At 45.4% G+C, this 130,989-nt stretch overlaps 2 protein-coding genes across 4 annotated transcripts; one reads left to right on the top strand and one right to left on the bottom strand.

The window, feature by feature from the left end:
- Window positions 1–27,997: 27,997 nt before the first annotated feature.
- Window positions 27,998–113,841, top strand: RELB (RELB proto-oncogene, NF-kB subunit). The gene is given in 12 exon segments (XM_088454326.1): window positions 27,998–28,265; window positions 30,474–30,512; window positions 59,227–59,522; window positions 63,578–63,738; window positions 78,637–78,728; window positions 80,372–80,503; window positions 80,593–80,666; window positions 80,668–80,698; window positions 109,841–110,056; window positions 110,316–110,381; window positions 110,458–110,529; window positions 113,109–113,841. Coding segments are annotated over 12 exon segments (1,506 nt in total). The 5' UTR covers window positions 27,998–28,243; the 3' UTR covers window positions 113,414–113,841.
- On the bottom strand, window positions 113,658–120,698 carry LOC148480482 (uncharacterized). Of its 3 annotated transcripts, none has more exons than XM_088454328.1 (3): window positions 120,522–120,698; window positions 115,838–116,221; window positions 113,658–114,641 (listed from the first exon to the last, which is right to left on the bottom strand). In XM_088454328.1, the coding sequence occupies exons 1-3, from the start codon at window positions 120,577–120,579 to the stop codon at window positions 114,070–114,072; spliced, it is 1,014 nt and encodes a 337-aa protein (XP_088310454.1). In that variant the 5' UTR covers window positions 120,580–120,698; the 3' UTR covers window positions 113,658–114,069. The 3 variants fall into 3 exon arrangements, with proteins under 3 accessions (XP_088310454.1, XP_088310455.1, XP_088310453.1); XM_088454329.1 differs by lacking the exon at window positions 120,522–120,698 and adding an exon at window positions 120,256–120,514; XM_088454327.1 differs by lacking the exon at window positions 120,522–120,698 and having other exon boundaries at window positions 115,838–118,016.
- Window positions 120,699–130,989: the final 10,291 nt, after the last annotated feature.

Raw genomic sequence — 130,989 nt, 5'->3', positions numbered from 1 at the left:
GGTTGTAAAGAAAAAGAAAAAAAAAAAACCCCTGGGGGGCACATTATTAGTTACAGCAGCACAGTAACAAGGCAGGGCTAGAGCAGCAGCATAGCCGGATTACAGCGTATGGCATAGAGGTCAACATGTATAGGTCCTTCCACCATCGCAGAACAAACAGTCCAATACCCAGGCTTTAAAGAGGCCTTGATATAAGCAAGTGTGAGGGAGGGGTGGAATCACCACCTGAATCACAGGAGGTTTAACCTCTTTCTCACATGGGACTGTGTTACTCGGCCATAATGAGTTTACCATATATTTAGCTGTGTACACACAGTATAGTCATTCAGTCTCTAAAGTCAGGGATGGGGGCCGTATAAGGCCCATGGAATCGTTTGGTCTGGCCTTTATTCTGCTAGCCACATCTGGCTAGCAGGTTTCCTAGAATGGCACTCTGCAGCCAGAATCTATGCAGCAGTGTCTCCTAGAACAGTGTTGGCTAACCTTGACACTCCAGCTGTTATGGAACTACATAACCCAGCATGCACTGCTACAGTTTTGCTATTAGGGCATGCTAAAACTGTGGCAGGGCATGCTGGGATATATAGTTCCACAACAGCTGGAGTGTCAAGGTTAGCCAACACTGTCCTAGAACATCCTTAGAATGCTTCAGATGGTCACACCGCTGCCCTTACAGCTCCCCGGAGCATTGTCCGGATGCCCCGGGCGTTGCTGTAATGACCGGCGATTGATACCCCGCCCCTGTGTGATGTTACACGGAGGGGGCATGGCCTGTACTGGGCCTGCAAATAATGTTTTATATATCAAAATGGCCCTCAGCAGAAAAAAGGTTCCTTACCCCTGCTGTAAGTGGTCCATCCTCTGTGGGGAAAATGCATACAGGGCACTGAAACATTTTTCATGCCTCTTCACTGCATTTCACCACAGATAACTGTGTATTTGGCATTCGTCTGCCGGATGCTGATTGGAGCTGGGTGCTTTCCACCAAAGATTACCCTACTGTACGGACTTTGTAAGTGAAAGGTCACAAACTGATAAATGTTGCAATAACTTTGTTTCTCACTGATAACTAAACCAGTTCTCTTATCTACTGGCAAACACTGATCTTCCCACAACAGTTTTCCCATTGAGCACTGGTCCAGTAATTCCAGTAATCACTGATTTAAGGTGGCCACACACATTCAGATGATGATTGCCGATTTTGCACTCACATGGCTCTTTTGGTATCAACATCTGGTCTAAGTTGACTAGAATGCATTTAAATAAGGAAAATTTTAAATAAAATAATGTAATTTTTACTAGTTTGCGGTTATTAAAATATGATGAACCTTGCTACTGTATTATTGTACTTTGCTTACATAAAGCAGTCCACACATCTTTATATGTTTGATTCCTGTAGCTTCTCGGTAGTCATGTTTGTCGTGTGAATCTATAGGCTGGTGTGTGTTTGTGTGTAGGTGACTGGGCATTTTTGTACAGCTGCTTGTGAATGCGTGTTGTAGCTAAATTCACATTATGTTTGACCTGGCTGTAGAGCGTTACAAGAGCTTTTGCTTTCGTTGTCACCTGAATTTAGGGTTTCTAGAATCCTTGCTTTTCTTCAAGCTGGATGGGATCTCGGACTCCGCCTAGCCTCTCTGAAGGTGCACGTCTCTGGTCTGTCCATCTGGTACCTGGAATTGCTCCTCTACCTGATGTTCACACCTTCCTGCAAGATGTTCTACGTATACAACCTCCCTTTGTCCCTCCTGTGGCTCCGTGGGATTTGTCAGTGGTTCTCCACGCACTTTGAGAACACCTATTCGAACCCCCGGATTCCATAGATGGCAAATGGCTCGTTGCAAAGAATCTGTTTCTTCTGGCTATCGCATCTGCCCGTAGGGTATCGGATTTAGGGGCGCTTTCCTGTCGCTCCCCATTTCTAATCTTTCATCCGGACAGGGCTGTTCATCTAACGTGCCCTGGCTTCCTTCCCAAGGTGGTCTCTTGTTTCTACCTCAATGAAGACTGTGGTTCTGGCCTTTCAATGACCGGACCTCTTGGCAGGTGAGGCCTCTTTGGATGTGGTCTATGCTTTGAAGATCGATGTGAACTGTACTAGTTCCATCGGGAAATATGATTCCATAAGAAGGGATGGCCAGCTAACAAACAGTCATGCCAAGCCATCTGGCCAGAGTATCCCCCAGGTTTATGCGCAGACAGGCCTTCCTGCACCGGCTACACTCTCTTCATTCTACTAGCTCTGTGGGTCCCTTGTGGGCAGCCTGCCGTTGTGCGTCTGCCAAACTATGCAAGGTGGCCACATGGTCTTCTGTCATAGGTTCTATGCCTTTGATACGTTTGCTTCTCAGGATGCTTCCTTTGGATGCCGGGTTCTCCTGTCAGCTCAGAAGCGTCCCCGCCCTTGGAACAACTTTTTTGGGACATCCCCATTTTCTCCTATGGTCTCTGAAAAAGAAAAGTTATGGGTAAGTTTTACCATAACTCTCCTCTCTTCGAAGTCCATAAGGGTCCACAGGGCACCCGCCCTGATGCACCTGGCTTCTATGGGTTTATTCTCTTGGTCACTTGTGATTCTTCAGTGTACCAGTCTATCCTGCTCCTGCCTTGGGCTTGTTAACATAACTCAGTTGTCCTCAGGCTGTGGGTGTGGTATAGGGGTAAGGACTGGATCATCCTGGGACAGGAAAAAAGCTTTGCTGTTGGTGTCGGTTCCTCCAAGTACCACCTACACCCCATTATTGCCCTGTAGACCCTGTTGACTTCGAAGAAAGAGAGTTAACAAGAGTATATTTTACCATAACTCTCCTTTTAATCCAATAAATTTAAGTCTTAAATTTTAGAGAAGAGCCGTTTGGTTTTTGGCTCAGATCTTCGCTCCAAGTTCAGATCTCTGAATGAAAGATGTTTTGCCTCGTTCCCAAATCCGAACTTGGCGGGAAGATCCTAGCCAAAACCAAACCGCTCATCTCTATATTTACAGCAGGAAGATACACTTATTATATAAATCCATGAGTTGCTTTATAAAATATAATTTATATATGTGTGCAACAGCCCTAATGTTAAAACCACCTGCCTAATATTGTGTAGGTCCCCTTTGTGCTACTAATACCCCTTTTATACCAACATGAAAATCCTGGGTTGTTGCACGTGAACACACATCAACTCGGGATTTTTGTCAGTGTAAACTGATCCACCCGGGTCCAGTGACCCGGGGATCCAACTCTGGTAGCTTGCAGGGTTGGTCACAGGTTCCCGTATCACCCTAAAGTGTAAATGGCGCAATCTGAGTCATGACCCGGTGTTACATGCTACCCGATTGGCTGGTTTCAATGACTCTTCGAGATTACATAAGTGTCCACTGCAACGCCGGGTCATTGCAGTCCCGGCTCCGGTGTGAAAGGTGCCGACTCGGGCATACCCCGGCTTGGTGCCACAGTGTAAAAATGGTCTTTGGTGTAAAAGGAGTATAAAATAGCTCTGACTTGTTGAGGCGTGGACTCCTCAAAGACTCTGAAGGTATCTGGCACTAAAGCATATCTTGCTGTGTGTGGGCATTTTTGATAATCTGCCCATATTTCCTACGCTTTTTTTTTTCTGATGTCTTCCTCGTGGTCGGACATATGCAAATTAATAATCCATGAGCCTGAAAATCTGCACCAGTTTCATTTAAATTGTATAGTGTTTAGCTATCTTAAGACGTTCGCAGCAGATCCTCTAAATCCTGTAAATAGGTGGGGCTTCATGCCTCGGACTTGTTTTTCCAGCACATCCCACAGATGTTCGATCAGATTGAAATATAGGGAATTTGGAGGCCTGAGTCAGATGTACGCAAGCAGCTGCTGTAGCCGACTGGGAATGTATTGAGACGCCCATTGGTGGCCTAATAGATCCAAGGAAGTGCGTACAAATACACAGCCTCAGCTGCAGATCATTTGATAATCTCCCATCTGAGTAGGCCATTCTGGGTCACGCAGAATGGCCACCTGAACTGAGCTGTTGCAATCACTTTATCTGCATATGGGATCGCAGATGCAGGCTACAACACGCCCAGGAAACGGCCCATGTTTTGCGTCGCACATCCCCATTACCTCCCCCAAGTGGTCCCTGACTGTCAATCACTCTGTTAATCCTCTCGGCGAGTGGCATTGTCGTATGCACAGCATGACCGATAATCGCTCAACTGCGTAAATATCGGAATAGCGTACATCTCTGAATCAGCCTCAAGTCAACACCTTGAACGCTTGGTCATGTTGTTTGTTTGTTTTTTTTATATTATAATTTTGTATACAGTTCAGTTGTGTTGAATTTGCTCACAGTAAGCAACTTTTTTTAACTCTTGTGTTGGTTCTCGCCAGTAGAGGTCTCTACTCTCTATACATCAGCTGGCTATAGTTTATATATAAAATCTTGTTGCTGTATCAGTGCCGACAAATGCTGCTTCCTGTTATTGGTTCTCGCCAGTAGAGGTCTCTGTACATCAGCTGGCTGTAGTTTAATATAAAAAGTAAACTCTTGTTGCTGTATCAGTGCTGACAAACGCTGCTTCCTGTTAGAAGGCTGCATGAAGGAAGTTCAGCATTGTTGGGGCTGTGAATGGTCTAATGGTCACATTGAACATTTCTTTACATTTATTATGTTGGAAATGCAACTCGGATCATTTCTTTCAAATGCTGAAGAATGATTTTTAATTTTTTTTAAAGAAGTTTTAAGGCCACAGTTGCTTTCAGAAAAGGTGCTGACGGTGGGTTTTCTAAGTAACTTCATACTTACAGCTGGATTTACCAGTCAGGTAGCCCCGGGGCCAACCTGTGTCACAATGACAAGATATTGCCATTAACCCTTTTCCAGTAGAGACTCTGTAGACTGTATGTGTGCCATGAGTACCACCCTGTGCTGGAGACAGAGGGAGCTAAGCTGCTAGCACCCCTTCTGTTCTCACACATGCTGTAAGCTCCGGCTTCTTATTACATAAGGCCTGAGTCAGAGATGGACATGAATGCTGCTGCGTCGGTGGATGCGCGAGAATATGCGAATGTCGCAGACGCCTAGATTAGCATTGAGACTCCAATCGTCAGCTTTGCAAATCCAAGCGTCTGCGTACAAAGACGGATCATCGGTCACAGATCCTTTCATAATCAGTAGTCTGAGTGAACCTTATGGTCATGCAAAATGGCCGCAGGAACTGAGACACCGGGGCCATGTTTTCTGCATACAGGATCACAGTATGCAACACCCCCCCAACAACAGTCACAACGCGCTTTCTACTTCAGGGTCCATAGGGGATCCACAGGGTTGACCTCAGGTATAGGTTGGGAACCAAATCCGGGCACCACGCAGTTAAAGCTTTTAGCTCCAAGGATGCACTTGGGTCCACTCTCCCTATAACCCCACCCCCAAGCCAGAGGCACCTTCGTTTAAGTTGGTGCCCGGCCGGAGTCGGGTCACCTTTTAGTGCAGTGAGGGCTGATTAGCAGCCTCTAAGCTTTATTTTTTTCTAAGGACAAAGTTTTTATTTTTTACTTTGGACTCTTCAGAACGGCAGCGTCGGACTGTCCATAGGACGTCTAAGCTGCCGCTCCCGTCACCCCGCTGGCGCTGAGACGCCAGTACAGATCTGGGGACTTCAGCGGGACCCCAGAGTCTGTACTAGCCGGACTCTGCGGGCGCCCAGGACTGCTGCCGGATCCACGGGGAGCAGGTAAGGCGCGGGTCACCGCTTGCGGTGATCCGCGCATTAGAAATGCAGTCCTGTGCCTCCGGTCTCTGGGGACAGACCGGAGGCGCCGGCAGTGGCAGCGGGCCCCCCATACCCCGTGTGTCCACTAGACCACCAGGGACTTAGCGATCGGCGCAGGGAGCCAGCGTCCCAGGGGTTAATAGCCGGCCAGGGGAGGAAGCCTTCCCTGTTACAGCGGCTCCTCCCCTCAGCTCAGCGCGCCTTTCAGTACCCATAGTCTGGTGCCGCTGAGCTGCTTCCTCCGCGGGCCACTCTTCTTCTGAGGTCTCCAGCGGCCATTTCTCTGTGGTGCAGCAGAAATCTCCGGAGATGGCAGTTGGTCCAGTCCCCCTGCGTACCTCACCAGGTCCGTGTACACAGCGCTGTAGCCTTCCCAGACACTGAATCTGGGCAGTTGAATGTAGTGACATAGTGCAGTATATTGTATGACATGTTTATGTGTATATATATATATTTCTGCATGGTATGTGACTTATGCTAGTGCTGACTGTCTGTTCTTTATTCTCACCTGTCAGTGTATATCTATCCCTTTTCTTTACAATCTGCCCTAATACAGCTGTACTTAGGGTGGTTCTGAGATCTCACATTTATATACTCGTTAATATTTGTGAGGTTTGTCACATACTGTTGCGTGCTGCACGTTGCCATATTTTGGGTGGAACTGTGTTGCATACGCAGAAAATGGGTCCCTGCAGCTAATTTTAGCATCAGTCAGGACCAGTATAGCGCTGCTTGATATTTACGCCAAGCTTGGTCAGATATGCACCCATTTTTACTATCCTGCAAGCCATGTGCTGCAGGTGTCAGTGCGGAAGATTTAACTCATACAGGGTTCTGTATGTGCCGTCATCTGGTGCCGGCCTCTTTCACGACCCCCTTGGGCGGTTTGTTTTCTCGGGATCCTCTCAATTGCGGATCGCCGGGCGGGCCCCGTTGTTGTACCTCACTTGGGGTTACTTCACCATACTGCCCTTTTCATCTCAGGGTATCAGTTTCTTGCACTCTTCCCCTGTGACACAGATTACCGCTCCCTGCAGGGGTTTTTCGCAGTATATGAATTCCCCCTGGTGCCACAATAGTCTGTCATTCCCCTTGCAGGGATTACCACAGCCACCCTTGGTGGATGTCGTTTTCTAGGAAACACAAATTGGCGTGGTTGACGCCCTGTGGTTATTTCCCAGTTGGCTCTGCCGTGTACTGGATACTGTTTTGGGCTCTTTCCCTCTTACACGGGGGGAAGCCTATTTCAGGTTTTATTATCCCTGCTTTAGGGCTGGTAGCAGGTCCGTTCTGTTTAGAGTGAATGTTGACCTGCACCTGTATCATACACCCTCAGTCTTACATGCCTTCGGGTTCCCTGTTGCTGACTAGCGGGTGGATTGCATGACGGGACTCTGGCTGTTGCCAGATACGAGGTATTACAACAGTGTTTGGCCTCCTGTCCCAAATTCCCTGAGGGTCATCACGAGCCCCTCCTGGGGTGGATGGGCGTGTTACAGACGTTACTACGCCTCCCATTCCTGCGTGGTCGGATTCTTCGGATCCGTAGGTGGTAACTCTGCCTGAAATCAGTATACTCGCTTTCAGTGGTTGTTACCCATCCTACCATGGCTATAGCATGGTTGGTTAATACTATTGCATACTGAGCTAATGCATTTGTAATGTTTTTTCCTCTCCAACACGTCTGGGGTTCAAATGTATTTGGTTGCTCACGTAATATATGCAGTTGTCATAGGTGGAAATGCCTATATTGGATACCAGTCTCCTAACTTTCAGAGTTACGTCTGCGACTGTATCCTCAGTTATACCCTATGGCTGCGCTCTGGGAATGCAGAGGTGCAGATACCATGTATAGGGTAGATTTTGTTTGGTCCTGACCTTGACAAGATTGTAGTAACATTGGCAGTATTACTAACGACAAGTTTACCGCCTTCAGCTATGCCCACTACAAGGCCTCAGACTAAGTCTGTTAAGTCTTTTTGTCCTCTGGGTCAGCCTAAAGGTCTGTTTCTTCATAGACTGTCTTCCTCTACAAGGGCCGACATATCCAGTACCGAGCAGGCCTGGACGGCCAGCCGATCCTGCTTCTGAACCTACGGATATATCTTCAGCCTGATGAGACAGGCCTCCCACTGGGAGATAGCGATTTTCTCAGTTAGCCCGGTACTAGTGTCAAGTTGCTGCGGCTACGTGGGTAGGAGGGTACGCCCTCTCTTTGCTCAGGCGGCCTCTTTACATGTGATGGTACGCGGGCCCTTATTCAGACCTGAACAGGGCCTTACAAAACCAGAAAAGCTATACAGTTGTTGCGGTAAGCGGAGCTAATTAGGCCATCCCCACTTTCTCAGCGAGGGACTGGTTGTTCTGCTTTCTTTCTGGTGCGGTGGCTGAATGGTCCTCTTTGGCCTATTCTCTGTCTCAATTCCCTGAACCAGTTCCTAAAGCTACCTGGGCTCAGGAGGCAATCCCTATGCTCCATCATACTATGTTTGGAACCTGGGGACTTTATGGTATCACTGGATATACAGGACGCGTGCCTATGGGTACTTACAGAGACCTTTCCTCAGCATGGACTGAGGTTTGCTGTATCACAGCAACACTTACAATTTTTCGGGCTCTGCCTGTTGGGACTGTCCTCAGCCCCACAGGGGTTTACCAGCGTTTTGGATTTTCTGACAGTTCTCCTGTTCAGTATATCCCAATGCTCCTGTACCTGGACGACCTCCTGCTCTTAGCAGGATCACCGGGGTACTTTACAGCCAGGTCAGGATGACTGTGGCTTCTTCAGGGTGCAGACGTTTAATCAACGGGGAATAAGTCCTCCCTGCATCCCTCTTTGGGTATTCTTCATCTAGGAGCCCTGCTGGATTCTTAGAATCTGAGAATTCTTCTGGCGTAAGACGGAGTCTCCACTCTTCCATTAGGAGTACATGGATGTCTACGCAGTCGACATGTCTTTACACTCTGGGATGCATGGCCAAATATTCAGTGTCTGCCTTTGGAGGGATGGAATGGGCTCAGTTCCATTCCAGGCCTTTCCATAATTGGCTTATCTCCAGATGGAACGAGTTTTTTCTGTCGGATCACTGTTCAAACGATGTGCTCTCTCCGGAGGCAAGTCGGTCCCTTTCCGGGTGGCCATCTCGTCCAGGGTATTCTTTGCTATGGACAGTGTCTGGTTCGCATCCATTTCAGTGCAGTTGGACGTCTGTCGATTCCCCCCTGTCAATTAACTTGTTGGAACTTTAGCCTGTCTTGGGCCTTCACTCTGGCATAGCCCTTGTTTCCCGGTGAACCTGAAAAGGTTCAGTCCGACAGGGTCAGGACAGTGGCTTCTTTTTAGCAACACTGTTCGTTGGGTGGCAATGACAGGTATGTCACACAATCGGACTTAGTCCGAGGGTCTCCTCCCGACCATCTCGGCAGCGTTCATTTCAGGAGCTCTCCATTGGGAAGCGGGAGTCCTCAGCCGTCACGACGTGCATCCCGGGGACTAGTCTCTTTCCCAAGAGAGGTTTCATCTCTTGGTGAGCAGGGGGGGCCCCTGAGGTGACCCTCATGGCTTTCTGACTTTATCACATTATGGTGTTACAGTCCAGCTCTCGGGATTCTGAAGTAACTTTCAGTGACTCTTTGTCGGTGAAGTGGTCCTTCCACTTTGCGTACCTGTGTTCTCCGGTCTCCCTTCTTCCTCTAGGGAAGTGTTTCAATCGAGACGGAGATGCTTTCCTGCTGGTGGCTCCTGATTGCCCCAGATGTCAGGGGTACTTGGATTTTCGGAGTCTCTCCATCGATACTCCATTCCTGATGCTTCACTGCCCGGACCTGTTGTCTCAGGGTCCTTGGTTTTGCCTTGGACCTGGGTCGTTTGTCTTTGACTGCGTCCCTACAGTGGTCTTACGGCTTCCCTGGCTTTATCGTTGGAATGATTAGAGCATATAGATCAGCCTTTGCTGGGACCTACCACAAACTGTGGCAGCCATAATTCTTATGGTATTGTACCTGTCGATACGATCCTCCGGTGTCCAGGATCTCCAGATATTCTGGCATTCCTTACGGCTGGCTTGGGTTTCTCCCTCGGCCTGGCCTTCCTGACAGTGCGGATCTCTACACTGTCGGTATGGTTAAGATATGGAATTGCTCCACTCTGGTATCCAGTTCATCCTTTGGAGTGTTTTATGGATTATGCCTCCATTTGTCCTCCCTAGGGACTCCTTGGGAGTTAGTAGTGGTTCTTCGTTCCCTCCGGGGACAGTCAATGGAACCGCTGGTTGTGATAGCCATTACATGGTCTATTGTTTAGGCTCTCTCTTTCTCTCAGGGTGGTTCTATCAACCAGGAGAGTGTCTGACTTGGGAGCGTTCTCATGTGGCTCCCTCTTCTGGAGGGCATCATGTCAGGGTGTCAGTTGCTCTCATCCTGTGTTTCTTCTTAAAGTGGTTTTTAGGTTCCATATTCTTCTGGAACTTATGGTACGGCCATTCAGTCCCCAGTCCTCTCGGTTGGTGTGGCCTCATTGACTGTGGTCCGGCCTCTTTGGATTTATGTGATCCATTCAAGTTCCTTACGGAAATCGGACTCCTTATTGGTGGTCTGCGGTTTCTGGTTTTCACAGAAAGGGATGGCCGGCCTATAATCAAATGTCGGCTGGATGGCCTCGTATGTCTTCCTCAGGGGCCTACCCATGGGTAGGCCTTTCTGTCGTTGAGGCTTGTTTTTTCTCGGGCCATGTAACCCTCGTGGGCGGATCGCTGTGGCGCTTCGGCTGTTTTGCCTTACTAGGTGACCACGTGGTCTTCGTCCACACCTTTTTAAGATTCTACGCATTGGTTTCCTTTGCCTCTCAGGATGCTTCCTTTTTGGCGACGGATTCTCCTCTCGGCACAGGAGCATCCCCACCCTTGGTTAAACTGCTTTGGGACATCCCCAAGGTCAACCCTGTGGACCCCCTATGGACCCTGAAGTAGAAAACAAGAGATATGGTAAGAACTTACCTTTGTTATCTCTGTTTCTATGAAGTCCATAGGGCGCCCACCCTGACGCACCTGGCTTCATATGGGCTGTGTGGCTGTTCACCGGTTTTCCGTCTCCCATTTCTGTGAGTATGGTTATTGAGTGCTCCAGTTTTCTCTCTTTTTCTCTCCTCCTTTGGCTACTTACAATCTAAGGTGCCTCTGGCTTGGGGGTGGGGTTATAGGGAGAGTGGACCCAAGTGCATCCTGGGAGCTAAAAGCTTTAACTGCGTGGTGCCTGGATTTGGTTCCCAACCTATACCCGAGGTGTCAACCCTGTGGACCCTATGGACTTTGTAGAAACAGAGATAACAAAGGTAAGTTCTTACCATATCTCTTGTTATTGCTGCCACACTCCCAAATGCTCCCTGACTGTCAATCACACTGAGGGAAAATAGCCGCTACGACCACAGACTGTAATGTACCTAGACGCATGCACAGTTAACCGATAATCTCTCAATTATGTTAAAATCGCCATTTCGGCCATCTCTGAATCAGTCCCATAGTTACCAAAGTGTCCTTAATTTCCAGGGCCAGACTTTTAAGAAATTTCCCAGTATTGGACAATTGCCCTATAAATTATTGTGGAGATATACTTGGGCGTCCTCGTTATTTGTACCCAGAGCCTCGAGCTTTTAAGTTGTAAGTTGATTGGAAACAGGTCCCGTTTTCATGGGCATCATATATGGACTTTGACATTGCTGTAGAGTTCTCTGGTTTGTTGTAATTTTGTGTTTTCATGGCTTTTTTTCTCTTCAAAAATATGTTCTACTGTAAAAGCAGAAATGTTTCTGATGGATAGAAATATCCTGGCTGTACATTTGCATTTCTCTACTTTGTGAAAATGTAAGTTAAAAAGCAATGTAAGAGGATTGTGCTGTTGAACAGTGTTTTTGTAATATAATGTGAGAGAGCAACACTTTTTTTTTTTCCTTTTAGCTATGTGTGTTGTACAATGAGCCAGAGGCTGAATGCTTATGTGGTAATTGTGGTCAGGTGCGCTCTTCATATGCGAGTTGGGTGGGGGAAATGTGTTGTGGGTGATTAATCTAATTGTGTGTGGAATGAAGACAAACAAGATGGGGACCAAACCGTTTATTGAGTAGTCACAATGCTGCTCTGTATTGGGCAGGGATGGGTAGGGGGAAGGTAACATCCTTGAAGAAGGCTTATACGCCAAAATGCATTGGAGACACACACCACCTTCCAAAAACCCCACGCTCGGCGAGCTAATACCGGTACCCGGAACCGACGCTCCCCCACCCCATCCCCTCCCATCAACACCACACACGAAATTGACACAAAAGCGCCTTCCAGGCTGTGCATCAGACCAGCATATCGTGCACAGCATCAACCAACGGCACCTCTCTCCGTACTGGCCCGCAAACACACTGCAGGCAGCGGACAGCACAACTGCACTGAATGCAGAGGGGAAGGTCTTAATCATCCACAGGCCAGCCAGCAGCACCACCAGCTATAGGCAACCTTTGTGGCCCAGGAAAGTGCAGACTTCCACCACGTTGCGGATCTTCACATCACAGCAAGCAATTGGTCGACCGCAGCTCCACTCTACAAAAGAACCTAGCGGTAAGTAAGAACTTTGCAGAACCATCGTGCGGGACGCCTCCTCACCCAAGACTTAATTTGAGATTTTGTTGACTGATCTCGCTTACCACCCCGTCTATCACACACCGACACTCACTGCACTAAAGTCTGTAGACTAAAGGTCCAGCAGGGAATATGTGCTGGTCCAGAACCGCACGGCAAGGAGCCCCCTGCAAGGGTCCACCAACAGTCCCGCCCACAGCCAGTTGAGTTACTACACATCCTCAACTCCCACCCACAGCCCCTCATCCCAGACACCTCATCTCCCCCACCCAACCACCACCATTCCGCAGCAGCGTTGTGACTACTCAATAAATGGTTTCTCCCCCATCTTGTTTGTCTTCATTGCGCACACAATTAGATTCATCAACCACAACACAACAATCCCCCCCCCCCAACTCACATACGAGGAGAGCACCTGACCACCATTACCACATTGACCTCAAGCAGGACCAGGTACTCCTGCTAACAGGTGCAGCCCTAAACCCCTCTCTATCTCCCCATACCCATTCCACACATCCATCCTCATCACGCTTTAACTCTCCACCTGCCCCTATTATTGCTCCCATCTCATCTCCCTCCATGACCTTAACACCCAGCCCCCGGTACCACCCCACCTTTGATTAGCGCGGCTTCCACACACTATTCACTTATGTGGTATTTGTTTCTGTTTTGAGTCTTGAGTTAATCTTTATAGCTAATTTCTGGGATCACTACACTGTGTGGTAATCCCAAAATGTATTTTGCCTAATGATAGGTGCTCAGCAGAGCAAGGGTCTGATGCAGAGACGGACAATAATGCTGCTACAACTGCAAATTTGTACACAGCGTCTGTGAGAAAATTGGCAAATGTTGCAGCTGCCGGAATTTGTATTGAGACGCCCATCAAATCCAAGTGACTACATACAAAGACGTCTGAGTAATGCTGCCCATCCACTAGATGATAAAGTTGAGCGATTGAACGATAACGATCGTTCAATCGTTTGCAAAAATGTCTAAAACAACCAGCGATGCGCGTGCCTGCTGGTCGTATAGACATCTATCATCGTGCAAACATGCTGGTCAAAATGACGATAACGTCAGATTCAGCATGTTGCCAGATGACTGATGAGCCTGCACTGAATGACTGCTCGTTCAGTGTAGGGTTTTCACAGACATAGAAATGACTGCATGATTACAATGTCGTAATCGTGCTGTCGTTTCTATGGTCTGCTAGTGGATGGGCAGCATAACTCTATGGTCGTGCAGAATGTCTGGGGGACCTGAGACCGTTTTTCTGCGTACGATGCTGCAGGCGCAGGCAGAGACAAAGCCCCGAAATCTGTAGAGACGCGCCTGCATTTGAGTCACCACCTCCCTGTTGCCACCCTGTTGACGGTCACTCACTTTCTGGATAAATGCATTTGGCATCCTGGCAGCCAGAAGACCGGCGCCCCGCATCCCGAGCACTGGGATATTGAAGGGGGTTAGGCACTAGGGAGATGGGTTAGGTTCAGGCCCTAGGGGGGGAGGTTAAGGTTAGGTACCAAAGAGTTGGGGTTAGGGTAGGCAGAGGGGAAGGGATAAGATACCAACCAACAAGTGTCGGTATGTTAACCCCTTCTCGATGCCGGCGTCGGGATTCTAACAGCCAGGATCCCTAGCGCTGGCATCTCATACCGATTCCAATAAATCCTCGCTGAAAGTGACATTGGTAATGAAATTTGATGCATGTGCAGTGTTACTCAGATCCATGTGCAGATTACCGATAGTCACTCACCTGCATAAACATCGGCCCTATTTCCATCCCTGTGTGTAACACATAGTGTATTCATTACATGTTAAAACTTGGTTATATACAAAAAGTACAATTGACTTGAAATCCTCCAAAACCACTTATTTTTAGTAATATCCACATTGGATCATGATGACACAGTAACATCTATGACCACTATTACTGATTCTATAGAATGTCTATTCACTTGATAAAATAAAATATTTACTTTATGATTATATGTCAAATAATAAAAAAAAAATTGGAGATCACCTCAGCCCCGCTATATTTTCATTGCATGTCTACCTCAGGATGTGCTTTAGAGCAGAGGTTTCCAAAATGCTGTACTCAAGGCACCCTAGCGGTCCAGGTTTTAAGGATATCCATGGTTGAGCACAGATAATTAGTACCTCAGTTTTTTGTTTTAACTAAGTCCCTGTGCCCAAGCATGGTTATCCTTAAAACCTGGACCGTTAGGGTGCCTTGAGGACTGAGTTTGGGAACATCTGCTTTAGAGCATTTTTCTAGTGAAAATTTATAACCATTATTATAATCAGGGGTTAAAGTGGTCCGGAACTGCGTTCCATCACTTCTGTTTGGAGACGGAACCAGTTCCGCCTCCTCCGACCCACCTCAGCTCGGCGCCGCAGGGAGGCTCTATTTGCTGGGCGCATGCTGAGATTTTACTGGCGGGCGCCCGGCTCCCTCCCCACAGCGGCAGCCAGAGGCTGGAACTAACGCCTGAGCTCTGGCTTCCGGCTCCCCCACGGGAACTATGACGTCTCTCCCATAGTTCAGAGGAGCAGCCAGGCGTACTGGAGGCAGCGGATGCAGGAGCCGGGCTTAAAGTAAGTATTGGGTTGGGGTTTTTTTTTAAAGCTGCTTCACTATAGGAGGGGGCATTACTACTGGGGGTCATTACTTCTACAGGGGGCATTTGCATGGGGGGCACCACTCCTGGGGTCACTGCATAAGGGGCACTACCACTACTGTGGGCTCTGCATAAGGGGCACTACCGTGGGCTCTGCATAAGGGGTACCACTACTGGGGTCACTGTATAAGTGGCACTATCACTACTGGGGTCAATGAATAAGGGGCGCTACCACTACTGGGGGCACTGCATAAGGGGCACTACCACTACTAGGGACACTGCTTAATGGGGAAACAACTATTTGGGGAACTGAATAAGGGGAACTATCACTGTGGTCACTCCATAAGAGGGACCACTACTGCTGTGGGCATTATGTGTAAGGGGCACTACTACTGTGGGTATTATGTGTATTAGGGACACTACTTCTGTGTGGCATTGTGTATAAGGGGCACTGCTGTGTGCCATACATGAATAATGGACACTACTATGTGGTGTAATGTGAATCGGGTGAATCAAGATTGTGCTACGGCGTGGTGTAGGGGCTGGGGGGAGTTCCACCACTTCTCCAGGACCACTTTAAGCACTGACTATAATTATGCTGAACCCTAGTGCCACAACAATAACTATTACCCAAATAAGAAAAAAAAAACACATATACAAAATGAAAGTGTAATGCCAAATACATTGAACAGTGGGTCTAATTCAGACCCGTTCGCAAGCGGGTCGATGTTGGCCCAGTGCGCATGACGGAGGCGGCTCCGTCGTGTGCATGCGCGAGACCCGGATAGTGACGGGCAAGCCGTCGCTCCGGGTCTCGCTACAAAGGGGGCGTGCTGTCGATGTTCAGTGACAGCACGCCCCCTTTGGTGAGCATACCGAGGGCGTGGTGCCCAGACGGAGGCGTTCCCATGGGAACGCCTACCGTCTAGGGCCGGCCCCACTGACACCACAAGTGAGCAAGAAGTCCACTGGGACTTGCGGCAATGAGACCCTACCACAAGGGTCTCGTCGCAAGTCCGATGGTCGCGATGGTCTTGACCATCGCGACCATCATCCTGGCCGATCGCACTAGCTATGGGTGAGGCCGCTCTAAAAATACAATAGGCGGGCACCGATTCAGAGCGGGCGCTCTGAAAGAGCGTCCGGCTCTGAATCGGACCCTCTATCCAAAAATATGTACTTTCTCCTTCATCCATTAGGGGACACTGGAGTCTCAGTACAGTGGGGTATAGATGTGGAATAACCGGGAGCTGGCACTTTAATAAATTTGAATAGTAGCTAGCTCCTCCCCCTCTATTCCCCCCTACAGGTCAATCTTAATTTTGTGCCAAGGGAGCTGGTCACATACAAGAGCTCTCTGTTAAAAAAAAAATCAATGGATTCTCGATCAGCATGAGGATCAGACATGCAGCTCACTGCCCCTGCCTGTCTGCTTCGTTGGAGCTGTCAAGAGACCTCACCGCCGCTGCTTGCAGTGCGCGCTGGGGTTTTCAGCTACATAGACCACTGTCTCTGGGGGGTAGTCAGACGCGCTGCGTGCGGCGTTCGTCGTGCTCCCCCATTAGCAAGCCCACCGCCGGCTGCATTTGGCAGCAGAAGGTTAGTGACTCCTGGCACTCTGAGTAGCAGGGTGACCAGGAGGAAATGACAGGCGGGCATTAAACCAAGTGCTGAAAGATGCCAGAACAGATGGGGCGGAGCCTAACACGCAGTTCTGCTCCTGCCTCCCAGCAGCCCCAGCGCCTCCAGAAGGAGGCTAGTGGCCATTTTACAAACACAAGGGACACACCCAGAGAAAGAGACCTGTCTGCCCAGATTGTGCCTGCACAGTCTTGTGAAGACCAGGTCGGACTGTGTTTATACAGTGATTACAGCATTATATTGTGTTAATAGAGCTGGTCTCTGAAGCAGCGCTGATTGGGTGGGGTTGATAGCATAATCTCCCTCTATGCCCTTATCTATGTTTCACTACTTTTCTCTGTGTGTCTGTGTACAGTGAAGTGGTAATATTACATCTAAGGGATCTAAGGCTGCACAAAAAAAATTCTCCTGTAAGAATTGTGCAGAGAAGTTTACACAGGGACTATCATCCAGTTCCCTGTTGTGTGATTAGTGTGTTTAAGAGACACAGACTGCAGCATCATCACAAAATTCATGGACTGATCAAATTACAGGGGCAGTGTCTTTAAAAGAGCCTTCTGACAGGAATTTAGAAACTACCTTGAAGTCAATGTACACTGTAGCAGGGGTGTCTCTTCGACCCACATTAGTCAGCTGTTGGGTCAACAAGGCGGTGGAAGCATGGGCTACACAGCTCGCTGAGGGCCTTAAGACTGGGGCTCCGGTGGAGGATCTGGTTCCTCTAGCGGAACAAATTGCAGAGTCTGCTGCTTTTCTTGGAGAGGCTTCTAAGGATATTTGTAGTCTTTCCTCTAGATCAGGGGTCTTCAAACTTGGCCCTCCAGCTGCTGTGGAACTACACATCCCAGCATGCACTGCCACCTTTTTGATATAACAGCATGCTAAAACTATGTGCAGTGCATGCTGGGATGTGTAGTTCCACAGCATCTGGAGGGCCAAGTTTGAAGACCCCTGCTCTAGATCCTCGGCTTTGGCTGTCTCAGCCCGCAGAGCCCTGTGGCTGCGACAATGGCAGGCGGATGCGGAATCCAAGAGAGCCGTGGAAGCGCTTCCATTCACAGGAGAAGCTCTGTTTGGAACGGAACTGGATAAGTGGATATCTCAAACCACAGGTGGTAAGTCCAATTATCTCCCATCTGCTGCTCCTCCCCCCAGGAAGCCCTTTGCCGGACCGTCCTTTCATATTCCTGGGAGATTCAGGGGCCGTGGCAGAGGTGCTCCTGCTATCTCCCGTGGTTCCAGAGGCAGGGGTAGAGCCACTGCATTCTTCTCCCAGCAGGAAAAGGCTTAATTTAAGCGTCCAGCATGATGCACACCCTTCAATCCTGGGGGACCCCAGGGTGGAAGCTCGCCTTTTGATCAAGTCTTGCCAGGACGCGTGGGTCCAGGACATCATTATTCAGGGGTTGAAGCTAGATTTTCAGATCCAACCACCTCCTCATTTTTTTCACAACCGTTTTGTCGCCATTTGCGGACAAACAGGTTGTTATACAGGAGGCAATAGAAAAGCTACTGTCTTCTCGAGTAATAGTGCATGTCCCTATCCACCAGCAGGGTCAAGGCTTTTATTCCAGCTTGTGTGTGATTCCCAAGCCGGATGGCTCGGTGAGACCCATTCTGAACTTGAAAGTCCGCAAATAAGGATTGAGATGTTTCTAGTTTAAGATGGAGTCCCTGCATTCCGTCATTGCAAGGCTAGAGAGGGGCAAGTTTCTCATATCCTTAGACATAAAGGATGCTTATCTCCACATTTGGCCTCCTCATCAGGCATTCCTTCGGTTCGCAGTGCGGGCCTTTCATTTTCAATTCCAGGCATTACCTTTCAGTCTTTCATCAGCACCAAGAGTGTTCACAAAGATCATGGCAGTAATGATGGCCCTTCTTCAGATACAAGGGGTTACTATCATCCCTTACTTGGACGACCTACTCCTCAAGGCTCCATCAGTCTCTCAATTACTGCAGGACATCCGGGTAACGCAGAGTCTACTTTGCAAAACGGATGGATCCTGAATTACCAAAAATCTCATCTGCCAGCCTACACAGCGTCTGCCTTTCCTATGGATGATTTTGGAAGTACAGCAGAAGGTATTTCTTCCGCAGGAAAAAGTCACCTCCATCCAACACATGGTGCGATTAATAATGCGACATCGCAGGGTGTCAGTGCACCTGTGTATTCGCCTTCTGGGAAAGATGGTTGCGTCCTTCGAGTCCCTCCAATACGGTAGGTTCCATGCCCATCCATTCCAACTGGACCTCCTCTCTCAGTGGTCAGGGTCCCACCTCTTCCTTCACCAGCGAGTTCAACCAGGACTCGGACATCTCTCCTTTGGTGGCTGAATTCCTCTCACCTATTGGCAGGCAAGAGGTTTGCATTGTGGGAATGGATTCTCCTCACCACTGACGCCAGTCTGAGAGGATGGGGGGCAGTGACTCAGGGAAGCCACTTTCAGGGCCGATGGACTCGGATAGAGGCAGTACTGTCCATAAACATTCTGGAGCTAAGGGCCGTGTTCTATGCTCTTCAGGTGGCACATCCTCTGTTGAAGGGCCTGGCCATCAGAGTGCAATCCGACAACGCCACGGCTGTGACATACATCAACAGACAGGGTGGTACCAATAGTCGGTCCGCCATGAGGGAGGTAAGCCGCATTCTTCTCTGGGCAGAGGAATATGCGGTATGATATCAGCAATTTTCATACCAGGGGTAGAAAATTGGGAAGCCGATTACCTCAGTCGACAGGAATTCATCCGGGAGAGTGTATGCTCAATCCACAGGTATTCCAACAACTGATTCAGCATTGGGGTCTCCCTCAGGCAGATCTTATGGCGTTGAGACTGAACCATCAACTGCCACGTTATTGCTCCAGGACAAGAGATCCACAGGCAGTGGCGGTGGATACTCTAACAACTCCTTGGCGGTTTCAGTTTGTCTACCTGTTTCCACCACTCCCACTCCTTCATCTGCTGCAAGAATCAAACAAGAAAGGGTAAAGGTTCTGTTGGTGGCTCCAGACTGGCCCAGATGGGTGTGGTATTCCAACCTATGTCTTCGACTGATAGACGACCCGTGGCCTCTTCCTCCGCAAGATCTACTGCAACAGGGTCCATTTATTTATCAGGACTTAAAGCAACTTCGTTTGACGGCGTGGCTGTTGAAAGGGCTATCTTAAGAAAGAAGGGTATCCCTTCCAGGGTGATTCCTACTATTTTAAGGGCTAGAAAGGAAGTTACCTCTAAGCACTATTATCGTATATGGAAGGCATATGTCACTTGGTGTGAACGCAAGGGTGCGCCTCTGTCAGAATTCAACTTAGCCAGGCTGCTTATTTTTCTACAGGCTGGTTTATCAGCAGTTCTTCGTCTGGGATCTTTAACATTTTCAAGTATCGTCTTTGTCGATTTTTTCTAAAGCGACTAGCATTATTACCGGATGTCCAGACTTTTCTACAGGGGGTTGTCAGATTACAACCTCCGTTTGTACCTCCTACGGCCCCATGGGATTTGGTCCTCTCTTTTCTCCAATCTTCCCTATTTGAACCTTTACAGACAGTGGAATTTGAAATTTTTATCATGGAAAGTGGTTCTCCTGTTGGCATTCGCCTCTGCTAGGTGTGTGTCTGAGCTAGGGCGCTTTCTTGTCGTCCACCTTACCTCATTTTTCATGAAGATAGGGCTGCGCTACGCACACAGTTATCCTTTTTGCCTAAGGTAGTGTCTGCGTTTCACATCAACCAACCGATTGTGGTTCCGGTGTTTAAAGAGGATTCTTCGGCTTCCAGATCCCTAGATGTTGTCCGGGCTCTTCGGATTTATGTTGATAGGACGGCATACGCTGTTTGTTCGATGTGATATAGCACAGCCGGGCTATCCGGCTTCTAAAGCTACTATTTCTAGATGGATTCATCTGACAATCAGACAAGCCTATCTGGCTGCACCAAAGCAACCACCTACTTCAATCACAGCGCGTTTTACACGCTCGGTGGGTCCTTCATGGGTGGCTGTCTGCGGGGTTTCCCTGACCCAACTTTGTCGAGTGGCCACTTGGTTGGGCCAGCATACTTTTACAAAGTTTTACCGTTTTGACAAGTTTGCGGCATCTGCTTCACAGTATGGCCATGCTGTTTTGCAGGGTTCTCATCGCTCTCCCGTCCGGGATGTGAGCTCTGGGACGTCCCCAATGTACTGAGACTCCAGTGTCCCCTAGTAGATGAAGGAGAAAACAGGATTTTGGTACCGTTAAATCCCTTTCTTCGATTCCTCGGGACACTGGACGCCCACCCGGTGCTGTTCCACCTGCATTTGTTATTGTTCTGCCAGGTTTGGACAGTCATTTTTTTCTTCAAGGCCTGCTTGATTTGTTTGCATATTTGCTTGTTGTTTATGTATGTACTAGTTCTCTTCTGTTATTCTATTTTCAGCTCTCCTCGGGCACAGCTTATTAAGACTGACCTGTAGGGGGGTTTAGAATGGGAGGAGCTAGCTACTATTCAAATATATTAAAGTGCCAGCTCCCAGTTATCCCACATCTATACCGCACTGTACTGAGACTCCAGTGTCCCCTGTGGAATCGGAGAAAGGGATTTAACGGTAAGTACCAAAATCTTGTTTTCAATTCATATAATTAATCATTTGTATTTTAAAAAAAATAAACTAATGGAAACAAATAATTGATTTTGATATTGCCCAAAAAGAGTTGAAGGTACAATATAGATAAAAATCCCTGATTTATATTGTGTTGCAGCCAATCTGATTATCAGCACCAGTGCACTGCTTAGTTGTAAATTATGGCAAACATACCAGTCTGATTATCTCGTATAGTAGAGTCACCCATGCGGTGGATTAATCATACTGACCATACTTCCGTACTATATGACGCCCCATCACCCGGATCCACAAACTCTGCTCTGTTTCTCAGCACTATATGAAGAAGTTCCTTATTATTGGTTATTTGTAAGGTGCTGCAGAGGGAGCGGGGCAGAGCAATACATAAATGGAACATATTCAGTAGACAAAATACGGTTGTAATGCTACTTCAAGAATTTTAACCGTGCAGTTATTATAACTAAACATACTGCTTCAGTAGCATGTTTAAATTGGTAGGGTGGGATGTACTAAGCATTGAATATGCAATGTGTTCCATCCCGCTACTAATTGGGTACATACTGGCGTTAATTATGATTAAAATTGCAAAGGACAGCTCTCCTTAGTGATAGGTGGATGCTAGAGTCTTTGAAAGAGCCTGCTCAGGATTGGTAGGGGGGTGAATAAGTGGATACTGGCACATTACAGCTAGGAGCAACAGGTGACAATCACAGGTGAGGTGCAAGTCAGGATCTATAAGAAGTAGAGTGTTTTGAGATGAGATGTGAGACATGAAGGGGTGGGAGGCCGGGGGTCATTTGATTTGGATCCTGAAGTATACGGGGAGTCAGTGCACAGTTTGTAGCGGTGTTGGGGCTATTACAGTGTTTATAAAGGGGAGGGGGTGATGTCTAAATCAGAGGTTCCCCAACAGTTCAGGGTTTAGAGATCTCCATGCTGACCACAAGTGACTTAATTAGTACCTCAGTCAATTTGATTTAACCACCTGTGCTCAACCATGGATCTCTCTAAACCCTGAACTGTTGGGTAGCCTTGAGGAACGCTTTTGGGAACCTCTGGTCTAAATGTTTGTATAGGGAAGCCTATCACAGCAGTTACCACAGTAATACAGTTAGGTCCGTATACAGGATGTGTATAATTAAAGTTCACCTATTCCAAGCAGTCTACAGCAAAAACTACTTATCGGAATGTAGACAACTTTTCAGTATGTCTTAAGCTGCATACACACACGATTTAGTAAATGAACGATTTTAGTAAACGATTTTTGGTAATTTTTTCAAGGGAAAAATGAACAAAAATCGTTTACTAAAATCGTTCATTTACTAAATGTAATGAATGATTTTTTGGAACTACAAATGAATTTTGCATCTGCCCTTACTGAAAATTGTTGAGTTGGTCAGTTTGACTGAACTACAAACGTGAACGCGCATGAACAATAATCGTTCATCGTTTTAACTCAGAAAGTGAACGATTTTTTGAACGATAAACGATATCGTTATCGATAATCGTTCAAAAAATCGTTGTGTGTGTGTATGCATCTTTAGTGAGACCATGGGAAGGAAATTCACACCAATAAAAATAAAATATTAGTTTTGAAAGTCACCACCAGTTTTTGGTCTTGTCAGGTATAACATATGCAAATTTCCTTTAGCACGTCACCCCTCTTATTACAATGCAGTACAGCGGCGATTTCGATGCCCCTCTCGGCTTGCTGTGGGTGAGGCGCCCCTTTAAAAATCATCTGCCCCCAGCAACTCCTCCCCCCCCCAGCTCTGTCCAGCAGTTTAACAGAGACAACACCTTGCTTTTGTAGTGCTGTCACTCCTCTGACCCTGATATTGTGAGGAAAGGATTACGTAGGAGGAAGGTTATAGAGCTGAACTATAGCTGTATCCATTTACTTGAAAAGGACCCAGGGCAATTTCTAGACAAACAGGCTCCCAGGACTAAGCTTGGAAATGCCCTACCCACACATACATACACTACTACTGCAGTAGAATATTTTTTAAAACAGTCGGCAAATAGCAACAAACACAGACATTGGGCCGTATTCAATTTGAGGCGAAAACGTCATTTTCACCTATTTCAATTATCCCCGTATTCAATTTCAAAGACTTTTCGCCTCAAATTTGCAGGACTTTTCGCCTCTTCTAGTTTGGCCGGGTCGTTTTCACGTCCTTAGAAATGGAGTACCAGGATAAGCGGGGACGCGTGCAATAATTTTTCGCCTGCAAAACAGGCGAAGGAGGCGAAAAGTCCGGACTTTTCACCTCAAATTGAATACAGGCCATTGAGGGGTCGAAATACAACAAAGTGCATTCTAAAGCCCTATGGCTGCACAAGGTACCACTTGAGCGAAGTCCATCGCTGAGATGGTGAGAAGAACATCAGAGGGAGAGAGCCTCCTCTCCCTCTCTCTTGTACTCTAGTGCCTTCTCTACTGATTTCAATCACAGTGCTACAGTGTTTGCGGGAAGAAGCACAGGAAGCTTGTGTCACCTCATGCTTGTGCAACTGTTTCATCATCTGGGAGTAGTGGGAAGCTTAACACTGCTACCCTTAAGGTGGTCCTGCCTGAGAAGATGTTGTCACCCCATGCTAGGTGTACGACCAGGCTACCTTGTGCTGAGTTGGTGATGTATACCAGATCTTTCAAAATAATAAAAGAAAAATATAAGTTTAGCATGAAAACATGCTAATATAATAAACTGTATATATAATACACTGTAGGTTCACCAAAGAGCACAGCAGCCCCACATTTGTCCAGCATATTTACACAGCTTCCAGTGTCAAACATGGAACAGCTTGGCATATTACTAAATGTCCGTATCAAGGTCATGAGCTGGTTTCTACTACTGCTGCTGATACGTAATGTATCCTAGCCCTCAGACAGGGCACTGAGGAGAGGGGGCTGCGCCTGGGTAGGAGCTATAAACCTTACTCCTATTGGACAATCATGCTGTGACTGCTTTCCCTGAGGCTCATTAATAAGAAGCAATCATATGGCCATTACCCAGTGATAGCGCTTACATATGTGCTATGGTGGCATTGTGGTGCTCACTTCCCCATATACATGCACATAATAACCTACCTAGTCATTAGTTGTGACTCCCATGATACCTTTATTCGGTGTAGTGGTCTTTTCTCTCTCCCCTTGCTTATTATGTCCATCATGTCTTCTCCTTTGTCTCTATCATGTCTGCACTGCCCTCTGCCCTCTTACCTGACCTCTGCTTTCCCATTTATCAATACTCCTTTTGCTTCATCTGTGCCCTCATATCAGCCTGTGCCAATTATATGCCAGTTTATGTCCAATACATTAAATCATCCTATTCCCAGTGTTACAAATATCCGTGTCCATAATAGTGAACTCGTCTGCATCCAACACCACATCATGTTTTCCCATCATTGATATCGCTGTCCATTAAGTTATACCAGCTATGGCCCCATCACCATAAAGAACCGGTCTTGGCCCATAATCAATTGTAAAGGCCTATGTCCTGCCATCCGTACCAGGTATCTGTTATCACCACATGTACTAACCTGGCCCAGGCCAGAAGTTTAATAGGTGTGGCTGACAGTCAGAGGTAGTCATTGGTCCCGACGGTTGCCGCACTGCGCCTACTATGGGGTGATGCACCCACGCGGCTCCTCCGCTAGAAAGGCATCAAGCCGAGCCCTGCCCTACTTTAACATTTATTAGAACTGCTGTGAATGTAGTATTGGTGGGATGTACAGTACTTTGGACACCAAGCCAGCACTTGTGCCTGTGAGCACATAACATATCACACAACTATTACATCTTAAATGTTTTCATTCACATATACCAAATCAACGTAATACTTGTTTAATTCAATGTGTGACTACTTTTACATTTGTTATTCGTAAGCCCGTATTCAAATTGGAGCGAAAAGTCCAAGGCTGGACTTTTCGCCTTCAGCTGAGGTTTAGCCGGCGAAAACTTATCACGCGCGTCCCCGCTTATCCCTGTACTCAATTCTGAATCGGCGAAAAACGGGACCCAGCAAAACACAAACAGGCGAAAAGTCCTGTCGTTTTTGGGGAAATCAGCCTTACACCCCCAAAAGAAGCTCTGCCATGGGGGTTCACTATGAGTACCCCCGATTATCCCTGCTAAAGCTATTTGGGGTCTTTGAATGGTCTCAATAGGCGCTGTTTAGTGTCTTTGGTGACAGTGGTAAAGAATAGCATTTAGCCACTTTTTGGGGGGAAAATAATACTTACATTAAATTTGGGGTACATGAAAATGGGTGCAAGCATATTTTAAAGTTGCTAAAGCATTAAAAAGCGCCAAAAATGCACCTTCAGCAAGCACCTGTAATCCAAAAAACACCTCCCCCCATACTTGCAGGCCCCCCCAAAGGCTATTTCGCTAGTTTTTTATTTTGTATCCCCACTTTTTTTCCGCCCATTTTGTCAAAGTGCTTTTTTTTTTTTTTTAGCATTTTTTGACGCAATTAGCATCAAGGGGGGGGTCCGCAATTTTGCATCCCAAAACCCTGATTCTGCGAAACTTTTCCGCTGGTTACAAGGCGCAAACTTTTCGCACCGACGAAGTTGGACAAATTGAATACGGGGATAAATGGAATCGGCGAAATGACATCATCGGCGAAAAAGTTTCGCAACAGCTTGTCGCTCCAAATTGAATATGGCCCATAGTGTCAACTTGTGGCGGCTTCAGAAGTGGGGCTGCAGTGCAGTTCAAGATTCTAATAGGGGTGCCATACAGCACTGGCCGGACTCACTGGCAGTTGGTGTGGCTCCCCTATATAAATTTTGGACTGTGCTGCAGCCCCACCTGGAGGTGCCAGCACATTCAGCCGCACTCTACAGAATAGCGGTAAGAACGTGACACTGGTGTATTTTAAAAATTATTTTGATGGAAAAAAGGTTCACAATAAAAAAAAAAAAAAAAAAAAAGCTGTTTCTCATGGAATCTTATTGTGCTGGGTTTGGTACTAAGTTGGATACAACTCGGCCTCAAATTGCAGGCGTATAGTGATTTCACTAACAAAAAACATAAGTAGCAAAATCTTATTATATGTATGTATTGGTTCGCAATTAGCAAATTACACACCGTTCACTATTGCTGACGTCTTTTACAGGTGCATATACGTCGCTGTGCGCCTGTTTGCAACTCCGCAAGCACGCCCTGAATGTACACGGCCTATGCGAGAACTCCTCTGCCCTGCCTGCAGGCAGCTTTGCCAGAAACACACAAAGCTGCACAGACGGTGTTATGTCAGCATTACTGCCTCACAGCCCTGAGGTCATGGGTTCGATCCCCACTATGGCCCTAACTGTGGAGTTTGTATATTCTCCATGTGTTTGCGTGGGTGACCTCCGGGTACTATGGTTTCCTCCCACACTTCAAATATATACAGCTAGGTTAAATTAGCTCCCAACAAAAATTAACCCTAGTGTGTATGAATGTGGTAGTGAATATAGATTGTAAGCTCCAATGGGGCAGGGCCTGCTGTGAATTGCCAAATATTTGCTGTAAATCGCTGTGGAATATGTGTGCGCTATATAACTGACAATAAAAATAGTGGTATACAAGCATCTGTTTACAATGTGGGGAGGTAGCCCAGCATCTCGGAGATGCTGGACACGCCCATTAGTGATGTAAACATGAGCATACTCTTAGGCCACACCCCCTTGATGGATAGGCCACACCCCTTTTATGGGTGCTGGGCTGTGAAAACCAAATGTTGGGAGGTATGGGTATATACAGTATGTGTGCGACTGCGTACGTAATTTACACTGCACAAACTGCCATAGGCCCCACTCTGCATTACTTCCTTTGTGTTATCAAAGGGCCTGATTCAGAGTTGGGAATAGAGTAAGAGAGAGCAAGTAACACAACGCTGCACTGCAGGTGGCACAGATGTAACATGTGCAGAGAGATATTTGGGAGGGGTGTGTCCAAACTGAAATATAAATTGCAGTGCAATAATAAAGCTATTTGTGGGCTACAGGCAAAGGCAGCTAGTATTTACCCCACATGCAAAACGAAGGGGGAGGTAGTTGAAATGCCGACACCAGTCAGAATGCCGGCAGCCGGCGGTAAGATGCGGGGTTAGACAGCGGGGGGGAGGGTTAGGATACCTACCGCATACTTGCCTAGTCTTCTGAAATGGTCGGGAGCCTCCTGAAAATCAGGTGTAGCTCCTGGATCCCCGGAAGAGTGGGCAAGTCTCCTGCCCGGCGCCCGGGGACAACACAATGTCAGCAATCTCTTGTGTAGCGGGGGCAGTGCCACAATCACGCAGCCCGCGCCCCCACCCCAACCCTCAAAATAGTGTCACTCCCCCCCCAGCTGTACTGAGCCGGCTGCCTCTCCCGGAAGAGGCAGCCAGATTTTCGGCAGGCCTGACCTACCGACAGCTGTCGGGATTCTGACCGCCGGGATCCTGAGTGCCGGCATCCTGTACCCAACCTAAAAAAACAGGAATGTATTGCAACATGGTTTGTCCAGGTACAGAGTTGTATAACTCCATATAAACATATTTCTCTCTGCTATTATTGAACCCTCTCTGTATTTTATAGGTGTGCATGGCACCTACAGAGAAGATCACGGCTGGCTACGTGCTACAACAGCACGCTCATTATATATTATATATACATTATTATGCGGCTAAATCTTTCTCCAAGTTCTTTTTTTTTTTTCCTTCTTCTTCTTCTGACCCACGTGGTGTAGAGGACGGGAAGTCACGTGGACGCCAGAACTCGGAGGGGGATTTCCTGACCCCGCCCACCCTGCTGCCAATGATGTCACCGGACTGCTACAGCCAATCTGCGAACTGCCCACCGAGCCGGGGAATTCCAGGGCTGCTGCTGCTGCTCCTGCAGGGACGATCCATCCAGAAAGTTTGATCGGCGAAGTTTAGTGATCGCTGCGCTAAGGTGACAGCCGCCCTCTGGGGCTGTGTATACTAATAGCAGTATATACTGTCTCGTCCTGTGAGCTTACACCTGGGATCTGTGCAGCCGGCAGTATGAGGGAGCCAGGCATGACAGGTAGGTGTGTGTGTATATACTGTAGCATGCATTATGGCTCTATACACAGCACACAGACACACACATATATATATATATATATATATATATATATATATATATATATATATATATATATATATATATATATATTTATATATATATATATATATATTACACTAATGTATAGGTGTTCACTATATCTACACCAGAAGGCCAACATGTTGCTCTCCAGAGGTGGAATGCTTCCAGGACATGCAGGGAGTTGTAGTTCCGCAATAACTGTAGAGCCACAAGTTACAAAGCCCTAACTCCGGATCTATAACTTATATCGGCTTGATCATGCTATTTATATTGAAATATGGCCCAAGTGCATTGTTCTTTTCAGTGCAGCCTGTGATTTATTCACTCTTTCACTTTCTATTACTGCCCATATTGGTATAAGGACGCCCATGTTATTGTTTGCAGTTATTCTCTGCTGTTATATGTGCCGGCAGATGGACCTTATTTATTATACTGAGGTTTATAGGAAGTATGTAGACATCCTACTGTACATTATAATGCAAAACAGATGTCGATTTCTTATGCGTACGGGTAGTCGTGGTGCCGACAGGAACGTTCCGTTACATATAAACTTAGTGATATGTATTGTTCTGATAAATATCAAAAAGATTCATTTTATTCTTGTGATTACAAACAGCCGTCCCTTACAAGATAGTAAGGTGCTGCTTATGGCCTCAGAATGTGGGCCTATGCTCAGTAAGACCCTCGCCTGTGATACAAACATTACCATCCAGATGTTTTCTATACTGCAGCACTGTAATTATTAGATTGAATCCATGCAGGATCAGTAAGTGGGGCTAAACCGGAAACTGAGATATGCTTATATTGTAACCTATAGAAGAAACAACCTACCATTACACCTGACGGTGGTAAATGTTTGTTTTATTCGGAAGTACAGTAAATTAGTCCATGGTCTGCGCTTCAGCTGGCAAACAGTCTTCATAATGATCCCTCTCACAGAAGATGACGTTTAGGTACAACCTGTCCCAGGGCTTTGTATTATGGTTCCTTTTTCAGATTTTCTGTACATTGTAATGATGGGTATCTCATTTGACTGTGGCACTTGTGGGACCATTTAAAAAACACTAAATAAAACAGTACAGGGGCTGATTCTAAGTTAGGTACAAAGGAAAACCAGCAAGTAACTTTGCACCTGAACAAACCATGCTGCAATGCAAAGGGTGCAAATACTCTTATCTTTGGATGCACGGTAAATACTGGCTGCTTTTGCATGTAGCCCACAAATGCTGGGTAGCTTTATTTTTACACTGCAATTTAGATTTGAGCTAGGACACACCCCTCCCAAATCTTAAGCTGGGTACACACTACACAATGTGTACCCAGCACGACATCGCCAGCGACGGAACCGCCGTTGGCCCTGCAACAGGGCCGGCGTGGGATGCCACTAGCGACCCGCGGGAGAGTGCATATAATGGGTACACACTAGGCTCTGATTCGTGGGATCGGACGACATATCTCTAGTGTGTATCCAGTTTAAAGCTCTATGCACATTTAACATCTGCCCCATCTGCACTGTAACGGGGTTTTGCAAAGTGTTTTGTTTGCAGGGGTGTATATATAATCGGTGCGGGGAACACGGGCCCCTGGGTCCAGGGGGGCCCCGCACCACACACCCTGCATCCATAATATTACTTACCTCTCCAGAGTCCCACGTCGGCGCGGGGGTCCGGCACTGTAAAATGACTGGAAAGTCGTTTGCGCATACGCAGTACAGGGAAAATGGCCGCCGCGGCCATTTTCCCTGTGACCTGTGCTTACATTATAGACTCTGGGCACACTCTAGTGCCCAGAGTCTATAACTCCGGCGCTGGCCGTGCACAGCTCAGTGCGCTGCTGGCAGCCGGGCGGAGAGGAGGGAGCCCGTGTCGGAGACTGCACATTGGCCCCCTCTTCTCTAGAAACGCCCCTGTTTGTTTGTTTTATGCTTGCACTGAATCAGCCCTACAGACTTGTATCGGTTAGGAGATAGTATAGTTTGCCTTTGTTTTGCTTACACAGTATGCAGCACACGAGTGTACTTATACTGTATGCAGAAAATATTGCTAAGCCATCATTGTACAGTGTTACATATAGATGTAAAATGTATGTACATGTATGTAAAATAAATGTATATATGTGAAATGTATTTCTTTGTGCTTCTCCCAGGGTCTCATAGTCTTCCTCAACAGCATGCTCCAACACTAGGTGAGTACCTACATTGTATGATATACACCAGTATGTTACAGAATGCTAGTCTCACATATACTAATTGTAACTTATACCCCTTTTACACCAAATTTCTGGGTCTGACCTGGGATTTGGAACACGTTTCCAACCCGGGACAGACCCCTTTTACACTGCGGCACCTGAGTTAGCACCGTTCACACCGGAGCCGGGTCTGCAGTGACCCGGATTTTGCGGCATTGCACTGGAGTGGACGCTTGGAAAAGATGTCATCTCCAAGCGCCGCTGAAGCCGGCCAATTGAGCAGCATGCGTCACGGTCCGGGCACCGTTTACACTGCAGGGTGTCACAGGAACAACCAGTGACCAACCTTGCAAGCTACTAAAGTTGGATACCCGGGGTCCCTGGACCCGGATGGATCCGTTTACATTGAAAAAAATCCAGAGTTGATGCGCGTTCACGTGCATCAACCCGGGATTTTCAGGTCGTTGTAAAAGGGGTATAAGATACAGATGCTTGTGGGTGTACAAAACACCAATGCAAAGACATATTAAACATATCAAACTCCAAGTGTGAGTCCCTATTCTTACAAGTGAAAGCAATAAATGGGTGATATATGCTGACATATAGCTCTACTACCACAACTTTTGCTCACTGTGGTTAACCATGGTGACGTATCTCTAAGTTAGCAGTGCTGTACTAGCTGTGAGTAATACAAGTTATATTAACAGGGACATGAATAGTGCACATAACCGATGATATTGGCAGTGAGCAACTTTTGACATGTTTTCATTTTGGAAAGTTAAGCAAGTGCAGTTCATCCACGAAAACAGTGTTGGGCAAGTCCTCACTTGCGTCCCCAGCTTATTAATATTTTGTTGACAGATTTGTTTGTTATAACTTGCTTGTTTAAAACACCTGCTGATATGGTAATACAGAGAGGTGTCTCTTCCATTGATTAAATATATTAATTTAACTTCTTGCTGATATTAAAAGTAATGTTCAGCCCTTTTGAAGGGTTGAGTTCCGGCCTATGTGGCCCCCATATAGTATTAGGTTGCCTATCGCTGCTCTAGAACATATCAAAATTTCTTTGATGATTCTATTCCATTTTAACAAATTCTGACTAATTGAAAATAATATTTAAATGTTTTTCAAGGAGGTCACATGATGACCTCTGAGGTCACAGCCATGCTGACACTACCTTCCATCTCCCACATTAGTAGATTGCTATCCTGTTAACCCTAACCTTATGTGCAGTGCTGCAAACTTAGCAGGAATACTGGAGGGCAACCCCTCTCGCCCTAACATGTCCCGGAAAGCACAAGAGACTGACTCTGTAACTAAACTTGATGGATAACGCCACCCACACCCACACACACACACACACGTAAGGCCAGCGGCAGCTATATTACACAAAGCCCCTGCTGATATATACACAGGTCCTCTTGAGGAATGACTCCCATGTTAGACGTTATGGTGGCGATAGCCAAATGCCAAACATCACTTTGACCTCTAGAGCAGGTGAAGTGTGGTTTGGGAGTAATCTAAAAAAAAACATGATGGACTGAAGCTGAGAGAAAAAATGGCTCAGATGGAAAGACACGTTTTATACCTGGAAGTCCAACTTCGCCCCACCTAGTGACTTTGGAGCACTTTAAAAGCTGACTGATAGAACAATATTAGGATCTTGGACCTTATGGAGAGAGATGTAGGAGCGTCCCTGAGACATTTTCTGTAAAGACATAATATTAGAGATCGTTCATAGAGTTTTCTCATGCTTGCAGCCCAGGTCACCGGCATGTCACTTAGTAAGCTACTAAATCTTAGAGCACAATCTCCAGAAAGGCCGATGATGTCTTATATGAGAACTCCAGAGTATCTTCCTTCTCAGATTTCGCAGTCACTCTGCAGAAATGATCGGTACCTCTATGCATGAGGTGTATGAGCTATGCACTGATGTTTCCCTCACAAGGCGATGTACTTCCAGGAACCTCATGAGGTGCAGCACTGGTTGGAGGGAGTGGGAATTTCATTTATCTCCAACTTTTATATTTTGTGAAATTTCACCTCATGAGCAATCACGTTAAGTATATGGTGGCCACAAAGCGCTTATTGCTTTCATCAACTAGTCAGCCTGCTATGATCATCCTTCGTACATATGTGAAGACCGTTCCATTGTTTGGCTATGTGGTGACAGGTTGATGGTGCTCTCAGGATCCTGGAACTCTGGCACTGTTGGTAAAAGTCTTGGCCCTTTGTCAGTTTTCCTTACCTTTTGGTCATTGGTGATTGTGTTTCCTTTTGAATTTGCCATAGGTTGTGTGTTTTTTTTTTTTTTAATTCCTTTTGTTTTTTTTGTTTAAAGTATTTATTTTTACATTTTATAATACAACACATAAGATAATAGGTCACCAGCACATTGGTTACGTATAGAAAATATAAAATATTGCACAATAATAAAGGGATATGAACACGGAAACACATGGGAGTTGCAACATCCTGAATAGATATGCACAATACAAACATGTAACGCATACAGAACTAAATAACCGTTTGACTGATCATAAATACGTGTGGGGCAGGGGAAGCCAAAAAATATAAGAGGGTGAATGGCTGGGGGCAGGGAAGCGGTTCACTTGGCCCATGGATGGGGTATAAGGTGATCTGTGTGATAGAGCCCTACCTAGAAGAAGGTGTACGTGGTTTGGACATACTTTGGGGGTTACACCACCCTTTAACAGACTTATGACACAGGCGCACGCTTGGCGCTGCTCCTTTGTTGATGCACGTGCGGCTACAGCGCACACAATTCATAACACATTAAAGAAAAATTTTTTTTTTTTTGGAGTGCACTTTGGGGGTTACACCACCCTTTAACAGACTTATGACACAGGCTGCTCCTATGTTGATGCACGTGCGGCTACTGCACATACATTTCACACACAAACACAGAAAAAAGGAAGAATTTATTATTTTTTGTGGAGCGCACTTTGGGGGTTACACCACCCTTTAACAGACGAGCCAGCCGGCCCTTTACTTATGACACAGGCGCACGCTTGGTTTGCCTAAAACCATTTATGAAGCTGGGAAAGAACAGCGTCTGGCAGACTAACTGCTAAAGTTTGAAATAAGAAGAGATACCGTGGCAGGACGTACATTTTGATTGCTGTTATTCTACCCAATAAATTAATTGATTTGACCACCTGAACAGGTCCAGCTTTGTAGTTGAGAGGACCCAAAAGGTTAATTTTCCTTAAAAAGAAATCCACTTGTATGGGCGAGGAAACTTCTGATATGTAATCTTAACTCCAAGTAAACTTGTAATCGGATTTTAAAGGATCCAGCTTTCAACACATGGAGGGGAAGTGCTTCCATCTTAGTAAAAATGATCTTATACCCCCAGAGAGCTCCATAATTTGGAAGGATTTTGCATAAATTATGGAGAGCTGGATGAGGGGAACCATGGTTAGCAGGATATCATGGGCAAATAAGGAGACTTTAAAGTAGATAAACTGTTTCTAGCTGCCAGGGACTCTCTAATCAGGGGATCTGGTAATGGTGGTTAAGAAAACCTTCATAGGATATAAGCAAATATGCTAAATTATTATTAAGCTATGCCAGTAGGGTGTCCTCCCTAATCAATGTATATAATATAACAAACCCTCAGACTTATTCTTAGATGCTTCATATACTTCTGATTATCTCCAATGTTTATACAGGTTGAGTCTCCCATATCCAAATATTCCGAAATACGGAGTATTCCAAAATACGGAATATTTTTAGCATGACTGAGAAAGTGAAATCTTTGCTTTCTGGTGGTTCAATGTACACAAACTTTGTTTAAAGCACAAATTATTAAAAATATAGTATAAAATAACCTTCAGGCTGTGTGTATAAGGTGTATTTGAAACATAAATGAGTTTCATGTATGTACACAAATTTTTTTTGATGCACAAAATTATTAAAAATATAGTATAAAATTACATTCAGGCTGTGTGCATAATGTGTATATAACACATAAATGCATTCTGTGTTTAGATTTGGGTCCCATTCCCAAGATATTTCATTATTTTATGCAAATATTCCAAAATACGGAATATTCCGATATCCAAAATACCACTGGTATTTTGGATATGGGAGACTCAACCTGTATTGGCCAAGTGATGTGAGTTGTATGCTTCACACATTTTAGACCGTAGTGGTCTCATTCGTTTGCCTATTGTAATCTGATTCATGATCCATTAAGTATTTCCTCGTGATAGCTAAATTAAGAATCCAGTCCTCTACCGATTAGTTTAACTATATTTACACCTTGTGGACATCTGGTGGCTGCAGAACCCAAGGTGCAGACATTCTCCTGATAGCCTCGGACACACAATTTGTGTACTTGAGTTGATCTGACTTTGATTTTCCCAGTTCTAGCACCTAACATAGAGGGTGCGGAATCCTTAATCAGTGGTATCACTCCCCCTTACTGGTTATAATTATTGTGGGTCCTTTTTGCTTCCAAAATGTTTTAAATTGCCCAATTGGGGTTTAACTCTCCCTGAATTAGTAATACTGGGGGTGATTCAGAGAAGGACGCTGCTACTGTGTCTTTATGGTAATGCTGTGGTCGATGGGCGTCCTATTGCGAAGCCCACAGGCTTCGGAGCAATTCCCTCGATGTACAAAGACACACGATCGGCCCACCATATGTCAGACCATCAGATATTGCACCTTCCTATTGCAGGCGCGGAATGTCTGACTGTCCATGGCTGCCACAGCTGGTAGCACCTCGCCAGTTACCACCCAGGATCCCCATGTAATTTTGATCTGCATTTCTGTGTGGTAATCATCACGGCCCGGGACGGATTATAGGCCCTGGCGGGGCAGTTGTCCAGGAGCTCCCACACATTGTGGGCCCCCACACTCGACAAACATTGTACTGAACTGGGCCACTCTGGACCCTCCCTGTTCCGGCTCCTGGCAGCATCACAGTCTGTCACTCACCAGGTGAACTTTTGATTAAAGTCTTTCAAGACCGTTTGGTGGACTCTCTAGACCCATTAGCTCTATTGTTTTCAAATTTCAAAAACTGGGACCTGAGCGATATACAGAAACGTTTAAGGCCCTTTCTCACTGTTCTCGTTACAGTGGCCAAAAAGATTATATTAACTGTATGGATTTCGAAATCTTCCCCTACAATGGCTGCAGTGCGTCAATTACTAATGAAAACGCTATATTTGGACAGAGTGTCTGTTTTCCCTGATGTAGATAAAGGTGTATTAAGATTTTATAGAAAATGAGGATCCTATATCGAAACTCTCTCTGAAGAAACTCAGAGTAACATATTTAGGATATTTGTAAATACGGAATGGTATTTACATAAAAATATATTAGAAGCCTCTTAAGCTGGAATTTTTTCACATTTTACATTATATATCATGTGTTTTTTCTAATACTAGAAAAGGTCATATATGCAGAATACGATTTATGTCAATGCGAGAATTAGTTTGTGATATAAGTCGATACTTTGTTTAGCGAATATAAGTCAGCTTTCCTTCCCCCCCATCCTCCTCCTCTTTCTTTCCTTTCCCCCCCTCTCCCACCCCCTTTTGGTATGTGTTGTCTTTTTCTCTTTCTTTTTTGTTTTGTTTTTCTGGTTGATTGGTCTATTAATGTCAACAGATAACGGTTGATTTGTTGATGTATGCAATTGTAATTTATAATTGATTGTCACATTTTCAATTTGTTAAATATTTTACATATTGACAATTTATTTCTTAATGTTTGAATACAAAATGATACTGAACTCCATTTTCTATTGAATATTGTATGTTTATTGCAAAACTCAGATAAAAAAAAAAATATATATATATATATGTATATATAAAAAAGTATTTCAAGACGGAGACAGCTTTTCTCCGCCTCTGCACTACAGCGGGTGGCAGTGGTGGATTTACCGCTAGGCAACACAAGCGGTCGCCTAGGGCCCGGCGGGTCCCAGGGGGCCCGCTGACGGGGCTGATTACGGAGCATTTCCTATTGTTCTGGGCTTGTTAAATACTTCAAGCCTCGGCAGGCTGTCAGCGCATTTGACAGCTATCGGGTGCTGGCTCTCTCATGCCGCTCTGTGGGAGGGAATCCACATTGTTGCCTTCAGCGGGGGGCGCTGAACTACCTGCGAGCCTTCAGCGGGGGCATGGTGTGGGCTGAGCTACCTGCGAGGCTTCAGCGGGGGGCATGGTGTGGGCGGAGCTACCTGCGAGGCTTCAGCGGGGGGCGTGGTGTGGACGGAGCTACCTGCGATGGTGGGGAGTTGGGGGCGGGTGCAGTCACAGTGATGCCCGCCCCCAGCACGGATGCCTAAACTCATCCTCATTTCTGCCCTTACCCGGGCCCCGACCCCGGCGCTGCGGCTGCTTAATACTGCTGGTCACTGACACAGTGCTCGGCGGCAGGTGCTGTGCTGCTCTGCCATTATTCTGGAATCAGCAGAGTGCAGCTCAAGGTACGTGACCTGCTCCTCTGCTGCCCCCAGCGCTCCCCATCTCCCGCCAGCACCAGTCCTCTCCCCTATTGTTCATGTTGATTATCCTTCCTGACGCAGTGTGTGAAGCTGTTAGGATAGCACTGCTGCCAGATGTGTGCAGGAGTCTCTGCCAGTCCTTATTATCCCATGTGCCCTGCTCACTGTATCCGTACCCTCTCCAACTATCTCTGCTCATTGCTTATTTGTCTCCCTCCACACCACTATCAGCGTATCCCCAAACACACTTGCTGAATCAGGCCCTAAATCCACAAAACTCTCTGCTTAACTCTCTCTTGAAGGTAGGGATGGACATTGAGTGGTTTATCAACAGTGAGCGGCACAAGTGTGGACACTTACCTTGGAAGGCTAATCAGAGAAAGAGAGTGGGGCTAAGAGATGGGGAAAGAAAACTTACCACATTACCATCGGAACTCAGGATTAATGGCGGAGAAACATTGGAACTCTACCATTGATGGCAAAACATTGACAATCAGCATCAAACCATCAGGGTGTACTAATCAAAAATGGTCAATGTCGCTAGCTGCCTCTCTCTGGGGGGGGCTTACTCCCTACCTGCTTTCTCTGGGAAAACTCTCTCTCTAGCTGTTTATCTCTAGGGGTTCCCTTCCTTGCTACCTCTCTCTAGGGAGGCTTCCTTCCTAGCTCTCTCTTTGGAAAAAAAACCTGTTGGCAGTAAAGTTAGACAGTTTTCGCCAGTGAAGCTTCCCCATATAAACAGCACAGGTATTATGATGGTACTTATATTGTCACAGTACTTGTTCTTTCAGCAGGTTAAAAACCCTTAAAAAATACTTTATTCCATGCAGAATATTTTTAGTTTATGTAGAATTTTTTTTCCTTGTAGGGACGGGTGAGGGGGTCCCAGACCAGTTACTTGCCTAGGGCCCCATGAAGTGTAAATCCGGCTCTGGCGGGTGGCCTAATCCGGCCCTGATTACGGCGCTTGTGCAGTGCGACCTGTACACATCTGCAGATGGAAACCATCAGTTTACCTGAGTCCACTTCTGAATCACCCCCTTTTATGTCAAGGAGAGATTTAATCTCAGTGGTGGCTGAAGTGGTCACCATGGGATGCTGCAGGAGCTTTCTGAGGAGACCACATGCAGCCACACTCTCAACATACAAAACAATTGACTGTGCTAAAGGAAATCAGTTAGCCAGAAATCTGTAAGCAGCTGTGGCAAGTTATTTGCAACTGAAAGTATTATGTACATGGGGATAAGGTGGGAAGATTGTTGGCTTTGCTATGTAGGTTGCTATGTAGGTTGCATGGGAGCAATTTCTTCATAGTGTCCATCAGAGATAAGCACTGCATATTTGTACTCCCCATGACTCTCATTACTGTATGCTTCCAAGTATTATGTACATGGGGATAAGGTGGGAAGATTGTTGGCTTTGCTATGTAGGTTGCATGGGAGTAATTTCTTCATGGTGTCCATCAGAGATAAGCACTGCATATTTGTACTCCCCATGACTCTCATTACTGTATGCTTCCAAGGATTTTGATGCTAAGTTATACAACACCACCTTGTCTGATTATGGAGACTACAAATAAGTACTTTGCTTTAATTCCAAGCATATTATAGGAAGGCTTCTGAGAACTCTTATAACCAGTGGCAGATATTATCTAGAGTCTGCAGGGCTGCAATCCCCCCAGTAAAATTCGCCACCCTAAGTGAGTGTTCATTGGCCGTGGCTTCCTAATAGATGCACTAACTGCTAATCACAGCCAGACAGGAAGTCCTAGGGGAGGTGTTTTCTCCCCCTGGGACTGCCAGTCCAGACCACGATTAGCAGCGTGTCCGGAGACCACCCAAGCGTGTGTAAAATGACCACTGCAGCACTGAGCCGGATAACCCTTGTGCTGCGGCGCCATATTTAAAAGGGCCATGTATTGTAAATGTATAGGTAATAATGTATTTTATCATGTTATATTTATTGAGTTGTGGAATTGGGGAGACACGTTTAAACATAGAGACTATGCACCTATAGGACTGTGGTTCGAGAGTATTTTCTTGTGTATGAATTGCCATGTTGACATACGAAGTGATATGTTAATTATCCTGACCGAGTGGCCAAACCCTTTGTTTACAAAGCTTTCTTTGAAATGCACTCCAGAGGTCTTCTGTGTGTCTTTGTGTAAAATGCACAGGGGCGTATTTAAAATGGGTACGTTGCACACAGGCCCCTGGGTCCAGGGGGACCCACACCGCACACCCTGCACCCATATAGGCTTACACTGACCTGTCCGTAGTGCTGCTCTGCAGCGCTGCAGAGCAGCAGAAATCACTGGGAAAATGGCGGCGGCCATGTTCTTGGTGACTCTCGCATGCGCAGTACTGCTATTCCCAGGAAAACGGTGCAGGTGCCATTTTCCCGGAGACCCGTGAATGCGCAGTAGATTCTGGCACTAAGCCAGAATTTACTGGCAGTTCTGGACCACCTGAGAGAGGAGGGGGCCCGCACTGAGTCTGCACATGGGCCCCCTCCTCTCGTAAAACGCGACTGAAAATGCCGCTAAGAACTGGAGGTGTTAAGACTGGGAAAGCCCAAACTGGTTTTATGCATAAATCCTCGTATTTGAAAGGATAAATGCATTTTACCAGCTCCTGTGATTGTGAGTTACATTTACATTTTAAGAGTCAGTTATACGGTCTTCTAAATAAGGTTGTCTTTTAGGAAAGCCAACTAGTTTTTGGTGGGAACAAGGAAATGTCAGATGCCAGATGTGCTTATTTATATTTTGTGAGATAGCATGATTGGTTAATTAAACACACTGCGGATTTACCCCCTGTGGTATTGTGTGTAAGAATGGTATATAATAGAAGGCCTGCGAGCCTGATTTGGGTGTATCTTTTTGAACATCAAGAAGGAATGAATTGCTGAGACATCTGTATGCTGTGATACCCCCAAGGGGAAGAGTCTTTTTGAAGACTATTGGAGCAATAAACATCTTACTTTCACAACGACTGCATCTGAATCCTGCGACAACAGAATTATGCTTAGTTCTACTCTGTTCCCCGGCTGTTCTGGATTGAGCCCAGTGTATCCAAGCTCAAGTCCTCTGCCAGCTACCGTGCAGAGGCTGGTCCATTGCGAGGGATCAGTGGGTATCAGCCAACACCAAACAAGAGGTGTGTCCGAGGCTCGTCTACGCATACGCAGCAGAGGTGGTTCCAGATGCCAACGTAGGAGCCTGGGAGAAGCGGTTCTAGATGCCGGTGGTAGGAGCCTGGGTGTACATAAGAAGCTGTTCCAACCGCCAATGGTAGGAATTTGGTTGTGGCAGCCTGTTACCCATCCACGGCGCAGTGGGCGGAGTCAGTACAAGGCTGTTATTGACATTAAGAGGGAATCCCTAATACCACAAGATACAGTGGGGATCAAAAACTATTCTGTGATCAGGTGGTGAGTCGAAGTCATCCTGTCACAAGCAGAGAGAGTGCTTCCAATGGGAAGTCACTCTCCTGCCTTGCCGTCAGCCCTACCCGGGTACTAGGGGCTGCAGCCGATGCAGTCCTTAGAAGCCGGTGTTTCTGCACATGCAATGGTCATGGGCCGTGCCAGATGTATTTTGCATTTGCCGACCCCTTTCAGATATACGCTAAAAACCCATGTTTTTTCCTGTGCGTACGCATTGACCCGGGTCTTGGATATGTCTGAACAGAAACTACATGGGTCGGAGTCCCGGTCCGTGACCCTTCAATAGATCAGGGTTATTCCCGGGACTTGTAACCCGTGTTAGTGCCCCAGCTTGTGTCTAAAAGGCAAAATGCTTAAAATGACTTGATTGGTGGGCACAGTAGCGCTTGGAGGTGATATAGAATATTTGTATCCTTTTGATATGCTCAGTATTTGGTGGAGTCACTCTTTGTATGGCAGCCAATGGCCAAATTTGGTGTCTGGCCTTATTTTCTAAAATCGCTAGTCTGTAGCTGTGCAAATAGCCAATAACAATGATACTTGCAGGACATACAGGCAACATCTTATCAAGTCCCTGCGGAATAATGTGGTGGCACACCAAGACTACCCCCTATCTTCGGCTCTATTTTTATTTACTCTACAACCTCTTTACCTAATCATTCAAGATCATTCCTGAATCACAAACCATCTGCACGAAAGTGATATGTGCCGGCAACACTGGTTTATGTAACCTCGCTCCCTATTATTGACAGAACTGTCATATATCTGGGTTTGGCATGAACTGTGGTAAGTCCCTGATTTTCCCCATCAATGAGCAGTCCATCCCTTGCTTGTCACATATTTACTCTTTGGTAACTTTCTTAAGTTAAATAATTATATTTTTTTTCACTTTGTTAGCAAGATTACATTAGTCATTATAGCCTGGGCATTGATTGCATGACACACATATTTCTATTCTTTCATTATTCCAGGGTGGATTAATGTATATTAAATTACCTTTGCTACTATTTATTGTGTTGCAACAATCCCCTGTCCGTGAGCCCCAAACCATATTTAAACAGATGTATTCTGTTCAGAGCGGCAAAGTCTGCAGTGGGCGGCTAAGAAGTTACCTTTACTGGGATGATACTGGACCAGCCCAACACCTGAAGTAGAGAGAGCTGGCGGGGTGAAGTCCTCTTTTATCACCATTCCGATTCCCACAGTGATGTCTCTGCAACAGGGCTGATTTTAGATAAAGATTCCTTATTGGTGAGCTGTTACATCACCTCCCCGAGTATGGCACATTAAAGCAAGTCCCCCGTGGTGTTGTCTATGGGCAACTTTAGTGAACCCGCTAAAGATCAAAGGTGGTCTAACTAAAGGGCATAAATATATTAAGAACTAGACATATACTGTAGAAATTCCACATATTGGAAGAACTTTGTATCCCTCATTCTTCTCCCTTTCCGCATTGTACAAATGTAGATGAAGTCTGATTTTGTATATCAACTTAAACCCTGCTACATAAAAATTAATGGCACAAGTTCTCCTCGAATATACCACGATCCAGAGAGCTAAAAGACCCCAGAATGTAGATGCCCTTAATTTTATCCATGAACACTCATGGTCCCAACTGAGTGGCTACCACATATTTGGCACATGCTAAATAACATGTAATTGTAATAGCTATAAACTCTGTGTCCGTTACAGTCTTTTTGGCTGGTGCAATGTTGAAAGTTTCCGTGTTTGTGGAATGGAGTGTGAATTCACACTGCACATGCTTTAAAAATGGATGCAAGCAAAGTACAGCCCACACACATTCTGGCCACATCTATGACCGGAGTGGTGTTCCCATGTAGTCAAAGTTCAGGTAGGTCGTGTTCACGCAAATGTGGCCTATGCAGACCAGCGCGTACGAATGTACACCTTTTTGGTGATGAGTAGTAGTTTCTAGAATCTGACTGTTATGATGGGATATGGAGATATATAGATTATTTTTTGATTATGGTTATATGGAATAAAAATCTTCACAAGAGATAACTGACATTATAGAGGTCATTGTTGCTACATGTTGGTAACGCCTTCAAAATAGTTCTTGTGCATACACAGCTCTGCAAAGTTAGTCACACCATTGCGCCCACTCCATACTTTGCAGGCAATGCCCAGTTCTGATCAACTGTCCCTTCAGCCCAATGCAAGATCGGCCATTTTGTACCTAATAAATGAGGAATGAAGAAAGAGGTGGCATCACCAAGCTGTTTCCAGTACTGAGGCAGAAAAGAGGGGTTTTATGGTTGCGGCCTGGAGTTTGGCATATTAGGTTGTCAGTTGTCATGTCGACATGCTTAGCATGTCGTGAAGGATCATGTCGACATTCATCATGTCTACACTGATGACATGTTGACATTATAGAATGTTGACCCGGAAGATGCCAGATAAATGACCCTGGTGACCCAGCTGTTACTTATATGGCGGCAGTGTCATCTCCAGCGTCGTGTTCTGGATCCCATCGGCCATGTGACCAGCACTTCCAGCGGAGATGGCTGAAGAGCGGTGGTTTGGGTTAGTATTTGACCCCTAACACCCTCCGTTTTCTTCCACAGCCTAAACCTAACCTACTGTTGTGGTGTCGACATTATGAATGTTGTCATGGCAACTGTCGACCCTGTGACCAGGTCCCGTAGCCTGCCGCTATGTACATCATGATAACACGGAGTAGTTATTGTAGACTTTACTTCATACTTTTTAACTTTTGATGGATATAATCAAAATTCAGTGATAAAATCTATATCATGTAAATTCACAACATGAGAATAATTAGGATTTATGACAGATGCAAGAAGAGAGTAATGATACTCTATGCAAGAATCGCAGAGACTAACCTAGTCATCCATCCAGGGATTACCATGGGTAACCACAAGGAACACCAACTGTCTGTCCTGGCTGCAGATACAAAGTTGGCTTGCTGGAATGAAGGAAGGGGGGAAAGCACAGCAACACTGTTCCAGAAATTCTCTTTAATAATGACATAATCTGGAACTGTGTTCCTTATCCTTACTACGGATAGCCCAGGAATCAGAAATCCTCACCCGTGTCGGAGATGATCTAATCCCAAACCCAGATGGTATGTACCTGGCGGCCTCGCCACGGCTGTGGCTGTGCAAACACATGAAACTACAAATTCCAGCAGCTCCTGCTGCCTGGGACGAGTCTGCTATAGCTGAGCAGCTCTCATGAGGAAACCTGCTGCTTTCGCAAGGACTGGAGACCTGCTGTGGAGCATGACGCCAGCAAGTAGAAGATCGTGGTGAGAAGTACGATGATGCTAAAGCTTCTTTGAATTCTTTAAGAGAAAAAAGAAAGTTTATAAAATAAAGCTTTTACAATTGATTTACAAAGAAAATTTTAATCATTTGTTTTTCATATTTATTAAAATTTTCAGTAAAACATACAATACAGTCAAGAGGAAAAAGGTAGAGTCAGTACATACATTGTATATGTGTACAATAGAAAATATAGTCAGCAAAAAACACTGAACATACATAGATAATATTCCAAATTAGAATAACAGAAACACAAATCAGTGATATCTCACTTACAAATAAAAACAAACCAACCCCACCAAAAATAAAAGATCAAGGGAGGAGAGGATGGGGAAAGGAGGGGGGGGGGGTTCAAACTACTCACCTTATACAGTCAAAACCTTCTGTCTATAATAAATATACTTGATATAATAGTTAAAGAAAATTCCTTTCAGGGAGCGTCTAAGAATTTCTTATGTAGGTACCATTCTGTGTTTTCAAATACTTTGAATATATTGTTCTGAATATCTTCAGATAAAGGGTCGATATAAGGACCCAATTTCCTATAAAATCTGAGTACACCCCTATCGACATCAGGAAAAGCAGACATTCTATCTAAATATAACGTTTTCAATAACAACTGGTGTACTGCTGTCAATGTGGAGGAGGACTTTGAAATCCAGACAGAATATTTTCTTGGCCACCGTAATAAATACAGTAAGGAAAGGTCTCAAACATTTCTGATCACCTTTCAAATTCCAATTCTTAAAATTTTAAAATAATAAAGCTGATGGATCCAATGGGACCACACGATGAATCCAATGGGACCACACGATGAATCCAATGGGACCACATGATGAAGCTTTTATTTGATAAAATCTTTAATTTTATACCAAAATTTGCGGACCTTTATACCTGTCCAAAAATTGTGTAATAAAAGCAGCAGATACAGCATTACATTTTGGGCAGAATCCTGTTTCTTCCGACACATAATGAGCTCGCCGGGCTTGAGAAATATACGCTCTATGAACTGTTTTTATTTATTTATAACCTCTTGCAAATATACTGATTGAAGGATTTGTAATGTAGTTTCATAATGATCAAACAAAAGGGAACTATCTTAGATCATAGGTAAATCATGTCAACAGGAAGATAATGTAAGTGACCATATTGTGTCATCCTTGGGTTTAATTAGTTCCACATAAAAATATCTAGTTCTATATGTATGTAGTTCTCTTCAAGTGATAGCAAAGTCATAAAATAATCTGAGTTCTCAAAAGAGGATGTTGCCAGTGGGAATGAATTCACAAAATGCCTTATCTGAAGGTAGGCATAAAAGTGATATTTAGTTAAACTAAATTTATCTTGTAAATTCCCAAAAGATAGTAATTTTCATCCGCCGTTGAACAAAGTCCCTTATTTTCAATTGTATAAATGTGTAGTTCTCTAAGCCAGGCAAGAACAATGGATTATCCCAAAAAGGAATCATACGAGAGTACCCCGGGTTTCTATTTAAGTTCTTATTAATTGCTTGCCAGGCTAAATAAGTATCTCTGAAAAAAATATCGGTAAAACTAAAAATATGTGGAGGAGTTTGTGCCCTTGGAACATGCAGCAGAGCCCCTGGAGAGTATGGAGAGCAGGAAGAGCAAATCAAAGCAAAAAATAGTATATGTGCTACGCTCCAAAAGCCAGTCCGCAATGTAACGGAAAAATGTAGAATAAGAAAAATGTAACAAGTCTGGCAATCCTAAACCACCCTTCACCCTGGGCAAATGTAACTAAGCTCTAGAAATACGAGAACGCCCATTCCTCCAGATACATTTTTGAAACATCACATATAGGATGTCATTCAGAGGCGGTCGAAAGATGCAAGCGGTCGCTTTGAATGAGGGCGGCCGCTTGCATCTTGTAGTGCCGCCTCTTGGTCGATCGCTATGCTGTGGGTTACCACTCACAGCTCTAGCGCCTCAGTTTGAGCAGGCACGCCTCCTGCCCGCCTCCCAAACGGGGTGAGCTGTCATTCACCATCGACAGCTTGCCTCGTCTGCTGCGAGACCCCCAGCGACAGTGCGCCCGTTGCTAGCTGGGTCTCGCGCATGCGCACGATGGAGCCGGGTCCGTCGTGCGCATGCCCAGTGGGGCAACATAGACCCGGTTGCGAGCGCTCAACGCTTGTGACCGGGTCTGAATGACCCCCATAGTTTTTTAATATCTGGCTTGGAAATACTAGCAGGCATCATTTGCATGGTATAAGCAAATTTTGGAAAAATAATCATTTTAATAACTACAATCCTACCTAGAAGAGATGAAGACAATAGCTGCCAGCTGTCTAATAATTTAGAGCTAGCTGAGATCAATGGCGGGAAATTAACAGAATATAACTTGGAAAAACAAAGTGGAATATTGATTCCCAAATATTTAAATTGAGTAGTTAATATCCACATTTCATTAAAGGGAGGTAATAGTTGAAGAGTAGATACATTAGTACCTATAGGCATCAGTTCAGATTTATTTATATTGATTTTATATCCCAAAAATGACCCAAATTATTAAATGATATTTAAAACTATTGTAAGCAAAGCAGCAGGGTCAGTTAAGAAACGCAACATATTGTCTACAAATAATGGAATACGAAGATCTATATTATTGATCAAAATGCCTTGATACTGGGGGGATTGTCGTAATGCAATAACAAGTGGTTCCAGCGCTATTGCAAATAATAGCGGTGATAGGGGACATACCTGTCTTGTCCCTCATTAAATTAAAATGGAATCTAAGAGGAAACCATTACATAGAACATTAGATGAGGGTTGCAAATAAAGTAATTTGACGAATGCAATAATTTTTTCTGGAATATCAAATCTCTGCAGGAAGTTACACAAATGATCCCGTTGCTCCGTATCAAGTGCTTTCTCCGCATCTAAGGATAAAATTGCCTTAGGTGGAGAATTACTAGAAGAATGGACATCTCGCATAGCCGCCAACACTCTTCGAATTTTAACAGTAGAGTTTCTGCCAAGTATGAAACCTGTTTGATCAGGGTGGACTGTGACCAGTAAAACATGTTTCAATCTATCTGACAGTATCTACGTCAACATTTTATAATCAACATTACGCAGCGAGATCGGACGATATGATCCTTGTCCGATAAGTCTCTACCAGGCTTAGGAAGCACATGAAGTGTCGCAGAATTGAAATAGATTGGAAGGGAGTCAGAATTTAAAATAACATTATAGAATTTTGTCAATATAGGGACAATTCTGGGGGTTAAATTTTTTTTATATTGAGTTGTAAACCTGTCAGGGCCCGGAGATTTCCTATTTTTCAATTCTTAATAGCTTAGGAGACTTCAGATTCAGTAATGGGAACTATTAAAGAGTCTATCTTTGTAGCAGGCACTTGGGGAAGTGACAAATTTTCCCAAAATTGCGAAACAATCTGAGTAGAGGAAGAAGGGGGATGAGAATACAAATTAGCATAAAAAGCTTTCAAAATTGATGCTATCTGGGCATTGGAGGTTGTTAATGACCCACTACACAAGTGAAGAGGGCGAACTGCCATTGGGGTCTTTGTCCCCGAAGTATATTAGTGAGAAGTTTGCTATATCTGTTGCCATATTTATAAAATCTGTAGTCTTTCCGAAAAGAATAACTACTCTCCAATTTGGAAAGGAGACCATCAAAATAAGTCTTAGATTGAAGATAACGGGCTATAATTGACGTAGTAGCAGCCTGATAAGCCTGAAAAGCTGAGGTTAAAACCTGTTGTGCTTGTATATATTCTGTTCTCATGGTTCGTTTTGTGGAAGTGGTATAAGAAAAAATTGATCCTCTAAGTCGAAGCACTGCATTTGACACTTGCCAAAACAGTAACGGGTCAGTATCAGCAAGCAACACGTTTTTGAATTTATACTTCTGCCAAGTAACCTCAATTGTTTGTCGAAATTTTAAGGACTGTGACAAAGCAGAAGGAAAGTGCCAAGCTCGAAAGGAGCTTCGCTCAACATCCACTCTCAACTCAAACCAAATCAAAGCATGGCCTGATATATGAATAGGTTCCATTTTGATTTTAGGGATTTTTGGCAACACATCAGCAGAACACAACACACAGTCTATTCTAGACAACGCTCCATATGCCGAAGATAAACATGAAAATTCTTTCTCAGTGGGATGAAAAAGTCTCCACATATCTAATAGATGCAAACGTCGAGCAAATGTTGGAACACCTAACTTAGGTGGTTTTCCCCTACCTCTAGTTGGAACATCTTTATCCAACTGAACAGAGGAGATCAAATTAAAATTGCCACATACAATTAATGAAGTGTCTGCAAATGGGGTCATTATTGCTAATAGTGTCTGAAAAAAGGTCTTAGAGTAACCATTTGGGGCATATATACTGTATTACATAATAAATAATTATTGCCCGCTACAGCTATTGCACATAAAAGAAAACGACCATCAGGGTCAGCCTCAGTAAAAAGCTCCTCCACGGCAACATGCTGCTTTATGAGAATGACAACACCTCTAGCCTTGGAGTTATAGGGAGCTGAAGTCTGTACTTTTCATTTAAGCGTATTAAGTTTAACAATTTTACTAGTTACTAGATGTGTTTCTTGTAAAAACACAACATCCAATCGTAGTTTATTGGCATATATCAAAATCTTTTTACGTTTTTGAGGAGAGTTAATCCCTCCTATATTCCAAGATCCTACCTTCCAAATTGACATGTCGACATCAGCATATTATATAAATGTAATCTAGAGAACATCTCAAAAAACACCATCTTGACAGAACCTTAAATTCAAAGTGAGCAAAGATCACACCCTGTCGCAGCCCAGGAAGGGGGAGTAGAGGGATAGGAAAGGTACATAGAGGGAAAACAGAAAAAAACATAGAAAACAGAACCATATAGGTTTTTCGAGCAATGTGAAATGGTACCACAAAATGGCACCGGTTCCACAATGTACTTCCGTTCATGTATTAATTGTTAAATAAACAATATAAGGCAATAAAAATGGAGACATGCTCCTCAGCCAACAGCCTTAGCAATCTTTTAAAATATATAACTTTATCACCAGGTATATCGTAACAAATCTGTGGTATAACAAATATCCACAAATAAAATACAAGGAAAAAATTAAATTACAACCTTCAATTACCCATAATAGGAAAATATTACTCTGAGTATATCTGTAAAAAAGGTAGCAATGTCTTGCAAAAACATATTGTCCAGAATCTCAAAAATTCCTCAAAACAGGGAAACAGTATTCAACATATAGGATATCTCAATCTTCAGTAGCATGAGAGGCACGAGAATCCTCTTTCTCCTCATCTAAGTACCCCTGAGCGTTGTCAACTGAAATAAAATCCACAAAGAACCATCGTAGATACATAGACGTGCAGGGTAAAGAAGTGAACATTTTCTATTTTGCTTAATTAGTTGCGCACAAAGTGGGGAGAATGCTTTCCTAGCTTTAGATAACTCTGCGGAATAATCCTGAAATAGAAATATTTTATGACCTTCCCAAACAAGATCACGATGGCGACGTGACTATTCCTTGTGTAAATAGTTTACACAGCGAAACAGCACAATTCGTGGTCTCGCTCCAGGGTGTGTATGCGTTGGAGTCCCACCCTATGTGCGCTCTCAATTTATCATATCAGGGCAAGAGTCTCAAATCTGCTATAAATCGGATAACGCGGACTTTAAAAAAATCAATAAGTGCTACCCCTTTAAGGGTTTCAGGGAGTTCAACAACTCGCATATTATTTCTTCTCGATCTATTTTCAAGATCATCTATCTTGATCCATAATTGATTCTTTACAGGTTCCTGTTTAATACTTTTAGCTTTCAAGTCAGCCACATCAGAAAATAGCTCACCAACTCTCTGTTCGGTGATCTGTATCCTTTGAGTAAGCTGTGCAATCTGCCCAGTAATGCTAGCTGTCTGTGCCTGCAACAGCGGTCCCATGGCTTCCCTTATGTCCCCATATGTAACAAGAGTATTGGGAGACTGCGCTTGGGGGGCTAACCTGATCAGCTAACTGCTGTGCCGGTGAAGGAGGTGAGGAGTCCGTGTCCTCAGCCACGTCAGGTGCGTCTGGCACCATATTGGATTCTCTGCCCAGTCTCTGCTGTGCTGGCGCTGCGTTTTCCCGGGCATTAATGGATAGAAATACCTCTCCATATTGCACTGGGAGGTTGTGGTTACGGTATGGGGGTATCCGGAGATGATTTGGAGGCTAACTAGGAGCCGTGAAATGAGGTTTTCGGTCGTGGGTAGCAGAGCTGCTCCAGATTGCAATCTCACATGCTGGAGGCGGAAGCGGGACAAATTTGAATCATTTAAGAGGAAATTATTATCCTGCTAAGACAGGTGTTATGGGTTTCTTGTGCTTGTAAAAGCCATATAAGGATATTTACCCATCTCAGGTTATCTGACAATATAATGGTTGCACAGATCATACATGCAGGATTGGGGCTATATATCATATGGGGAATTCTGCAACTAGATCATGAGATATATAAATATTCATAGATTCATTACATTCCACATCAGTGACTGGCATGCAAAAATGATGGTGACCCTTGGACTAGTATTCTGTGTTTGACATTTTATATCACTTAGCTAAAAAAAAAAAATCAGAGGGAACATCTAGGGCCTAATTTTAGACATGGATGTACAACAATGTTTTATGCTAGAGATACATAGCTCTACACTGGACATGTGCACAAAACATACATGCGCGTAGTCCATATAAGGATTTTTCTGTATACCGTAATTGAATTACGTTACTATATGACTTGAAAGGTGGAATTGGGGAAGGCAAGCGTAGGCAAGGTTAGTAAGGGTGTGCCCATGTAATTGCAGCATAATTAGCCCTGGACGCATCCCCAGATACGCCTTTTAGGATGTGGGTACTAGAGGGCTTGACCTGAAACGGTCTTCCACAACCTCACCTTTTTAGCAGAGTTTGGCTGTTCCTCACCCAGTTTTAAGCCTCCTACACAGCTGTTTCTGTTTCAGTTAATGACTGTGTTTCAACTTACATATTAAAATGATTGTCATTATCACCTGTTTAGTTAATCATACACCTGACTATAATCCCGGGTTGCCTACCCTCCCGATTTGGCCTGGAGCCTTCCGATATTCGGGTGCAGCTCCCAGCCCCCCGGAAAGGTAGGCAAGCTTCCCCCTTACCCCCCCCATTAACTGTTAAATCCCTGCAGCGGGGGGGGGGGGGGGGCGGTGACGCGATTCACATCGAATCGTGTCGTTTTGACCCTGCTCCCTGCTTCACAATGCCTGTACTATCGGCATTGTTTAGCGGGGGCGGAGCCGAAATGACGCAATCGTGCGAACCTGCCACCGAGCAGCTAGAACTATGCTATAATCCTACAATATCCCTCTACCTTGATGCAGTTTTGAAGGCAAAGGGTGGTTACACCAATTATTGATTTGATTTAAGATTTCTCTTCTGTTCATTCACTTTTAACCTTTTGCACAGTACTGTGTGTATATATACTGTGTGTGTATATATATATATATATATATATATATATATAATTTTATTATAGTCACAAAGGGGCAGGTGTCATGAGCTCTGGAAAATGATAAAGTGTAGAGTGATAAACTGCCAACCAGTCAGCTCCTAACTGTAATTTTTCAACACAGCCTGTAACATGACATGAGCTGAATGGCCATGGATTTATACATCAGCCCCCAAAAAATCTTGTCTGCAAAGAGGGGGAGGTGTTCTAAGCCTTGGAGAGAGATAAAGCACCAACCAATCAGCTTTTAACTGGCATTTCTTTAGCACAGCCTGTAAAATGACAGTTACAAGCTGATTAATTAGTACTTTATATCTCTCCACTTGAGCTCTCTCCAAGGTTTGATACATCTACCCCAGAATCTTGATAATAATTGATTAAACATCAGGTTGCGGCTCTATCCTTTTATGGCCCAGAGGCAGTGTGGACCAATGGGGACATCTAAACTTTTTTAGGTGAATTAAAACATTCTTGGGAATTATAAGGTTACGCTAAATCTGGGAAAAAGCTATGGGTCAAATAGAGTTTGAGGATTTTTCTTTAGGAATAAATGTGTTCTTCACTGCTGTCATGTTCTATATTTCTGTGAATGTTATCCAAATGTACACTTCTCTTGTACTTTTTGTTTGGGTGACTTTTTGCTGTGCTGTATCTACTGCTTCAAAATTCAATTGAATTTGGCCAGTTTGCGGATCTCGAGCTTATTCGCCATATAGTCAGACAGTTTGATCTGATCTGCTGACCGAAACACATATAGAGAACCTTAAATTCACGTTTGCAGTTCAAAGTTTGAATGTTTGAAGTTTTATAGGAGTCTTATCAAAGCCTTTCAGAAATAGGAGTTTTGCATGAGTCATAGGCCCTCATTCAGAGGCGGTCGCAAGAAGCGAGCGCTCGCTCTGAATGTGGGCGGCCTCTTATTTTTTTAAGTGCAGCCTCCTGGTCGCTAGCTAAGTTGTGGGTTACCACCCACAGTTTTAGCGACCGACCAGGTTGATGGTCGCGTTGGTCAAGACCATCGTGACCATCGGGGCTTGCGACGAGACCCTAAGGTTGGGTCTCGGCAACCGCAAGCCCCAGGGAGCTTCCTGCACTGATCGAGCAGGAAGCTCCCCACTGACATCACTGCTGATGTCAGTGCAGCCCCCCACAAAACGGCAGGCGTTCCTTAAGGAACGCCTCCGTTTGTGAAACCACCCCCCGCCACGCCTACAAAACAGGGCAAGCTGTCGATCAACATCGACAGCCGCCCCTTTTGTAGTGAGCTCCGGAGTGAGATAAATTATCTCTCGCTCCAGGGGTTGCGCACGCGCAGTGCGGCCGCTGCGCATGCGCAGAGCATAAACATCGACCTGGTTGCGCACGCTCAGTGCTTGCGACCGGGTCTGAATGAGGACCATAGTCTCTGCCTGTTTATTATGTACCAATTTGGTCCTCCGATATCTAGGATATTTTTTTTATTTATTTTTTATATACTATTTCTTTATTTATTTTTTTGTCTTTTAACAAAATAAATTTTTTAATTTATGTCGAACAGTGAACTGGAAGCCCGAGCTGGGCTTCAGTCCCAGTGCACATGCGGGAGCTGGTAAGCGGTCTCGCGCTTGCATTTATTGACGACTTACTGGCCTGGAAAGCTGAAAGATTGTTACAGCTGCCGACCAGTGATGTCTGGGATCTAAGCATCATTCAAGTACTATGGTCACCCTTTTTACCAGAAATAAGAAGAATTTCTGCAATGAGCTCTGATAACCGCTATAGTAGATCTTCTTCTCTTCAGGGGGGTCTTAATAGATAGACCCCATAGTATTTTTAAGTAAAAAATACTATATAGTGTAGTTATTATGCTTGAGCATGTTCAGCTTTTCTGAAAGAAAGAGATATATGTATTTGTGTAAACTGGCTTGTTATAGAAAAGCACCTACACTTGTACATTCCCTTCCCACTATAAAAATGGAGGAAGTTTTTCGCACTATAGTAAATTTGTTGGCCTCTTACCAAAAGGCAGAGGAACAAAAGTTACAGTTAGTGACCCAGTCAATGTGCACAACAGGTGCTGGACATCTGAAGAAAATGTCTGCCTCAGATGACCCAGAGGCATATTTGCTGATATTTGAGAGGGTGGAACAGCGATTAAAATGGCCAGCAGATACTTGGGCTGATAGACTTGCCCCCTATCTCACTGGTGAGGCTTAGAAAGCCTGTGCTGATTGCTCCTCTGCTGATGCAGAGAATTATGACCTAGTCAAAAGTGCTATTCTGGCCAGGTCAGGTCTCACTCCTTCTAGGCAAGCGCAGCACTTCCATGAATGGGCCTTATTACCAGGGGTCCCTATTCAGAAAGCAGGTTGCAAAACTCGCCAGACAGGAGCGGAGTTAGCTCCAGCCAGAAGCACGCACTGCTGCTCAGATTGTAGAGACGGTGGTTATTGACCAGTGTATAAGAACCATATGGTGTAATATGCAGCGCTGGGTCATACACGCTGATCCTCAATATCTAGAGGAATTAAGAACAGCATTGGAGTGGTATGAGACCGCAGGAAATAAGACAAAAATGCCAGAAAATAAACCAGGGAATGAGCGACCCATTAAGATGGCACCCCATTGGCCTTCTCAAGGAAACACAGCTGGAGATGCCAGGGTAGTTTGCTATGAGTGCAGAGAGCCAGGTCATATAAGGCGGGACTGTCCCAGAAAAGCAGACCTATGGAGTGTGGGGTTGCTAGTATGTCCGCTACATTCCCCGCTTTTTGGACGATGGTACCCCTGGATTCCAGACCCCCGTTAATGTGGGAAACTGTTAATGAATGGCCGAGAACTCCCAGCTATTATAGACTCAGGGAGTGAGCTAACCCTGATCTCAGAGGCTGTCCTGCCCAGGGCAGTGGAAAAGGTACCAGGGGTAGTGGAAGTACTCTGCGTTCATGGATCCACAGAAAACTTTTCCATAGTGCCAGTGAGCCTCACCATAAAGGGGTGCGCTTATGAGGTGGTTGCCACGGTTGTTCCAAAGCTCCCCTATCCTATCATATTGGGATGCAATTTCCCAGGATTTGTTGAGCTCTTAAAGGAACCACAGAGACAAAGCCAATGTAAAGTCTCCAAGACCCTATCTCCAAAAAGGGAGAAGAGTGGAAAAGCACGGCCAGTCCTCTTTAGAGAGCGAACCTCTGCACAATTAATGTCTGAGGAAAGAAATCCGCAACACTTTGCCCAGTTACGGCCACAGAAATATTTGCAGAGGTGTCATACCCAATATAGATGTTGCCATGGATGTGCTGGAAACCTCCACCTCTCAGGTTCCTGGGGGCTGCTCTAGTTCGCCTCGCCTGACAGAAGTTCCGCTGGCGGACAACTTGTCAGCAGAACAGCGAAAAGGAGCGGAAGCCTTAGTTCGCAATAATCAGGATGTGTTTTCTTTCTTCCTTGCCAGGGTGCACCGCCTTAATAGAGCACGGGATAAATACATCTGAAGGAGTGGGTGTAAAGCAGCGACCGTATCGCATTCCTGAGGCACGGTGACAAGCTATCCGGCAAGAAGAAGGTCCGGTCCCTGTACTTCTCGTTAGAACACTCAGATGTTGCACTGGCTCTTTGAGGAATACTTTGCGGGGCAGCGGAAAAAAACAGAACCCGGTGTCTGCACGAAAAAAAGGATGGTTGCTTCTCTGCCAGAACACACCATGTTCAGCGTGTATGAAGAAGAGACTCCTGGAGAGGTGGTTCAGAAGGCTGAATGGTCTTGGCTGTCGCGACAGGAAAATTGCGCTTCCCCAAGCTTGGAAAAGCGAAAGGGTGGGGGATGTGTGGTGAGAGGGGTTGTCTCTCAACTGAATTGCCCACATTCTGGTGGGATAAGCTCCCTCCAAAGGAGAATAAAAGGAGACCAGCACACTCTGCAGTTACAATAGACGATTCTGGGTTTTCTGGGCTGCACAGCTCAAAGTTGAGATATGGAACTCCTTGTTTTCCAGGTCGCCCAGAGCCAGCAGGAAGTAAGCAGCACAGGAAGGGTTTAAAACTCTCACACGCCTTTTACTCATTGCTGCTAATGCTGGGTAAGCTAGCCAGGTGATAGGCTGGGGGTGGTGGTTAGCATTAGGGTGCGGGGACCTGGAGGGTCCACAGACATTAGTACAAGGAGTGCTGAGACATTTACTTGTATGTTTGTTTGCTTATTTTCTGTTATGTCCCTGTGTATATCCAGGTCTATGCTCATGTAAGCTAAGGTGCAGTGTCTGCTGCCTTTAAGGAGACTGCTTCATCAAGTACCTGCCTGTCTGGAGTTCTCATTTCAATACCCCGTGTAATATATATACATATATATATATATATTGTAAAAGAAGTCCAATAAGCGCAACAGTTTATTAGAATGTGTCCAGATTTAGTCAGTTGAATCAGATCAAGTGCAGCTGCATCCCAATCTCCAGCCACGGAGCTAAAGATTTCAGGAATATGCAAACAAAGGGAGAGCACACTCGTAAGTAATAAGTAACAAACGTTTTACTGCACAACATATGCTCACATACATTAAAGTTTAAAAAGTTGATCTTAGCTGTAAATCAGTCTGATTCCACTATCTCTCAGGATACAGCCCGATCAGAAGCCCGCTCCGGTACACAGCGGGTAACGTCAAACACGTCCACGTCACAGGCCAGGTCCACAGACATTAGCACAAGGAGTGCTGAGACATTTACTTGTATGTTTGTTTGCTTATCTTCTGTTATGTCCCTGTGTATATCCAGGCCTATGCTAAGGTGCAGTGTCTGCTGCCATTAAGGAGACTTTCACCAAGTACCTGCCTGTCTGGAGTTCTCACTTCAATACCCCGTGTAATATTATATATATATATATATATATATATATATATATATATATAAAATCTATCTCTCTCTTATTTATATATATATATATATATATACATACAAAAAACACAGATGATCTGGCACTCACTATGTGGTGATGAGGCTTCCTTGCTTCGGTGCCCTCCCTACAGGGAACAGCGTCCCCACCATATACGATACACAGAGGTGGCACTCAAGAGTCTTCTAGGAAATTTAGCAAACAATTTTATTGCTGATACATCGACGTTTCGGGACAGTACGTCCCTTCCTCAGGATGCAAAAGACAGAATGACATATACAGACAAACAACAAGATTAAATAGGTTACCGTTCTGGACGCGCGTTGCTCCATTTGCTCGTCGCGCCGGGGCTCATACCGGAACTAGGTCAACCAGACTTACCGGAAACATCCTGCGTGTCACTTACCCACGTGGTCACCAGCGGCGCTACGGCTGACGGAGGTAACAAGCAGCCCAACGGTTGTCATGACAATGAAATAAACAAAATACAAAAAAATAATAATAAAATATATATATATATATATATATTCATTTGCAATGCGATCTGAGCGCAATATTAGCACCCTTAATCACATTGCAGTGCGCGATCATCTCCCCCGAATGACGTAGACCACATCAGCTGTCTCTTCACTCCTGTACCGGGACTCCAGTGGATGTGCGGTCTCCATAATAAATCTGAGGGATGCTAATTATTTGCGGTTATCCCCCTAAAACACCTGTTTTCATGGAATATGCTGCAAAATTTTAATGATAAATGGGCCACAGAATCCTCTCTTTGGACGTTCTAATCTCCAAAATCAGATCCTTGGGAATTTAAAGTGGGCCTGGAATTTTTTTTTAGAAGTGGCCTCATGTGGGAGGGACCAAAAACAATGGGTGGGCTAACACAAAAGTAGGTGGTATTAGCACACGATTAGTAGTCAAGGCTAAAGCAACATGCATTAGTATGTGGAATTACAGCATCACAAGGGGGAGCATATAACAGCATGCAGAACTAACACACAAAACAAGGCTATAAATTATTGTGCTAAACCCCCAAGTATGTCATTAATGTAAAGGTCAGATTGTATGCTGTGCTCCATTTTGTTGTGGCTCCAGGGTATCGACATTTAAAATACTCCCTGGACCTAGGACGGAACATCTTACAGGGGAATTGTTTCCTCTGTGAGTAACAAGTAGATATAAATTATTAGGAGCACGTCCACTGAATTATGGGCTATGCAGGGTTGTGCCTAAGTGTACATATGCATGTATATTCAGGAGGATCTATTGTACCATGGATACGGCTGGTGCAAGTGCGCACTGAAAATAATGACGGCTATGAAGCTAAGTGCACGGATTGTGGCAGTCTGGTCGCAATGATGCATAGAGTACAACTCAGTGTGAGGGCAAATATCTGTATTTAGTTGTAAACACGTAATGCGTGAGCTATTATCGCCAACTTGCATTGCTCTCTGCGTCAGCCCCATTGTGAATAAACAATTCAGTGCAGTGAAAGAACAAAGAGGCTGTGTATCCCATTAAGAATGACACGTCTTCTGACCTATGCGTAAACATCTTGCCTGTACGCTCCGTGACCCCTCACAAACAAATGGCAGGTCTCCGAGTCTCTTCTCCCTTTTGCCCAATTATATATCAGACCCTATTCTGTTCTCCTTTCCTAAGTGCCAAGTGCAGACCATACACCTACCTAATTATGCCTTACCTCACTAATATCCACTAGTTTGGGAAACCACCAGACGCCATTCTCACTATTCTGCCCTACTATTATTTATATACACAACACTGTACAGAGAATATATTCACATGCACAAGCAAAAGGAGCCACACTGTAATCACAAAGATGTGGAAGTGGATTTCCCATGTCATAAATAATCCTAAAGTGTCCTAAAAGGCTGCTTCACAAACATTAGCCCAGAAATGGTTACAGCAAAACGTCACAATGTAAAAGATCCTGCTACAAATCAGGGATGTGCGGGCTTGGATTAGTTCAGATTTGACCGCCAATTTGGGATTTTCCCGCCAAAAATCGGGTCTCGGAAAGAGACAAAATGTCATCTTTCATGGACTTTTGTCCATGAAAGATGACGTTTTACCTCTTTCTGAGACCCGATTTTTTTGCGGGAAAAATCTGAACTTGGCGGGAAAATCCGAACTAATCCGAGCCCGCACAGCCTTACTACAAATATGATAGAAAATGACAACTAAACAAACATGTAGGCAGGAAAGTACTGACACACAGTTGCACACATGACAGGCATGACACGGATGTCTTAATAAAATATTTATTTTCAATACCACTCATGCACAGTTCTGTCTGTCTTTCTGTGTGAGCCCAGCAAGCTTATACTATAATTTGATGCCTGGCACAGGTACAAAAAAAATACAGTTGTCCAAAGTTACTCAGGGCCTTAATGATGCTTCTAATGCTGTAGCTGTTGCCTGCACGGCTACTACCTTTAGACTTTATTTAGGTAATGGCCGAGGACCGCCCTGAGTGAGCTACACCCCCAGCTTCAGCAGGGGTGGTGGAGCTGGTGATACAAAACTCAAGAGATTCTCTGTGGGCCGCTCTGCTTGAAGTTATGGCAGGCGCCACAGGGCTGCCTGTCATAAGTACAGCACTACTGGGAACGGGGCCGCGGCTTGTCTCCGGTAATTACGGCCGGGGCAGGGCAGCGGCCTCTACATATTTAAAAGAAAAAATGTCAGCCGGCCGACAGCGGCCCCACAGGTGTCGGCTCACCGGGAAGCCTCCTGGTGAGGTCATTGGCCAATCCGCCCCTGCTTGGGAGAAGGATGGTCTAATCACTGCAGATTGCACTTGGAGTGGGAGCTCTCAATGGAAATGGTCCTTCTTTGGTGAGAATGTCTTTGAAAGATGAGCAGGAACCTCCATCACGTGAAACAAACTTCCTAGTTTTAATTTACATGCAGTTATCCCTGTGTTGATTTTGGTGTATATACTTACATTTTAGATGTATACATATATGCAATTTTCTTTTATTTTGCCAGATTTGTTTTCCTCTTCTAACTTGCGTACTACTCTCTACTCTTTATTTTATTCTCGCAGAGGAAGTTTTTGATTACATCATCTCCGAGTCTCGCGACCCACAGACCAATGAGCCCCAATGGAAGCCTGAACCTCCCTTAATCAGCACAGTCACTGTTGCTCCATGGACGACCCCAGGGGAACCGCCAAACTCTAACTTTGTGTCCTATCTGGAGACACCACTACCAAAACTGGTGATTATAGAACAACCGAAGCAGCGGGGGATGCGATTTCGGTACAAGTGTGAGGGCAGGTCGGCAGGTAGTATCCTTGGAGAAAATAGTACGGAACATAACAAGACTCTTCCCGCTATTGAAGTGAGACCTTTTATTACTATTACTTTTTATAACATTATCATTGACTGTCACTGTGGGTTGGTGGTATAACGAGCATATCGGGAAATGCTTCTATTGGTTTAAATATAGCTTGTTATTTCCAGCATTAAAAATCATGTGCTATAAATACACAATACATTCTGAGTGTAATTGTGTAAGGGAGCTTTATGTATAAATAAAGTTACATTTGTATGGGGCCCTGCCAGTGGAGTCTGTGGTAATTTTAATGGCAAGTCCAAGACTTAGGGACCGTCCAAAAGTAGCACTGCAAAACTTGCTGAAGTTGGTTTTAAAAATATTATTCCTGCAACTCTTAATTAGGTAATGCAATGTCTGGACTGCGACAAGCATCATCTCCATAGGACTGGGTGGGGGAAGGGATGATTGTGATTGTGCTAAATGCGATGTTTGCTAGGTTGAAAAATTGTATCCACAGGTTTTGCATAGCTGGGCAATCCCCATCAGTATGGCCTCCGATGTTAGCGATTAAAGTGTCTGTGTACACAGTAGCAGCACTGGGGTCGGTGACACCCAGTGTGGCCAGTAAACTCCCTGCGTGCGCCTTTGGAAGCACGTCTGGAAAGTGGGCGTGACCTCTCTGGGAGTGCTTGTCCTCGCTGTACACTCCCCAGTTTCATCACTCTGAGGGCGTCCCCAGTACTCCCAGAGATGCCGGGCTGCCCCCACTGACTCTCCCTGCACTGCCGGCTCCTCCTTTAGTGATCGGGAGCCGGGTGCTGCACTGCGACATTAGTGTGCTGCGCTTGGTTCCGTCACTGAGGAGGAGCTGGCATTTTGTTGTCACTGGTATTTTGGTGTCGCCCCCTTGGAGGGTGACACCCGATGTGTTCCGCAAAGCCCTAGTTGATGCCAGTGTGTGTACGCAACAACACATTCATAAGACGGCGCATCTTCGTGCATCTGAATAGCACATGTCCAATACACTTCTGGTACAGTGCGCCTCAATCGCAACTGTACTGTTGTGCACGCCTGCGCCATATGAGTTTTTGCTCAGTAGCAAGAACGCTCTGAACTCCGTGAACATCGGCATTATCTGCAATTCAGAATCAGGCCCATAGGTAGAGTCGGTTTATTTAATGAAATTGGTATGGTACAAGCATTTGGATATATACGGTGGGTAATTAGTGAAAATCTGTTGCTATTGGTCCTCTGAGATATAGCGTTATGAAGATCGATTTCCCATTTACTGTGATAACGGGGCTGTGGAGCTGATTCAGACCCACTCGCTAGATGCTTTCGCTCGCTCCCAGCGTATGCAAATCTAACGCACGCCCAGCAAGGTAGGCGATTGTATGGCAAGGCATTAGCACACCCACTATATCTTGGCGTGCGATCACTTTGTGTATGCAGATGCCCACTAGCCATTCATAAGACACCCACCTGCGCACGTCATCTCCTGGAAGTGCATGAAAACATTGGTTCATCGAGCACCATCGGATGTGCTCGCAGTGCTTGAGGTTGACTATACCTTGTTGCAAGCACAGCGATCCCTTCAGTGTGTAATACAACCAGGTGACGTGTACAATGACGCTGCCTGTTAATTATGCACGCCTCTGAAACGGCGTTGAAACACTCGGGCACGCCTGCGTTCGTACCTCCACCCCCCGTTTCTAGTGGCCTGCCCCTGTTACCACCCACAAACGGCTTATCCTGTCACTCATTCAACTGGGCTGTCTATGCTGGGCGAGCGAGTGCTTCCCGATCTTTCGCAGAGGTTCGCGCATGTGCATTGTGAGACATACGCACGCGCAGATTGCAAATATTGGCCAGCTACGAGCGATCGTATCCTAGCGAGCAGGTCTGAATCAGCTCCTCTGTCCGATGGTGGCATGTTCTCACACCAGAACCTTATCACTCCTTTGCTGTCTCTTTCTGTGAGTCTTGTAAGGAAGGGCTTTGGGGGAGGCGTAAGGTACCTACTGCAGCGCTGATTTAATAAAATCACTACAGACTGCAGTCATTTCAGCTAACATGACATCGATGGCCCTGTCCCTGTGTTTGAATCCACCTGTCCCCATAGTGGATATTCTCTATGGCAGTGGTTCTCAAACTCGGTCCTCAGGACTCCACACCGGTCACATTTTCCAGGTGCACAGGTGTATTCATTACTCACTGACACATTTTAAAAGATCCACAGGTGGAGCTAATTATTTCACTTGTGATTCTGCGAGGAGACATGGAAAACATGCACTGTTTGGGGTCCTGAGGGCAGAGTTTGAGAAGCTGTGCTCTATGCTTGATATTCACTGACACGGCCGATGTTTTTTCCTCTGTGCATGCATCTGAGTCGCTCCGCGCCTGCGTCCCGATTTTCAGCCGCAGATTAAATGTAGACACACTTTAGCAGAAATGTGAGGGGCGTTTCTGGGGGGTAACAGGGGGGTGGCTAAAATGAGGCACAGAAATGCTGCGTCTTATGGGCGTGTTGGTGAAAACTGTTGCGTACAAAGACGCTAAACCACTCACATAGGAGGCCATACTTGGACGGAGATACTGCATCTTGCCGCATATGCAGCATGGCTGCCCGATCTGCATCGATGCTTACGCTGTTGTACGTCCCCGGACAGGTATGAGAAGGCAGCAGCGGGTGTCCCTATGCTCGGCTGTGCTTTGGAAGGTATTATCATATTTTAGTAACTGCGATCCGTGAGAGAATGCAGCTACGATTGCATTACCATCAGTCTCTGACTGAGGGCCTGATTCAGAGCCGCTCGTAAGCGGCTGCTCATTCGCTCCGAGCGATGTTCGCACAACTGCGCATGCGTATGGGTTGTAATACGCATGCGCGAACCAGTCATTGTGGTCGGAAATTGTGTGCTCGCAAAATAGCGAATTCCTGCTAATTTGAGTGACAGAATGAGGCGTTTTTGGGTGGTAACAGGGGAAGGTGCTTGAAAACGGGGAGTGGAGATCCGAACGCAGGCGTGCCAAACGGTCAAAACGGGCGTTTTAAGGGTGTGCATAATTAACAAAGCAGCGTCATCGACCACGTCACTTGGTTGTCTTTTAGCCTGAACTGCTCGCATGATTGCGGTAGGAAAATCCAACCACAAGCACTGCAAGCAGTTCATACGCCTTTCGATGTACTCGATTAATTAATAAATAGCGGAGATGACGTAGGATGCGAGCAGCCAGGGGGCGTCTTTTAAAAAATAGCGAGCGCATGTTTCGTTCGCTCGTTCAGAAATAGAGGCGTCAACAGACCGCAAAGAGCGAGCGCTCTATTTAAATATCCGGCTCCTTTTTCTGAATGAGCGAGCGCAAATAGCGTCCGGCTCTGAATCAGGCCCTGAGGCCTTGTGTCTGTTCTTTTAGAGAACCAACTCCCTCCTGACCTTATAAAGGTGCTGAACCTTAAGAATAAATTGAGTAAGGATAAGTACCTGGGTAATCGCAGGGGTCCCATATAGCATTAGTAACTGGGCATAGGGATAATTTTATTGAAAAGTATTTCCGGGGTTAAATTTACTACTAAATTTAGTGCGAGTTTACAAAAGTGGAGGTAGTGCCAATAGCAACCAATTAGATTCGGGCTTTCATTTATCTGGCACCATCTTGAAAATGATAGGTAGAATTTGATTGGTTGCTACGGGGAACAACTCCAGTATTGTAATTTGGCACTTTAGTAAATCTACCCCTTGAATTATCCTTTTGCCTGCAAAAATGTTATAAGAGCAGGTTGATAATTGTTTTATTAATGTCCATGATAAGAATTGGCACTTTACAACGAGACATTTCTCTGCATACAGTGCCGTGACCAATTTGTGTTTCAGTTGTAATTGCTCTTTATGGCCCTGCACACCTGTAATATGGCATGGGAGCGTGTGGTGGGTCACAGTGTTCCCAGTCACATTTTCAGCTTGTATATTGATAGCATGCAATGTCCTTAAGGTTAATGAAAGAGAGATAGTTAGGATTGTATTGTTATGGACGTGTGTACAGCCTAACCTCTCACGGAAAGTACCTGAAATTCTCAGTTATCACAGCATTATCACACCTGTCATTATTGCTTGCAGCTAGTAAACGCTGAGGGCCTCCATGACGTCCATGTCAGCGTGTGTCTTGTGTGGAAGGATCCCCCTTACCGCATCCACCCGCACGGCCTTGTGGGTAAGGACTGTCACGATGGCATTTGCGAAATCACACTGCATCCAGATGAAGGGCAGACCCAGCACAGGTAAGAATGAACAGTAATGACACAGATGTACACATTACGTACAGTCCATAAATAAATGTGGTGCGTACAGTATCTGCCCTCACTCCCTCACCAAGTCTGACTTACTGCTCCTAGCGTGCACTGAAAACGCACCTGATCATTAAAGCTGTGTCTCCCAGACTTTTCTGAATTACAGCTTCCTAGAGTATCAGAAATTCAGACAAAAATGTTAATTGTGCTTATACTGTATGTTATCCTTAGGCTCAGTTATGTGGTGGTGCACTGGGCTGCCCTTCTGTTTGTCCACATACTTTATGATTTTCAATCATCAGCACTGGTTTTGCCCATCACATGGACCATAAATTATTTGGTTTGGTCATGGACCTTTAACCGATGGCACCCCTGCAAGTGCCCTGCAGAACCCCAGGGTGCTATGGCACACAGTTTAGGAACCGCGGCATTGAAACCTACCCCTTAGTATTTGACTTCTCAGGGGCAGTACCTGCTTTCCTCTTGTTCTCTCCCTAGCTCTATCCATGCCACCTGTGCCCCTTGTTTTTGGCCTACAAGTCCGTTCAGCGATTCTGATTCTGTACACTCACCCTTACCTTGTGTACAGACCCTGCCTCCCTCCCTAGGACTTAACAGTGCTTCCAAGTAATACCGCTTTTACACTTAAATCCCGGGTCGGCGCCGTTTACACTGAACCCGGGTCAGCTCTGTTAAAACCTATGGGAGTGTAGGCAGTTTTGTGGTAAGATGATAAAGACTGCAGGAAAAACATATTTTTATAAGACAGGGGCCTATTTATTAAGCTGATGTTCAGGTGAGTCAGCCTGCGAGTCTGCGGTTCAAGCTGCAAGATAGGTGGGTCTGTAACCAGTGGCTGCTGCAGAGATGGCTGGTGAGGGCTGTCTGTTCTCTCTGCAGGGCTCTTGTACTACAAGTGGCTGCAGTGATGGCTGGTGAGGGCACTCTGTGCTCAATCTGCTGCTGCGATGGCTGCATGTGCTGTCTCTGCGGGGCACTGACTGATGACATCATCGGCCAGTGCTCCAGGAGCTCCAATCACAGTCTTTCTTCATTACCCGGGTCAAATAGCCCAGGTCACGATCATTTCCACTACCTCAGTACCCGGGACCTGCCCGTGTCCAACCTTGCTCGATTCCCGGGCAGGAATGCCGGGTCAATTGACCCGGGTTATTTTTTTGGAGCCTTTTCCATTATGACCTGGCAATAACCTGGGTTTTTGCTCTGGTGTAAAAGAAGTATTAGTGAGTTGCCCTACCCACACCTTATGTCCTCGTCCTACCTACACTTACTTTACTGTACTTATGATATATCAAGTTATATGTATATTCCTTGTAAGTAATAACTTTGTGGTGCCTTAAAGGAAAACTAGGATTTTGGTACTTAACGATAAATCCCTTTCTCAGATTCCATAGGGGACACTGGAGTAAATACAATCTAGTATAGAAGGGTGATGATTGGAGCCTGGCACTTTAAATTTCTTTAGAAGTCAAGTTGGCTCCTCCCCCTCTATACTCCACCCGATCTCAGTTAAGATTAACCAAGCCCGAGTGGAGACGGAGACCATAGACAACAAAGGAAGGAGAGACAAGGAGAAGGAGGAAACAACCATGAAGGTCCAAGACTGAGAACAGCTAACAAAAAACGACCATGACCACTGTAGACAAACAAGATGCAGTAGAAAAAACTCGGCAAGTACACTGCAGCAAGGAGCAGGGCTGGGAGGGCCTACAGTGTCCCCTATGGAATCAGAGAAAGGGATTTAGCGGTAAGTACCAAAATCCTATTTTCTCCTTCATCCACTAGGGGGCACTGGAGAATATACGAATGGGGACGTCCCAAAGCTGACCTCCCGGGTGGGAAGGTGCTGGGAAAACTTGCAGAACCGTGCGACCCACCATAACTAGGGGTCGCCAGAGAACAAATGGCAGAACAGCACAAAGTATGAACTGTGAAGCAAACAGCTGTATGTCAAAGATAACAGGCAGAAGCGTTTTCGCGTGACCACCCCTAAAGACCCCACCAAATCACAAAGTGTATGAGAGAGCACCAACAAGGACCTGTTGGAACATAAAAGAATATGAGAACAAGACAGAAGACAACCTTACCCACAGCCGGAGATGGAGAAAAATCATATACAGCCAATTAAACAAGAACCACAAGGATGATCAACACGGAAAAAACAATCCTACTATTTGCACAAGACGCCGGCTTTTTGTAAAGCACAGCCCGGTTGCAATGGAAACAAAAGAAAGGCGAAATATTGGACAGAGCCCCAAGCCCTGACCCTGCCAAGTGAAGGCAAGAGCCAACTGCAGAACTGTCATCTATGACCCTACTTGAGGACCACTTAGTCTATGGCACAAACCCATCCGGTCGTAGCAATCAGATAGGTGTGAAAGTAGGAATACGCCACCAGTTCAAGATCTCGTAGGGCATTAGGAGTCATCAAGGTGATTGAACTCAAAGAATCACTGCAGAAGGTTTGTAGATCAGGTAGCAAGGCAACTGATGCTGAAAAAATAGACGGAAAAGGCAGCAACCTGCCTCCACAGCGAGCACAAACGAAGACCAGCATCCACTCCCGTCTGGAGTAACAAGAAAACCAGGACAGCCGGAAGGCGTAGTTGAGGAAAACATAACGTATACACCAAGCGACAGAAAACTTTCAAGATGGCAGAGTGCCATCAGCAACGGCTACCTGGCCCAAAGCACATTAGAAATAACGGATTCCTGGACACCCTAGTGGCTCAGGATCACGGTTACAACAGCCATGCAATAGTGCAAGGAACCAAATTGAAAACTGCTGAAGAAGTTCCAGCCAATGTGGTAATGGCCACGAGTCGCTTGCAAGAAACTAACGAATATCCGAGTATCACAGTCTGCATGGCCAAGTCAGAGTCACCAGGACGACTGTTGTGGAGTTGCCCTAGACAGGTCTGAGAGCCCATGCCCCGGGCCTCCGGGAGAGGAAGCAAGAAGCACATGTGCTTCAAAAAGAAGTAATGACACCTGTACCCAGAGGAAACCAAGAAGTGGACTAAGGAACCTGTCAAGGCCAAAGAACAACAAAGGCAGGTAGCTATAGGGCATGTTCCACCAGAGACATGTATCTGGAGACACCAAACTGGAGGGCAATTGAGGCATAGGAAGAAAACGGAACGACCCATTGTGTGGTAAATACAATGTATAGCAACCCAGGAGAGCATAGCCAGTATAGATATCAAAACCTATTCCAATTTCATCCTAATGATGAAAAAGGAACAGACAAAAAACAACAACTCCACCACCGTGAAGCAGAACTTTGCATTCAGAAGAGAGTACTAATGCTCTTCTACATGGTTGAATTCTTTTCCGAAATAGTCAGCCTCCCAACGCGTTTCGTCAACCTATGACTTCATCAAGGGGAATGAAGTCATAGGTTGACAAAACGCGTTGGTAGGCTGACTATACATCTCCATGAACTCTTCAATCTCTTTTTTACCTAAAAGATAAGTATATTGCAGTTTTTTTTTCCTCCTTTTTATCCTCCTAACTATATTACTCTTTGTTATGGTTTTATGTACATTGTCTATGTTTTTTTATTACTGTAGGTGTCATGTTTATGAATGAAACTATATATATTTTTTATTAATTATGAATCACCTTTATATATATATATGTGTATGTGTATATGTGTGCATATATACATATATATATGAGTGTGTGTGTGTGTATATATATCTATATATATATATATATATACATGTATAAGTGTGTGTATATATCTATATATATATATATGTATGTCTATATATATATATATATATATATATATATGTATGTCTATATATATATATATATATATATATTTATATATATATGTGTGTGAATGTCATATATATATATATATTTATATATATATATATATGTGTATATATATATATATATATATATACATACATACATATACTGACAGGGTGAAAAGCCACAGATTGTGGCAATGCACAGAGCATCACTCCAGGATTTTGCAAACAGAATATGCTTTACTTCAACGTTTCAAGGCTTTCTCAGCCCCGTCGTCAGGTATTCCTTACGACGGGGCTGAGAAAGCAACCTTATGGTGAAGCTAGAGGAGGAGGAGGAAGAGGGTGACGATGGCGAACTGTGGAAAATGGCAGAGAGCTGTGTACCCAGACTGATGGCACAAATAGATGTGAGCGAGGCAGATAGCTCGCCTGAAAGTGTTTTAGCTTCACCAGAGTGGTTGAAGCTAAGGGGGGAGGAGTGTGACAGGGTCAGCATAATTCCACATGAAGTAAATGTGGAATATCCAGATCTCCCAGGTTTGGCAGAGCAAAGGCATTAGGATTGTGTAAATGTCCAGTTCAGGTGTTGCCTCAATCAGTAAAGAAACCAACACAGTGCTGTGCTCCCTCAATCAAGGATCATTAGTGGATTCACAGCTGCTGACATACAGAGGAAACTGTCACAAGTCCTCTCAAAAAGACCAACAAGAAATATATATACAGTATATATGTCTGCGCTTGTGTCCACTTATTGCACATAAAAAACTCCAGAGCTATCAATCTAAAGTTTTATTGATACCAAAAAATATACACATTTTAAATAGAGCTGCAGTTCCTAGGTTTAGAAATATAAATTTGACTGATAAGCAAATAAGATTATTCATCAGCGCACCAATGTATAGCAAGAGATTATATATATTAATAGCCTTAGTTGACAAAGTTGTTCTCAACCTAGTGATCATTTTATTTTAGGATTTTCCTTGTTTTTTGTATACCTTCATTGGGTGTTAAAATATGCCTCTTAATTGTTGTAAGGAAAGGATCAGTAGAAGACAAAATTATTTTAATGATCCGGTTTGTGGCAATAATGCTGATGAAAATGAGGATCTTTTTAGGTAATTTTTTAAATTAGAGGATTTGTTGAAAACTGAAACTCAACGTTGGTTGGATATGTGCATGTTACATAAATCTATTTCCAACAATATTGTCCCTAGAGAATTAAGAGTGTTTAAGCATTCTTCATTTTAAGATGATTAAAATTTTGGTGATAAATGGGATTCTATATTAGAGCAATGCTCAGTGTCTCTAATGAAACTCTTGATTGAATACAGGGATTTGAAAATTAAAGAGACCATTGAGGAGATTGAGAAAGAAAGAATTTTGCTGGAAACATAAAGATCATATAGAGAGAGAGATTCACTAGTTAATCAAAGGGTAGAGAAATGTGAAAGAGAAATTATTGATAGGAAAAATGCAAAATACGTTAGAGACCAAAGGGATTATCAAAATAACAAGGTTAGAACCTATAATAAAAATAACACCAATTACAACACGAGGAGAGATAGGAGTCGTCCATTTAGAGATAGATGAGCCTCCTTTTAGGAAACGAATAGGATCCTCCAATGATTATAAAAAATGTGATAATGTAACAAATTCTAAAAAGGGTAATAGGGGAATTTCATCTAACCCCTCCTCCTTTAACCCCCTGAGGTAGTCAGATCAAGAACTAATCAGACCAATAGAGGGAGACAACCGTTTTTTCAATCCAACAAAGTGAGGGATTACAATTACAGACCAACACCAAAGGTACTGTTACACAACAGATACACCCCGCTACAAATATACACTCCAAAAAGAAGTTCAGATATAGAGGTACACGAGGAGGACGAATGGTTTCAAAAGAAAAAAAATCCAAGAAACCGGTTAAATTAATAGCTAATAGAGGTCTTTTCAACTGCTTATGAGAGGTCTTAATTTCACCCCTCCCTCTAAACCTAACGTTTTTGATTTTTTTTGTCGAATTAAATCGATTCATACGGAGCATGTGTCGTAAAAGATACTTTGCTATGAAAAACTTAGAGATCCAAAATTGAAGCCTTTCCAATCATTTTAGATGAAAATGATGAAGAGGCCTTGTTAACTTTGGAGTCTTTGATAGATGAACAAGTTGGGACGCATAAGGGAGTCAAGTAATTTGATATTAGGAAACCAAGTAATCACTCAAAATTCATGAAGAAGTCACAATTTTTTCCGGTACAATCTAAAACTTGATGTATAGACACTTTTTATAAACAACTCTTGATGAATTCAGAGTCGTGTGTAAAAAAGAACAGGCGGTCTTTAAATATAAAAATAATCTGTTTTCAAATGAAATAGTAGCAATTAAGGAGTTAACCTCTGATTCTAAGATCATAATTAAGATGGCAGAGAAGGGGGGTGCTGTAGTAATACAAGACACTGAGGAATATCTGAGAGAAGCTATGCGGCAACTTTCAGATGAGAAATTGTATATGGTGCTCCAGACGGACCCTACCAAAAACTTTCATGCTGAATTGAGAAACCTTTTGGATGATGCTCATAGTGGTGGGATAATATCCAAAAAAGAATTAGAATTTTTGTTTCCCTCACAATCGGTCACTTCCACGTATTACCACTTGCCCAAAATTCACAAAACCTTGCACAATCCACCGGGTCGCCCTATTATTTCTGGTGTAAGTTCCCTCACTGCCAATTTATCCTTTTACATTGATCACGTTTTGCAACCTCACACTGTTACCCTTAGATCGCATCTGAAAGATACGACTGATTTATTGAATTCCATTTCCACCATCAAATGGTTGCCTCATTATAAATTTCTGACATGTGATGTCAGTGCCCTGTATACCAACATTCCCCCTGAAGGAGGGATCAGATTAGTTGAATCATATCTATTGACTGATGATGCGATGGAAAAGGGACAGTGTGATTTTCTTTTGGCATCTATTCATTTTATTTTGACTCACAACATTTTTATTTTTGACCACATCCACTATTTACAGCGCACGGGAACGGCGATGGGGACCAGGTTTGCCCAGAGTTTTGTGAATTTATACATGAGCTGCCTGGAAGAGCAGTTGATTTGGGGGGGACGTTTTGGCGCGAACGTGGTCCTATATAGATGTTTTATAGATCATTTGTTTTTTGTTTGGGATGGTGATGATGATTCCATACTAGAATTTTTGAGTTGTTTGAATCACAATGATTATAACCTCACTTTCACAAGCACTTTTCACTCTTCCACCATCACATTTTTGGATATTCGGCTCACTATTGTGGATGATGTCATCCAGACCAGCACTCATCATAAGGAAGTTGATACAAATAATTACATCGATTATACAAGCAACCATAATAAAAAGTGGCTGGACAATATTTCTTCAGGCCAATCAGGCGTTTACGCCGAAATTGTTCATCCAAAGATATGTTTTCAAAGCAAGCTGCACATCTTTTTGATGTTTTCAAGGGAAAAACTACCCTCAATCTCTCTTAAAAGGCTCTCTCAAATCAATTGAGGAGTTTACCGGAATGTTCTTTTCGACTCCTCAAATAAACAAAAATCTAAATTTAATTTGGACAAATCTAGTGTTTTCATTTCCAAATACAATAGTTGTTCTCACCAAATTCAATTTTTTTTTTAGTAGGAACTATAAAACTCTACTCTCTGATCCTCTTTTGAAGAATGAATTGAACGTTAAACAGACAATATTTTTTTTAAAAAAAGTATGTGTTAGCTCCAAGTTTCTTTAAAAGACAAAAGAAGATAGAATTGTAATCTAAGAAGTCAGATTGGCCCTCTAGGACTATAGGCTGTTTTAAATGTGCTCAGATACATTGTATAACCTGTAATTACATCCAGAATAGGACTTTGTCGATTTCTTCGAAATACACTGAAATTAATTATCCTATTAAGTCCTTTATTAACTGCAACAGTATCTATGTTATTTATGTGTTAGAGTGTCCTTGCAAATTACAATATATAGGGCGAACTACAAGATCTTTAAAAACTAGGTTCCTAGAACACCGTAGGAACATTATAAATGGTCTCGATAAACAGTGTTTCTAGACACTTTAAATTTGAACATTCGGGGGACCTGAAAGGTCTTATAGTAATAGGTATTGCATTTATTCCCCCCACTTTAAGAGGGGGGGATAGATATCGCAAGCTGTGCATCCGAGAAGCTTTTTGGATGCATGCTTTGCGTACTTTGTACCCAGAAGGGTTAAACGAGACAGTAGAATTAGATTTTTAGCCTTAGTCTGAATCTGGCAATTCTGACATTAGAATGTGGGTGATTAGGGACAATTCTTATTTTTCTTTTTTCATTATATATATTTAATATAATACATTTTTGTATATTTCAACTCAGTCTAATTTACATACATATTCATTATTTTTCTTCATATATTTATTCTTCAGTTTTTTCTAATTTATATTTTTTTTATATATAGATCCATCATCTTTTTGTACATTTATTTGTATATCCATGTTTATTATGTCTATGTATGTGGATTTAATTTATATACACACTATATATTTTATACATACATCCATGTGTGTATGTTTTTTTATATTATTTTTATTTATTTAGATTTACACCCAATGAAGGATTAATGCATTTATAATTGTACGATTTATGTGGTAGAAAAGGTAAATTATTTATGTGTAATAATTGTATTATGACCCTTGCAAAAACTAGATACAATGATATATTTGCATGTAATTGCAAGCAACTCCTAGAGCTGTTTGTTATATGCTTGCTGTTTAGTAAGTTTGAACATAATTAATGATCAATAGAGAACAGATGATGTATCAATGTTCTGATTGGTTACAAACCACATAATGGCCATTACAGCCTTTTGATAAAACCCCTGTGAGGGGAGAAACGCATCAATGGAAAACACTTTGATCTGCATTTGTTCCTGGGACTTCAACAACACTGCACAGTGAATATCTGTATAGCCGCAGTAAACCACTTCACCACGACACTCCCTGTCCTACCCGTGTCTGGGAAGCAGCTGCAACATCCTGACCCCCTGTTGGTTGTATCAACGGCGAGCAGCATTTCAGCTTGTGGAATCAGCTTCACCACTATGTGAGTACTGCTGGAGGGATACCACGCTGTGCCATTCTCAGCCACCACAGAGGATACACTGTGAATCAACTAGTGTTCATTGCTATTATCAACACTCCGGGATTTCTGGACCATTACTGTTTGGCAGACGGGGGAGCGGTGAGTGCTATGAGGATATGAGACACTTTATGCCGGCTTTTCCCTTAGAGATCGGGAGGTGAAATTATCACCGTTATATGTGGATTGTAACACTCCAATATAAAAGACTGTTTATAGACATTTCTATTACATTCAGCAGGATTTCAATTATCTGTGCGCATGTTATATTTATAACACCTTTGTCAACTGGGACTATTAATATACTGTATATAATCTCTTGCTATACATTGCTGCACTAATGAATAATCTTATTTGCTGATCAGTCAAATTTATATTTCTAAACCTAGGAACTGCAGTTTTATTTTAATTGTATATTTTTTGGTATCAATAAAAATTTAGATTGATAGCTCTGGAGTTGTTTTTAGTGCAATAAGTGGACACAAGCGCAGACTATATATATATTTCTTGTTGCCTCAATCAGTGCCTGGAAAGGCAGCTGATTACAGACGCCTGTGAGAAGTTGGTTTAAGAACTGCGGAGGCACTGGGGAAACTGAGCCGGACGGGGGAAATAGTCACCCAGTTTATATGCCTCGGGGTGACTAGTGTTAGGGTTCCTGGACCTGTGAGTCCACTTAAGAAATATTGCTGTATTGGAAGACTGTGTATGACATCTTGCCTGATAACCTGGCATATCCCGTGTACCTGCCTGTGGTGAGCCATAAAAGCTACTGATGGATTTCATCCTGTCTATGTGATTCTTGTCACAATATAAATAAATATATACATATATATATATATATATATATATAGCAGATACAGGAACTGAAACCCAGGATTGTCTGACCTGTAAGGGTCAGGGGGTAGCATTTATGTATAAGGAAATTTGAATGTAGAAAAGCTCGTAGTGAAGAGCCAAAGTAGTATGAAAGGATGTACCCAATAGGGACAGATGTCTGCTAATACAGCTGTTAAGGTGCTATGTCAGGTCGCGCAGTGGACCCATTATTCTACTAAAGATATTTAGGAGTGCCTGCCTAGGAATGCGTAGCAAGCCCTTTACTTGCGAATGGCCAGGAGTTGCCTGGTCCCTTTGTAGGTTTTACTGACCCGTGTTCAACGTTGCAGACACAATCACCGTCATGCAAATAGAGTGATAATATATTCCGTAGGTGATCCCAATACTTCCCATCTGGGTCTTCTAGACTGGAGCTGCTGCAGTAGAAGATGCACCCTGTGTAAAGAAACTAGCAGAGCTGTTAGCAAAGACATGTATGGTCACACTAAGGGACTGAAGTCTATAACTTACAGAATCCAACAGTCTCACATGGGAGGAGAAAAGAACTACTAAACTAAAGGAAGTGGGTCAGGGGAGAGACCCAGCCAACCGCCCAGTAGCCGGAGAGTGTACTATTGGGGAAGTATCCATATATACATGTACATAGATATATACATACATACACAACAAGGTGGTTTACACTGACCATTCTGTTTTCTTAGAGATGTAGAGAGGTCAATCATTACTGTACAAAATTAATGCTGTCTCTCACTTACTAGAAGCAAAGCGTAACCATTGTTATGCGCTGCCAGTATCTTTGGTAACCACGGCCCTTACTTGATGGTGCGTAGTGCAGAAACTTCACGGTGTCTTGCCCCGCTCCGCCGGAGCAGGGGAGGCAGCGTCCGAGCCCCTGAGTGAGCTGTCAGAATGGCCTGGAGATTAAGGGGGTCTCCATCCATAACGGAAACCCACGGCACGGTCATCTGAGCGGGAGTGCGAGATGGTTAATGCACCGCTGCTAAGCTCCTGCCCGGCACCCGCTCTCCCACTTTAATGGCTGCTGGGTGCTTTTGTGTGTGGGTCCCCCCTCTAGCGAGTTCTTACTCCTGTACATAACTGGGCTCATGCCCCTCTTTATATATGGGCTCTGTGCCGCTGCTTTGTGTGGTATTTCCCATCACAACATGATTGTAAGTGACTTTCGTTCTTTAACAATTTATAACACTGGGGGACCCCAGGAACTCCTCCCGGGGCCCCGGCCGAGATGTCCCCCCTGGTCTCACTGACAAAAGACTCATCACAGCTCTATATTCGGGGTGACCATCAACCATCAATGGTTAGCAACCATGTTTACCGTCGGTGGCTGATCCCCGATGATGGGTGCCAGACCCGTTATGTGTATGTGCTGGCACCATCTGCATATGTGCATAGACAAACCTTCGATAGATCAGCCTCTGATGGTTTCTTACCAATGGTGTACCATCGATGGCCACCCCTACGCTATGTGTCACTGTGCCCCTCTTTCTCTGACAGTACAAATCACACAGAGCTTATCACTCCTCCCCACTCTTTACTGACTGATCACACACAGAGCACTGTATCACTACGCCTGCTGTCATAGGGAATGTTACATTTTTCACAGCGCAGGGGAATAGTTGCATGGATATCATTGATCTCCATAGAGAAAGGAATTTACAAAGCACATAGGCAGTGCTTACACTGGTCCTAAAGAAGTGGTGGAACTCACACTCCCCCCCCCCCCCTCGGCGTTTTTAAGAAAAGGGACAGCGCGTGCCGAAAAAAGGGTTGTGGTCTTTTTTTTAAAAAGGGGCATGGTTGCAAAATAGTATTCCCAATTCAAATGATGCCCCATAGTAGCACAATCTTGATACACCCCTGAATCACATTACACCACATAGTAGTGACCCTTATTCGTGTATGACACCCAGCAGTGCTCCTTTTACACAATGCCCACATTTGTGCCCCTATACACAATGCCCATAGTAGTAATGCCCCTAATACACATAATGCCCACAGCAGTAGTGCCCTTTACACATAATGCCCACAGAAGTAGTGCCCCTTATGCAATGCCCATTGTAGCAGTGCCCACAGTAGTGTTAGTGCCCCTTATTCAGTGCCCACGGTAGTGGTAGTGCCCCATATGCAGTGCCCCCAGTAGTGGTGCCCCTTATGCAGTTCCCCCAGTAGTGGTAGTGCCCCTTATGCAGTGCCCACAGTGGTAATGCCCCTTAATTTGTGCCCCTTATTCAGTGTCCACAGTAGTGGTAGTGACCCCAGTAGTGGTGCCCCTTATGCAGTTCCCCCAGTAGTGGTAGTGCCCCTTGTGCAGTGCCAACAATGGTAATGCCCCTTATGCAGTGCCAACAGCAGTGATAGTACCACTTATGTAGTGACCCCAGTATTGGTGTCCCCAGTAGTGGTGTCCCTTATGCAGTTCTCCAAGTAGTGGTGGTCCCCTTATGCAGTGCCCCCAGTAAAGGTAGTGCCCCTTATGCAGTGCCCACAGTGGTAGTGTCCCTTATTCAGTGCCCCCAGTAGTGGTTTCCCCTGTAGTAATGCCCCCTGTATAAGTGCCCCGAGAGCAGGGTTGGAAAACTGTGCTTTTAGTTTAAACCGTTTTTTTGTGTTTAAACCAGTTTTTTTTTCATACATTTTTAAATGAAAAAAAAAAAAAAAAGTATCTTGCTATGTATTAGAAACCTTGATCAATCACAGTTTAATGCTTTCTAACATTAACAAACCAAAGTTATTAGGGTTTGATATGATTTATTTGACATCTTTCAATAAAGCCAATTTTAGACTAAACATAATTAAAACATGTAAAAGCACTTTTCAGAGAAACACACAAACACAGAAAAGGAGTTAAACATTAGAACTGGAAATGTCACTGGCATTAAACATTTTGAATAAAAACACTGTTTCGAATCTTCAAATGAACTAAACTGAAAGAAGAAAAAATTCTTTCTACACTAGCTGAAGATGCTGAGCAGTCAGAAGTTGTTGGGAAATACATTGGGGTTAACTTTTTTCAATTGCACTTTTTTTTGCTCATCCACCATTCATAATATGATATTTGCAACACCACAGAGACTAAAGCTGCCCATCCACTAGAAGACAGGCAGAAGGCTGCACGATGACGACATTGTAATCGTGCAGTCGTTTGTCAGTCTGTGATGTGCCACAGTGAACAAGCAGTCATTCAGTGTAGGCACATCAATCATCTGCAAACATGCTGAACCTGATCTTATCATCAGATTGTCCAGCATGTTTGCCCGATGATAGATGTCTAAACGACCAGTGGGAGCGTGCATCGCTGGTCGTTTTAGACATTTTTGCAAATGATTTATGAACGATATCGTTATCGTTCAATCGCTCAACTTAATCGTCTAGTGGATGGGCACCTTTAGTCTTTCTTTCTAGCACGTCTTAATAGGATTGAAGGTTTTGAATTGAAATACAAAGGTAAACATGGAGATAAAACTATGAGGTGTTTCTCTGTTTTATGTGTTGGTTTTTACTCTTTTAAGATTAAGAATGTTAGCTGTGGGTTTTTTTCCTGCCCTATGGGATTGATGGGGGAGAAGTCTTAGCTTGATGCAAGAATGATTTAGCACCTCTCTTATCTGGTTCATCCTCCCTATATCTTTGTAGTGTGTGTGATTTACTGCATTGGTTCAGCTTACTCAGATAAAGACCACAAGCAACAAGAATGTGGAATAATACCAGTCACAGCATTGTGCCTGTAGTCACAGCATAATAAAAAAAACCAGAGTGGTTTTTAAAAAAAAAAATAAACATTTGGTTTAAACAAGCTAACCCTGCCCGAGAGTAAATGCCCCCACTAGTAATGCCCCCAGTAGTAGTGCCCCTGAGTACATGCCCCCAGAAGTTATGCCCCCAATATAGAAGGCGCTTACACAAAAAAACCCCCAAAAAACAATACTTACCTTAAGCCCTGCTCCCTCGTCCGTCCGGCTGGCCGCTCCTTGGAACTATGGGAGAGACGTTATGATGTCTCTCCCTTAGTGCACTGCGGGAGCCGGAACCTGGAGCTCAGGTGTGAGCTCCAGCCTCCGGCTGGCGCTGCGGGGAGGGAGCCAGGCGCCCGCTGGTATCAAAATCTCAGCAGGCGCCCAGCAAATGGAGCCTCCCTGCGGCGTCGGGCTAATGTGGGTCGGAGAAGGCGGAACTGGTTCCGTCTCCAAATAGAAGTGACGGAACGCAGTTCCGCCACGTTCCAGCCTACTTTAACCCCTGCACATAGGCATGTTTTACTATGCCATGTCCCTGCTCTTACATCCACCTTTGTAAGTGATGTGAGTATTCGTCTTTCACACGGAAACAGTATAAACATGAGCCTTTGCCCCTGTCACACACGCAGCCCTGTCCTATCGTCTTTGGATACAGGTCACTGGTTCCCAAAAGTTCATCTCTCTCCCCTCCTGAAATTCATTGTTCTGCTGTGAACATTCTGACGACATGATTGACTACAACATTATCTGTCCCTGCCCACGTCAAATCCAGGCACGAACAGGAGATTATTATTATTATCATTTATTTATATGGCACCATAAATGTTCCGCAGCGCCTTACAAAGTACCTAAACAAGTTGTAGACAAGCAACTTATCACTGCTCATATCAGTGTAATGGTTTTTCACAGGTGTTTTTTGGTCACACCAGTGGCCTGACATTGCCTGTGTCACTGCAGCACATTTGACCATCATTAGGCTGTAGTCTTGCATGCTAAAAATCACTGCAGTTCCATACATACGTTCCATTACTGTGACGCTTTGTAGCTTGTGTGACACTAGCCATTCTGAAATATATGTTTACAAACTTTGCAGACTTCTGTTTTTGGGTCTAAATGTAATGTCAAGGAATACTGGCCTACATGCAGTCCCCATATGGAGGATGCTATTATTGTTTACAGAGGGCTCAATAGATACATATATATTATTGTAAATATTAATGGTAGTTTTTTTTGTGTGAATTAAGCTTACGTATTGCTCTTAACTTCATTTTATTTTTTAATTTTAGCTCTGTCTTGGTGAATCGGTCCCATTACCGCGTTTTATGTTTTTCCCTCCAGTTTTAGTAATCTGGGTATCCAGTGTATTCGGAAAAAGGAAATCGAGTCGTCAGTCAACGCAAGACTCAAGTTGGGAATAGACCCTTACAATGGTGAGCATTAACTACAAAGAGTCGCGGCATAGCTAGACTGCTGCCGTACTAAGGGTTATCTGCGCACTGCATAGAATGCTGGTCTGCACTGATTCCCATTGTCTGCAAGCTCAATACTTTCCATTATTATGAATCACACCTGCATTGATTGATTTGTGACACAGAACTAAGCTAGAGGGTGTGGCCTGCATCCAATTACATGTATGAGATGAGATTCATCTCTGCCACCTGGTGGTGAAGTAGTGAAGTCCTTTTGCAGGGAGCAATGACCTGTGCTGTGCACCGACTACCAAAACACTGAACCGCTCTCTAAATGCTCACTATCCCATTATCTCTTTTGATTATGGTCATCCTACCAAATAACAGTTTATTTTGGCATGTATGTGCAAAAGAAAGCGTGCTTGTTCATCTAAGCTATAGTTAGCGAGGGATGCATGTGATTAGCCCAACTGCTCCCACTTGACAGTGGACAGTGGCCCTGATTCAGAGCCGGACGCTCTGACAGAGCGCTCGCTCTGAATCAGGGCCGACCTTCTTCATTTGTAGAGTGGCCTCCTGGCCGCTCGTATAGCTGTGGATGACCACCCACAGCTATAGCGAGCGGCCAGGAAGATGGTCGCGATGGTCAAGACCATCGCGACCATCGGGCTTGCGACGAGACCCTTGTGGTAGGGTCTCGTTGCCGCAAGCCCTGGAGTGCTTTTGGCTCTATCAGAGCCAAAAGCACTCCCACTGACATCACTTGTGATGTCAGTGGGGCACGGTAGGCGTTCCCATGGGAACGCCTCCGTCTGGCCAGCCACACCCCCGGCACGCCCACCAAAGGGGGCGTGCTGTCACTCACCATCGACAGCATACCCCCTTTGTAGCGGGACCCATAGCGACGGCTTGCCCGTCGCTATCCGGGTCTCGCACATGCGCACTACGGAGCCGGTCCTTCGTGCGCATTGCGCACTTGGCCAACATCGACCCACTTGCGAGCGCTCATCAGGTCTGAATTAGGCCCAGTATTGCTTCCTGCTGGGAGAGATGTACTAAGACTTGGCGAGCGATAAAGTGGAGAGAAATAAAGTAAAAACCAACCGGCTCTGAACTGTCCCTGTACAGGCTGTGTTTGAAAAGTGACAGTTAGGAGCTGATTGGTTGGTACTTTATTTCTCTCCTTTTTATCACTTCCCAAGGCTTAGTACATCTCCCCCAATATCTTGGCTCACAAATCCATACATATAAAATTTGGTGACAGTGCAAAAGTGGGCATGTGACATCACTGAAGAACATTGCGCTGGGAGGTTCTACACTCTTGTACAGTTATAAAGTAGTATAGGTCAGTGGTTCCCACACTTTCTTGAATCACGACGACCTAGAGTATCAGCATTTTTATCACGGCAATCCCTAGGCTAAACGTTCTTATTGAGAAAGTCTGAAATAAATTTATTATAGTAAGTAAATTGTGTTACCTGTGATGCTTACGGCTAACCTGTAAAGCAGAGAACGGTTCATGGAATCTGTTATTTCCTGATCCACACAATTATCTTTGTTTTATCTATGTTTGGCCCTTTAAACAGCATGTAATATAGTTTACTTATTTGCAGTGAAAACCATGGTCATCCCTATACATTTTATAACCGATTCTTCCCCAACAGCCGGTAGGTGGCGGCACCACGAAGAGGTGGATCTAAATGTGGTCAGGCTTTGCTTCCAAGCTTGGTATATGTCATCAATGGGACAAAAGAACTGTATCAGCCCTGTGCTGTCGGAGCCAGTGTATGATAAGAGTAAGTCGCTATGGACACTTACTGAGTATGTTGTCTCAGTCTAAAATATTCTTCCTACCTTTCAATTATTTACATATATATTCCCTTAGAATCCACCAACACATCGGAGCTGAAGATCTGCCGTATGAATAAAGATTCTGGGCGTTGTGAAGGTGGAGATGAGACTTTACATATTGTGTGACAAAGTGCAGAAAGGTGAGAGGACAGTCAGTGGTTGCGATACAGGGAGCGAGTGCGTATTATGTGTGACACAGGGGAGAAAGGTGAGAGGACAGTCAGTGGTTGCGATACAGGGAGCGATGTGTATTATGTGTGACACAGGGGAGAAAGGTGAGAGGACAGTGACTGAGATACAGGGAGTGATGTGTATTATGTGTGACACAGGGGAGAAAGGTGAGAGGACAGTGACTGAGATACAGGGAGTGATGTGTATTATGTGTGACACAGGGGAGTAAGGTGAGAGGACAGTGACTGAGATACAGGGAGCGATGTGTATTATGTGTGACACAGAGGAGAAAGGTGAGAGGACAGTGACTGAGATACAGGGAGTGATGTGTATTCTGTGTGACAAGCGGGAGTAAGTGAGAGGACAGTGACTGAGATACGGGAGTGATGTGTATTATGTGTGACACAGGGGGAAAGGTGAGAGGACAGTGACTGAGATACAGGGAGTGATGTGTGTTATGTGTGACACAGAGGAGAGAGGTGAGAGGACAGTGACTGAGATACAGGGAGTGATGTGTATTCTGTGTGACACAGGGGAGAAAGGTGAGAGGACAGTGACTGAGATACAGGGAGTGATGTGTATTATGTGTGACACAGGGTAGAAAGGTGAGAGGACAGTGACTGAGATACAGGGAGTGATGTGTATTATGTGTGACACAGGGGAGTAAGGTAGAGAGGACAGTGACTGAGACGATACAGGGAGTGATGTGTATTATGTGTGACACAGAGGAGAGAGGTGAGAGGACAGTGACTGATATACAGGGAGTGATGTGTATTATGTGTGACACAGGGGAGTAAGGTGAGAGGACAGTGACTGAGATACAGGGAGTGATGTGTATTATGTGTGACACAGGGGAGTAAGGTGAGAGGACAGTTACTGAGGATACAGGGAGTGATGTCGTATTATGTGTGACACAGGGGAGAAAGGTGAGAGGACAGTGACTGATATACAGGGAGCGATGTGTATTATGTGTGACACAGAGGAGAAAGGTGAGAGGACAGTGACTGAGATACAGGGAGTGATGTGTATTATGTGTGACACAGAGGAGAGAGGTGAGAGGACAGTGACTGATATACAGGGAGTGATGTGTATTATGTGTGACACAGGGGAGTAAGGTGAGAGGACAGTGACTGAGATACAGGGGAGTGATGTGTATTATGTGTGACACAGAGGAGAAAAGTGAGAGGACAGTGACTGAGATACAGGGAGTGATGTGTATTATGTGTGACACAGGGGAGAAAGGTGAGAGGGACAGTGACTGAGATACAGGGAGTGATGTGTATTAAGTGTGACACAGGGGAGAAAGGTGAGAGGACAGTGACTGAGATACAGGTGTGATGTGTATTATGTGTGACACAGAGGACAAAGGTGACAGGACAGTGACTGAGATACAGGGAGTGATGTGTATTATGTGTGACACAGAGGAGAAAGGTGAGAGGACAGTGACTGAGATACAGGGAGTGATGTGTATTATGTGTGACACAGAGGAGAAAGGTGAGAGGACAGTGACTGATATACAGGGAGTGATGTGTATTATGTGTGACACAGAGGAGAAAAGTGAGAGGACAGTGACTGAGATACAGGGAGTGATGTGTATTATGTGTGACACAGGGGAGAGAGGTGAAAGGACAGTGACTGAGATACAGGGAGTGATGTGTATTATGTGTGACACAGAGGAGAAAGGTGAGAGGACAGTGACTGAGAGATACAGGGAGTGATGTGTATTATGTGTGACACAGGGGAGAAAGGTGAGAGGACAGTGACTGAGATCAGGGAGTGATGTGTATTATGTGTGACACAGAGAGAGAGGTGAGAGGACAGTGACTGAGATACAGGGAGTGATGTGTATTATGTGTGACACAGAGGAGAAAGCTGAGAGGACAGTGACTGAGATACAGGGAGTGATGTGTATTATGTGTGACACAGAGGAGTAAGGTGAGAGGACAGTGACTGAGATACAGGGAAGTGATGTGTATTATGTGTGGACACAGAGGAGAGAGGTGAGAGGACACGTGACTGAGATACAGGGAGTGATGTGTATTATGTGTGACACAGGGAGAGAGGTGAGAGGACAGTGACTGAGATAGAGGGAGTGATGTGTATTATGTGTGACACAGGGGAGAGAGGTGAGAGGACAGTGACTGAGATACAGGGAGTGATGTGTATTATGTGTGACACAGAGGAGAAAGGTGAGAGGACAGTGACTGAGATACAGGGAGTGATGTGTATTATGTGTGACACAGGGGAGAAAGGTGAGAGGACAGTGACTGAGATACAGGGAGTGATGTGTATTATGTGTGACACAGGGGAGTAAGGTGACAGGACAGTGACTGAGATACAGGGAGTGATGTGTATTATGTGTGACACAGAGGAGAAAGGTGAGAGGACAGTGACTGAGATACAGGAGAGTGATGTGTATTATGTGTGACACAGAGGAGAAAGCTGAGAGGACAGTGACTGAGATACAGGGTGTGATGTGTATTATGTGTGACACAGGGGAGTAAGGTGAGAGGCAGTGACTGAGATACAGGGAGTGATGTGTATTATGTGTGACACAGGGGAGAAAGGTGAGAGGACAGTGACTGAGATACAGGGAGTGATGTGTATTATGTGTGACACAGGGGAGAAAGCTGAGAGGACAGTGACTGAGATACAGGGTGTGATGTGTATTATGTGTGACACAGGGGAGTAAGGTGAGAGGCAGTGACTGAGATACAGGGAGTGATGTGTATTATGTGTGACACAGAGGAGAGAGGTGAGAGGACAGTGACTGAGATACAGGGAGTGATGTGTATTATGTGTGACACAGGGGAGAAAGCTGAGAGGACAGTGACTGAGATACAGGGTGTGATGTGTATTATGTGTGACACAGGGGAGTAAGGTGAGAGGACAGTGACTGAGATACAGGGAGTGATGTGTATTATGTGTGACACAGGGGAGTAAGGTGAGAGGACAGTGACTGAGATACAGGGAGTGATGTGTATTATGTGTGACACAGGGGAGTAAGGTGAGAGGACAGTGACTGAGATACAGGGAGTGATGTGTATTATGTGTGACACAGGGGAGTAAGGTGAGAGGACAGTGACTGAGATACAGGGAGTGATGTGTATTATGTGTGACACAGGGGAGAAAGGTGAGAGGACAGTGACTGAGATACAGGGAGTGATGTGTATTATGTGTGACACAGAGGAGAAAGGTGAGAGGACAGTGACTGAGATACAGGGAGTGATGTGTATTATGTGTGACACAGAGGAGAAAGGTGAGAGGACAGTGACTGAGATACAGGGAGTGATGTGTATTATGTGTGACACAGGGGAGTAAGGTGAGAGGACAGTGACTGAGATACAGGGAGTGATGTGTATTATGTGTGACACAGGGGAGTAAGGTGAGAGGACAGTGACTGAGATACAGGGGAGTGATGTGTATTATGTGTGACACAGAGGAGAAAGGTGAGAGGACAGTGACTGAGATACAGGGAGCGATGTGTATTATGTGTGACACAGAGGAGAAAGGTGAGAGGACAGTGACTGAGATACAGGGGGTGATGTGTATTATGTGTGACACAGGGGAGAGAGGTGAGAGGACAGTGACTGAGATACAGGGAGTGATGTGTATTATGTGTGACACAGAGGAGATAGGTGAGAGGACAGTGACTGATATACAGGGAGTGATGTGTATTATGTGTGACACAGGGGAGTAAGGTGAGAGGACAGTGACTGAGATACAGGGAGTGATGTGTATTATGTGTGACACAGGGGAGAAAGGTGAGAGGACAGTGACTGAGATACAGGGAGTGATGTGTATTATGTGTGACACAGGGGAGAAAGGTGAGAGGACAGTGACTGATATACAGGGAGTGATGTGTATTATGTGTGACACAGGGGAGTAAGGTGAGAGGACAGTGACTGAGATACAGGGAGTGATGTGTATTATGTGTGACACAGGGGAGTAAGGTGAGAGGACAGTGACTGAGATACAGGGGAGTGATGTGTATTATGTGTGACACAGAGGAGAAAGGTGAGAGGACAGTGACTGAGATACAGGGAGTGATGTGTATTATGTGTGACACAGGGGAGTAAGGTGAGAGGACAGTGACTGAGATACAGGGGAGTGATGTGTATTATGTGTGACACAGAGGAGAAAGGTGAGAGGACAGTGACTGAGATACAGGGAGCGATGTGTATTATGTGTGACACAGAGGAGAAAGGTGAGAGGACAGTGACTGAGATACAGGGGGTGATGTGTATTATGTGTGACACAGGGGAGAGAGGTGAGAGGACAGTGACTGAGATACAGGGAGGTGATGTGTATTATGTGTGACACAGGGGAGAAAGGTGAGAGGACAGTGACTGAGATACAGGGAGTGATGTGTATTATGTGTGACACAGAGGAGAAAGGTGAGAGGACAGTGACTGATATACAGGGAGTGATGTGTATTATGTGTGACACAGAGGAGAAAAGTGAAAGGACAGTGACTGAGATACAGGGAGTGATGTGTATTATGTGTGACACAGGGGAGAGAGGTGAGAGGACAGTGACTGAGATACAGGGAGTGATGTGTATTATGTGTGACACAGGGGAGTAAGGTGAGAGGACAGTGACTGAGATACAGGGAGTGATGTGTATTATGTGTGACACAGGGGAGAAAGGTGAGAGGACAGTGACTGAGATACAGGGAGTGATGTGTATTATGTGTGACACAGGGGAGAAAGGTGAGAGGACAGGGACTGAAATACAGGGAGTGATGTGTATTATGTGTGACACAGGGGAGAAAGGTGAGAGGACAGTGACTGAGATACAGGGAGTGATGTGTATTATGTGTGACACAGGGGAGAAAGGTGAGAGGACAGGGACTGAAATACAGGGAGTGATGTGTATTATGTGTGACACAGGGGAGAGAGGTGAGAGGACAGTGACTGAGATAGAGGGAGTGATGTGTATTATGTGTGACACAGGGGAGAAAGGTGAGAGGACAGTGACTGAGATACAGGGAGTGATGTGTATTATGTGTGACACAGGGGAGAAAGGTGAGAGGACAGTGACTGAGATACAGGGAGTGATGTGTATTATGTGTGACACAGGGGAGAAAGGTGAGAGGACAGTGACTGAGATACAGGGAGTGATGTGTATTATGTGTGACACAGGGGAGAAAGGTGAGAGGACAGTGACTGAAATACAGGGAGTGATGTGTATTATGTGTGACACAGGGGAGAAAGGTGAGAGGACAGTGACTGAGATACAGGGAGTGATGTGTATTATGTGTGACACAGGGGAGAAAGGTGAGAGGACAGTGACTGAGATAGAGGGAGTGATGTGTATTATGTGTGACACAGGGGAGAAAGATGAGAGGACAGTGACTGAGATACAGGGAGTGATGTGTATTATGTGTGACACAGGGGAGAAAAGTGAGAGGACAGTGACTGAGATGCAGGGAGTGATGTGTATTATGTGTGACACAGGGGAGAGAGGTGAGAGGACAGTGACTGAGATACAGGGAGTGATGTGTATTATGTGTGACACAGGGGAGAAAGGTGAGACGACAGTGACTGAGATACAGGGAGTGATGTGTATTATGTGTGACACAGGGGAGTAAGGTGAGAGGCAGTGACTGAGATACAGGGAGTGATGTGTATTCTGTGTGACACAGAGGAGAAAGGTGAGAGGACAGTGACTGAGATACAGAGAGTGATGTGTATTATGTGTGACACAGAGGAGAGAGGTGAGAGGACAGTGACTGAGATACAGGGAGCGATGTGTATTATGTGTGACACAGGGGAGAAAGGTGAGAGGACAGTGACTGAGATACAGGGAGCGATGTGTATTATGTGTGACACAGAGGAGAGAGGTGAGAGGACAGTGACTGAGATACAGGGAGCGATGTGTATTATGTGTGACACAGGGGAGAAAGGTGAGAGGACAGTGACTGAGATACAGGGAGTGATGTGTATTATGTGTGACACACGGGAGAGAGGTGAGAGGACAGTGACTGAGATACAGGGAGTGATGTGTATTCTGTGTGACACAGGGGAGAAAGGTGAGAGGACAGTGACTGAGATACAGGGAGTGATGTGTATTATGTGTGACACAGGGGAGAAAGGTGAGAGGACAGTGACTGAGATACAGGGAGTGATGTGTATTATGTGTGACACAGGGGAGAAAGGTGAGAGGACAGTGACTGAGATACAGGGAGCGATGTGTATTATGTGTGACACAGGGGAGTAAGGTGACAGGACAGTGACTGAGATACAGGGAGTGATGTGTATTATGTGTGACACAGGGGAGAAAGGTGAGAGGACAGTGACTGAGATACAGGGAGTGATGTGTATTATGTGTGACACAGGGGAGTAAGGTGAGAGGACAGTGACTGAGATACAGGGAGTGATGTGTATTATGTGTGACACAGAGGAGAAAGGTGAGAGGACAGTGACTGAGATACAGGGAGTGATGTGTATTATGTGTGACACAGAGGAGTAAGGTGAGAGGACAGTGACTGAGATACAGGGAGTGATGTGTATTATGTGTGACACAGGGGAGTAAGGTGACAGGACAGTGACTGAGATACAGGGAGTGATGTGTATTATGTGTGACACAGAGGAGAAAGGTGAGAGGACAGTGACTGATATACAGGGAGTGATGTGTATTATGTGTGACACAGGGGAGTAAGGTGAGAGGACAGTGACTGAGATACAGGGAGTGATGTGTATTATGTGTGACACAGGGGAGAAAGGTGACAGGACAGTGACTGAGATACAGGGAGTGATGTGTATTATGTATGACACAGAGGAGAAAAGTGAGAGGACAGTGACTGAGATACAGGGAGTGATGTGTATTATGTGTGACACAGAGGAGAAAAGTGAGAGGACAGTGACTGAGATACAGGGAGTGATGTGTATTATGTGTGACACAGGGGAGAAAGGTGAGAGGACAGTGACTGAGATACAGGGAGTGATGTGTATTAAGTGTGACACAGGGGAGAAAGGTGAGAGGACAGTGACTGAGATACAGGGAGTGATGTGTATTATGTGTGACACAGAGGAGAAAGGTGACAGGACAGTGACTGAGATACAGGGAGTGATGTGTATTATGTGTGACACAGAGGAGAAAGGTGAGAGGACAGTGACTGAGATACAGGGAGTGATGTGTATTATGTGTGACACAGAGGAGAAAGGTGAGAGGACAGTGACTGATATACAGGGAGTGATGTGTATTATGTGTGACACAGGGGAGTAAGGTGAGAGGCAGTGACTGAGATACAGGGAGTGATGTGTATTATGTGTGACACAGAGGAGAGAGGTGAGAGGACAGTGACTGAGATACAGGGAGTGATGTGTATTATGTGTGACACAGGGGAGTAAGGTGACAGGACAGTGACTGAGATACAGGGAGTGATGTGTATTATGTGTGACACAGAGGAGAAAGGTGAGAGGACAGTGACTGAGATACAGGGAGTGATGTGTATTATGTGTGACACAGAGGAGAAAGCTGAGAGGACAGTGACTGAGATACAGGGAGTGATGTGTATTATGTGTGACACAGAGGAGAGAGGTGAGAGGACAGTGACTGAGATACAGGGAGTGATGTGTATTATGTGTGACACAGGGGAGTAAGGTGAGAGGCAGTGACTGAGATACAGGGAGTGATGTGTATTATGTGTGACACAGGGGAGAAAGCTGAGAGGACAGTGACTGAGATACAGGGTGTGATGTGTATTATGTGTGACACAGGGGAGTAAGGTGAGAGGACAGTGACTGAGATACAGGGAGTGATGTGTATTATGTGTGACACAGGGGAGTAAGGTGAGAGGACAGTGACTGAGATACAGGGAGTGATGTGTATTATGTGTGACACAGAGGAGTAAGGTGAGAGGACAGTGACTGAGATACAGGGAGAGATGTGTATTATGTGTGACACGGGAGAAAGGTGAGAGGACAGTGACTGAGATACAGGGAGTGATGTGTATTATGTGTGACACAGAGGAGAGAGGTGAGAGGACAGTGACTGAGATACAGGGAGTGATGTGTATTATGTGTGACACAGAGGAGAGAGGTGAGAGGACAGTGACTGAGATACAGAGAGTGATGTGTATTATGTGTGACACAGAGGAGTAAGGTGAGAGGACAGTGACTGAGATACAGGGAGTGATGTGTATTATGTGTGACACAGAGGAGAGAGGTGAGAGGACAGTGACTGAGATACAGGGTGTGATGTGTATTATGTGTGACACAGGGGAGAGAGGTGAGAGGACAGTGACTGAGATACAGGGAGTGATGTGTATTATGTGTGACACAGGGGAGAAAGGTGAGAGGACAGTGACTGAGATACAGGGAGTGATGTGTATTATGTGTGACACAGGGGAGAAAGGTGAGAGGACAGTGACTGAGATACAGGGAGTGATGTGTATTATGTGTGACACAGGGGAGAAAGGTGAGAGGACAGTGACTGAGATACAGGGAGTGATGTGTATTATGTGTGACACGGAGGAGAGAGGTGAGAGGACAGTGACTGAGATACAGAGAGTGATGTGTATTATGTGTGACACAGAGGAGTAAGGTGAGAGGACAGTGACTGAGATACAGGGAGTGATGTGTATTATGTGTGACACAGGGGAGTAAGGTGAGAGGACAGTGACTGAGATACAGGGAGTGATGTGTATTATGTGTGACACAGGGGAGTAAGGTGAGAGGCAGTGACTGAGATACAGGGAGTGATGTGTATTATGTGTGACACAGAGGAGAGAGGTGAGAGGACAGTGACTGAGATACAGGGGAGTGATGTGTATTATGTGTGACACAGAGGAGAAAGGTGAGAGGAAAGTGACTGAGATACAGGGAGCGATGTGTATTATGTGTGACACAGGGGAGTAAGGTGAGAGGACAGTGACTGAGATACAGGGAGTGATGTGTATTATGTGTGACACAGAGGAGAAAGGTGAGAGGACAGTGACTGAGATACAGGGAGTGATGTGTATTATGTGTGACACAGGGGAGTAAGGTGAGAGGACAGTGACTGAGATACAGGGAGTGATGTGTATTATGTGTGACACAGAGGAGAAAGGTGAGAGGACAGTGACTGAGATACAGGGAGTGATGTGTATTATGTGTGACACAGGGGAGTAAGGTGAGAGGACAGTGACTGAGATACAGGGAGTGATGTGTATTATGTGTGACACAGAGGAGAAAGGTGAGTGGACAGTGACTGAGATACAGGGAGTGATGTGTATTATGTGTGACACAGGGGAGAAAGGTGAGAGGACAGTGACTGAGATACAGGGAGTGATGTGTATTATGTGTGACACAGGGGAGAAAGGTGACAGGACAGTGACTGAGATACAGGGAGTGATGTGTATTATGTGTGACACAGGGGAGAAAGGTGAGAGGACAGTGACTGAGATACAGGGAGTTATGTGTATTATGTGTGACACAGGGGAGAAAGGTGACAGGACAATGACTGAGATACAGGGAGTGATGTGTATTATGTGTGACACAGGGGAGTAAGGTGAGAGGAAAGTGACTGAGATACAGGGAGCGATGTGTATTATGTGTGACACAGGGGAGAAAGGTGAGAGGACAGTGACTGAGATACAGGGAGCGATGTGTATTATGTGTGACACAGGGGAGTAAGGTGAGAGGACAGTGACTGAGATACAGGGAGCGATGTGTATTATGTGTGACACAGGGGAGAAAGGTGACAGGACAGTGACTGAGATACAGGGAGTGATGTGTATTATGTGTGACACAGAGTAGAAAGGTGAGAGGACAGTGACTGAGATACAGGGAGTGATGTGTATTATGTGTGACACAGAGTAGAAAGGTGAGAGGACAGTGACTGAGATACAGGGAGTGATGTGTATTATGTGTGACACAGGGGAGAAAGGTGAGTGGACAGTGACTGAGATACAGGGAGCGATGTGTATTATGTGTGACACAGAGGAGAGAGGTGAGAGGACAGTGACTGAGATACAGGGGAGTGATGTGTATTATGTGTGACACAGGGGAGAAAGGTGAGAGGACAGTGACTGAGATACAGGGAGTGATGTGTATTATGTGTGACACAGGGGAGAAAAGTGAGAGGACAGTGACTGAGATACAGGGAGCGATGTGTATTATGTGTGACACAGGGGAGTAAGGTGAGAGGACAGTGACTGAGATACAGGGAGCGATGTGTATTATGTGTGACACAGAGGAGAAAGGTGAGAGGACAGTGACTGAGATACAGGGAGCGATGTGTATTATGTGTGACACAGAGGAGAAAGGTGAGAGGACAGTGACTGAGATACAGGGAGCGATGTGTATTATGTGTGACACAGAGGAGAAAGGTGAGAGGACAGTGACTGAGATACAGGGAGCGATGTGTATTATGTGTGACACAGAGGAGAAAGGTGAGAGGACAGTGACTGAGATACAGGGAGTGATGTGTATTATGTGTGACACAGGGGGAAAGGTGAGAGGACAGTGACTGAGATACAGGGAGTGATGTGTATTATGTGTGACACAGAGGAGATAGGTGAGAGGACAGTGACTGAGATACAGGGAGTGATGTGTATTATGTGTGACACAGGGGAGAAAGGTGAGAGGACAGTGACTGAGATACAGGGAGTGATGTGTATTATGTGTGACACAGAGGAGAAAGGTGAGAGGACAGTGACTGAGATACAGGGAGTGATGTGTATTATGTGTGACACAGGGGAGAGAGGTGAGAGGACAGTGACTGAGATACAGGGAGTGATGTGTGTTATGTGTGACACAGGGGAGAAAGGTGAGAGGACAGTGACTGATATACAGGGAGTGATGTGTATTATGTGTGACACAGAGGAGAGAGGTGAGAGGACAGTGACTGAGATAGAGGGAGTGATGTGTATTATGTGTGACACAGAGGAGAAAGGTGAGAGGACAGTGACTGAGATACAGGGAGTGATGTGTATTATGTGTGACACAGAGGAGAAAGGTGAGAGGACAGTGACTGAGATACAGGGAGTGATGTGTATTATGTGTGACACAGGGGAGTAAGGTGACAGGACAGTGACTGAGATACAGGGAGTGATGTGTATTATGTGTGACACAGGGGAGTAAGGTGACAGGACAGTGACTGAGATACAGGGAGTCATGTGTATTATGTGTGACACAGAGGAGAAAGGTGAGAGGACAGTGACTGAGATACAGGGAGTGATGTGTATTATGTGTGACACAGAGGAGAGGTGAGAGGACAGTGACTGAGATACAGGGAGTGATGTGTATTATGTGTGACACAGAGGAGAAAGCTGAGAGGACAGTGACTGAGATACAGGGAGTGATGTGTATTATGTGTGACACAGGGGAGTAAGGTGAGAGGACAGTGACTGAGATACAGGGAGTGATGTGTATTATGTGTGACACAGAGGAGAGAGGTGAGAGGACAGTGACTGAGATACAGGGAGTGATGTGTATTATGTGTGACACAGGGGAGAAAAGTGAGAGGACAGTGACTGAGATACAGGGAGCGATGTGTATTATGTGTGACACAGGGGAGTAAGGTGAGAGGACAGTGACTGAGATACAGGGAGCGATGTGTATTATGTGTGACACAGAGTAGAAAGGTGAGAGGACAGTGACTGAGATACAGGGAGTGATGTGTATTATGTGTGACACAGAGTAGAAAGATGAGAGGACAGTGACTGAGATACAGGGAGTGATGTGTATTATGTGTGACACAGGGGAGAAAGGTGAGTGGACAGTGACTGAGATACAGGGAGCGATGTGTATTATGTGTGACACAGAGGAGAGAGGTGAGAGGACAGTGACTGAGATACAGGGGAGTGATGTGTATTATGTGTGACACAGGGGAGAAAGGTGAGAGGACAGTGACTGAGATACAGGGAGTGATGTGTATTATGTGTGACACAGGGGAGAAAAGTGAGAGGACAGTGACTGAGATACAGGGAGCGATGTGTATTATGTGTGACACAGGGGAGTAAGGTGAGAGGACAGTGACTGAGATACAGGGAGCGATGTGTATTATGTGTGACACAGAGGAGAAAGGTGAGAGGACAGTGACTGAGATACAGGGAGCGATGTGTATTATGTGTGACACAGAGGAGAAAGGTGAGAGGACAGTGACTGAGATACAGGGAGCGATGTGTATTATGTGTGACACAGAGGAGAAAGGTGAGAGGACAGTGACTGAGATACAGGGAGTGATGTGTATTATGTGTGACACAGGGGAGTAAGGTGACAGGACAGTGACTGAGATACAGGGAGTCATGTGTATTATGTGTGACACAGAGGAGAAAGGTGAGAGGACAGTGACTGAGATACAGGGAGTGATGTGTATTATGTGTGACACAGGGGAGAGGTGAGAGGACAGTGACTGAGATACAGGGAGTGATGTGTATTATGTGTGACACAGGGGAGTAAGGTGACAGGACAGTGACTGAGATACAGGGAGTCATGTGTATTATGTGTGACACAGAGGAGAGAGGTGAGAGGACAGTGACTGAGATACAGGGAGTGATGTGTATTATGTGTGACACAGAGGAGAGGTGAGAGGACAGTGACTGAGATACAGGGAGTGATGTGTATTATGTGTGACACAGAGGAGAGGTGAGAGGACAGTGACTGAGATACAGGGAGTGATGTGTATTATGTGTGACACAGAGGAGAAAGCTGAGAGGACAGTGACTGAGATACAGGGAGTGATGTGTATTATGTGTGACACAGGGGAGTAAGGTGAGAGGACAGTGACTGAGATACAGGGAGTGATGTGTATTATGTGTGACACAGGGGAGAAAGGTGAGAGGACAGTGACTGAGATACAGGGAGCGATGTGTATTATGTGTGGCACAGGGGAGTAAGGTGAGAGGACAGTGACTGAGATACAGGGAGCGATGTGTATTATGTGTGACACAGTGGAGAAAGGTGAGAGGACAGTGACTGATATACAGGGAGTGATGTGTATTATGTGTGACACAGAGGATAGAGGTGAGAGGACAGTGACTGAGATACAGGGAGCGATGTGTATTATGTGTGACACAGAGGAGAGAGGTGAGAGGACAGTGACTGAGATACAGGGAGCGATGTGTATTATGTGTGACACAGAGGAGAGAGGTGAGAGGACAGTGACTGAGATACAGGGGAGTGATGTGTATTATGTGTGACACAGAGGAGAGAGGTGAGAGGACAGTGACTGAGATACAGGGAGTGATGTGTATTATGTGTGACACAGGGGAGAAAGGTGAGAGGACAGTGACTGAGATACAGGGAGTGATGTGTATTATGTGTGACACAGGGGAGTAAGGTGAGAGGACAGTGACTGAGATACAGGGAGCGATGTGTATTATGTGTGACACAGGGGAGTAAGGTGAGAGGACAGTGACTGAGATACAGGGAGCGATGTGTATTATGTGTGACACAGAGGAGAGAGATGAGAGGACAGTGACTGAGATACAGGGGAGTGATGTGTATTATGTGTGACACAGGGGAGAGAGGTGAGAGGACAGTGACTGAGATACAGGGGAGTGATGTGTATTATGTGTGACACAGAGGAGAAAGGTGAGAGGACAGTGACTGAGATACAGCGGAGTGATGTGTATTATGTGTGACACAGACAGAAAGGTGAGAGGACAGTGACTGAGATACAGGGAGTGATGTGTATTATGTGTGACACAGGGGAGAAAGGTGAGAGGACAGTGGCTGAGATACAGGGAGCGATGTGTATTATGTGTGACACAGAGGAGAGAGGTGAGAGGACAGTGACTGAGATACAGGGTGTGATGTGTATTATGTGTGACACAGGGGAGAAAGGTGAGAGGACAGTGACTGAGATACAGGGAGTGATGTGTATTATGTGTGACACAGAGGAGAAAGGTGAGAGGACAGTGACTGAGATACAGGGAGCGATGTGTATTATGTGTGACACAGAGGAGAGAGGTGAGAGGAAAGTGACTGAGATACAGGGAGTGATGTGTATTATGTGTGACACAGGGGAGAGAGGTGAGAGGACAGTGACTGAGATACAGGGAGTGATGTGTATTATGTGTGACACAGAGGAGATAGGTGAGAGGACAGTGACTGAGATACAGGGAGTGATGTGTATTATGTGTGACACAGGGGAGAGAGGTGAGAGGACAGTGACTGAGATACAGGGAGTGATGTGTATTATGTGTGACACAGAGGAGATAGGTGAGAGGACAGTGACTGAGATACAGGGAGCGATGTGTATTATGTGTGACACAGGGGAGAAAGGTGAGAGGACAGTGACTGAGATACAGGGGAGTGATGTGTATTATGTGTGACACAGGGGAGAGAGGTGAGAGGACAGTGACTGAGATACAGGGAGTGATGTGTATTATGTGTGACACAGGGGAGAAAGGTGAGAGGACAGTGACTGAGATACAGGGAGTGATGTGTATTATGTGTGACAGAGGAGAGAGGTGAGAGGACAGTGACTGAGATACAGGGAGCGATGTGTATTATGTGTGACACAGGGGAGAAAGGTGACAGGACAGTGACTGAGATACAGGGAGTGATGTGTATTATGTGTGACACAGGGGAGAAAGGTGAGAGGAAAGTGACTGAGATACAGGGAGTGATGTGTATTATGTGTGACACGGGAGAAAGGTGAGAGGACAGTGACTGAGATACAGGGAGTGATGTGTATTATGTGTGACACAGGGGAGAAAGGTGAGAGGACAGTGACTGAGATACAGGGAGTGATGTGTATTATGTGTGACACAGAGGAGAAAGGTGAGAGGACAGTGACTGAGATACAGGGAGCGATGTGTATTATGTGTGACACAGAGGAGAGAGGTGAGAGGAAAGTGACTGAGATACAGGGAGTGATGTGTATTATGTGTGACACAGGGGAGAGAGGTGAGAGGACAGTGACTGAGATACAGGGAGTGATGTGTATTATGTGTAACACAGGGGAGAGAGGTGAGAGGACAGTGACTGAGATACAGGGAGTGATGTGTATTATGTGTGACACAGAGGAGATAGGTGAGAGGACAGTGACTGAGATACAGGGAGTGATGTGTATTATGTGTGACACAGGGGAGAAAGGTGAGAGGACAGTGACTGAGATACAGGGAGTGATGTGTATTATGTGTGACACAGGGGAGAGAGGTGAGAGGACAGTGACTGAGATACAGGGAGTGATGTGTATTATGTGTGACACAGGGGAGAGAGGTGAGAGGACAGTGACTGAGATAGAGGGAGTGATGTGTATTATGTGTGACACAGAGGAGAAAGGTGAGAGGACAGTGACTGAGATACAGGGAGTGATGTGTATTATGTGTGACACAGGGGAGTAAGGTGAGAGGACAGTGACTGAGATACAGGGAGTGATGTGTATTATGTGTGACACAGAGGAGAGAGGTGAGAGGACAGTGACTGAGATACAGGGAGTGATGTGTATTATGTGTGACAGAGGAGAAAGCTGAGAGGACAGTGACTGAGATACAGGGGGTGATGTGTATTATGTGTGGCACAGGGGAGTAAGGTGAGAGGACAGTGACTGAGATGCAGGGAGTGATGTGTATTATGTGTGACACAGGGGAGAAAGGTGAGAGGACAGTGACTGAGATACAGGGAGCGATGTGTATTATGTGTGACACAGGGGAGTAAGGTGAGAGGACAGTGACTGAGATACAGGGAGCGATGTGTATTATGTGTGGCACAGGGGAGAAAGGTGAGAGGACAGTGACTGAGATACAGGGAGGTGATGTGTATTATGTGTGACACAGAGGAGTAAGGTGAGAGGACAGTGACTGAGATACAGGGAGGTGATGTGTATTATGTGTGACACAGGGGAGTAAGGTGAGAGGCAGTGACTGAGATACAGGGAGTGATGTGTATTATGTGTGACACAGGGGAGTAAGGTGAGAGGACAGTGACTGAGATACAGGGAGTGATGTGTATTATGTGTGACACGGGAGAAAGGTGAGAGGCAGTGACTGAGATACAGAGAGTGATGTGTATTATGTGTGACACAGAGGAGTAAGGTGAGAGGACAGTGACTGAGATACAGGGAGTGATGTGTATTATGTGTGACACAGAGGAGTAAGGTGAGAGGACAGTGACTGAGATACAGGGAGTGATGTGTATTATGTGTGACACAGGGGAGAAAGGTGAGAGGACAGTGACTGAGATACAGGGAGTGATGTGTATTATGTGTGACACAGGGGAGAAAGGTGAGAGGACAGTGACTGAGATACAGGGAGTGATGTGTATTATGTGTGACACGGAGGAGAGAGGTGAGAGGACAGTGACTGAGATACAGAGAGTGATGTGTATTATGTTTGACACAGAGGAGTAAGGTGAGAGGACAGTGACTGAGATACAGGGAGTGATGTGTATTATGTGTGACACAGAGGAGTAAGGTGAGAGGACAGTGACTGAGATACAGGGAGTGATGTGTATTATGTGTGACACAGGGGAGTAAGGTGAGAGGACAGTGACTGAGATACAGGGAGTGATGTGTATTATGTGTGACACAGGGGAGTAAGGTGAGAGGCAGTGACTGAGATACAGGGAGTGATGTGTATTATGTGTGACACAGGGTAGTAAGGTGAGAGGACAGTGACTTAGATACAGGGAGCGATGTGTATTATGTGTGGCACAGGGGAGAAAGGTGAGAGGACAGTGACTGAGATACAGGGAGCGATGTGTATTATGTGTGACACAGGGGAGTAAGGTGAGAGGACAGTGACTGAGATACAGGGAGCGATGTGTATTATGTGTGGCACAGGGGAGAAAGGTGAGAGGACAGTGACTGAGATACAGGGAGCGATGTGTATTATGTGTGACACAGAGGAGAGAGATGAGAGGACAGTGACTGAGATACAGGGGAGTGATGTGTATTATGTGTGACACAGGGGAGAGAGGTGAGAGGACAGTGACTGAGATACAGGGAGTGATGTGTATTATGTGTGACACAGGGGAGAAAGGTGAGAGGACAGTGACTGAGATACAGGGAGTGATGTGTATTATGTGTGACACAGGGGAGAAAGGTGAGAGGAAAGTGACTGAGATACAGGGTGTGATGTGTATTATGTGTGACACAGAGGAGAGAGGTGAGAGGACAGTGACTGAGATACAGGGGAGTGATGTGTATTATGTGTGACACAGAGGAGAGAGGTGAGAGGACAGTGACTGAGATACAGGGAGTGATGTGTATTATGTGTGACACAGAGGAGAGAGGTGAGAGGACAGTGACTGAGATACAGGGAGTGATGTGTATTATGTGTGACACAGGGGAGAAAGGTGAGAGGACAGTGACTGAGATACAGGGAGTGATGTGTATTATGTGTGACACAGAGGAGAGAGGTGAGAGGACAGTGACTGAGATACAGGGAGTGATGTGTATTATGTGTGACACAGGGGAGAAAGGTGAGAGGACAGTGACTGAGATACAGGGAGTGATGTGTATTATGTGTGACACAGGGGAGAAAGGTGAGAGGACAGTGACTGAGATACAGGGAGTGATGTGTATTATGTGTGACACAGGGGTGAAAGGTGAGAGGACAGTGACTGAGATACAGGGAGTGATGTGTATTATGTGTGACACAGGGGAGTAAGGTGAGAGGACAGTGACTGAGATACAGGGAGTGATGTGTATTATGTGTGACACAGAGGAGTAAGGTGAGAGGACAGTGACTGAGATACAGGGAGTGATGTGTATTATTTGTGACACAGAGGAGTAAGGTGAGAGGACAGTGACTGAGATACAGGGAGTGATGTGTATTATGTGTGACACGGAGGAGTAAGGTGAGAGGACAGTGACTGAGATACAGGGAGTGATGTGTATTATGTGTGACACAGGGGAGTAAGGTGAGAGGACAGTGACTGAGATACAGGGAGTGATGTGTATTATGTGTGACACAGAGGAGTAAGGTGAGAGGACAGTGACTGAGATACAGGGAGTGATGTGTATTATTTGTGACACAGAGGAGTAAGGTGAGAGGACAGTGACTGAGATACAGGGAGTGATGTGTATTATTTGTGACACAGAGGAGTAAGGTGAGAGGACAGTGACTGAGATACAGGGAGTGATGTGTATTATTTGTGACACAGAGGAGTAAGGTGAGAGGACAGTGACTGAGATACAGGGAGCGATGTGTATTATGTGTGACACAGGGGAGTAAGGTGAGAAGACAGTGACTGAGATACAGGGAGCGATGTGTATTCTGTGTGACACAGGGGAGTAAGGTGAGAGGACAGTGACTGAGATACAGGGGAGTGATGTGTATTATGTGTGACACAGGGGTGAAAGGTGAGAGGACAGTGACTGAGATACAGGGAGTGATGTGTATTATGTGTGACACAGGGGAGTAAGGTGAGAGGACAGTGACTGAGATACAGGGAGTGATGTGTAATATGTGTGACACAGGGGAGTAAGGTGAGAGGACCGTGACTGAGATACAGGGAGTGATGTGTATTATGTGTGACACAGGGGAGAAAGGTGAGAGGACAGTGACTGAGATACAGGGAGTGATGTGTATTATGTGTGACACAGGGGAGTAAGGTGAGAGGACAGTGACTGAGATACAGGGAGTGATGTGTATTATGTGTGACACAGGGGAGAAAGGTGAGTGGACAGTGACAGATACAGGGAGCGATGTGTATTATGTGTGACACAGAGGAGAAAGGTGAGAGGACAGTGACTGAGATACAGGGGAGTGATGTGTATTATGTGTGACACAGGGGAGAAAGGTGAGTGGACAGTGACAGATACAGGGAGCGATGTGTATTATGTGTGACACAGAGGAGAGAGGTGAGAGGACAGTGACTGAGATACAGGGAGTGATGTGTATTATGTGTGACACAGGGGAGAAAAGTGAGAGGACAGTGACTGAGATACAGGGAGCGATGTGTATTATGTGTGACACAGAGGAGAAAGGTGAGAGGACAGTGACTGAGATACAGGGAGCGATGTGTATTATGTGTGACACAGGGGAGAAAGGTGAGAGGACAGTGACTGAGATACAGGGAGCGATGTGTATTATGTGTGACACAGAGGAGAAAGGTGAGAGGACAGTGACTGAGATACAGGGAGTGATGTGTATTATGTGTGACACAGGGGGAAAGGTGAGAGGACAGTGACTGAGATACAGGGAGTGATGTGTATTATGTGTGACACAGAGGAGATAGGTGAGAGGACAGTGACTGAGATACAGGGAGTGATGTGTATTATGTGTGACACAGGGGAGAAAGGTGAGAGGACAGTGACTGAGATACAGGGAGTGATGTGTATTATGTGTGACACAGGGGAGTAAGGTGACAGGACAGTGACTGAGATACAGGGAGTCATGTGTATTATGTGTGACACAGAGGAGAAAGGTGAGAGGACAGTGACTGAGATACAGGGAGTGATGTGTATTATGTGTGACACAGAGGAGAGGTGAGAGGACAGTGACTGAGATACAGGGAGTGATGTGTATTATGTGTGACACAGAGGAGAAAGCTGAGAGGACAGTGACTGAGATACAGGGAGTGATGTGTATTATGTGTGACACAGGGGAGTAAGGTGAGAGGACAGTGACTGAGATACAGGGAGTGATGTGTATTATGTGTGACACAGGGGAGTAAGGTGAGAGGACAGTGACTGAGATACAGGGAGTAATGTGTATTATGTGTGACACAGGGGAGAAAGGTGAGAGGACAGTGACTGAGATACAGGGAGCGATGTGTATTATGTGTGGCACAGGGGAGTAAGGTGAGAGGACAGTGACTGAGATACAGGGAGCGATGTGTATTATGTGTGACACAGTGGAGAAAGGTGAGAGGACAGTGACTGATATACAGGGAGTGATGTGTATTATGTGTGACACAGAGGAGAGAGGTGAGAGGACAGTGACTGAGATACAGGGAGCGATGTGTATTATGTGTGACACAGAGGAGAGAGGTGAGAGGACAGTGACTGAGATACAGGGAGCGATGTGTATTATGTGTGACACAGAGGAGAGAGGTGAGAGGACAGTGACTGAGATACAGGGGAGTGATGTGTATTATGTGTGACACAGAGGAGAGAGGTGAGAGGACAGTGACTGAGATACAGGGAGTGATGTGTATTATGTGTGACACAGGGGAGAAAGGTGAGAGGACAGTGACTGAGATACAGGGAGTGATGTGTATTATGTGTGACACAGGGGAGTAAGGTGAGAGGACAGTGACTGAGATACAGGGAGCGATGTGTATTATGTGTGACACAGGGGAGTAAGGTGAGAGGACAGTGACTGAGATACAGGGAGCGATGTGTATTATGTGTGACACAGAGGAGAGAGATGAGAGGACAGTGACTGAGATACAGGGGAGTGATGTGTATTATGTGTGACACAGGGGAGAGAGGTGAGAGGACAGTGACTGAGATACAGGGGAGTGATGTGTATTATGTGTGACACAGAGGAGAAAGGTGAGAGGACAGTGACTGAGATACAGGGAGTGATGTGTATTATGTGTGACACAGGGGAGAAAGGTGAGAGGACAGTGACTGAGATACAGGGAGTGATGTGTATTATGTGTGACACAGACAGAAAGGTGAGAGGACAGTGACTGAGATACAGGGAGTGATGTGTATTATGTGTGACACAGGGGAGAAAGGTGAGAGGACAGTGACTGAGATACAGGGAGTGATGTGTATTATGTGTGACACAGAGGAGAGAGGTGAGAGGACAGTGACTGAGATACAGGGAGTGATGTGTATTATGTGTGACACAGGGAGAAAGGTGAGAGGACAGGGACTGAGATACAGGGAGTGATGTGTATTATGTGTGACACAGGGGAGAAAGGTGAGAGGAAAGTGACTGAGATACAGGGAGTGATGTGTATTATGTGTGACACAGGGGAGTAAGGTGAGAGGACAGTGACTGAGATACAGGGAGTGATGTGTATTATGTGTGACACAGGGGAGTAAGGTGAGAGGACAGTGACTGAGATACAGGGAGTGATGTGTATTATGTGTGACACAGGGGAGAGAGGTGAGAGGACAGTGACTGAGATACAGGGAGTGATGTGTATTATGTGTGACACAGAGGAGATAGGTGAGAGGACAGTGACTGAGATACAGGGAGTGATGTGTATTATGTGTGACACAGGGGAGAAAGGTGAGAGGACAGTGACTGAGATACAGGGAGTGATGTGTATTATGTGTGACACAGAGGAGAAAGGTGAGAGGACAGTGACTGAGATAGAGGGAGTGATGTGTATTATGTGTGACACAGGGGAGTAAGGTGAGAGGACAGTGACTGAGATACAGGGAGTGATGTGTATTATGTGTGACACAGAGGAGAGAGGTGAGAGGACAGTGACTGAGATACAGGGAGTGATGTGTATTATGTGTGACACAGGGGAGAAAGCTGAGAGGACAGTGACTGAGATACAGGGGGTGATGTGTATTATGTGTGGCACAGGGGAGTAAGGTGAGAGGACAGTGACTGAAATACAGGGGAGTGATGTGTATTATGTGTGACACGGGAGAAAGGTGAGAGGACAGTGACTGAGATACAGGGAGTGATGTGTATTATGTGTGACACAGGGGAGAAAGGTGAGAGGACAGTGACTGAAATACAGGGGAGTGATGTGTATTATGTGTGACACGGGAGAAAGGTGAGAGGACAGTGACTGAGATACAGGGAGTGATGTGTATTATGTGTGACACAGGGGAGAAAGGTGAGAGGACAGTGACTGAGATACAGGGAGTGATGTGTATTATGTGTGACACAGGGGAGAAAGGTGAGAGGACAGTGACTGAGATACAGGGAGTGATGTGTATTATGTGTGACACAGGGGAGAAAGGTGAGAGGACAGTGACTGAGATACAGGGAGCGATGTGTATTATGTGTGACACAGGGGAGTAAGGTGAGAGGACAGTGACTGAGATACAGGGAGCGATGTGTATTATGTGTGGCACAGGGGAGAAAGGTGAGAGGACAGTGACTGAGATACAGGGAGGTGATGTGTATTATGTGTGACACAGGGGAGTAAGGTGAGAGGCAGTGACTGAGATACAGGAGTGATGTTGTATTATGTGTGACACAGGGGAGTAAGGTGAGAGGACAGTGACTGAGATACAGGGAGTGATGTGTATTATGTGTGACACAGGGGAGAAAGGTGAGAGGACAGTGACTGAGATACAGGGAGGTGATGTGTATTATGTGTGACACAGGGGAGTAAGGTGAGAGGCAGTGACTGAGATACAGGGAGTGATGTGTATTATGTGTGACACAGGGGAGTAAGGTGAGAGGACAGTGACTGAGATACAGGGAGTGATGTGTATTATGTGTGACACAGAGGAGAAAGGTGAGAGAACAGTGACTGAGATACAGGGAGTGATGTGTATTATGTGTGACACAGGAGAGAGGTGAGAGGACAGTGACTGAGATACAGGGAGTGATGTGTATTATGTGTGACACAGGGGAGAGAGGTGAGAGGACAGTGACTGAGATACAGGGAGTGATGTGTATTATGTGTGACACAGAGGAGAGAGGTGAGAGGACAGTGACTGAGATACAGGGGAGTGATGTGTATTATGTGTGACACAGGGGAGAGAGGTGAGAGGACAGTGACTGAGATACAGGGTGTGATGTGTATTATGTGTGACACAGGGGAGAAAGGTGAGAGGAAAGTGACTGAGATACAGGGAGCGATGTGTATTATGTGTGACACGGGAGAAAGGTGAGAGGACAGTGACTGAGATACAGGGAGTGATGTGTATTATGTGTGACACAGAGGAGAAAGGTGAGAGGACAGTGACTGAGATACAGGGAGTGATGTGTATTATGTGTGACACAGGGGAGAGAGGTGAGAGGACAGTGACTGAGATACAGGGAGTGATGTGTATTATGTGTGACACAGACAGAAAGGTGAGAGGACAGTGACTGAGATACAGGGAGTGATGTGTATTATGTGTGACACAGGGGAGAAAGGTGAGAGGACAGTGACTGAGATACAGGGAGTGATGTGTATTATGTGTGACACGGGAGAAAGGTGAGAGGACAGTGACTGAGATACAGGGAGTGATGTGTATTATGTGTGACACAGGGGAGAAAGGTGAGAGGACAGTGACTGAGATACAGGGAGTGATGTGTATTATGTGTGACACAGAGGAGAAAGGTGAGAGGACAGTGACTGAGATACAGGGAGCGATGTGTATTATGTGTGACACAGAGGAGAGAGGTGAGAGGACAGTGACTGAGATACAGGGAGTGATGTGTATTATGTGTGACACAGGGGAGAAAGGTGAGAGGACAGTGACTGAGATACAGGGAGTGATGTGTATTATGTGTGACACAGGGGAGTAAGGTGAGAGGACAGTGACTGAGATACAGGGAGTGATGTGTATTATGTGTGACACAGGGGAGAGAGGTGAGAGGACAGTGACTGAGATACAGGGAGTGATGTGTATTATGTGTGACACAGAGGAGATAGGTGAGAGGACAGTGACTGAGATACAGGGAGTGATGTGTATTATGTGTGACACAGGGGAGAAAGGTGAGAGGACAGTGACTGAGATACAGGGAGTGATGTGTATTATGTGTGACACAGAGGAGAAAGGTGAGAGGACAGTGACTGAGATACAGGGAGTGATGTGTATTATGTGTGACACAGGGGAGAGAGGTGAGAGGACAGTGACTGAGATAGAGGGAGTGATGTGTATTATGTGTGACACAGGGGAGTAAGGTGAGAGGACAGTGACTGAGATACAGGGAGTGATGTGTATTATGTGTGACACAGAGGAGAGAGGTGAGAGGACAGTGACTGAGATACAGGGAGTGATGTGTATTATGTGTGACACAGGGGAGAAAGCTGAGAGGACAGTGACTGAGATACAGGGGGTGATGTGTATTATGTGTGGCACAGGGGAGTAAGGTGAGAGGACAGTGACTGAGATACAGGGAGTGATGTGTATTATGTGTGACACAGGGGAGAAAGGTGAGAGGACAGTGACTGAGATACAGGGAGCGATGTGTATTATGTGTGACACAGGGGAGTAAGGTGAGAGGACAGTGACTGAGATACAGGGAGCGATGTGTATTATGTGTGGCACAGGGGAGAAAGGTGAGAGGACAGTGACTGAGATACAGGGAGTGATGTGTATTATGTGTGACACAGGGGAGTAAGGTGAGAGGCAGTGACTGAGATACAGGGAGTGATGTGTATTATGTGTGACACAGGGGAGTAAGGTGAGAGGACAGTGACTGAGATACAGGGAGGTGATGTGTATTATGTGTGACACAGGGGAGTAAGGTGAGAGGCAGTGACTGAGATACAGGGAGTGATGTGTATTATGTGTGACACAGGGGAGTAAGGTGAGAGGACAGTGACTGAGATACAGGGAGTGATGTGTATTATGTGTGACACAGAGGAGAAAGGTGAGAGAACAGTGACTGAGATACAGGGAGGTGATGTGTATTATGTGTGACACAGGAGAGAGGTGAGAGGACAGTGACTGAGATACAGGGAGTGATGTGTATTATGTGTGACACAGAGGAGAGAGGTGAGAGGACAGTGACTGAGATACAGGGGAGTGATGTGTATTATGTGTGACACAGGGGAGAGAGGTGAGAGGACAGTGACTGAGATACAGGGTGTGATGTGTATTATGTGTGACACAGGGGAGAAAGGTGAGAGGAAAGTGACTGAGATACAGGGAGCGATGTGTATTATGTGTGACACGGGAGAAAGGTGAGAGGACAGTGACTGAGATACAGGGGAGTGATGTGTATTATGTGTGACACAGGGGAGAGAGGTGAGAGGACAGTGACTGAGATACAGGGTGTGATGTGTATTATGTGTGACACAGGGGAGAAAGGTGAGAGGAAAGTGACTGAGATACAGGGAGCGATATGTATTATGTGTGACACGGGAGAAAGGTGAGAGGACAGTGACTGAGATACAGGGAGTGATGTGTATTATGTGTGACACAGGGGAGAAAGGTGAGAGGACAGTGACTGAGATACAGGGAGTGATGTGTATTATGTGTGACACAGAGGAGAAAGGTGAGAGGACAGTGACTGAGATACAGGGAGTGATGTGTATTATGTGTGACACAGGGGAGAGAGGTGAGAGGACAGTGACTGAGATACAGGGAGTGATGTGTATTATGTGTGACACAGGGGAGAAAGGTGAGAGGACAGTGACTGAGATAGAGGGAGTGATGTGTATTATGTGTGACACAGGGGAGATAGGTGAGAGGACAGTGACTGAGATACAGGGAGTGATGTGTATTATGTGTGACACAGGGGAGTAAGGTGAGAGGACAGTGACTGAGATACAGGGAGTGATGTGTATTATGTGTGACACAGGGGAGTAAGGTGAGAGGACAGTGACTGAGATACAGGGAGTGATGTGTATTATGTGTGACACAGAGGAGAGAGGTGAGAGGACAGTGACTGAGATACAGGGAGTGATGTGTATTATGTGTGACACAGAGGAGAGAGGTGAGAGGACAGTGACTGAGATACAGGGAGTGATGTGTATTATGTGTGACACAGAGGAGAAAGCTGAGAGGACAGTGACTGAGATACAGGGGGTGATGTGTATTATGTGTGGCACAGGGGAGTAAGGTGAGAGGACAGTGACTGAGATACAGGGAGTGATGTGTATTATGTGTGACACAGGGGAGAAAGGTGAGAGGACAGTGACTGAGATACAGGGAGCGATGTGTATTATGTGTGACACAGGGGAGTAAGGTGAGAGGACAGTGACTGAGATACAGGGAGCGATGTGTATTATGTGTGGCACAGGGGAGAAAGGTGAGAGGACAGTGACTGAGATACAGGGAGGTGATGTGTATTATGTGTGACACAGGGGAGTAAGGTGAGAGGCAGTGACTGAGATACAGGGAGTGATGTGTATTATGTGTGACACAGAGGAGTAAGGTGAGAGGACAGTGACTGAGATACAGGGAGTGATGTGTATTATGTGTGACACAGGGGAGTAAGGTGAGAGGACAGTGACTGAGATACAGGGAGGTGATGTGTATTATGTGTGACACAGGGGAGTAAGGTGAGAGGACAGTGACTGAGATACAGGGAGTGATGTGTATTATGTGTGACACAGAGGAGAAAGGTGAGAGGACAGTGACTGAGATACAGGGAGTGATGTGTATTATGTGTGACACAGGGGAGTAAGGTGAGAGGACAGTGACTGAGATACAGGGAGGTGATGTGTATTATGTGTGACACAGGGGAGTAAGGTGAGAGGACAGTGACTGAGATACAGGGAGTGATGTGTATTATGTGTGACACACTGGAGAGAGGTGAGAGGACAGTGACTGAGATACAGGGAGCGATGTGTATTATGTGTGACACAGGGGAGAAAGGTGAGAGGAAAGTGACTGAGATACAGGGAGCGATGTGTATTATGTGTGACACAGAGGAGAGAGGTGAGAGGACAGTGACTGAGATACAGGGAGTGATGTGTATTATGTGTGACACAGGGGAGAAAGGTGAGAGGACAGTGACTGAGATACAGGGAGTGATGTGTATTATGTGTGACACAGGGGAGAAAGGTGAGAGGACAGTGACTGAGATACAGGGAGCGATGTGTATTATGTGTGACACAGGGGAGAAAGGTGAGAGGAAAGTGACTGAGATACAGGGAGCGATGTGTATTATGTGTGACACAGAGGAGAGAGGTGAGAGGACAGTGACTGAGATACAGGGAGTGATGTGTATTATGTGTGACACAGGGGAGAAAGGTGAGAGGAAAGTGACTGAGATACAGGGAGCGATGTGTATTATGTGTGACACAGAGGAGAGAGGTGAGAGGACAGTGACTGAGATACAGGGAGTGATGTGTATTATGTGTGACACAGGGGAGAAAGGTGAGAGGACAGTGACTGAGATACAGGGAGTGATGTGTATTATGTGTGACACAGGGGAGAAAGGTGAGAGGACAGTGACTGAGATACAGGGAGCGATGTGTATTATGTGTGACACAGGGGAGAAAGGTGAGAGGAAAGTGACTGAGATACAGGGAGCGATGTGTATTATGTGTGACACAGAGGAGAGAGGTGAGAGGACAGTGACTGAGATACAGGGAGTGATGTGTATTATGTGTGACACAGGGGAGAAAGGTGAGAGGACAGTGACTGAGAGACTGAGATACAGGGAGTGATGTGTATTATGTGTGACACAGGGGAGAAAGGTGACAGGACAGTGACTGAGATACAGGGAGTGATGTGTATTATGTGTGACACAGAGGAGAGAGGTGAGAGGACAGTGACTGAGATACAGGGAGTGATGTGTATTATGTGTGACACAGGGGAGTAAGGTGAGAGGACAGTGACTGAGATACAGGGAGTGATGTGTATTATGTGTGACACAGGGGAGAAAGGTGAGAGGACAGTGACTGAGATACAGGGAGTGATGTGTATTATGTGTGACACAGGGGAGAAAGGTGAAAGGACAGTGACTGAGAAACAGGGAGTGATGTGTATTATGTGTGACACAGGGGAGAAAGGTGAGAGGACAGTGACTGAGATACAGGGAGTGATGTGTATTATTTGTGACATAGAGGAGTAAGGTGAGAGGACAGTGACTGAGATACAGGGAGTGATGTGTATTATGTGTGACACAGGGGAGAAAGGTGAGAGGACAGTGACTGAGATACAGGGAGTGATGTGTATTATGTGTGACACAGGGGAGTAAGGTGAGAGGACAGTGACTGAGATACAGGGAGTGATGTGTATTATGTGTGACACAGGGGAGTAAGGTGAGAGGACAGTGACTGAGATACAGGGTGTGATGTGTATTATGTGTGACACAGGGGAGTATGGTGAGAGGACAGTGACTGAGATACAGGGAGTGATGTGTATTATGTGTGACACAGGGGAGTAAGGTGAGAGGACAGTGACTGAGATACAGGGAGTGATGTGTATTATGTGTGACACAGAGGAGAAAAGTGAGAGGACAGTGACTGAGATACAGGCAGTGATGTGTATTATGTGTGACACAGGGGAGTAAGGTGAGAGGACAGTGACTGAGATACAGGGAGTGATGTGTATTATGTATGACCCGGGTAAGAAAGGAGAGGGGACAGTGGATGAGATACAGGGAGTGATGCGTAGTATGTGTGTCCCGGGTAAGAAAGGAGAGAGGACAGTGGCTGAATAATTTTTGGCTGGCATCAGTCTTGATACAGTAATGATACCTAATTAAAGGGCTGACTAAGGAAGAGTACATGTGATCCCACAGGATTACTACAGAATAAAAATTAATTCTAAAAAGTTCATCATTCTGTATCTGAAATGATTCTAGTGTTTTATATGCGTCTTATACATAGAGGGCCTGATGCAGAGGTGGATCCAGTTACAGCCGTGACTTCATCTCTGTGCGTAGTGCAGCTGCAACTTTATGCTAATGCCGCAGCCCATGGGCTTTCTACTGGGACGCCCCACCCCTCCCCTCCACATTCTGCATCTCCATTCCGCCGACGTGTACAAAGTCGCACCCACGGACATTGCACCAGCTCTATAGAGGCGCAGTTTGTCCATTTGAACATGGACGCGGTTTCCAGTGCAACTGCAACAAAAGATGCTGGCGCTGCACGCCCACGTGTGACTATACACCCCTCAGTTACCTCCCACCCACCAAATTGCTTCTTTCTGCATCTGAATTTGTCCTGTGACTCCTGGAGGTAACCAATGTGACGCATGCTTTGTGCGGCTCGGACAAATGCACAGACTAAATACATCAGCCATTTGCGTCCGATATCACCACCGCATCCACTTCTAGTGTTCACCCTGCACCTGTCACAACTCGTGCAGTTCCTCTTCCTGCCTGGGGTGTCGCTCTCTGCTCTGGTGCTTCTAATAAAGAGGAAATGCACTGGTTGTGAGTGACAGGTGCAGGGCGCTAGAATTAACCCTCTGGGTGCTAGAATGAACACTCTGACTTTCCTCTAAATTAAATGTACTCAACCCCAACAAAATCCATTTTATTCTTAATGTATAAATATTTTTTTTCTTTAGATCACTATACATTTTGGCACCCGCTGTAAATTGTTAGTTTTGATGTACCAAATATATATTATATTTAATAAATTTAAGCTTAAAAAATGTTGTTTGCAATGTCCTTTGCTGCCTGTGCCTGACGATCCTGTTTAACAAATTGCACATTGTCTACACGTATGTCTCAGAGGACATCCAGGTCATGTTCCTGGACAGTACATGGGAAGCCCGTGCTGACTTCTCGCAGGCTGACGTGCACAGACAAATTGCAATTGTCCTGAAGACTCCACCATATCGTGATCTGCACATCACAGACCCGGCTCCAGTCCAAGTCTGTCTACAGAGGATCACTGATGGGATCCGCAGCGAAGGACTGGTCTTCACGTATATGCCACGGCACAACAGTAAGTGTGTGTAATAAGGGCATTGCCAGTGCTCTGTCATGTCTGTGTGTGGGAGACTTCCAGGACATTTTCTGTGTCATTTTCTTTATTATTCCATTCCTACTATTATTTTGGCCATATGAATGCTCTGTGCTGACAATGTCGCAACACAATCACTCTGAAGATGCCCAAAATGTACTTAGAGGTTTTGGTCTACCATTTCTGTTTATAATAGTCCCATGGATATGTCCATAGTATGTCTTAAACTTTTCTCTTGCAGTTTCCTACAGCCTGCACAAAAAGCGACCCCGCCTTAGCTGTCCGCTAGACGAGTTTAATGGCCCTGGTAAGTACTAGGCACCACTACGTGCTCTTATCTAAGATTAGCCTGTGCGTCCTCTGATTTTACCATCTCCCCACAGATCCGCATGGGATTGAGTTGAAAAGAAAGCAAGCAAGACCAGATTACATGAATCACTGTACTTCAAATGCAGGTAAATGCCCATTGCTCGTAAAGTGTTACGTAGACCAAATGCTGGCATAATGATACATATATAACAGCACAAAAGCGGAACAAGGTTAGGTTACAATAACTGGTGAAGGACAGTTATGGGTCACATTTTGTATCTTCATTTTTCAATGTCGCTTTTCATTCCATCAGCGACGCACCATTCTCTGGCTGCAAAGTAATGCCAGTCACCACTGACTCCTGTACGATTGCTGGCTGATAATGCTGCTGACTTACAGCAGGCACACACACTTTCCCCACCAGCAGCTACAGCTGTTGTTCTGCTTCCTTATGTATCATGTGTTCTCCTCCACGTCTCTTGGATTGTAACCTCATTTGGGCATTGCCATCTTTACCTATTTCATGTCACAGTATGTAATATGTTTGTGGCATGGTCTCCCTCAGTGTACAGCACTGCAGAATATTTCAGCAGGGCTGTAACTAGGGTAGTGCAACCAGTGCCATGGCACAGGTCAGGGGGCGCTGTTTGGGCCTGGCAATTTTCCTGTTTATTATCATTCGTACTTGTAGCTTCCTCTTCTTTTATCCCCAGCATCTCCTGACCTCCCCTATCGCTTCCCTGACCCTTCCCCATGAGGCCATGACCCTTTTACAGGTGCACTATCTTATGTCCCTAATTAAAAATTGTGGGGGGGGGGGGCAATGCTTTCTCTGGCACAGGTCGCCAAAAAGTCTAGTTAGGGATCTGAATTTCAGCGTGTTATAAATGAAAGATAATGATAAATGATAGGATTATTTCCTTGTTTCATTCACTTCACGCCAAGCTGGTAAAGTGCTGGGTATAAAATGCAGATATTCGGGGGCACTTTCACTGGTAGCGGTAGTAATTAATTTGCCTTTATTAGTCGGACTATATATTGTGTTTTATTTAAAATATCCTAAATCCCTCACCAAGCATTAGCTATATCTATTCTAGATCTTGCTGTGACACATTCGCAAAATGGTTTCATTGATAGAAAGGTAACAATTGACAATAATCATAAACAATTAAATTGCAAGCTCTTCTGGACAGATGCTTCATTCCACTGTGAGGTGCTGAGTACATTTTGCGGTATAATAGAAATTAGCCTATAATGCCATAAGTAAATGAGAACCAAAACAATAGATACTATACTAGGACATGGCGGAAATTCTATCTAGTAGATTGTTGGTCTTGGATTAATATGTCCATCTGGTCAGTATATTTGTTTTATGTTCTTAAGCATGTACCACCCATGGTTCCCAAGTACTATCATCGCTACACTTTTCATCTATAATAAGGGTACTCGGTACCAAACAGGTTTTTCCCCAATGCAGCGGAGTGATTTATTAGGATTAGTAGTAGTTTATGGGACTTATGTAATAGGTTGAGAGCTGCAGCCAATGTGGGAACTTCTGCGAATGTTCCCATATTTTTAAAGCGGCAATAATTTCAAGGTTAAACTAACTTGATTTTGCCTTATAATGATTGCCACTTTAAAAAATACGGGAAAACTCGCAGGAGTTCTGGCAGCGGCTGGAGCTCGAAACCTATTACATAATTCCCAATAACTGTACTATTGCATTTGGTTCCCAAAAGGAGCAAGGACCAGCAAGTAGACTGACCATACTATATGTTATATGGTTTTTACGAAATGATTGTAACTATAGGAGTGCAGGAGGTTTGGGGGCTGTGGGGCCTGAAGTAAGGGGGCTTGGCATTTCTGGGTCACCTCTACTTCCATGGCCTATGTGCAGAGGAAGCCCTGGCTCTGCTTTGTTGGGAGGTGAGAACAGCCTGGCACTGCACTGTTCCACTCCTGCCCAATGTCCCTAGACTCGGCACTTACATGTTCCCTGTGGCCCCAACCCACTTTGCTCCTAGCAGTACTAAAATGATGCTAATCTGGGAGTTTGCATTTGGTAATTATGTGATGAACACCATCAGTGTTTTAGTGAAATACTTTGCGTACCCAAGTTCTCATAGGAAGCTCGCCAGTTTTGCTGTATTTATGTTATTCTCCAGGTCCTCTTTGAGACTTTTCATTGTTTAAATGTTTAATATGTGCACGCATAATTTTTAGGATATGTATTTTAATATTGTGATTAAAACGGGATATTCAATCTCTATACACCGTATGCTATTTTTTGTGTTGCTTTTATTGTGAGAGGATTGGCAAAGCCTCTCGTATAGGTGTGCAGTTTTACTGGACTCCTGTGAGAGAGCGCCAGCCTCTTGGATTGTGTCTGTACGTCTAGTAAAAATGTCAGAGCCTTGGTGACATAAATCACTTCTTGATAGCCTGGTTTCAGCCCGATGGTTGTGATGATTTGAATTGTGTCAATTAGGTTCCCAACATAAGCCCTTTTGACCAAAACGTATGATGTTACTGGTTCTGGGTGGTTTGCTAGGCTGCATGCTCACAAGCACTAATTCAGCCCAAAACAAAAATGGCTGCCTCCACTGGGTGTAGGAAAAAGTCCACTATAATTGGTACATACCCCATTTATTAAATGGTTTGAAATATACGGATTAATGAAAAATGTAATGTAACTCACTTTTATACTTCTCTTTTAATTCTTTAGACTTTGGCATGCCCATTCCGGATCCTTTCCCGCCTTTTGATTATTTGCCTGGGGTTAATTTGACGCCAACTGACCCTGCACTGGATGAGACTCCCCAATTTGAAAACCTCGAAGTCCTCATGTCGTGGATGCCACAGGAGGTGGATGACCTAGCAGGCCCATGTCACTTTGAAAGCTTTGCACCTGGCATTGACGACGATCCAACAGCCAGCTTGGTAGGGTTAAGCCTCGCCCTCACTGGGGAACAAGAGAGGCGGTTCTCAGATTGTAGTTTCCCAGACGATACAAGAATGGGTGGCTGCTGACTAGTAGGCACACAGGGAATTTCTCATACATTGGCAGGAATTCATTTGGAGAACCCGCTTCCACCCCTTATGTTTGACACTTTCTAACTGGAGTGAAAAGTCTCGGAGGTAGGCATGGATCGAATTATGAGCGGTTTTGATGGTGTTGGTGTAAATAGCAGAGCTACCAGTATACCCACAATCCCAGCATTAAGGCTGAAAACCCCACTACATCCACAAAAAATGTAAATAAGACCTCGGATGATATAATGGACAAAGGCACTTAGCAAATGATTATAAACTACAGTACAACCATAATCCTACCTTCCAAAGTAGGTGACTACCATGGAAAATACACTCTCTGGGTAAATACGTTGAAGACAAACAACAAGATACTTAAAGCACTAACTGATTTTTTTTATGTAGATATTAAAAGAACATATTTTTAAAAAAAACATTGTGTGTTATACATATGTGGACTGGGGATGGTAAGTGGCTGTCTGATTGGTGCAGATCTTTTGTCCCACTCAAAAAGGGGTTAATATAAAGTCAATGTCACTATCTCTGTCCTATTTTGCTATATACATAGGTGGCTAGGGGTTCACTTTCTACGGTTCATACATTTCCTAAGCACTGAGCATGTAATGGCAATTTGCAGTGCGATACTATGTCCAGCCTCAGGTACACATGTTGGCCAAGATTAAATCATTGCCTATAGAATGTGTGGTATTGCAGCAGGAGTGCTGGGCACAGCTGGGCCCACAAGCCAAAGCGCAGGTCCCAGGACTTCCAAACTCTGGCTGTATGGTTAGCTCTGTAATGCCGTGATGCTTAAATAGGGCCCTGGCCTGGCCTACCATATCCTTGTATGCCTCCAGTCCAGAACAGTGAATGTGAAGAGATGCCACACCATGGTCCGGGGCAAGGGCCCACATATGAAGCTCGTGATATCCATTGTGGCCGCAGAGTGTGTCCAGATCCATCTTTACACTTTGTAACTCCGTAGAGGGTGGTACAGCCTGTAGGAGAACGCGGCCATTTTGAACAATGTCAGAGTAGACAGAAGCAACCATGATTGTTATGGAAACCAAGGAGAGAGCAGGATCTAAGTAGTGTACAGCTGGGTGACTAAACAGGTGCAGCAGCAAGCTGCTGGTGAGGAGCAGGGAGGAAGGCGCCAAGGAACACAGCAGGCGCAGAACCAGCCGCCATCTTGGTTGATGCAGTTGCACTCTTGCTAGACACAGACCTGGTTGTGTAGAAAACACAGGTTTCAGGTGACTGAAGAGTTGCTAATAAAAAGGCCTAGTAGGTATGAGCTCAGGGAAGATAAATAAAGAAACAGGATACTATGGGCCCCATTTATCAACAAGTTTTATCACTCACAACAAGTGATTAAACTCGTTGCGTATGATAATGGTGCTCCAGCCAATTGGCTCCTAACTGTCATCTGTTTGAAAATGACAGTTGGGAGCTGATTGGCTGGAGCACCATTTATCATATGCAATGAGTTTAATCACTTGTTGTGAGTGATAAAACGCGTTGATATATGAGGCTGATTGTATTGCTGCATGAGAAATCAAACGTACATTATTTATTCAAAACAAACTAATAACTGGTTAAACAGGTCATGGATAATCCTTTAAATGAAATTTGATCCGTGTTATTTAATATGACTTTAACATTGCTTCCTTACAGTTTGCTTCCCTGCCAACTTAAGGCCCCCATACATCTGCAACGGATCGTCGCAATGTAGCGATCCTGCAACCCGGTATCGAAGGATCGCTGAATTCCAACATGTTGGACTTCACGGATATGCCGATCACGATAAAAAAATTATCGTGATTGGCAGATCGGTGATATTCAATATGTAGAATTTCACTGATCCTACGACGGATCGCGGAACATCGATGGCTGCCGGTCAGCATTTCCAATAGGCGGGTCGGCGTTTCGGATTCTATTGCTACATCGCGATGATCCATTGCAGATGCATGGGGGCCTTTAGGGTCTAATTCAGAGATAAATGAGAATTCGATAGTTAGGTACATCTCCGAGGTTTGCAGATCTGCGCAGGAGCCGCACCGCACATGAGCAGATCTACTTCTGCAGTGTCGCTCGCAGTGCCCCAGAAGCCGCTTCTGGGATTTAGGTGCGGCAACAGACAGAGTTTGAGAAAAGGGGGGGAATCAGCCCTGTTTTCTGGGCATGCTGAAGCTTGTGCATCAAAGTCCCCGGCAGCGTGATTTTGCCAGACATCCTCAGTAACCTGAGGGTTACTCAGATGTTCGATGGTCACGCAGTTGATCCAATGCTGCATCTTCGGACACAGCAGAGGATCACAGAAGCCTTCAGTGAGCGCCTCTTTACTAAAGACGCTGCGGCTGTGCTATAGCGTCCATCTCTGAATCAGGCCCTTAGTCTGTCTCATCATAGAACAGGCCTTACCTTGGAAAGCTCCAGTGACCACCATGTATATGACATTAAACAGCAGACCCAACACTCCAGCCACGAGGATGAGAGCCGGACGGTGAGAGTGGTGAGGACGCACAAGATGTCCCAGAGACCCTAGTGTGAGAGACAGGCCAAGGGAAGAGAGTAGGAGTGGAGAGAGTAGCGAGAAGAGAGTTGGGAGCCGGGCTTTGGCATGTGGGGGCAAGGAGGACGAGTGGGAAAGGATGAGCTGGGGACACAGTGCAATGAGCAGGGAGAGTGTGTGCGCGGAGTCCGCCAGAGTGAGCAGTGAGTCTGACAGTCTACTCATTATGATCTGGGTGAGGAGGACAGCAAAAGCCACAGCGAAGAGCAGAGTATGAGACACCATTTTGATAGCTAAAGGAAAAGCAGCGAAAAAAATAGGAGGAGGAAGAGAAGGGGGAGATACAAATACATCAATGCGGTTAAGAACAGACATCGGCCTATCAACGGCAACCTTATCTCATTGTGTTATCCTGAGGAATGTAATAGAGCTAGCGAGGCAGCAGCCAGAAGTGATCCAGACTCTGCTTCTCATGCGCCCTCAGTCCCTTTCTTTTGAGTTGCATTCAGCCACGTGGTGAACGCAGAATAAACTTCATTTGGGACACGGATCAGTGAACTCTATGGGAGATGTTCACAGTAAGCATAGCATTCCTAGAGAACGATGGAACTGACCATGACCTCTCCTTACCTTCCCAGACCATTCCACCTGCCACTATAGCACTGTATGGCAGACTTCTCCCTGGGATCCATAAGCCATATTTCAAACACCATTTATGTTGCATTCACCGGGGGAGATGTACCCCCCAGTGAAAAATTATAAATTATAAATTGGAGAGTTATGAACTACCATCCACTCAGTTTCTAACTGTCATGCTACAGGTTGTGTCTGAAAAATTACAGGAGCTGATTGGTCGGTAGTTTATCACTCACTTTTCAGAGCTTAGTACGTCCCGCCCTATGTGGCTCAGATGGAATGGATAAGACCCAAGTGCATTATACCTTAACCTCAAAGGTTTTAAGTCTGCCCATGTGTCCGAGTAGTGCAGCGCGTGCATCCCGGTGGTTACCGCACGAAGGTGCAGAACGCAGAGAGTGAATTTCAGTGAAGTAACATGGTGGTGGATAGGCAGACGGAGGACGCAATACCGCTCACACACTGCCATATGCAGATGCAGAAACTGCGCCTACCAAGAGTTTGGCGCAAGTTTCAGTGGTACGACCGATAGTGCACCGATGATACGTCTAAAGACGCACTGAGATGGATATGTACCGCCGCTAGTGGGTGTTTCATATTAAACAGAATCGGTAGCGTCAATCGTATTTGCTGTGGCAAAAGGCGTCATTTTGGCCCCGCCCCCTGCTCCGCAATGCCTGTATTATCGGCATTATGTAGCGGAGGCAGGGCCAAATTGCGCGATCGTGTGGCCCCGCCACGCCTACAATTGCTCGTCATCCACCCGGCCACGCCCCTCCGGCCTGCCGATCTGGCTGCTCCCTCCCGGAAGGAGCAGCCAGAAAGTTGGCAAGTATGATTTTGTGTTAAATATAATTGCCCCTTTAAATCCAGCAACCGCTAGCCCTGAAGACAAGGTGGCTTTGATAAGTAACGCTTAGTAAATTTAGCCTTAGAGGTCTTTTAGATTTACAGATTTAATGCACTAAGGGCTTGATTGAGACCGGCTCGCTAGATGCGTTCACACGCTAGATGCGTATGCAAATTTCGGCAAGGCAGGCGATCGCACACCAAGACATTAGCACGTCCACTATGTCTTGGCGAGCGATCGCTCTGTGTATGCAGATGCCCACCAGCCTGTCTTAAGACGCCCACTTGCGCACTTCATCTCCAGCAAGTGAATGCAACCATCGATATATCGAGTACCCTTAGAAACGTTTGCAGCGCATGTGGCTGACCATACCCTGCCGCAAGCGTTGCGAGTGCTTCAGTGTGAAATACAGCCAGGTGACGTGTACTATGACGCTGCCTCTTAATTATGCACGCCTCTTAAACAGCGTTGAGATGCTCAGGCATGTCTGCGTTCACACCTCCACTCCCCCGTTTCTAGTGGCCAGCCCCTGTCACCATCCACAAATGGCTTCTCCTGTCACTCATTCAGCTGGGCTGTCTATGCGCAGCGAGTGAACACTTCCTGATCTCTCGCATTGTTTCGCGCACGCGCATTACGATGCGTATGCATGCACAGAATGCAAGCAATCGGTTGGCTGCGTGCAAACGCATCCTAGCGAGTGGGTCTGAATCAGGTCCTAAGTCCCATGGGTTTTAATCATGGACTAGAACTCAGTGCTAGTCACCTAAACCCTCAGTCTGAGTGGCACCACAATCCCCGTCCTGGGCTCTTCGGAAGTCTCTCCCAGGGATCTCTCAGAGACTGGTCCTTAAAAGTAGGCAAGCAGAACTAAAAGCCCTGCTGGAGTAACACTGTTGCTCCGTAGCAAGAACGAACCCACCTTGCACCTGAAGAATGGGGAGAAACACCACTAAAATGTGGGCACCTTGTGATGTCTTATTGACCAGGAAACTTAAACTGATGAGCATATAACATGTAGCTGCTGGTTTGTGGTGAGTAGTCTGAATCTGATAAAAGATTGGCACCTTGAGATGCCATCAGGACTGCAATACTGCTGAGATGTAGCTAGCTTGGTGACTGCCACACACGGGTTAGTAATGAGATTGTATTGGAGACCTTAATTAAAGTTATAATTATTTACTACATGTCCTCACTGTAATGTCATGTGTCTGATCGTTGTTGAACCTAATAAATAACACATAAAATTTGGTGATGACAACTATAGTATCATTGTAACAAAACTTTAACATTTAAAACAAAAGCCACTGTCAGAATATTTCTATATAATATTTCTTTGTAGGATGTGTTTTTAATTGCTTTATTATACAATATGGCGCTTGTTTCCAGTACGATGTCTTGTAATTTGTTTGTAAGCCTGCAGGTGTCACTGTTTAAATACCCAATAAATAACTCAGTTTCTGACATATAGCAATACAATAAACAAGGACCATAACAACAAAGCTATACACATATACAGTAATCAATCATATTACTAATTCATTATATTGCCAATTTCATTTTAGATTTTGATTGCAACAATAAATCTAAGTACTCATTCTTATGCAGGTTTTCAATTATGTATAAGTAGGCGGCGCTGTCAACTGTCAGTGTTCAAAAAAATATATACCAGTCAGGGCCATAGCTAGGGTAGTGCGGCTGGTGCCATTGCACAGGGCACCACTGGGGGCGCTGTTTGGGCCTATCAAATTTCTGTTTGTTATCATTCTTGCTTGTAGCTTCCTCTTATTTCATCCCCAGCATCTCCTGGCCTCTCCTATCTCTTCCCTGGCCCTTCCCCATGAGGCCATGGCCCTTTTTTGGGTGCATTATGTCCCTTTGAAAAATGAGGGGGGCGCCAATGCTCTTTCTGGCACAGGGCACCAAAAAGTCTAGTTACGGCTCTGATACCAGTGGTTCCCAAACTGGGTGCTGTGGGGCACATGCAGGGGTGCCACGAGTTGGTGGTCTAGGACCAAATCAAATTATTTATGGTTAATGTGAGAGGCAAAACCAGTGCTGCTGGCTGCCAGTTATAAATTATGTGGACAAACGGAAGCGCAGCCCTGTCCACCCCCACATAACTGACCCTATGGATGACAGGTAGGCACAATTTACTTCCTTTCATTTTTTATTTAGAATTTCTCTAGAAGATACTTTTGGCCCAGGGGTGCCGTGAATAAACATGCTGATACACTAGGGCGCCGTAATTCAAGAAAGTTTGTGAACCACTGACATACTGTATACAATGGAATTCATTTTTCTTAAATTAACACAATGGGGAAGGTGTTGCACATAGCAACCAATCAGATTCGACTAAACATTTATCTAGCACCAGCTAGAAGATAATAGCTAGAATCTGAATGGTTGCTATGGGCAACATCTCCACTTCTAAAAACTCTCTTTTTAGTACATATACCCCAATATGTGAATTCATGGACATAACAACAATAAGTACTGTATATGCAACTGATACATTTCCTTATACATAAGCGACCACCATGAATGTATTACTATGCACCAATAAAGACATAGAACATGATAAATGCTTATTTCGAACCTTTCCTCTGGTTGCCCCTCATGCCTGTGGCAGCTGCATACCAAAGTGAGGAAGGGGACAGATTATTCAAGTTGTAAAAGACAGTGTTGGTAGAACCAGAGGCAGGCACCCAGTGGTTGTGGAACTAAAGGTCTCAGCATGTCTTGCAAGCCACAAAACATTTAATTCCACAGTAGCTGGGGAGACGCCGGGGGCTTGAGTAATGAGAGGGTGCACAGGTGCATTTCTGTATGAAGCGTTACCTGTTGAGAGACATTATTATAAAGATGTGATGTGATAAGAGCTGCACCGCTGGAAGAGGAGGTGGGACGTGCGATAACAGGAGCTATGTACAAACAGCTGTCCCCAGCTCACTAGTTTTCATCCATGTCACGCTTTCTCTCTCTTGTTGGAAAGTTTCCTGCTCCTTCCCTGCCCCCTTCCAGCTTCTCTCTCAGTCTCACACACTTGCTGAGAACCTCACTCATTTCTCTTTCATTCCCTGCTGCACTCTAATTTTTCCACTTACCTTGTTTCTCTTCTCCCACTCTCTCCCTCTCACTGGTGTCTGATGCCTTCCCGTCCATGGATCATGTGCTGGTCACACTCCCCCTTTCTTATGTCCCAGGGTCTCTGTCAGCTGCTCTCCCCTCTCTCTCCCCCTGGGGCACCACTGCTCCCACCTTGAATTCCCCAGTCTCCAGCACAACATGTGCCTGTGTCTCAGTTCTCTATCAGCTGCTTTATTGATCACAGCTCCCCCTCTTTTCTGTGTCCCTCCTGCCCCCTCCCAATCCATGCACTCCCTTCTCCCCTCTAGCTCAGCTGACACTAAAACACAACAGAGCCCATTTATATACTGCTATCGGGAGAGGAAAGCAGATGAGGATATCCAATGGCCTGGTGCCAAGGGGTAAAAGGAATTTGGTCACCCTGCCCCAGCAGTAAGTGCTGTGCCTACATGACATAAAAGCCACTAGCAGTGTCTTATCATACGTTTTAGCTGTTCTAAGTCCAGGAATGTCATCACGTCAGCAGTTTTCATAATTACAAATATGTATATCTTTGTATCCAGGAGTGCAAGATTATTATTTCCACTCAGAACTGAACATAATTAACTTTTATAAGCTTGTACCTTGTGGTCACTCACAACTGATCTTTTTAAAGAGCGCCTCCTTCTGTTTTATGTGAATACTATTGAAGACAATGGGCCTCAGACAAAGTTGAAGGCAAGTTGGACGTAATTGCTCCTACATTGTGTGCACGGAACCAAGGAGCTCATTCAGACCTGCTCGCTAGATGCTTTCGCTCGCTCCCAGCGTATGCAAATCTAACGCACACCCAGCAAGGCAGGCGATCGTACGGCAAAGCATTAGCACGCCCACTATGTCTTGACGTGCGATCACTTTGTGTATGCAGACGCCCACCAGCCGTTCATAACAGTGGTGTAAGTTCACGCCAGATGCCCGGAGGCAAGTTATAATTTGGTGCCCCCCCCCCCCCCGTCAGCAATTCACATGCAGACAGGCTATAGATAGACGACGGCAGCAGCTGATGGTGTGACATGGAGCTCTCCACTAGTGTATGGTGGCTTCCCAGGTGCCGGGAAGGGGTGCTATGTATTGGGCGGCTGTTACGGTACACTCTGGGTACATAGGTACAGCTCTAAGTGGGGTGAATATGTTGTGGACAATGGATTAGGTGCCCCTTCAGAGCTGAAGCCCGGCGGCAGGCGCCTCCATTGCCTCCCATAGTTCTGCGCACGTCATCTCCTGGAAGTGCAGGAAAACATTGGTACATCGAGCACCATCGGATGTGCTCGCAGCGCTTGAGGTTGACTATACCTTTCCGCAAGCACTGCGATCACTTCAGTGTGAATACAACCAGGTGACGTGTACTATGACGCTGCCTGTTAAATAAGCACGCCTCTGAAACGGCGTTGAAGCACTCAGGCATGCCTGCGTTCGTACCTCCACTCCCCCATTTCTAGTGGCCTGCCCGTCACCTCCCACAAACGGCTTCTCCTGTCACTCATTCAACTGGGCTGTCTATGCTGGGCGAGCGAGCACTTCCTGTTTCGCAGTGGTTTGTGCACGCACATTGCGATATATACGCATGCGCAGATTGCAAATATCGGCCAGCTACGAGCGATCTCACCCTAGCGAGCTGGTCTTAATCAGCTCCTAAATGCGTATATATTTTCTGCCCTTATCCATACCCTAGGTTGCATTGCTGGCATTATTTATAAATGCACATTTGTAGCAGACCCATCCTTGCTGCATACACACAACCCTGTACTGCATGCAACTCCATAGACATGCCCTCTGTGAACTTGGGGCCTGATTCAGACCCGGTCGCAAGGCTGCGTTTTGCACACAGCCTGCTGATGTTTGCAGCCTGCACACGCATACAAGATGTAGTGCGCGTGCGCAAACTAGGCCATGCGAACGGGAAGAGTTTGCACCCTGTACACAGAGGCTCCGCAAACATGAGTGACATGACATGCCGCTTGTGGGTGGAGACGGGGTGGTCGATGGTGATGGGGGTGTGGTGGTGCGGATGCAGGCGTGTCTGTGCGTTGGAACGCCATTTCAGGGGCGTGCATAATTAAGACGCATCATCAGCGTACACGTCACATGGCTAAATTACGCAGTGCTTGCGGAGGGTATGGTCAGCCACAAGTGCTGTGTATGGGTCCAATGTCAGCCGATGTTACCGATTGTTTAATACACTTCCTGGAGATTGACGTATGTTACTAAGGGAAAGTGGGCGTCTTGTGTCAGGCTGGTGGGCGTCTAAATACATACTGCGATCGCACAGCAAAAGATAGTGGGCGTGCTAATGTCTTGCTAGCGATCGCGGGATTTGCATACTTTGGATGCGGACAGCTGCATATGAACCGGTCTGAATCGGGCCCTTAGCCTGTGTGAAAACGTCCCGCTACAAACAGTGCAGCTCTGTCTACTCGGCTGCAAGTGTGATTGCTCATGAGATTCTGCATTGCCCGTAGTTGAATACACTTGGTTCCGCAGCATGTGCAGAGCTGAAAAATGCAAGTTACGTTCCGCAAACATACTTGTGTTCCCCTTTGCATTAATCCCACTCTCTAGAACTTTATCGAACAAGTCCGTGCTGCACATATTACATTATGATGAGCATCTCTTACTGGTATAGTAGGATAAAATACCCAAAGTACATTTGTTTCTCTCTTAGGTTATGGTGAGTGAACCTCATCACTGTGTAAAGAAAAATAAATCCTATTAGTTGCGCTGTATTCTTTGTACATGTAACAGATAAATATAGTTATATAGTGAGAACGGCAAATTCTGTTGTTCAGTTTCAGAAATGTGAGTGATAATATAATCACTCTCAGTATGTAGAATTAGAAACACTACTACAAATGTGTATTGGAGGGATTAAGGTCCCCCTAGCTGTGAGATTATAAGGATATTTAGCAGCAGCATGGGAGCTCTGCAGTCTGTATTAAAGCACCCATACCACCTTATGCAGTGACGGCCGTGTGTGAGCTCTGAACGTCTGCCTTTCGCCCCTGAAGATATCAGTCTGTCTCTCGCTATATATATAGCTGGACCACCATTATAACGGGGCTGCATTAAGGAGCCCAAGCTTTTATTTTATGATTTAATTTATTTCTATTCTCTTTTAACCATAACGGCAAGCAGCACCAGACTGTCCTCCGGACGTCTGTGCTGCCGCCCCATCACCCCTCCGAGGTGCTGTGACTCTAAGTCTGTGCTAGGTACTCCCAGCGGGGCTCCGAAAGGGACTAGCTAGCAGGCTTCTCGGGCCCTAGACTGCAGCCCGGAAGTCAGGGGACATGTAAGGTGGAACCCCGTTCGCGGGGACCTGCATTGTTGGGCAGTCTTGTCTCCGGTCTCAGGAGACAGACCAGAGGCGCTGATGTGGACACTGGAGTGCCCATGACTCCACTAGACTACCGGGGCATATAACATTCTGGCGCAGGGCATATGTAAGTAAGCCAGGGGACCCGGTGGTTAATGTCAGCAAGGGGAGAAGGTGCTCTCCCTGCAGCCCCTCCCCCAGTCCAGGGCACCATTCCACTGCGGTCTTGGTGTTCCCTGGGCTGCTCCTCCCCCAGAGACGCGCAGCAGCCATTTTCTGCAAGCAGGTCATACAGCGCTATATCCTGCCAGTCACTGCAGTCTGTGTAGTTGATTTTAGTGGCCATTGTAGACATGTAATGTTTTTCTGTTTGTATGTGACTTGTGCTAGCGCCAATCTCTACTTTCTATACTGTAGAGTTTATACCTTTCCCTTTATTCTACTACACCCCGACATACTAAGGTATAGGGGGTTTTTTTTGTACCTCACATTTCCCAGATACTTGTGAGTGCTATCACATACTTTATGATGCGCTTGCACGCTACACTGTGCCATATTATCCAGGGTGTTCACTGCACTGTAACAAACTGTGTATTTTGTTATTCTTGTGGCTATGGCTGGCAGAGGAAAGAATAACAAGCACCCTGATGCTGCTCCTCCTAGTCTGGGTCTTATTAGTCCTGCTCTGAGGGCTTAGCCACAGAGGACCTCATTCAGGATGGTCTCTGTATTAATCGTTACACAGGCCCATCAGCCCCCGTGTCTCTCCCTCAGGACCCACCTTGGACTACCTTTTCACAGGCAAAACTTGCAAACCAATTAGCAGTCCCTGTGGTAGCTCCCCCTATGGGATGACCACAGTAGGTACTCCCTGCAAATCCTTTGCCTTCCCCATGGGTAGACGTACTGTCTACCTCAGTATAGAGTTTGGATAATACCTCTACGATTTTTCAGCAAATGCAGCAAAAAGAAAAGCCTTTACCTACTAAGCCTACTAAACGTACTATGATATCTTCACAATCCACACAGTTATCTGATTCTGAGATAACATCTGGGGAGGCAGAAGACGCAGATCTCTCTCACTCTGACTCCGTCTCAGGAGAAGAGGAGCCACCCAAACTAAATATACTTGCTCTTGTGAGAGCTGCTAAAACTATTCTACAAATAGAAGAGGATGAACACGCTCCTAAGAAAAAAAAACACACTTTTTAAGCGACAAAAGGTTGTTTTACCAGTTTCCTCACTCTGACCAGCTACTGTATGTGATCACATGAGTGAAGCTTGGAATATGCCCGGTAAAAGGCTTAAAATTCTAAAACGTTTCAGTTCCTTTTACCCTCTTCCAGCTCCTGATTGTACTAAATGGGAAGTTCCCCCAGCAGTGGATTCTCATGTAACACGTCTGGTTAAAAATGCCACCTTACCCATTCATACTGCAACCTCCTTGAAGGAGACTACAGATAGACATATAGAAGCTTGTCATAAATCTATATACTCTCTTACAGGAGCTATTACTCGTCCTGCTAGGGCTATGGCCTGGGTGGCAAAAGCCATTGAGAGTTGGGAACAGGTCCTAGAAGAGACTTTCCCCCCTGATGCTTCAAGGGAACAGCTGTCCTACATATCTTACATTAGAGATGCAGCCTCCTACTTAGATGAAGCAGCTAAGAATATGACTCTCCTGGCCACCCCCCAGCAGTTCTTTTGCCCAGAACCTCCATCGGATCCAACCAAGGCCCTGCTGCTCCAAAATGCCATTCAATTATTACTACTGAATTCAGGAGTAATAACTTGGGTCACCTCCTCACAACGGGGCAAGGGATAATATTCTACCCCTTTCTTAGTTCAGAAGCCCAATGGGTCTCATCAGCCTATCCTCAACCTGAAATCTCTGAACAAGTTTATTAGGGTGCCCAGGTTTTGTATGGAAACCCTCCGTTCCATTATCCTAGCTATGGAGCCTGGGGATTTTATGGTATCTTTAGACATTCAGGATTACCTTAACTTACCTACATGTACTGTACCTATAGCACCTTCTCATCAACAATTGATCTTGTTTGCTATACTACATATTTCAGGCTCTGCCGTTCGGCCTTCCAACGACTTCCACTTCGTGGTTTCGGACTTCCACATGAGTGAGGAAATTGTGGTTCCGGCATTTAATTCACCAGACCTCTCGGCAGGTGAGGCTCGTTGGACGTGGTCCGTGCTGTGAAGATCTACGTGGATGCGCTACTTCCATCAGGAAATCAGACTCCCTCTTTGTCCACAAGAAAGGATGGCCAACTAACAAACAGACTCTGGCCAGATGGATTTGCATGACTATCTCACAGGCTTACAAGCAGACTGGCTTTCCTATGCCGGCTTCGGTATCTGCTCATTCTACTCGCTCTGTGCGTCCCTCGTGGGCAGCCTGGTGTGGTGCCTCAGCTGACCAGCTATGCAAGGCAGCCACCTGGTCTTCTGTCCACACCTTTCTCAGATTTTATGCCTTTGATACGTTTGCCTCTCAGGATGCTTCCTTTGGGCGTAGGGTTCTCCTATCAGCTTAGGAGCGTTCTCGCCCTTGAACAACTGCTTTGGGACATCCTAAAGATCTCTTTGTGGAGCCCTATTTATTTATTACCAGTTATTTATATAGCGCACACATATTACGCAGCGCTTTACAGAGAATATTTGGCCATTCACATCAGTCCCTGCCCCAGTGGAGCTTAAACTCTATATTCCCTGATATATATATATATATCTCTCTCGTTAATTTGGGAGCCAAATAACCTACCAGTATATTTTTGGAGTGTGGGAGGAAACCGAAGTACCCGGAGGAAACCCACGCAAGCACAGGGAGAATATACAAACTCCGCACAGGTAGGTGGGAATCGAACCCATGACCTCAGTGCTGTGAGGCAGTAATGCTATCCATTACATCGTCTGTACTGCCCTGTGGACCCTGAAGAAGAAAAGGAGTGTTATGGTAAAACTTTCGTTAACTCTCTTTCTTCGAAGTCCATAGGGTCCACAGGATCCACAGGGCAACCGCCCTGATGCACCTGGCTTCTAAGGGTTTCTTCTCCTGGTCACTTGTTTCCTTCTCTGTGTGAGTGCGATTCCTCCATATACCAGTCTTCCTTCTCTCCTATCCTGCCTTGGACTTGTTAACTAAATTTAAGTGCCTTCAGAGTGTGGGCAGGGTATAAGGAGAAGGACTGAAGCATCCTGGGATTGAAAAGCTTTGCTGTTGGTGTCCGGTCCTCCAGTTCCCACCTACACCCCAATGTCTTCCTATGGACTTCGAAGAGAGTTAATGAAGATAAGTTTTACTATATATATATATATATATATATATATATAATTTCTGAAGCTCTATGGTGCTATATAAATGTTAATAATAATACATGGTAAACAGTTTAATTATTTTGACATTAATGTAACTTTCTTTACTATGAAGAGTACTAATCGCAACTTAACAGGCAGAGAGCAAGATCATAGTTGCTTGTAGGCCCACATATCCTAGCCCTGTGTGACATTCGCCTTAACAAGCTGCACACTGTGGATGATAGATTTGTATGGTGGAGACTTCACACATGGAGTGAGTGCCTTGGTAATGTTACGCAATAGACATTTGATATTACGGTTGTGATCCTGGATTCGGCACTCTGTAGTTGGGGTGGCTGTGTTCATTGGTCTTTACCAAAATAACACCCAACCCTCCCCCTCCCCCCCTTCTCTCTCTCTCTCAATTTTTATGACAAGACTTTATATTTCGCTAGCAGATCCTCCTTGGTCATAGATCAACTCAATATATATACACCACTCAATTATTTTAGTCTTTTCCTCTCTACTCTATAGCTTTTTATACAGTATTACCTAAAACCATTCCCAAAATATTACCCTCATCCTTTTGTCTCTATCACCCCACCATACATATTTGACCTCATCTCGGTAGACATCCTCTCTCACCCTTTCCAATCTTCAAGAGATCTACACGTCTTATCCCACATTAACCATCTCATACGCCTGCATCCAAAACTTCTCCCGTGCTGCTTCCTGTGGAACTCCCTACCAATCCCCCCCCCCCCCAAACCTCTTCTCCGTTAAACAGTCTATCAAAACTCACCAATTCACCAGTGCCTGTCCCCACCCGAATCATCTCCTCCCATCTCACCAACATTACTTGGCTAATTTTACCCGTTCCTCTTACAAACACTACACACCATTACAGATGTATCCTCACTTACTGGTTGTCTGTATGCCAAAAGGAGCGAGACGCCCGGCGTGACTGAGACACTCCCAAGAGGAGTAGCATACCATGAACTCGGCGTGAGGAAAAGCTGCGGCCACTCACATCGGGGCCCTTTTTACACAGATTCAGGTTCAGTCACACACCCCAGTGATCCGTGTACACTAGCAATGTAGTTTTATGTATGCAAATAAGACGCTCAGCTCGGTTGACCAATACTAAAGTTGGTGCGCTGAATGGGGCTATTTGGCAGGTTGAGTATGAGATCCCGACTGTCGGGATGCCGCTGGTCAGAATACCTACAATGGTACCCCGACAGTCACAATCTCGACAGCCGTAGGCAAGTACTCATAACGCTAACCTCTACCCCTCCCCTAACCAACCCTCCCCGGTGCCTGAACCTAACCTCTCCCTCCCTAAACCTAACCCTCCCCCTAGTGCCTAACCTCAAATACTTACCATCATACCAAAGGTTGGGATACTGGGGCAGGGATCCCAATGCTTTCAGGATTCAGGCGCCGGTATTTAGACCGTCGGCATCCCGCACGCCAGTACTGCTGACTACACCCCCTATTTGGCACGACTGAAGCAACAGTAAGAAAGGAAAATTCTGTACATCAATCATTTTACCTATTAATATCCTAATATACTGGACCCGGGGAATGGATAGTACATAAAGGAGCATACTGCATTTTTAGTTTCCTGCACCGATAAAGGGTGTATCCGAAGCACAACTGTCTTTCCATCTATAAAGTGTGTATGTACTGTAAGGTGTTAATGATTACCCCAGGCTGCCCCCAGTTTTTCCTACAGTTGTAGGAGATAGTAAGAGTATTACAATATGATCATCATTACGAATCCATGTATTTGTGTACTAAATGGGAAAAAAATGCATTTATTAATTCCTCTTTTATTGGAAACTGCAATTAATATCTGAATGAGCCATCCCTAGAGCAACAAATATGTAACTATAACAATGGTATTTTTGTTTAATCTGAATATATCTTCCTCTACAGCTGACTTTACTTAGTAACAGATTACGTGGGTTATTTACCTTTAATCAGCTGAAATGACAAGACCCAGTTTCCTATCCAAGAAACAGATGGTAATTCACACACCTCAATCTAGATGCATGTCACCCATCTAATGATAAACCTGCGCTATGGTTGTGGGGATGTCACCCATCTAATGATAAACCTGCGCTATGGTTGTGGGGAGGGAGCTGCATGATGGGATAGAAAGCTTGGGTATCCATGTGCAGTATAGACCACATAGCTGGTCCAGTACTAGAAACGTCCCATTTTGCTGGGCGTGTAGTGAGCATGTGCTTTTATACTTGGATTGACATAATTGGCACCTCTAGACTCCCAACTTTTGGTGCACTAAGCCCCATCCACTAGGTGTATACCCTTAACACAGAATATTCTATAGTCTCACCACTTGTGTTACTGGGAAGAATATAGCAACATCACCCTTCACAGCTAACCCCCTTCCCTGTTCGCGGAAAGCAACGATAGATCGGAGCCTGCTCCAACATATAGGTGGAGATTTATCAAACCTTTGGTTGATACAGTACTTTATCTCCCATCAGCTTCTGTCATGTTACAGGCAGTGTAGCAAAAATGACAGGAGCTCATTGGTTGGTACTTTATCTTTCTCAACGTTACCCCTCACATTGCATAGTACTGCTTGGTTATCCTGTCTATCATTCCACCTACCCCCTCACATTACACACTACTGTACAGTGATCCTGCCTCACATCCCACCTACCCCATCATATTGCACACTATTTCCACCTACCATACCATCTACCCCCTCACATTACATACTACTACAGTGATCCTGCCTCTCAATCCACCTACCTTCTCACATTGCATAGCACTGCTTGGTTATCCTGTCTATCATTCCACCTACCCCCTCATATTACACACTACTGTACAGTGATCCTGCCTCACATCCCTCCTACCCCATCATATTGCACACCATTCCCACCTTCCATACCATCTACCCCCTCACATTACATACTACTGCAGTGATCCTGCCTCTCAATCCACCTACCTTCTCACATTGCATAGCACTGCTTGGTTATCCTGCCTATAATTCCACCTACCCCCTCATATTACACACTACTGTACAGTGATCCTGCCTCCCATCCCACCTACCCCATCATATTGCACACTATTTCCACCTACCATACCATCTACCCCCTCACATTACATACTACTGCAGTGATCCTGCCTCTCAATCCACCTACCTTCTCACATTGCATAGCACTGCATGGTTATCCTGCCTATAATTCCACCTACCCCCTCATATTACACACTACTGTACAGTGATCCTGCCTCACATCCCACCTACCCCATCATATTGCACACTATTTCACCCTACCATACCATCTACCCCCTCACATTACATACTACTGCAGTGATCCTGCCTCTCAATCCACCTACCTTCTCACATTGCACACTATTCCTGTCTACCATCCCATCTACCCCCTCACATTATATACTACTACAGTGATCCTGCCTATCATCCCACCTAACCACTCACATTGCATAGCACTGCATGGTTATCCTGCCTATAATTCCACCTACCTTCTCACATTGCATAGCACTGCATGGTTATCCTGCCTATAATTCCACCTACCCTCTCACATTGCACACTATTCTTGCCTACCATCCGTTCTACCCCCTTTCATTACACACTACTGCACTGTAGTGTGTAATTTACACCTTCCGAGTAATGTTCGTATATAACCCTCAATATAGAGAGCATTGTGTCTCCAATGACATCCTAGAAATGTCATTGGAGACATAATGAGAGGGGGCATTCTACCCCCTCTCATTACACAATACTGCACTGTGATCCTGCCTACCATCCCACCTAACCACTCACA

Source organism: Taudactylus pleione, unplaced genomic scaffold, assembly GCF_031769625.1.
Source record: "Taudactylus pleione unplaced genomic scaffold, aTauple2 ptg000612l, whole genome shotgun sequence".
In the NCBI taxonomy this organism is placed as follows: Eukaryota; Metazoa; Chordata; class Amphibia; order Anura; family Myobatrachidae; genus Taudactylus; species Taudactylus pleione.
The sequence above is the reverse complement of the archived record's forward strand: the minus strand, read 5'-3'. Positions and strand labels throughout refer to the sequence as shown.

Bases quoted from the DNA above. Each gene is read 5' to 3' on its own strand.
- LOC148480482 (XM_088454327.1), bottom strand. From the start codon at position 116,303: ATGTCTGTTCTTAACCGCATTGATGTATTTGTATCTCCCCCTTCTCTT. The intron at 114,642-115,837 runs GTAAGGCCTGTT...CTACACAACCAG, and splicing joins GGTCACTGGAGCTTTCCAAG to GTCTGTGTCTAGCAAGAGTG.